Here is a 141,935-nt window from a genome sequence, read left to right on the forward strand (position 1 = left end):
TCCACTGAAGTATGTATTATTGGTAATTTTAACGAAATACAATGTAAAAACATATGGAGAATGATGAATTGTTATTATCTTTTTAATTCCCAGAAAGATCTAGCCTGGAGCTGCGTCCACAGTTGCCTGCCATGCCGTTCCTTTCAGCACAGAAGAAGACTATCAAACACTGCCGTAAGCCCAAGAGAGGGATGCCACCAAGAAGAAACAGTCTTTCATCTTTTATGGACTTGCGCTTTCTCAAAGACTATATGGAGCAAGATTTTGCCACTTTTAAGAACAATTACAGCAATTAAAACGTTAAACTATTATGTAATTCTATATGGACAGATAGATTGTGATTGTACGCAAAATAGATGGACGGCATGGAGGATCATCAACTGTGTGAAGGCAGCTCTCTGGAAGGCACGGAACATTTTACTTTTTAAAAAGGATATCTTGTCGGTGGATGATGTATATGGGATGATTTTAAGTGAGATGTATTTATACCTGTTACTTGATAAACAAAAAGACGCCTCTGCATATGTAAAATGGCATTTTAATGATTGGAATTGATCAATTAATGTATTTGCACCTGTATGTAAATCTTTGAAATTTGAATAAACGGTTTTGTATCGTTGTGGTACAGCCAAATCAAAAAAATCTGTTCTTATCAGTTTAATATCTGATACGTCCCCTATCTGGGGACCATATATTAAATGGATTTTTAGAACAGGGAGATGGAAATAGAGCTTGCTCTGTCCACTCCACGCATTGACCTGGTATTGCAGTATTTCCAGGACCGGTGCACCCTTCCCTTATGTGTTGACTAAAATCAGATTCCAAAAGTGCTATTTGTGTTTGCTATTGTTTTTGTCTTTCTGATGGGATCTCCCCTTTTAATCCCATTATTTCAACACCTGTTGGACAATGCATTTGTACAGTCATGTGTGATAATGAGCTCATTTATTAAATGCAATTAATTAATACATTGCCACCTCTTGTTGTGTGTGTGTGTGTGTGTGTGTGTGTCTTCTGTGTTTCTGTGTTTCCGGCATTTCACATTGGAACAGCTCATTCACCTTCCTTGTCTTCTCTCCGCCCTCCCTCCTAGGTAAGTTAAAGAGCTGCACCTGAGCCAGCCACTGATTGATGCAGCACCACAGTCAAATAGTGGAGTGGAGTGGAGTAGGGGAACAGCAAACAGCCATTAAAGCAGCCAGCCGCCTACCCGCCACAATGGACCTACCTGTGTACACTAGATGGATGTGATGGAATGTACTGTCGTCCCTACATTTCAAGAAGAAGTAAGAATTGCAGTTGCAACAAACCCTTGCTTGCCTACAAAGAGAGCAGCAATTTGGATTTGTTACTTTGTTACCTGGAAGAATAACAAACTGTGCAAGGATGGAGGTTGTAGGAGCAAGGAGAAGTTGTCTGTAAAGTTGGTGGATGCTTATTTTCCATTTTGCAGTCCCTTGTCTCCCTCTTGTGGCCTCCTGGAGGCAAATAAATGTGCAAAAAAAAGACAGCCTGGCGGCCGGCTGTTGCAGTGTTGCCCTCTCAGGCAACACTGAGTGACTGACTGAGCCTCACCGTCTTATATAAAGTTCAGACGGAACTTTGCACGTGTCATAGTGGAGCCCTCAGGATTCCAGAGCCAGCTTTCTGACATCATAATGGGGCCTCAGAGATAGATAAAAGCCTGGGCCCAGGCAGTGTTGGTCAGTGCTGCTCAGCAGGCAGCACTGGACTGGATTAAAGCTAATACAAGTTGTGAAGGAACAAGGGGTGGCTGTGGGCATGCACTTACTGCTGCTGCTGCTGCTGCCAGTATTTGCACGGCAGGAGGGCATTTGGGCGTTGCCAAGAAGGCGTTTTTATGTAGATTCCTCCTCTTTCAGCACTGCATTGTGGTGCAAGCAAAAGAAGCAAATCCTGTGTAGCTTCCTCTCCGGCCTTTATTCACCTCCCGCTTAGTAGCTGTAAATGTGTGTGAGCCTGCAGGGCCCCATGGAATTGCCTAGAAGTAGGCTGAATCGCTGCAAGGGGTGAACAGCAGTATTAGGCAGGCTCGGTCAACGCCAGGCCCATTCGGGTTATCGCTTCTCGGCCTTTTGGCTAAGCTCAAGTGGCTAACCAGAGGCGTCCAGTGCTGAACTCTCGGCCCTGCAGCATCGCCCTTTGGGGCTTAAGCTGCTTGTTGCTATAGGGAGACAGCCAGTGGCAGGAAGGCGATCGACATGGGCGTTATTGTACGTCACGCTAAGGCCGGGGAAACCCGGGTCAAGTACGGCATTCGGATCGAAGTTGATGTTGGATCAGAGAAGACCCTGGACCTACGACACCTGGTGAACAACATCTTGTTTGGAATTCTGAAAGTGGAGCGGAAGAAAATCCTTTGTCTTCAGGAGCATAAGGTTGGTCATTTTACCTTGATATTGACGGATTTACCTGCCTGCCATACTTTCCATTACAATTTGATGCAAAATGTGAACAATCCTGAGCTTGGAGGACTTACTTTTATCCTGCTGTATGATGAAGGAGAAGTCTTCCTGGTTGTTTTTCTCTACAATGCACATGTACCTTTGCAAGATATCACGGCATTCCTGTCTAGACATTGTGCATATGTTAAGTTTGAGAATAAAATCTTGAACACTGAAATGATCTGGAATGGGAAATACAAATTTCGGGTCCGGTTTCGGCAAGATATTGAGGAACCAGGAGGCTTCCATTTCCCTCCATCGAACTTCTCCATTGGAAGAGACAGGGGATATCTGTTTTTTCCCAGGTGTCCTCCCTTCTGCAGGAATTGTAAAGTTTTTGGCCACACAAGGGAAGGATGTCAAAATTCAGGGAAGTGTTCCAGATGTAACCAGGAGGGTCACAAAGCAAAAGAATGTGTCAACCGCATTGTTTGTAATCTCTGCGAGGTGGAAGGGCATACATTCAAAGACTGCCCTCTGCGGAAGAAGTCATATGCAGAGGCAGCCAGGAGCCAAGTGGCTGAGATGATAGCGAGAACTGGACGGTTGGGCGAGGAGGTACCCGCTGACTATCTGGCTTCTTTAAGCACATCTCCAGTAGAAGTACGTGTGGAGGAAGGGGCAGGCATGGAGGTAGCCCCGGTCGAGGAGGATCTTCCTCACCCATCCGATGCCCAGACTGGGCTACAGGGTGAGGGAGAAATTGAGGGCGACGTCCCCGTGACTCCTCCTGTTTCTTGGAGTCTGGATGAAGTGTTTCTGGAAGGAGTTGGAGGTCAAGGGGATTTTACCACTGTAGGCACCCGACCTGCAGACGAAATTCTGGATATGGGGGCTAAGAGAGCCAGGCTGGCCGCGTCACCCCCTGTAACCCCTGGAAGGGAGGAGGAATACCCCTCATCAGTGATTTCGTTTGATGAGCCTTTTCTAGAAGATCAAGGGACCAGTTTCTTCACATTAGGTTGCCAGCCTCCAGAAGGCAAAGGCTGAAGTGCAAATGGACAACCTGCGGTTATCTGGCTATGAAAATTAAAATATGGCATCCAAACCTACATTTGATGTCGTATCCTTAAATGTACGACTGATTCAATCTAAGCCCAGGAGGGCTGCAGTTCTGGATTTTTTAAAAAATTTAGGAGCTGATGTATATTGTTTGCAAGAATGCGGTATTAGGGAACCTGTGCCAGAACAGGAATGGCCATATGGCCAATGTATATGGTCTGGTTCTTCTATAAATAAAAATGATGGGGTAGGAATATTGCTAGGGAATAGGAATTTAAAATTAGAAAGTTATATTGTGGTGGAAGTGGGGAGGTGTATTTTGGCAGAGATAAATGTCAGAGGGTGGAGGGTAAGGGTAATTAATATATATGGAGCAACAAAAAAAGAAGAGAGGTTAGAGCTCCTAGAGAAGTTGTCCTTTTTTTTGCCAGGGAGAATTCCTACGATTTGGGTTGGGGACTTTAACTGTGTGACGGAAGGGGAAAAAATGGATGTATCTGGTAAAAAGTTGTACCAATTAATCAAAGATTTTTCTTTTATAGATGCTGCTGAGGTTCATTTGGGAAAGCCACCACCCGACACTTATAGGTCTGATAGAGGAGGGGTAACATCAAGGATAGATCGGGTGCTTTTCTCAAAAAATGTGGGGTGCATGAGTTTGCGGCAGCGCGATGTGACCTTTTCTGACCATGTGTGTATGTGTGCAACTTTTGAAGGGGATGTTCGTTTAGTGCGTGGTGCAGGGGTATGGAAGTTAAATGTAAGTTTATTAGAGGATGAAAGAATTGTGAAGGCTTTTATATATGCGTATAAAGGATGGAAATCGCGGCAGGAATCTTTTGGGAATGTGTTGGAGTGGTGGGATTGGATGAAGAATGAATGTAAAAGATTCTTTAAAAAATGGGGCTATAAAAAAGCAGCTATGCTAAGAAACCAATATAATGAGTTGAATGTTAGAATAGAATGGTTGAGAAAACTTGGCGAGCTTGGTGTGGATGTCAGTGATTTGATGAGGGACGCAAGGAATGAAAGTAGGCTTTTATTAGAGGAAAAAGGGAAAAAAATTATATATAGATCAAAAGTTGAAAACTTAGACAAAGATGAAAAATGTACAAGATTTTTTTTCAAAAAAATATGTGGTAAAAAGGATGATATGGATGAATTATTGAATGATAGGGGTGAGTGTGTTTCTGGAAAGGATGTGATGAGTGAAGTTGAAGGTTTTTATACCCAGTTGTATGGAGAGAAGTGGTATGATAAGGATTTGATGAATGAGGTTTTGAATGGGTTGGAAAATAAACTTGGAGAGGAAGATTGTGAGTCTCTGTGTGGTGATATTACCATGGATGAAGTGAGAAATGTGGTGATGAGTGCAAGTAAAAATAAAACACCTGGGAAGGATGGGATCCCAATTGAATTATATGTGAGGATGTGGGATATAATTGGTGGGGATTTGCTTGAGGTATGTCAGTATATGTGGAAGCATGGTGTGTTGAGCAAATCTATGAAAGAAGGTGTGGTTGTGCTGATATATAAAAAAGGTGAGAAGAAAAATTTGGCAAATTGGAGGCCAATTACTTTGTTGGATTCTGACTATAAGTGTTTTAGTAAAGTATTGGCCAATAGGATGCGTGAGGTTGTTGCTGAAGTGGTGAATGAAGATCAAGTGTGTGCAGTGCCTGGTAGAAGTATGACTGATAATTTGTTGTTACTAAGGGATATGATTGGGGACTGTATGGATAGAAAGCAGAAATGTATGGTCCTATCTGTGGATTTTGAAAAGGCATTTGATAGGGTGTCGCATGAGTTTATGTTTAGTGTGCTGTGTAAAATGGGTTTTCCGAGAAAGTTTGTGTATGCAGTGAAAGGTTTGTATGGGAACGTAACAAGTGAGTTTCTCGTAAATGGGTTTCTGAGTGGAAAAGTGGGGATAAGGTCAGGTGTCAGGCAGGGTTGTCCTATGTCCCCTGTCCTGTTCATTAGTGTGATTGAAGTGTTGTTGTGTATGGTTAGAAGGGAAAAATTTATGAGGGGGTTATTAATTCCTGGGAGTAATGGTAAGTTTCTGAAAGTATTGGGTTATATGGACGATGTGGTGATTGTTAGTGAAAGAGAGGCGGAGATAAATAGAGCGAGATTGTTGTTGAGGTTGTTTTGTAGTGCGTCTGCGTTTAAAGTGAATTGGGGTAAATGTAGCTTTAAGTGTTTTGGTGATAGGAGTGTGAGAATGGATGGGGTTAATTGTGAGATGGGTGCTATTAAAATATTGGGTGTGCAATTTAATGAGGATTTGAGAGGGAATGAAAGTTGGGATGAATGTGGTATGAGAATAGAACGAAAACTGAACTTTTGGAGACTGAGAAGTTTGACACTGACGGGAAAAATTTTGATAGTTAAATCTGTTGTGTTACCAATTTTACTTTTTTGTGCAGTTGTTTTCCCTTTTGCTACTCACAAAATTAAGAAGACGGAAAAGATGATTTTTACATTTTTTTGGGGGAGTAGAATGGAAAAATTGAAGAGAGAGTATGTGTATAAGATGTGTGTGAATGGTGGTTTGGATTTTCCAAATGTTGAGGTATTTTTGGCTTTGAATTATATCAAAGTGGTGTCTGTGTTAGTGCAGAGGAATAATAAGACTGGTTTCATGATTAGATACTTGGCTGGTTGGATGTTGTATGGTCTGAATTGGGTAAAGAGAGATGCAAGTGTGCCTGTGGCTTTCAAGTGTCCAGTGTGGTATATGAGGATTGAGGTTTTTGTGAGGAAAAATGACTTGCTTGCTGTGCCAATGAGTGAGTTTAAAAATAAGAATGCGGTGATGAAGAGAATACGTGCGAATGAAATTCCATGTGAAATTGCAGGTTTGAGGTCTAATGAAGTGCAGAGTGTATGGAGTAAATTGAAGGTGAGTGGTATGTCAAACAGACAGCGTGATATTGTATGGATGTCGCTGCATAATATCCTACCTGTTAGGCAAGTGCAGAAAAGAAGGGATCTTATTAGGTCTGAGGTTTGCCCGAGGAATGGATGTGGAGCAAGTGAGAGTGTGAGACATATGTTGTGGGATTGTGACTATTCGTATGAAGTATGGAAAGGGGTGGGTGGTTTGTGTAAAGAACTAGCGGGGGTAAAATTTGTTAATTGGAAAGTAGCAATGTTTGGAATGGGTGCAAGTAGTCGTATGAAAGATAGAATTATGTGGTTAATTATGGCATGTGTGATGGAAAGTTTGTGGGATGTGAGAAACTTGTTAGTGTTTAAAAGGAAATTAGTGCCTGTAAATGAGTGTATTAGGATGATTTTGTCTAGACTTTACGTCATGTATTTGTGGGATAGACAGCGTGGTGGTGGCCTAGATTCAGAGGGGATATGGAAGTTCAAAAAATGGAAATTCCTGATACGATGTAGGTAATATTGTTCTGTTTTTTTTTGTGATTGTTTATGTAAATTGAAGAAAAAATAAAGAACAAACCAGAATGATGATAAGTTTGAAGCAACGTGGATTTGATTTTCAAGTTTTGAGAAACATTATAAGTTGCTTATAACTAACTGAAATGGTTTTAAAAAAAAAAAAAAAAATCTGTTCTTATCAGTTTAATATCTGATACGTCCCCTATCTGGGGACCATATATTAAATGGATTTTTAGAACAGGGAGATGGAAATAGAGCTTGCTCTGTCCACTCCACGCATTGACCTGGTATTGCAGTATTTCCAGGACCGGTGCACCCTTCCCTTATGTGTTGACTAAAATCAGATTCCAAAAGTGCTATTTGTGTTTGCTATTGTTTTTGTCTTTCTGATGGGATCTCCCCTTTTAATCCCATTATTTCAACACCTGTTGGACAATGCATTTGTACAGTCATGTGTGATAATGAGCTCATTTATTAAATGCAATTAATTAATACATTGCCACCTCTTGTTGTGTGTGTGTGTGTGTGTGTGTGTCTTCTGTGTTTCTGTGTTTCCGGCATTTCACATTGGAACAGCTCATTCACCTTCCTTGTCTTCTCTCCGCCCTCCCTCCTAGGTAAGTTAAAGAGCTGCACCTGAGCCAGCCACTGATTGATGCAGCACCACAGTCAAATAGTGGAGTGGAGTGGAGTAGGGGAACAGCAAACAGCCATTAAAGCAGCCAGCCGCCTACCCGCCACAATGGACCTACCTGTGTACACTAGATGGATGTGATGGAATGTACTGTCGTCCCTACATTTCAAGAAGAAGTAAGAATTGCAGTTGCAACAAACCCTTGCTTGCCTACAAAGAGAGCAGCAATTTGGATTTGTTACTTTGTTACCTGGAAGAATAACAAACTGTGCAAGGATGGAGGTTGTAGGAGCAAGGAGAAGTTGTCTGTAAAGTTGGTGGATGCTTATTTTCCATTTTGCAGTCCCTTGTCTCCCTCTTGTGGCCTCCTGGAGGCAAATAAATGTGCAAAAAAAAGACAGCCTGGCGGCCGGCTGTTGCAGTGTTGCCCTCTCAGGCAACACTGAGTGACTGACTGAGCCTCACCGTCTTATATAAAGTTCAGACGGAACTTTGCACGTGTCATAGTGGAGCCCTCAGGATTCCAGAGCCAGCTTTCTGACATCATAATGGGGCCTCAGAGATAGATAAAAGCCTGGGCCCAGGCAGTGTTGGTCAGTGCTGCTCAGCAGGCAGCACTGGACTGGATTAAAGCTAATACAAGTTGTGAAGGAACAAGGGGTGGCTGTGGGCATGCACTTACTGCTGCTGCTGCTGCTGCCAGTATTTGCACGGCAGGAGGGCATTTGGGCGTTGCCAAGAAGGCGTTTTTATGTAGATTCCTCCTCTTTCAGCACTGCATTGTGGTGCAAGCAAAAGAAGCAAATCCTGTGTAGCTTCCTCTCCGGCCTTTATTCACCTCCCGCTTAGTAGCTGTAAATGTGTGTGAGCCTGCAGGGCCCCATGGAATTGCCTAGAAGTAGGCTGAATCGCTGCAAGGGGTGAACAGCAGTATTAGGCAGGCTCGGTCAACGCCAGGCCCATTCGGGTTATCGCTTCTCGGCCTTCTGGCTGAGATCAAGTGTAGTTCTGATTACTTGTAGTCAGTGCTGCCTGGTCTTGGTTAGGAGGTGCTCAGGTACCCTCTCTCTCGGCCTCGGGGGATCGTCCAGGTTCGCCTGGACTTCACCCCCGTGCTGCTATTTGGGAGAGAGGCTTAGTCCTGAGCAACGAGTTGCGATCCACATACCCCCGTGTAGGCTTCGGCCGAAAAGGGGAGGCTGCGTAGACGTTACGTCACCAACGGGTGGCGTGACTATTCCAAAAAAATAAAAGATTCACTATGGATGAAAATCCAGGTGACATACCGGCGTATGCCCGGATTAAGAATACCGTGCGAGTTATTCTTTCGGAGGAGAAGGCGACGACTTGCGGCTTGAAATTCGTGGTGGAGACCGTGCTTGTTGGCATTTTCAATGTCCAAAAGAGGGAGATTTTGGCAGTGCAGGACTACCCAAGAAGAAGAACCTATGACATCACATTTATACAGAATGGAGTATTCCAAGATCTGCTGGCGGCATATGCAGTAAAAAAGGACCCGAGACTGGACGGAGTGGATTTTTACGAGCATGTTTTGGACATCACAAAAATGATTGTTATTAAGATGTACTGCCCATTTGCTGACGTAAAAGATGTGATGTCCTTTTTATCCCCCTATTTTAAAACGGTAAAGTGTATTGGCAAAGTCATGAATGAGGTTGGGGTCTGGACCTCTAAATGGAGATTTCTAGTGACATGCTACAGAGATGCCAATTTTACAGGAGGGATAATGCTGCCGCCAGCACGTTTTAAATTAGGAGATATGGCAGGAGACTTTTATTTTTCAGGGATGCCTCCATTCTGTAGGAAATGCCAAAAGTACGGTCACACCAATGAGTCCTGCGAGAGCACCTGTAGGAACTGTGGCAGCTCTGAGCACGAGGCCAAAACTTGCCCTCTGGGGAAAAGGTGTCGATATTGCAGCCGAGTTGGTCACCTTTTTGCATTTTGTCCCCACAGATCGGAACAACCCGAGGTCCGGCCGAGGCGTCCCGAGCAGCCAGCAGGCCAGATCGTACCCCCAGAAGGAGAGGAACCCCAAGGAGAAGGCCAGGATGAGATGGATACCTCTAGCAGACCCCCCCAAACAGGTGACCCAAAAGAGCAGAGACGGAACAAGCGTCGATCCAGTGATCAGCGGACGAAAAAGCCCCCCCAGGAAACTGGGGAGACGGGTAGTTCGGATGAAGCTGATCCTACTGGTCCGCAAGAGATGCTGGGTCAGCCTGTACCTGAGGCAGAGGACCCGGGCGGAGCGGCAGCGACACACAAGCGACGTAGGGCGTACTCGGAGGTGGCAGCGGGGGTGCCGATGGAAGTACCTGCATTGGCGAAGGCAGGGAAACCACTGGACGTGCCCCCGAAAGTGACAACTAAAGGTCCACCCCCTTCTAGCCAGTTGGGGGATACACGGACAGCTGCCTCCGAGGTGACGGAGGTCCCAGAGACGTCAGGGAGCGCAATTCCTGCCCCTATCGAAGGGGAGGTCGCTGCCAAAAAAGCTCCAGCAGATGAAATGTTGCCCGTGGAGTCCATATGGGATCCTTTCATGATTAGTGCCTCAGGTTTGGCGGGGGGTCAGCTAAGTGATGGGAGTTCCTCTCCTACCTTCTCTATTTTTTCCGTGGACTCCAGAATCGAAGGTTATGAGAGTCCTAGTGGGGTCTCTGGCGATGCGGAGGACTGCTGAGGCCACCTCGGGTAAGATTATAAAGACTGTCTCTCTCCCTTTTCCTCATGGCTGAGTTATGTGGTCTTTCCTTAAATGTAAGAAGCGTGCATTCTAAGACAAGAAGAGCTGCCCTGTTTGATTACCTCTCTATTCTTACCGCGTCAGTTTTTTTCCTACAGGAATGCTGCATCCCACATCGCATGGACTATAAAAAATATGAAAGAGATTGGAGACTCGGACCTTCGGTGTGGTCCGGGTCTAACGAATCTAAAGCCGCAGGTGTCGCCATTTTATTCAAAGGGAACGTTTTAATTGACAGTTTTTATGAAATTTTACCAGGCAGAATTTTAATGGTCAAAGCTTTTATAGACGATATTAAATGGCAGTTTTTAAACTTTTATGGTTCTCCTGAGAGAAATGAAAGAGCTAGAATGCTAGAGATTTTACCCCTTTTTATTAATGATTCAGAACCACTTGTTTTAGCGGGTGATTTTAATTGTATTTTAAAGGGGGAACGCCGGTTCTCTAATTCAGTAAGCAGGAACTACGACAAGACCTCGTCAATTTTAAAAGATATTGTTACTGATTTTAAACTCACCGATGTTTTTAAAAAATGTAACAGGGATTTATGTGAAGAGGCCGGCGTTACCTGGAGCAACGTGACCTGCAGCTCCAGGATTGATTTTATCTTCTGCTCTTACCAAATACTGCCTTTTAAATGTGATATTAACCCAAACGTCTTTTCTGACCATAAGTTATTGTATTTTAAAGTGAAATGTGATAACGAAAGAAGAACTCCGAAAAAAGCCTGGAAATTAAACGTATCCCTTTTAGAAGATCCGCAAATTTTAGCTGATTTTATTACCTTTTACAAAGGCTGCAGACGGGTAAGACATCCCAATATGCCCATCGTCACCTGGTGGGAAAAAATGAAAGTTAAAATAAGAGATTTTTTTATTAAGATTGGGATGAGAAAAGCAAAAGAGAAATGCAAATTTTATGCAAATTTAAATACCCGTCTGCAGACCCAATATAAATTCAGAGAACAGGGTATGCTGGTGGACAAGGAGATCATTGAGATTAAAAAAGAGATCTCCCAGTGCCTGGAGCAGAGGGGAAAGGAAATAATCTTTCGCTGTAAGGTAAAACATCTTGAGGAGAACGAGACCTGCTCCAGGTATTTTTTTAAGAAAATCAATGATAAGCATACCCTGTTGGATAATATTGAAGGTGAAACAAATACCCAAAATATTTTAAAAAAGGTACATGGGTTTTATGCGGATCTTTTTAATGTTAAAAACATTGACAATGCTTTTATGAATGACTCATTGAAGGAGGTTGATGCTGTTTTAGATCCTGTCTCCCAAAACTTTTTATTACAGGAGATTTCAGAACAAGAAATTTTAGAAACTACCAAGAGTTTTAAAACAGGTAAAGTCCCTGGTCCTGATGGTATACCCATAGAGTTTTATGTTCTATTTTACGGTGTTTTAAAGGAAGATCTCCACTCTCTTTTTACACAAGTTTTTAGAACAAAAGCCCTCCCGGGGTCCTGGAAGAAAGGTGAGGTGTCCCTGCTGTACAAAAAGGGGGACAAAACCGACATTAAAAACTGGAGACCAATTACACTGCTAAATTGCGACTACAAGATAATGGCTAAAATTTGTGCAAATAGATTAAAAGCAGTCGTAAACAAAATAATTCACTCCAACCAGGTCTGTGGGATACCCGGGAGGAGCATATGGGATAACCTGAACCTTTTAAAAGATGTTATTAATGACACAAAGGAGAGGAAAGGCAAAATGGCAGTTTTAACAATCGACTTTGAGAAAGCCTTTGACAGAGTGTCACACTTTTATCTTTTTAAGGTTTTAGAGAAAATGGGTATACCGGAAGGTTTTATACAGTCTCTGAAGGCCTTTTATGACAACTGCACTAGCAAGATTTTAGTCAAAGGTTTTAAAACACAGGATGTCCTTTTAAATTCCGGAGTGAAGCAGGGGTGTCCCTTGTCCCCACTACTTTTTATTTGTGCAATTGAGCCTCTACTGTGCACCTTGAGGAAAAGCAAACAGATACGTGGAGTCCCCCTGCCGGGCGGGGGGGGACTAGAGGCAAAGGTAGTGGGGTACATGGATGATGTCGCGGTACTGTGTAGGGACACCCTATCACTACAAACAACTTTAAGACAGATCTATAAGTTTTGTTGCTCCTCCGGTTTTAAAGTCAATTTTAATAAAAGTAACATTTTAAACATTGGCAATATGATTTTACAGGACATTCCAGTCCCTGTGTCAGAGACTGTGCAGATTTTAGGGGTCTCCTTCAATGAGTTAAACAATGGTTTTAACAGTTGGGACTTGGTGGCACAAAAAGTTAATAAAAAGATTTGTATGTGGAATTTGAGAAAGCTGACTATGGAGGGAAAAGTTTTAATTATGAAAATGGTGATTTTACCGATTTTATTATATTTGAGTATGGTTTTCCCTCCCCCTGATATTTTATTAAAAAAAATAAATAAAGCTTGTTTTACATTTCTATGGAACTCCAAAATGGAAAAACTCAGGAGAGAGAAGGTGATGATGCCAAAACTAATGGGTGGTAAGGATTTCCCTGACATAAAGACCTTTCTTTTAATCAAATTTTTTACTGCATGTCTTAACGCTGTTTTTAAGGATCACTACTGGTCATATTTTATCCGTTTTAACACCGGTTATTTTATGAGGAGGAACGGATGGTTCTCCACGGTTTTAAGCTCCCCGTATGCTTTTAACCTCCCTGACCAGTACAAGATTTTAGAGAAAATTGTGAACCTTTTTAACTTGAAAGGCAAGAGAATTGAAGACGTGCAAAATAGTAAAAGTGTTTTAAAAAAGATAAAAGAAAATGTTTTAGTAGCCCCCATTAGTAATTTTAGTGAACAAAAGTGCAAACAAATATGGAGAATGGTAAATATTAATTATCTTTTTAATCCTCAGAAAGATCTGGCCTGGAGTTGTGCCCACGAGTGTCTTCCATGCCGGGCATTCCAGCATCGAAGGGGACTGACCAACTCGGCTGCGTGTCCAAGGGGAGGTTGCAGAGATGATGAGACAGTCTACCACCTTTTCTGGCAGTGCTACTACGCACAATTGGTGTGGTCAAGAATCCTCCCCTTGGCACAGAAGATTACAGGACTACAGAGATTTACTAGCAATGGCGTTTTTTATGGATGTCTGGAATGCCCAACACAGACCCGAAAAATGATGGCATGGAAGATCACTAACTGCGTCAAAGCAGCTCTGTGGGCGGCCAGAAACATTCTTTTATTCAAACATGACGTTTTAACTGTGGATGATGTTTTAGCCATTTGTTTAAGTGAGATGCACAAGTATTTTCTTTTAGATAAAAAACTCTCTCCTGTTTTATGTAGAAAATGGTTTTTTAGTGAATGGAGTTCCATAATTTGATGCCACCAAGTGCCCTTTTATAAGTTATGTGATTTTATCTGATAACTTGTATTTATTATTATACCATTGTTGTAAACCCTGTGTATTTATTGATTTATTGTAAAAATGTAAAAAATTTGTAAATCCTTTTTATGTCAAAAATTTTAAATAAACGGTTACCTCCTTTGTTGGGGTAGTCAACTCAAAAAAAAAATCTGTTCTTATCAGTTTAATATCTGATACGTCCCCTATCTGGGGACCATATATTAAATGGATTTTTAGAACAGGGAGATGGAAATAGAGCTTGCTCTGTCCACTCCACGCATTGACCTGGTATTGCAGTATTTCCAGGACCGGTGCACCCTTCCCTTATGTGTTGACTAAAATCAGATTCCAAAAGTGCTATTTGTGTTTGCTATTGTTTTTGTCTTTCTGATGGGATCTCCCCTTTTAATCCCATTATTTCAACACCTGTTGGACAATGCATTTGTACAGTCATGTGTGATAATGAGCTCATTTATTAAATGCAATTAATTAATACATTGCCACCTCTTGTTGTGTGTGTGTGTGTGTGTGTGTGTCTTCTGTGTTTCTGTGTTTCCGGCATTTCACATTGGAACAGCTCATTCACCTTCCTTGTCTTCTCTCCGCCCTCCCTCCTAGGTAAGTTAAAGAGCTGCACCTGAGCCAGCCACTGATTGATGCAGCACCACAGTCAAATAGTGGAGTGGAGTGGAGTAGGGGAACAGCAAACAGCCATTAAAGCAGCCAGCCGCCTACCCGCCACAATGGACCTACCTGTGTACACTAGATGGATGTGATGGAATGTACTGTCGTCCCTACATTTCAAGAAGAAGTAAGAATTGCAGTTGCAACAAACCCTTGCTTGCCTACAAAGAGAGCAGCAATTTGGATTTGTTACTTTGTTACCTGGAAGAATAACAAACTGTGCAAGGATGGAGGTTGTAGGAGCAAGGAGAAGTTGTCTGTAAAGTTGGTGGATGCTTATTTTCCATTTTGCAGTCCCTTGTCTCCCTCTTGTGGCCTCCTGGAGGCAAATAAATGTGCAAAAAAAAGACAGCCTGGCGGCCGGCTGTTGCAGTGTTGCCCTCTCAGGCAACACTGAGTGACTGACTGAGCCTCACCGTCTTATATAAAGTTCAGACGGAACTTTGCACGTGTCATAGTGGAGCCCTCAGGATTCCAGAGCCAGCTTTCTGACATCATAATGGGGCCTCAGAGATAGATAAAAGCCTGGGCCCAGGCAGTGTTGGTCAGTGCTGCTCAGCAGGCAGCACTGGACTGGATTAAAGCTAATACAAGTTGTGAAGGAACAAGGGGTGGCTGTGGGCATGCACTTACTGCTGCTGCTGCTGCTGCCAGTATTTGCACGGCAGGAGGGCATTTGGGCGTTGCCAAGAAGGCGTTTTTATGTAGATTCCTCCTCTTTCAGCACTGCATTGTGGTGCAAGCAAAAGAAGCAAATCCTGTGTAGCTTCCTCTCCGGCCTTTATTCACCTCCCGCTTAGTAGCTGTAAATGTGTGTGAGCCTGCAGGGCCCCATGGAATTGCCTAGAAGTAGGCTGAATCGCTGCAAGGGGTGAACAGCAGTATTAGGCAGGCTCGGTCAACGCCAGGCCCATTCGGGTTATCGCTTCTCGGCCTTTTGGCTAAGATCAAGTGTAGTACCTGCTCAAGCTGAGGTTAGTAATCATCCCTGCCGGTGGTACGTGGGCCATCGTAGGGGGATGACAGAACGCCGAGGTGAGGGCAGGGAACCACAACGGTCATCGCTCTGGTGTACGCATTTGGTTTAAAGGTACCATTTGTAGGTGACCAGGCGACCGCCGGATCGAGGTCATTAGGCCGGGTAGTTTGGAAGCCCGAGTTGCTATGTGCCCCAGGGCTGGTGACCCTGGGGTGCCCTAACTCACTGGGGGTGGGATCCCACTGAGTGAAGGCACACTTGCACGCACTCTCTTTCACGCTATATGAGCACACACCTTTATTCTCCCGGCCTTCTGGCTGGGAGATGAGGAATTTTTTATACCTGGCGGATGTCCAGGCTGTATCACAGCGCACATCCACTTATTTAATTTTGTTTTTCACTGTGTGTTTGTCACGTTTGTCACAAGGATTTTGGGATGCGGTGCCCTTTTGGGACCCTCCTGAGGTCTAGGGGGAAAATGTGTGGCCTTCTGGTTCCTTTTTCCCCTGCAACCCGGCCTCCCTTCTTCGGAGGGGAGGTGCAACTAGGATGCAGGCTCCTAGGTGGACACTGGGGTGGCAGCCCAGGTAGAAGCCTAGGAGTGTGTTTGGGTCTCCCTAAGCTTCGGCGAGGGGGGACCATCGATCCTTGATCCTCTAGGCCTATGGTTTGGAGGGTCAGGGAATGGTTATGCGGGGCCTCTCTCTTTTAAGAGAAGGGCTGCGATAGACCGCATCCTTGTGCACTTTTTGTGTGGCACCTCTGCACTTTTTATGCACTTGGGTGATAGAAAGCACGACTCGGGCTTTCAATAGAAAAAAATCTGTTCTTATCAGTTTAATATCTGATACGTCCCCTATCTGGGGACCATATATTAAATGGATTTTTAGAACAGGGAGATGGAAATAGAGCTTGCTCTGTCCACTCCACGCATTGACCTGGTATTGCAGTATTTCCAGGACCGGTGCACCCTTCCCTTATGTGTTGACTAAAATCAGATTCCAAAAGTGCTATTTGTGTTTGCTATTGTTTTTGTCTTTCTGATGGGATCTCCCCTTTTAATCCCATTATTTCAACACCTGTTGGACAATGCATTTGTACAGTCATGTGTGATAATGAGCTCATTTATTAAATGCAATTAATTAATACATTGCCACCTCTTGTTGTGTGTGTGTGTGTGTGTGTGTCTTCTGTGTTTCTGTGTTTCCGGCATTTCACATTGGAACAGCTCATTCACCTTCCTTGTCTTCTCTCCGCCCTCCCTCCTAGGTAAGTTAAAGAGCTGCACCTGAGCCAGCCACTGATTGATGCAGCACCACAGTCAAATAGTGGAGTGGAGTGGAGTAGGGGAACAGCAAACAGCCATTAAAGCAGCCAGCCGCCTACCCGCCACAATGGACCTACCTGTGTACACTAGATGGATGTGATGGAATGTACTGTCGTCCCTACATTTCAAGAAGAAGTAAGAATTGCAGTTGCAACAAACCCTTGCTTGCCTACAAAGAGAGCAGCAATTTGGATTTGTTACTTTGTTACCTGGAAGAATAACAAACTGTGCAAGGATGGAGGTTGTAGGAGCAAGGAGAAGTTGTCTGTAAAGTTGGTGGATGCTTATTTTCCATTTTGCAGTCCCTTGTCTCCCTCTTGTGGCCTCCTGGAGGCAAATAAATGTGCAAAAAAAAGACAGCCTGGCGGCCGGCTGTTGCAGTGTTGCCCTCTCAGGCAACACTGAGTGACTGACTGAGCCTCACCGTCTTATATAAAGTTCAGACGGAACTTTGCACGTGTCATAGTGGAGCCCTCAGGATTCCAGAGCCAGCTTTCTGACATCATAATGGGGCCTCAGAGATAGATAAAAGCCTGGGCCCAGGCAGTGTTGGTCAGTGCTGCTCAGCAGGCAGCACTGGACTGGATTAAAGCTAATACAAGTTGTGAAGGAACAAGGGGTGGCTGTGGGCATGCACTTACTGCTGCTGCTGCTGCTGCCAGTATTTGCACGGCAGGAGGGCATTTGGGCGTTGCCAAGAAGGCGTTTTTATGTAGATTCCTCCTCTTTCAGCACTGCATTGTGGTGCAAGCAAAAGAAGCAAATCCTGTGTAGCTTCCTCTCCGGCCTTTATTCACCTCCCGCTTAGTAGCTGTAAATGTGTGTGAGCCTGCAGGGCCCCATGGAATTGCCTAGAAGTAGGCTGAATCGCTGCAAGGGGTGAACAGCAGTATTAGGCAGGCTCGGTCAACGCCAGGCCCATTCGGGTTATCGCTTCTCGGCCTTTTGGCTCAGATCTGTAGTGGGTTTGAAACCATTAGGCAAGGTTCCTACAGTGGAAACCTACCTGCTCGGCCTTTTCGGTTTTCGGACCGAACTGCTGCTATTGAGGGGTGGCTGAAAGCTGTAGTGCCTTTTCCTTAGGAGGATCCGGATTCTTTTCGTGGAGGGAGAAATTCTTTGGACGTGGGATTCTGGATTATCGATTTGGATCAGGAGGCGATCGAGCTTGGATTTCTGGGCTGTGAGTATATTTTTCATTTGGAACGATGGAAGGAAGATCGGATAATTTCCAGGACTTCTTTGCGGATGATACTCCTTTGAAGGACACGATTCGTTTTGTCATCTCGCCGCAATACCGCCAGGTAAAAGAACTGGGGTTTCTTTATTCCAATGTGTTTGGTCCTATCCTGAAGATCAAGGATGGGGATTATTTTTGTGTTCAATCGTTTAACTCCCGTGGAATTCACGATGTTACTTTGAACTCTTGTGGGATTTGTGAAGCAGCGTATGCTCTCTATGAGCGAAATAGAGGACATGCTATGTTGGAGGGAGTAAAGGTCCTTCCTTTGTTTCAATATCAATATAAACTGCTGACAGTGCAAATGTACAACCCATTTATTTCTGATATGGAAGTCACATCTTTTTTGTACAACTTTTGTGAGAAGGTGACCCTTAAGAAACATGGGATTACTAATTTCGGTGCATGGAATGGGAAAAGGATCTACAGTGTGGTCTTTAAAAAAGATCCGACTGCTGAGGGGGGTGTTCTGAGACCACCCCCTATTATTTTCATCAACAGGAGTAGGGGTTATCTTTTTTTTACGGGGATGCCCCAATACTGTCGTAGATGTCGCAAATATGGACATGCTGACATGGCCTGTAAGCGTTGCATGAAATGCCATGATTCCGTTCATCAGGAAACAGATTGTCCTAAAAAAAGAGTGGAGGAAATTTTGTCAGATGAGGACTTCGTGCCTCCAGAAGAGGCGCAGGCTCCTATAGGTTCTGTGGTACAGAATAAGGGCAAGGAAAAAAAAGAGGAAAAAAAGAAGGATAAAAAGAGCTCCCAGGGGAAAACAAAATCCTCAGGTGTGGAGGCTTCAGTGGTAGAAAAAGAGAAAAAAATATCAAAAGAGAAAAAGGAGAAGAAAAAAGAGGAATTAACTGTGGTGTTGGAGACTCCCCTTTCACCCCCTGGGCAAGCAGGTTCGTCTGGTGCTCAGGAGGAGATGGAGGTGGCAACAAAAAGTTTAAAAAGATATACTAGAGAAGAAGAGAAAGTGAGTGATGAAGAGACTGACCAAAGTGGGAAGAAAAGCAAGGTTTATGATCTTCTTGGAGATATTTCTCCCTCTGACTCATCTGGAGCTGAAGATCTGAAGATTGATACTTCTCCACCATTTATCGATGAGGGCGGGGGAGAAAGCCCTGGCATCTTGGTTAAAAGATGATCAGGGCTGCCTCCCTGAATGTTCAGGGGTTTAATAACCAATATAAACGTACAGCCATTTATGATTTTTTTAATAATGAAAATTATGACTTTGTTTTCTTACAGGAATGTAATTTAGAAAAGAGATTATGTTATAAGTATCTACAAGGTATATGGAAAGGTAAATCTTGTTTTTCAGGTGGAAACGAATTCAAAAGTGACGGGATAGGTTTTTTATGTTCTAAAGATTGGGAAATTGTTAGGCATGAAGAAATATACCCAGGGCGCATACTTATGGTGGAGGTTTTAAAAGATAGCAAAAAAATCAAGTGTTTTTGCATATATGCAAATACAGAAAAAAAATTGAGAATTCACCTTTTTGAGTTACTACAGTTGTTTATTGTTGGTTCAGATCCCATCATCATTGGTGGTGATTTTAACTGCCAAATCTGTAAAAAAAAAGAAGGATCAGTATCTGTTTTGAAAAATATTCTTTCTGCCTGTAACTTTAAAGATACCTGGGAACTAGGTGGAAAAAGGAAAGAGTATGAGCTTACTTGGAGTAATCGTGGATGCTCATCTAGACTAGATTATATTTTTGTATCTAGTGATTTGATGTGTTCTTCTTTTAAATCCTTTGACAGTTGTTTTTCAGATCACAAGTTAATTGAATGTACACTAAATTATGAGGTTTCAGAAGGTAAGGTGCCATCACACTGGAAACTTAATGTGTCCCTCTTGGAAGGAAGTAAGGTTAAAGAAGAATTCTGTAAGTTTTATGATAAACTAAAACAAAAAGAGGGCGAGTTTAATAATGTATTGGAGTGGTGGGATTTCATGAAGAGGGGTTTTAAAACCTTCTTTGTTAAATATGGGAAGAAGATAGCCTATGCAAAAAAGAAACTATACATTGATCTTAGTTCTAGGCTCCAGTGTTTTTACCTATTTAGAAACAATGGTATAGAAATGGATGATCAAATTGAGGATGTAAAAAGTCAGATAAAAAATTTATTAAAAGAAAAAGGGAAAGAGATTATTTTCAACTCTCGTGTAAGAATCCTTGAAAAGGATGAGAAATGCTCTCATTTCTTTTTTAAAAAAATTAACGGGAAAAAAGATTTTATTGAGTGTCTAGAAGGGGAAACAAACCGTGAAGAAAAATTATTAAAAGCAAAAAATTTTTATGAGGAATTATTTTCCGAAAAGGTGCTTGATGCCTCTTTAAAGGAACATTTTATGGGGTTGTTAGATAAAAAGCTTAGCACTGATGAGATGATGTTTCTAGAGGAGGAATTTACTAAAAATGAAATATTAGATACGATTAATAGTTTTCAGAATTTAAAAACCCCTGGTATGGATGGTCTACCAATAGAATTCTATAAAAAATTTTGGGATGTAATAGGTGAGGATGTGTTCAAAGTTTTTTCTCAAATTGAATCTTCATTAATAATCCCGGAGTCCTGGTTGGAGGGTCTTATTGTTTTAATTTTTAAAAAAGGTGATAAAAAATTAATCAAGAATTGGAGGCCAATTACGCTACTGAACACCGATTATAAAATTTATGCAAAATTGTTAGGGAATCGTTTAAAAAAAGTGATAGCATCAATAATTGGGGTTGACCAGACATGCGCTGTGCCAAAAAGAAAAATTGTCGATTCTTTGGTTTTGCTACGGGATATTATTTGGGACAGCAAGGACCGCAATCAGGATTTAGCTTTGATCTCCTTTGATTTTGAAAAAGCTTATGATCGAGTTTCACACGATTTCTTATTCACAGTTTTAAGCAAATTAGGATGTTCAGAGGGTTTTATTAATCGTATTAAAATCTTATACAATGGAGGTTTTAGTAAAATTTCAGTTAATGGTTCCTTATCTGATAAAGTTCATATTCGATGTGGGGTGAAACAGGGCTGCCCTCTGTCACCTATCTTATTTATATGTGCAATTGAACCCCTCTTAGAGGCCTTTAGAAAAGATAAAGTAATTAACGGTTTTTTTATCCCGGGCTGTAAAAATGAACAAGTTAAAGTTATTGCATATATGGATGACGTGACAGTTTTGGTGCGTGATCTTAGAAGTTTTAATAGGGTTTTAAGAACAGTGGATTGGTTCTGTGGAGCATCAGGTTTCAAAGTGAATTTAGATAAAACCGGTGTTTTAACAATTGGGAAATTTACCCTTGAACCTGATTGTAAGTTGCTTAAAATGCATGACATGAAGATTTTAGGTATCTATTTTTCAGAATCTTGTGGGAATATAAAAAATTGGGAATCCTTGCTGGAAAGGGTAAGGAAAAAGATTTCCTTTTGGAATTTGCGAACTTTGACTCTTGAAGGTAAAATTTTGATCATAAAACAGGTTTTACTCCCCATGATTTTGTACATATCTGCTGTTTTTATCCCCCCAAATAATATCATGAAAAAACTTATTAAAATCTGTTTTTATTTCCTATGGAAATCAAATATGGAAAGAGTCAAAAGGGAGGAGTTGTATAAACCTAAGAATAAAGGAGGGAAAGGCTTCCCCGATATTAGGTCTTTTTTGTATATTAAATATTTGGCCTATTGTACAAGCACTTTATTGGGGCCCAGTTCAAAGATAAAAACTTTTCTTATTTATAATCTTGGGTTTTATATAAGGAAATACAAGTGGTTAGAAATTGACTTAAACAGACCATATAAGTTTTTACCACCAGAACATTATATTATTTTAGAGAAAATTTTAAGGGAGTTTGAGTTGTTAAAATCTGACTTAAGTATTATTACTAATCATAGAAAAGTGTTAAAGATCTTAGATGAGAGGAAAATTATGAGTTCTGTAACAGGTTTCTCTGTAAGAATTGTACAAGGTATTTGGATCAATGTTAACCTGTTTTACTTGTCTAACGAACATAAGGACCTGTTGTGGTGTATGTTGAAGGATTGCTTACCTACAAGAGAATTTCAGCATAGAAGAGGTTTGGTAAGACATGAAAGATGCCCAAGAGTAAGATGTAGCGGAAGTGAAACGCCAACGCATATTTTTTGGAATTGCTCATTTGCACAAAAGATTTGGAGGAAAGTTAGCATCTTAGTTAAATATTTGAGCAAAATTGATCATTTTGATTTTAATATGATCTTTTATGGATTGGGCATTGGTAAAGAGGATTTTAAAGTCGTATGGTTAATATTTACATGTGTTAAGATGGCTTTATGGAAAGCAAGAAATATTGTATTATTTAAAAGAGATCAGATATCTGTTGAAAACTGTCTTAAACTATGTTTAAGCTATCTGTATGTATATTTTTGGAGAGATAAATTATTACTAGGTACTGTGAGAGCAAATGAGATTTGGAAACCAGAAATGTGGAATGTACTTACCTTGTGATGTGTAATCTTGTATTGTTTTCTTCTTTGTTATACCTGTAAAAAAAAAAAAAAAAGTTAAAATAAAATTAAAAAAAAAAAGAAAACAAAACATATTAAAAAAAGAGAAAAAAAGTAATAATAACAATTAAAAAATGGATAAGATCATGAAAATTATATATTCATACTACAATGATGGTTTTGATGAAATCTAAGACTTTCAACCTATGTTTTGCGTTTTAAGATTTCAAATCTGAGTAGAAAAAAAAAAAAAAAAAAAAAAAAAAAAAAAAAAATCTGTTCTTATCAGTCCTTGTAAGGATAGATAGCTCGGAGAACCACTGGGGGCTATAAACACTAGCTTAGCGATCCAAGAGCGTTCCAGACGAAGCCGGCGACGAACTGCGGAGAAGAACCACCGAAGACGAAGATCCAGAAGGGAGAAGCCGCCATCGGGGAAGAAGCTCCGGGAGATCGCTGCCGGGAAGAAGGAGAACTGCGACAGAGACCTTCGGAGAAGAGCCGCTGCTGAAGGGGATCTTTGAAGAAGCTCGGCCGCAGAAGAAGCTCAACGAGGAACCGCTGCGGAAGAAATTTCGTGGAAGAACCTCGGCCAGCAAGGAGAAGATTTGCATAGCTCCGCCCCCCTTCGGGAAAGAGCTATCGAAGATCCTCCCCAAGCGACAGGAACAGCTGGAAGAAGCCATGGCCTCAACCAGCAACCCTGCCACCCAGAAGAAGAAGGCTGATGGACCAGGTGAGCCGACCCAGGCCAGGACATCTCCTCCTGAAGCCTCCTCAAGCCAACAGGCCACCAGGAAGCCGAACCAGGCTGCTCCAACCCTGGAGCCCTGGATGAAGCAGACTGTGGCCCTGAAGCTGAAGGAGGTGGACGGGAGAGTGCCGGACATGACGGAAGAAGTGTTCTGCCAGAAGATGCTCCTGGACCAGGGCTTCGCTAAGCCGGAGACCATCAGCATCCAGGCCTTCATGACCGGGATGTTCTTCGTGACCTTCGCTTCGATCAACATCTGCAGAAGGTACTGGGAGATGGTGAAAGCGGCGAGGCCTGAATCCCCTTTCTCTCGCTTTGTGGGCAACTGCCCTGTCCAAAGAGAGGAAAGGCGGGTGACGGTCTCAATGCGGAACCCACACACCCCCGGCAAAGACATCACCACGCTCCTGAAGCGGTTCTGCACAGTGGTGAGGGAACCCACCCACATCCTGAACGGACTCGGCTTCTGGACTGGCAAGTGGTCGGTAATCGTCCGACTGAACAAGGATTCGAGCGCGGAAGACGGCCTCCAGCACCTGCCCCAGTCATTCTCGCTGGGCAACTCCTACGGCCTCATCTACTACCCGGACATGCCGCAGATCTGCAGGAGATGCAGCAAGAAGGGTCATTCGGTGAAGGACTGCAAGGAGGACGCCTGCAAGAACTGCCGGGTAACAGGACACGAGACCAAAGACTGCCCGAAACGGACAATGTGCAACCTCTGCGGACAAGCAGCCCACTCCTACAAGGACTGCCCGAAGAGGGATCGATCCTGGGCAACTGTAGCGGCGAAAGCTCCGGCCAGAGGGAACCCCGCCCCAGCCAGAGCTCCAGCGGCGCAGAAGACCGGGAATAAGAAGGATGGTAAGAAGACGACAGTCCCTCCCCCCCGTCTCCCGGCCCTCCCTCGCCCTACCCTTCCCACCCTCCCTCGCCCGGCCCTCCCCACCCCCCCGTCCCCAACCCCTGTCACCCCCACTGAGGCTCTCACCTTCTCCTACCCACCCATCTCAGTGGTCCTGTCACCTGCACCTCTCCCAACCCAGCCTCCCTTCTCCCCAGCTCCAGCAGCACTAACATCTTCCCCTCCAGCTGCTGGAGTCCTCTCCCTGGAGGATTTTCCCCCTCTTGTCTCCTCAGGTGCCATCCAGAGGAAGAGAAAGGTGAGGGACAGCCCAGCTGCTGAGTCCTCAAAGCGACAAGTCGTAGAAATCTGCGAAGATTCCCTTGCGCAGCAGGAGGAAATGGAGCAGATGGTGGAGGAACTCGTGTCTGAACCTGAGGTCATCGACTTCACAACAGACATCCAGGTGGCTACAATCCTGGAACAATTTTTGTCAGAGGGCCTGCTGGATCTTTCGGACCCGCCAGGAGAGGAGGATCCGCCCGACCGGACTGGTAACTAAGGTGTATCGTTTGCACTGACCTTCTTTATTCTCCCCCATGGCTGCTGAACTTAACATCTTTAGCCTCAATGTGAGGAGTGTTAGAGATAGGACTAGATGTCAGATGGTGCTAACTTTTCTTTCCAAGCAGTCGAGTGATGTATTTATGCTGCAGGAATGTACTCTCCCCTCTTCCAGGTCATACCATCATCTGGCCAGGCAGTGGACCCATGGCCCGTCCTACTGGTCTGGTGGGGGCGACTGTAAGTCTGCAGGGGTTGCCATCCTGATTAGGGGAGGCGTATTTACTGTTGACTCTGTCCAGGAGCTCGCCTGCGGCCGCTTGTTGGTCGTAGACGGTTCCTGGGCAGGAGAGCCGATTAGGCTCATCAACGTGTACGCTCCCCCTATGAAGGCTGAGCGCCTGGAACTATTCCAGACCCTGCGGACCCAGCTCGCCACCACTAGGGCAGTGGTGATGGCCGGGGACTTCAACTGCCCCATCGAAGAGGATGGACGAAGTTCCGGCACTTCAATCAAACTGGATGTCAGTTCCAAACTGCTTATCGAGATGGTAACCGAAGCATCCTTGCAGGACGTTGTGGGCTCCATGGGGATCGGCTCTGTGAACTATTCATGGAGCCGACCCGATGGCTCACTTCGTTCTCGGATTGACTTTGTGTTCACCTCCCGGGCAGTCAAGCAGCATGGGCACTCCATGGTCCCCTGCTTCTTCTCCGACCACAGGGCCATTCTCTTCCAGGGTGCCATCGGCCACGGTTTTCCTCCCGGCCCTGGCTCCTGGAAGCTGAATTGTGCCCTGCTGGAAAGAGAGGAGGTACTGGCGGAACTTAGAGACGCTTATATTGTTTGGAGGAATGATAAAGTTTTCTTTGACAAAACCTGTGACTGGTGGGAATATGTTAAAGTTGAATTTCGTTGTTTCTTTCAGGCAAAAAGTCGTCAACAGGCGTGTGAGAGGAAGAGAGACTTCAGAGAGATGCAGCGTCAGCTGCGATCCCTGCAAGACCTCCTTCAATGCGGCTGGGACGTCAGGAAGGAGCTGGAGGAAGCCAAAAAGGGCCTGAAAAGGCACTTTGAGGAGGAATCCAAGCGAATTGTCTTTCGTTCCAAGGTGGAGAACCTGGAGAAGGGTGAGAAATGTAACTCGTTCTTTTTCAGGAAACTCCATGCCGGCCACACGCCCCTGAAGGAACTTCGAGATGAGACCGGAAACATGCATTCTGGGAAGAAGGAGGTGATGGGAGTCGTCACAGACTACTACCGAAGCCTCTACTCCCGGAAAACCACTGACCCCGAAGCCGCCGATAAATTCCTATCAGGTATCACTAATCATCTTGATCCTGCAGGTACGGAGGCTATGGATGTACCCCTGACGGTGGAGGAACTGCTCTCTGCCGCTAAATCCTTCAGACCCGGCAGGACCCCGGGCAGTGATGGTCTCCCAGCAGAGCTCTATGTAGCGCTGGGGGACTTGATCTGTCCGGACCTGCTGGAGCTCTATGAGGAGATGGTGGTGGAGGGTAGAATGCCACCGTCCTTGAGAGAAGGCATGATCACGATCTTGTATAAGCGGAAGGGGGAGAGATGTGACCTGAAAAACTGGCGTCCCATCTCTCTCCTGAACGTGGACTACAAGATCCTCGCCAAAGTATTGGCCAACAGACTGAAGGTTGTCATCGGACAGATCATCGGATCGGACCAAACCTGCGGCATTCCTGGCCGTAGGGTGGCCGACAGTCTTGCCCTGGTGAGGGACACGGTGCATTACATGCAAAGCCGCCGTACACACGCGGCCCTGGTCAGTCTGGATCAGGAGAAGGCTTTTGACCGGGTCTCTCACGAATTCATGGGTAAGGCTCTGCGTAGGCTGCGGCTTGGCAGGTTGTTCTGTTTGTATGTTAACCTGATGTATTGCGACATTTACAGCTCGGTGCTGGTGAACGGCTGGAAGACTGACCCCTTTCCTGTATCGTCGGGGGTTAGACAAGGCTGTCCTCTTTCACCTCTCCTTTTTGTTTGTGTTATAGAGCTCTTCGCAGAGGCTATCCGGCAGAATGGAGAGATCAGAGGGATCACCGCACCAGGTCCAGGACACTTCGAGGTCAAATGCTCGCTGTACATGGACGACGTGACCGTCTTCTGCGCTGACCAGAGTTCGGTGACTGCACTCGTCCAGACCTGCGAGGAGTTCGGACGCGCTTCAGGGGCAAAAGTCAACTGCGGGAAGTCGGAAGCCATGCTCTTCGGAAAGTGGTACCTGCCTTCTCCTGCCTCCTTCCCGTTTACTATCAAGCCGGACTTCATCAAAATTCTGGGAGTCTGGTTCGGTAAGGAAGGTGCAGCCCTAAAGTCGTGGGAAGAACGCTTGGCCAAAGTCAACCAAAGGATCGGACTGTGGAGCCTCAGACAACTCACTATTGAGGGCAAAGCAATGGTCCTGCGTAACGAAGTCTTGCCTGTGCTACAATACACTGCACAGGCATGGCCCCCTCTTGCCACCGTCTCGAGGGCCATTACCAGGACTGTGTTTCGCTTCATCTGGGGCTCGAAAATGGACAGAGTAAAGCGGACTGTTATGTACAAGGAGCCCCGCAAAGGTGGGAAGGGTATACCCGACATTCCCACTCTGCTGCGGATCGCTTTTGTATGTGACTGTGTTCGTAGGACTCTGAGGACAGCAAACGGCTCTGCGGGCAAGGCCATGTCCCGCTACTTCCTCCTTCCCCTCTGGCGAGGTTTTGGCTGGGACAAGTGGGACAGCTCCTTCCCTTACAACTGGCACGCTCCCTGGTTCTACGGAGATGTCGTCCGGTTTGTGAGGGAGCATCAACTGGAGGGTCTTAAGCCCGACTTGTGGAAACCTAAGACGATCCACAAGCACATCAGAGCAAAGGACCCACTGGAGTCTGTTCCAGGGCTTCATGCCGACACGTTGGAGACTGTTTGGACTAACGTGTCATCTGGCAGGTTGACCAACGGGCACAAGGACATTTCATGGATGGCCATCCAGGGAGGACTGCCTCTTAGGTCATTCATGCATGCCCGCAACCTGTGCAAGACCCGGTACTGCCCCAGGTGCCCCTTCACGGAGGAAACATCTTTGCACATTTTCTGGCAGTGCCCCTTTGCACAGGGTCTGTTGAAAGCCTTGGAACATGAACTCAAGGACTCAGTACCCAGGAACAGACTGTCGTACCGCTCGGTACTTTATGGACTATTTCCTGGGAATACCACGGATGGAGCAATCCAGGAAGCCTGGCGCCTTATGAACTGCTTTAAGGACGCTATATGGTTTGCCAGGAACCGTCTGATTTTGCGGAGAGAGAGTGTGTCCGTCCAGGACTGCCGCAGGCTGATCCACAGCCTGCTCAGAGACTATTCCACCTGGGACAGCCCGGACGTCGATGAGGAAGAGGACTGATACTCCCCTTCCCCCCACTCTCCCTTCTTGTGTGTTGTCTTTCAATAAAGCTTCGGGCCTGTGATTTCCCCCTTCCCTATCCCCTCCTACCCACTCCCCTATCCCATCACTTGTCTGTAATGCTTTGTTGTTTGGCGTTAGTGAATGCAAGAATGTTAGTGTAGCATGTGGTGTAATGTATAGCATAGGCTAGCCTGTACTGTGTATTATACTGTCATGTTATGTTTGACGACTGTTATTATTTATTATTTACTGCTTCATGGCTTGCGCTGCGTCGCAGTAATGTTTGTATGATGACGATTGATTGTCAATAAAGCAATTTTCAATCAAAATCTGTTCTTATCAGTCCTTGTAAGGATAGATAGCTCGGAGAACCACTGGGGGCTATAAACACTAGCTTAGCGATCCAAGAGCGTTCCAGACGAAGCCGGCGACGAACTGCGGAGAAGAACCACCGAAGACGAAGATCCAGAAGGGAGAAGCCGCCATCGGGGAAGAAGCTCCGGGAGATCGCTGCCGGGAAGAAGGAGAACTGCGACAGAGACCTTCGGAGAAGAGCCGCTGCTGAAGGGGATCTTTGAAGAAGCTCGGCCGCAGAAGAAGCTCGACGAGGAACCGCTGCGGAAGAAATTTCGTGGAAGAACCTCGGCCAGCAAGGAGAAGATTTGCATAGCTCCGCCCCCTTCGGGAAAGAGCTATCGAAGATCCTCCCCAAGCGACAGGAACAGCTGGAAGAAGCCATGGCCTCAACCAGCAACCCTGCCACCCAGAAGAAGAAGGCTGATGGACCAGGTGAGCCGACCCAGGCCAGGACATCTCCTCCTGAAGCCTCCTCAAGCCAACAGGCCACCAGGAAGCCGAACCAGGCTGCTCCAACCCTGGAGCCCTGGATGAAGCAGACTGTGGCCCTGAAGCTGAAGGAGGTGGACGGGAGAGTGCCGGACATGACGGAAGAAGTGTTCTGCCAGAAGATGCTCCTGGACCAGGGCTTCGCTAAGCCGGAGACCATCAGCATCCAGGCCTTCATGACCGGGATGTTCTTCGTGACCTTCGCTTCGATCAACATCTGCAGAAGGTACTGGGAGATGGTGAAAGCGGCGAGGCCTGAATCCCCTTTCTCTCGCTTTGTGGGCAACTGCCCTGTCCAAAGAGAGGAAAGGCGGGTGACGGTCTCAATGCGGAACCCACACACCCCCGGCAAAGACATCACCACGCTCCTGAAGCGGTTCTGCACAGTGGTGAGGGAACCCACCCACATCCTGAACGGACTCGGCTTCTGGACTGGCAAGTGGTCGGTAATCGTCCGACTGAACAAGGATTCGAGCGCGGAAGACGGCCTCCAGCACCTGCCCCAGTCATTCTCGCTGGGCAACTCCTACGGCCTCATCTACTACCCGGACATGCCGCAGATCTGCAGGAGATGCAGCAAGAAGGGTCATTCGGTGAAGGACTGCAAGGAGGACGCCTGCAAGAACTGCCGGGTAACAGGACACGAGACCAAAGACTGCCCGAAACGGACAATGTGCAACCTCTGCGGACAAGCAGCCCACTCCTACAAGGACTGCCCGAAGAGGGATCGATCCTGGGCAACTGTAGCGGCGAAAGCTCCGGCCAGAGGGAACCCCGCCCCAGCCAGAGCTCCAGCGGCGCAGAAGACCGGGAATAAGAAGGATGGTAAGAAGACGACAGTCCCTCCCCCCCGTCTCCCGGCCCTCCCTCGCCCTACCCTTCCCACCCTCCCTCGCCCGGCCCTCCCCACCCCCCCGTCCCCAACCCCTGTCACCCCCACTGAGGCTCTCACCTTCTCCTACCCACCCATCTCAGTGGTCCTGTCACCTGCACCTCTCCCAACCCAGCCTCCCTTCTCCCCAGCTCCAGCAGCACTAACATCTTCCCCTCCAGCTGCTGGAATCCTCTCCCTGGAGGATTTTCCCCCTCTTGTCTCCTCAGGTGCCATCCAGAGGAAGAGAAAGGTGAGGGACAGCCCAGCTGCTGAGTCCTCAAAGCGACAAGTCGTAGAAATCTGCGAAGATTCCCTTGCGCAGCAGGAGGAAATGGAGCAGATGGTGGAGGAACTCGTGTCTGAACCTGAGGTCATCGACTTCACAACAGACATCCAGGTGGCTACAATCCTGGAACAATTTTTGTCAGAGGGCCTGCTGGATCTTTCGGACCCGCCAGGAGAGGAGGATCCGCCCGACCGGACTGGTAACTAAGGTGTATCGTTTGCACTGACCTTCTTTATTCTCCCCCATGGCTGCTAAACTTAACATCTTTAGCCTCAATGTGAGGAGTGTTAGAGATAGGACTAGATGTCAGATGGTGCTAACTTTTCTTTCCAAGCAGTCGAGTGATGTATTTATGCTGCAGGAATGTACTCTCCCCTCTTCCAGGTCATACCATCATCTGGCCAGGCAGTGGACCCATGGCCCGTCCTACTGGTCTGGTGGGGGCGACTGTAAGTCTGCAGGGGTTGCCATCCTGATTAGGGGAAGCGTATTTACTGTTGACTCTGTCCAGGAGCTCGCCTGCGGCCGCTTGTTGGTCGTAGACGGTTCCTGGGCAGGAGAGCCGATTAGGCTCATCAACGTGTACGCTCCCCCTATGAAGGCTGAGCGCCTGGAACTATTCCAGACCCTGCGGACCCAGCTCGCCACCACTAGGGCAGTGGTGATGGCCGGGGACTTCAACTGCCCCATCGAAGAGGATGGACGAAGTTCCGGCACTTCAATCAAACTGGATGTCAGTTCCAAACTGCTTATCGAGATGGTAACCGAAGCATCCTTGCAGGACGTTGTGGGCTCCATGGGGATCGGCTCTGTGAACTATTCATGGAGCCGACCCGATGGCTCACTTCGTTCTCGGATTGACTTTGTGTTCACCTCCCGGGCAGTCAAGCAGCATGGACACTCCATGATCCCCTGCTTCTTCTCTGACCACAGGGCCATTCTCTTCCAGGGTGCCATCGGCCACGGTTTTCCTCCCGGCCCTGGCTCCTGGAAGCTGAATTGTGCCCTGCTGGAAAGAGAGGAGGTACTGGCGGAACTTAGAGACGCCTATATTGTTTGGAGGAATGATAAAGTTTTCTTTGACAAAACCTGTGACTGGTGGGAATATGTTAAAGTTGAGTTTCGTTGTTTCTTTCAGGCAAAAAGTCGTCAACAGGCGTGTGAGAGGAAGAGAGACTTCAGAGAGATGCAGCGTCAGCTGCGATCCCTGCAAGACCTCCTTCAATGCGGCTGGGACGTCAGGAAGGAGCTGGAGGAAGCCAAAAAGGGCCTAAAAAGGCACTTTGAGGAGGAATCCAAGCGAATTGTCTTTCGTTCCAAGGTGGAGAACCTGGAGAAGGGTGAGAAATGTAACTCGTTCTTTTTCAGGAAACTCCATGCCGGCCACACGCCCCTGAAGGAACTTCGAGATGAGACCGGAAACATGCATTCTGGGAAGAAGGAGGTGATGGGAGTCGTCACAGACTACTACCGAAGCCTCTACTCCCGGAAAACCACTGACCCCGAAGCCGCCGATAAATTCCTGTCAGGTATCACTAATCATCTTGATCCTGCAGGTACGGAGGCTATGGATGTACCCCTGACGGTGGAGGAACTGCTCTCTGCCGCTAAATCCTTCAGACCCGGCAGGACCCCGGGCAGTGATGGTCTCCCAGCAGAGCTCTATGTAGCGCTGGGGGACTTGATCAGTCCGGACCTGCTGGAGCTCTATGAGGAGATGGTGGTGGAGGGTAGAATGCCACCGTCCTTGAGAGAAGGCATGATCACGATCTTGTATAAGCGGAAGGGGGAGAGATGTGACCTGAAAAACTGGCGTCCCATCTCTCTCCTGAACGTGGACTACAAGATCCTCGCCAAAGTATTGGCCAACAGACTGAAGGTTGTCATCGGACAGATCATCGGATCGGACCAAACCTGCGGCATTCCTGGCCGTAGGGTGGCCGACAGTCTTGCCCTGGTGAGGGACACGGTGCATTACATGCAAAGCCGCCGTACACACGCGGCCCTGGTCAGTCTGGATCAGGAGAAGGCTTTTGACCGGGTCTCTCACGAATTCATGGGTAAGGCTCTGCGTAGGCTGCGGCTTGGCAGGTTGTTCTGTTTGTATGTTAACCTGATGTATTGCGACATTTACAGCTCGGTGCTGGTAAACGGCTGGAAGACTGACCCCTTTCCTGTATCGTCGGGGGTTAGACAAGGCTGTCCTCTTTCACCTCTCCTTTTTGTTTGTGTTATAGAGCTCTTCGCAGAGGCTATCCGGCAGAATGGAGAGATCAGAGGGATCACCGCACCAGGTCCAGGACACTTCGAGGTCAAATGCTCGCTGTACATGGACGACGTGACCGTCTTCTGCGCTGACCAGAGTTCGGTGACTGCACTCGTCCAGACCTGTGAGGAGTTCGGACGCGCTTCAGGGGCAAAAGTCAACTGCGGGAAGTCGGAAGCCATGCTCTTCGGAAAGTGGTACCTGCCTTCTCCTGCCTCCTTCCCGTTTACTATCAAGCCGGACTTCATCAAAATTCTGGGAGTCTGGTTCGGTAAGGAAGGTGCAGCCCTAAAGTCGTGGGAAGAACGCTTGGCCAAAGTCAACCAAAGGATCGGACTGTGGAGCCTCAGACAACTCACTATTGAGGGCAAAGCAATGGTCCTGCGTGACGAAGTCTTGCCTGTGCTACAATACACTGCACAGGCATGGCCCCCTCTTGCCACCGTCTCGAGGGCCATTACCAGGACTGTGTTTCGCTTCATCTGGGGCTCGAAAATGGACAGAGTAAAGCGGACTGTTATGTACAAGGAGCCCCGCAAAGGTGGGAAGGGTATACCCGACATTCCCACTCTGCTGCGGATCGCTTTTGTATGTGACTGTGTTCGTAGGACTCTGAGGACAGCAAACGGCTCTGCGGGCAAGGCCATGTCCCGCTACTTCCTCCTTCCCCTCTGGCGAGGTTTTGGCTGGGACAAGTGGGACAGCTCCTTCCCTTACAACTGGCACGCTCCCTGGTTCTACGGAGATGTCGTCCGGTTCGTGAGGGAGCATCAACTGGAGGGTCTTAAGCCCGACTTGTGGAAACCTAAGACGATCCACAAGCACATCAGAGCAAAGGACTCACTGGAGTCTGTTCCAGGGCTTCATGCCGACACGTTGGAGACTGTTTGGACTAACGTGTCATCTGGCAGGTTGACCAACGGGCACAAGGACATTTCATGGATGGCCATCCAGGGAGGACTGCCTCTTAGGTCATTCATGCATGCCCGCAACCTGTGCAAGACCCGGTACTGCCCCAGGTGCCCCTTCACGGAGGAAACATCTTTGCACATTTTCTGGCAGTGCCCCTTTGCACAGGGTCTGTTGAAAGCCTTGGAACATGAACTCAAGGACTCAGTACCCAGGAACAGACTGTCGTACCGCTCGGTACTTTATGGACTATTTCCTGGGAATACCACGGATGGAGCAATCCAGGAAGCCTGGCGCCTTATGAACTGCTTTAAGGACGCTATATGGTTTGCCAGGAACCGTCTGATTTTGCGGAGAGAGAGTGTGTCCGTCCAGGACTGCCGCAGGCTGATCCACAGCCTGCTCAGAGACTATTCCACCTGGGACAGCCCGGACGTCGATGAGGAAGAGGACTGATACTCCCCTTCCCCCCACTCTCCCTTCTTGTGTGTTGTCTTTCAATAAAGCTTCGGGCCTGTGATTTCCCCCTTCCCTATCCCCTCCTACCCACTCCCCTATCCCATCACTTGTCTGTAATGCTTTGTTGTTTGGCTTTAGTGAATGCAAGAATGTTAGTGTAGCATGTGGTGTAATGTATAGCATAGGCTAGCCTGTACTGTGTATTATACTGTCATGTTATGTTTGACGACTGTTATTATTTATTATTTGCTGCTTCATGGCTTGCGCTGCGTCGCAGTAATGTTTGTATGATGACGATTGATTGTCAATAAAGCATTTTTCAATCAAAAAATCTGTTCTTATCAGTTTAATATCTGATACGTCCCCTATCTGGGGACCATATATTAAATGGATTTTTAGAACAGGGAGATGGAAATAGAGCTTGCTCTGTCCACTCCACGCATTGACCTGGTATTGCAGTATTTCCAGGACCGGTGCACCCTTCCCTTATGTGTTGACTAAAATCAGATTCCAAAAGTGCTATTTGTGTTTGCTATTGTTTTTGTCTTTCTGATGGGATCTCCCCTTTTAATCCCATTATTTCAACACCTGTTGGACAATGCATTTGTACAGTCATGTGTGATAATGAGCTCATTTATTAAATGCAATTAATTAATACATTGCCACCTCTTGTTGTGTGTGTGTGTGTGTGTGTGTGTGTCTTCTGTGTTTCTGTGTTTCCGGCATTTCACATTGGAACAGCTCATTCACCTTCCTTGTCTTCTCTCCGCCCTCCCTCCTAGGTAAGTTAAAGAGCTGCACCTGAGCCAGCCACTGATTGATGCAGCACCACAGTCAAATAGTGGAGTGGAGTGGAGTAGGGGAACAGCAAACAGCCATTAAAGCAGCCAGCCGCCTACCCGCCACAATGGACCTACCTGTGTACACTAGATGGATGTGATGGAATGTACTGTCGTCCCTACATTTCAAGAAGAAGTAAGAATTGCAGTTGCAACAAACCCTTGCTTGCCTACAAAGAGAGCAGCAATTTGGATTTGTTACTTTGTTACCTGGAAGAATAACAAACTGTGCAAGGATGGAGGTTGTAGGAGCAAGGAGAAGTTGTCTGTAAAGTTGGTGGATGCTTATTTTCCATTTTGCAGTCCCTTGTCTCCCTCTTGTGGCCTCCTGGAGGCAAATAAATGTGCAAAAAAAAGACAGCCTGGCGGCCGGCTGTTGCAGTGTTGCCCTCTCAGGCAACACTGAGTGACTGACTGAGCCTCACCGTCTTATATAAAGTTCAGACGGAACTTTGCACGTGTCATAGTGGAGCCCTCAGGATTCCAGAGCCAGCTTTCTGACATCATAATGGGGCCTCAGAGATAGATAAAAGCCTGGGCCCAGGCAGTGTTGGTCAGTGCTGCTCAGCAGGCAGCACTGGACTGGATTAAAGCTAATACAAGTTGTGAAGGAACAAGGGGTGGCTGTGGGCATGCACTTACTGCTGCTGCTGCTGCTGCCAGTATTTGCACGGCAGGAGGGCATTTGGGCGTTGCCAAGAAGGCGTTTTTATGTAGATTCCTCCTCTTTCAGCACTGCATTGTGGTGCAAGCAAAAGAAGCAAATCCTGTGTAGCTTCCTCTCCGGCCTTTATTCACCTCCCGCTTAGTAGCTGTAAATGTGTGTGAGCCTGCAGGGCCCCATGGAATTGCCTAGAAGTAGGCTGAATCGCTGCAAGGGGTGAACAGCAGTATTAGGCAGGCTCGGTCAACGCCAGGCCCATTCGGGTTATCGCTTCTCGGCCTTCTGGCTAAGCTCAAGTGGTTTAGCTAGGGGGACCTTGGGAGTACGCTCTTCCTTCGGCCTTGTGGCATCGGCAGCTTGCTGTCTTAAGCCACCTGCTGCTATAGGGGGAAGACTACGAACAAGACCGAAAAGGCGATCGATCATCATGGGTGTGATCATCCGTTATATTCCAGCCGGCGAAGCGCGGATTCGTTTTTCGTTTCGATTTGAAGTGGAGGAGAGCAAGGTGGATCGGTTCCAGTTACCTTACTTCGTGAGAGAAATCCTTTACAAGATCTTGTTGGTGAAGAAGGAGACCATCGTTTGCCTGAGGGATTCCAGGAAAGGAGCCTACATTTTGACCTTGGATTCTATTTCTGCCTGCCAAAATTTATTTGAGGTACTCAAGACCTGCAAAGAGAACCCGGAGCTCGATGGACTGACCGTAACCATCCTTTATTCTGGTGGGGATGTGCCTTTGGTGGTATGTATGTATAACCCTTTTGTGCCTGTGGAGGACATTGCTTTGTTTCTGAGAAAATACTGCAGTAGCATAAAATATTCGCATAAGGTCATGAACTCGGAAGATTTGTGGACTGGCAAACACAAGTTTTTTGTTAAATTGGCTGGAGATCCAGGTGGTGTTGGGGGACTGTGTCATCCACCATCAAACTTTTCCATTGGGCGTGACAAGGGATATCTCTTTTACCCAGAGATGCCTCTGTTTTGCAGGAAGTGCAAGAAATTTGGCCACACTGCAGATGGTTGTGAAAGTCCGGCTGTCTTTTGTGGTCGCTGTAATAAAGAAGGTCATCTGTCTAAGGACTGCAGCACAATGGTCTGCAATGTTTGTGGAGAAGAAGGTCATGCCTTTAAGGACTGCAGTATGCGTACATCCAGATCTTGGGCTGATCGAGTGGCTGGAAGGAGTGGCGCTGTCCAGGTTGGGCTCCCTGCTGCGGACCCAGGGGGGAGTAATCAACCTGAGCAGCCAAAACTACTTGCTGAGAAGCCAACAGTAAAAATCAAGACCGGGGTGGAGCTTGTGGGGCACTCTGCTGCTGCAGCTGAGGTGGGGAGGGCACTCCCTGCTGAGGCTGTAGCTGGTGGAAAGCCCAGATCAAGTGAGGAAGCCATGGAAGTCGCCTTAAGGGAAACAAAACGCAAGAAAGGCAAAAAAGACGGGGAGGAGCAACCCCTGGGAGTTAAAAGACCCTCAAAGATGAGTGCTGAAGAAATTGATACATGTCAGCTAATGTCAAGGCCTCTAATACCACTAATGTCAGCGTCTGATCCTTTCAATATTGAGGATTTTGTAAGTCCAGAGTCACTATTGGGCTTTATATCCGAAAGTTCGAGCTCCAGCTGATAAAATCATCTATTAGATGGCATCTTTAAAATATGCCTCACTTAATGTGAGAAGTTTGAAGAGCCCCACACGGAGGGCTGCTTTGTTTAAGTATTTGGAGTCTGTGGACTGTTCTATTTATTTTTTACAGGAATGTGCAATTGATCACAGCCCAAACTACAGTGATATCCGGAAGGACTGGACTATTGGGCCATCAGTCTGGTCTGGAGATAACATAAATAAAAATTCGGGTGTTGGGGTTTTATTTAGAGGTTCAGATATACAAATATTGTCATATTTTGAGATTGTTCCTGGGAGAGCTCTACAGGTGAATGTCAAGTATAATGGGTTAGAGATCAAGTTGATAAATGTGTATGCTTCACCTGAGAAACAAGAAAGGGCTGATTTGCTTAATGATATGCAAGTTTTTATCCCAGGGCCAACACCGATTCTAATGGCTGGTGATTTTAATTGTAATATGAGTGGTGAACAGCGTGAGAGTAGAAGTGTACATGTGAGAACGGATAAAACAGAGAAACAACTTAAAAATTTTACAATAGATTTTAATCTCTCTGATATGTGGAAGAGTTTACATCCCAATGACCCTGGATATACTTGGGAGAATAATGTCTGTAAATCTAGAATAGATTTTGTTTTAATATCAGATAGTGTTAAATTGAATAATATTTCTCTTTTATCTAATATATTCTCAGATCATAAATGTTTGTATGCACATGTCACTTTACCTGGCCTGGAGAAAGGAAGAGGAGTCTGGAAACTCAATACTACATTGCTGGAAGATATGCAAATTAAAAATGAGTTTATTCTTGTATATAAAAAATGGAGGTTGGGTCAGTCTAAATACGAGAGTATTCTGGCATGGTGGGAGGAGGTAAAGAAATGGATAAAACAGTTTTTTATTAGGAAAGGGATGCAAAAGGCCAGGGAAAAAAAACAGTGGTTTAAAGTATTGAACACAAAAATGCAGACGTATTACAGGTTAAAACAAGAGGGTCTAGAAATGGATGATGTTATTGCAATGACAAAAAGTGATATCAAGAATGCGATAAGTGCAAAAGGTAAGGAGGTGATTTTTAATGCAAAAGTGCAATGTTTAGAAAATGATGAGAAATGTTCAAGGTTTTTCTTTAAAAAAGTGGTGGAAAATAAAGGAATGATTGTCGAGATGGAAGGTAAGAAGACAAATGACGAGATTTTAGTAGAAGCGCAGAAGTTTTATCAGGATCTTTTTAATAAAAAAACAATTGACCATTCTTTTACTGAAGACCTTTTAAATGCTATGGATTTAAAACTCGAGAATTCTGATCAGGAAAGTCTATGTGAGAGTGTGAGTTTACCAGAACTGTTGAGTGTGTTTAAAAGTTTCTCTAAGGGGAAAACACCAGGCTCTGACGGATTACCCGTGGAGTTTTACTTATGCTTCTGGTCTATTTTAAAAGATGATCTTATAAGTGTTTTTAAAAACGCTCTTTCATGTAAAATTTTGCCTGCCTCCTGGCGTGATGGAGTAGTTACTCTGATTTTTAAGAAAGGTGATAGGACAAAATTGGAGAACTGGAGACCTATAACCTTATTAAATGTGGATTACAAAGTGTTAGCAAAGGTCTTAGTAAATAGGATGAAAAAAGTGATCTCCAAAGTAATTCACAGTGACCAAGTATGTGGAGTGCCAGGGAGGAAAGTAAGTGATCATCTTAATCTTATCAGAGACGTTCTATGGTATCAGAAACAATGCAAACAGAGAGTGGCGATTTTATCTTTAGATTTTCAAAAGGCCTATGATAGGGTCTCGCATGAATTTTTATTGATGGTCTTAAAAAGAATGTGCTTTCCTGATTTTATTATTGAAAGAATTGCGCTTTTATATAAAAATTGTGTTAGTCGTATTTTAGTAAATGGTTTTCTGTCTCAAGAAGTGTTTTTGCAATCGGGAGTTAAACAAGGATGCCCGCTTTCCCCGATACTTTTTATATGTACAATAGAGCCACTTTTAACCCTTTTAAGGAAAGATAAGATTATTAAAGGTGTGCCAATTCCTGGGAGTGGAGGACAAAGTGTCAAGACTATAGCCTATATGGACGATGTTAACATTTTTTGCACAAATGAATCATCCTTGAAACGTGCAATAAGGCAAACTGAATACTTTTGTGAGGGTTCTGCCTTTAGATTAAACAAAGAGAAATGTGATTGCTTTGCAATAGGGGAATGGTGCAATACGGAAGTACAAGTGCAATATAATAAGATCAAGATTTTAGGGATTATCTTTGATAGTGGAAATAATGGAGAAGAAAGTTGGTCTATAGTGAAAGAGAAAGTACAAAAGAAGATAAGTTTTTGGAAAATGAGAAAATTAACTATTGAGGGGAAGATACTTATTATGAAATCTCTGCTTTTACCTATAATGTTATATCTAAGCATTGTTTTCCCACCGAAAGAATGCACTTTAAAGTTTTTAAATAAGATTTGCTTTCATTTTATATGGAGTTCAAAAATGGATAAAATTAAAAGAGAGGTTATGTTTACGGCAAAGAAATTGGGAGGTAAAGATGTACCAAACATTAAGAGGTTTTTATATGTGAAATTCTTTTCTATGTGTTTTAATGGCCTACACGGTCATAGTTATTGGTCGTATTTTCTAAGATATGCTGCTGGTCATATTTTTAGGAAAAGAAAATGGATAACCTTGTCTTTAACATCCCCTGTTCTATATGTTCCCCCAATTCATTATGCTATTTTAGAAAGAATTATTCGTATGTATGATATTAGTGGTTTTGATGCAAATGTTTTAAGTAATACAAGAAAATTAAATTTGGAAGTTAGGAAGAACGAACAACTATCAATGGTTTTAAATTATTCTGTTGAAAAGACTCAAAAAATATGGAGAATGACCAATATGGCTTTCCTGTCAAATGAACTCAAGGACTTAGCATGGCAAATTGTACACCAATGTTTACCTACCCGGGATTTTCAACATAAGAGAAGGCTAGTTAGAACTGCAAAATGTACGAGAGCAGGATGCTTTAATGATGAGACAGTTCTACATTTATTTTGGAATTGTTTTTATGCTCAAAATGTTTGGCGTTATATTGGTTCTCTGTTGAAATTTGTATCTGATCTTAATGTTTTGAATCATGAAGTAATACTATATGGTGTTTTTAATGTCCCGACAAGTGAAAAGAGTCGAGTTCTATGGATTACTGTAAATTGTATAAAGATGGCATTGTGGAAAGTTAGAAACATCTTGCTTTTTAAACGTGATTCCATTACAGAGAAGGACTGTATTAAGTTGGCTCTTAGTGAGATGTACGTTTTTTATCTCCTGGACAAAAAAAGGTTGGGACTGAGGAAAGCAAAGAGCCTTTGGAATATTCATCTATGGAATATGTTTCTGCAAGATTAAGTTGCTTTTCTGATGTCAGGACTTTGATGTTCTTTGTTCTTATCTGTTGTTCATGTTTTGCAAAATTCTTCTGATATAATGTATTGTATTTTCTGAATAATTCAATAAAAAAGTAAAAAATCAAAAAAAAAAAATCTGTTCTTATCAGTCCTTGTAAGGATAGATAGCTCGGAGAACCACTGGGGGCTATAAACACTAGCTTAGCGATCCAAGAGCGTTCCAGACGAAGCCGGCGACGAACTGCGGAGAAGAACCACCGAAGACGAAGATCCAGAAGGGAGAAGCCGCCATCGGGGAAGAAGCTCCGGGAGATCGCTGCCGGGAAGAAGGAGAACTGCGACAGAGACCTTCGGAGAAGAGCCGCTGCTGAAGGGGATCTTTGAAGAAGCTCGGCCGCAGAAGAAGCTCGACGAGGAACCGCTGCGGAAGAAATTTCGTGGAAGAACCTCGGCCAGCAAGGAGAAGATTTGCATAGCTCCGCCCCCTTCGGGAAAGAGCTATCGAAGATCCTCCCCAAGCGACAGGAACAGCTGGAAGAAGCCATGGCCTCAACCAGCAACCCTGCCACCCAGAAGGAGAAGGCTGATGGACCAGGTGAGCCGGCCCAGGCCAGGACATCTCCTCCTGAAGCCTCCTCAAGCCAACAGGCCACCAGGAAGCCGAACCAGGCTGCTCCAACCCTGGAGCCCTGGATGAAGCAGACGGTGGCCCTGAAGCTCAAGGAGGTGGACGGGAGAGTGCCGGACATGACGGAAGAAGTGTTCTGCCAGAAGATGCTCCTGGATCAGGGCTTCGCTAAGCCGGAGACCATCAGTATCCAGGCCTTCATGACCGGGATGTTCTTCGTGACCTTTGCTTCGATCAACATCTGCAGAAGGTACTGGGAGATGGTGAAAGCGGCGAGGCCTGAATCCCCTTTCTCTCGCTTTGTGGGCAACTGCCCTGTCCAAAGAGAGGAAAGGCGGGTGACGGTCTCAATGCGGAACCCACACACCCCCGGCAAAGACATCACCACGCTCCTGAAGCGGTTCTGCACAGTGGTGAGGGAACCCACCCACATCCTGAACGGACTCGGCTTCTGGACTGGCAAGTGGTCGGTAATCGTCCGACTGAACAAGGATTCGAGCGCGGAAGACGGCCTCCAGCACCTGCCCCAGTCATTCTCGCTGGGCAACTCCTACGGCCTCATCTATTACCCGGACATGCCGCAGATCTGCAGGAGATGCAGCAAGAAGGGTCATTCGGTGAAGGACTGCAAGGAGGACGCCTGCAAGAACTGCCGGGTAACAGGACACGAGACCAAAGACTGCCCGAAACGGACAATGTGCAACCTCTGCGGACAAGCAGCCCACTCTTACAAGGACTGCCCGAAGAGGGATCGATCCTGGGCAACTGTAGCAGCGAAAGCTCCAGCCAGAGGGAACCCCGCCCCAGCCAGAGCTCCAGCGGCACAGAAGACCGGGAAAAAGAAGGATGGTAAGAAGACGACAGTCCCTCCCCCCCCTCTCCCGGCCCTCCCTCGCCCTACCCTTCCCACCCTCCCTCGCCCGGCCCTCCCCACCCCCCCGTCCCCAACCCCTGTCACCCCCACTGAGGCTCTCACCTTCTCCTACCCACCCATCTCAGTGGTCCTGTCACCTGCACCTCTCCCAACCCAGCCTCCCTTCTCCCCAGCTCCAGCAGCACTAACATCTTCCTCTCCAGCTGCTGGAGTCCTCTCCCTGGAGGATTTTCCCCCTCTTGTCTCCTCAGGTGCCATCCAGAGGAAGAGAAAGGTGAGGGACAGCCCAGCGGCTGAGTCCTCAAAGCGACAAGTCGTGGAAATCTGCGAAGATTCCCTTGCGCAGCAGGAGGAAATGGAGCAGATGGTGGAGGAACTCGTGTCTGAACCTGAGGTCATCGACTTCACAACAGACATCCAGGTGGCTACAATCCTGGAACAATTTTTGTCAGAGGGCCTGCTGGATCTTTCGGACCCGCCAGGCGAGGAGGATCCGCCCGACCGGACTGGTAACTAAGGTGTATCGTTTGCACTAACCTTCTTTATTCTCCCCCATGGCTGCTAAACTTAACATCTTTAGCCTCAATGTGAGGAGTGTTAGAGATAGGACTAGATGTCAGATGGTGCTAACTTTTCTTTCCAAGCAGTTGAGTGATGTATTTATGCTGCAGGAATGTACTCTCCCCTCTTCCAGGTCATACCATCATCTGGCCAGGCAGTGGACCCATGGCCCGTCCTACTGGTCTGGTGGGGGCGACTGTAAGTCTGCAGGGGTTGCCATCCTGATTAGGGGAGGCGTATTTACTGTTGACTCTGTCCAGGAGCTCGCCTGCGGCCGCTTGTTGGTCGTAGACGGTTCCTGGGCAGGAGAGCCGATTAGGCTCATCAACGTGTACGCCCCCCCTATGAAGGCTGAGCGCCTGGAACTATTCCAGACCCTGCGGACCCAGCTCGCCACTACTAGGGCAGTGGTGATGGCCGGGGACTTCAACTGCCCCATCGAAGAGGATGGACGAAGTTCCGGCACTTCAATCAAGCTGGATGTCAGTTCCAAACTGCTTATCGAGATGGTAACCGAAGCATCCTTGCAGGACGTTGTGGGCTCCATGGGGATCGGCTCTGTGAACTATTCATGGAGCCGACCCGATGGCTCACTTCGTTCTCGGATTGACTTTGTGTTCACCTCCCGGGCAGTCAAGCAGCATGGGCACTCCATGGTCCCCTGCTTCTTCTCTGACCACAGGGCCATTCTCTTCCAGGGTGCCATCGGCCACGGTTTTCCTCCCGGCCCTGGCTCCTGGAAGCTGAATTGTGCCCTGCTGGAAAGAGAGGAGGTACTGGCGGAACTTAGAGACGCCTATATTGTTTGGAGGAATGATAAAGTTTTCTTTGACAAAACCTGTGACTGGTGGGAATATGTTAAAGTTGAATTTCGTTGTTTCTTTCAGGCAAAAAGTCGCCAACAGGCGTGTGAGAGGAAGAGAGACTTCAGAGAGATGCAGCGTCAGCTGCGATCCCTGCAAGACCTCCTTCAATGCGGCTGGGACGTCAGGAAGGAGCTGGAGGAAGCCAAAAAGGGCCTGAAAGGGCACTTTGAGGAGGAATCCAAGCGAATTGTCTTTCGTTCCAAGGTGGAGAACCTGGAGAAGGGTGAGAAATGTAACTCGTTCTTTTTCAGGAAACTCCATGCCGGCCACACGCCCCTGAAGGAACTTCGAGATGAGACCGGAAACATGCATTCTGGGAAGAAGGAGGTGATGGGAGTCGTCACAGACTACTACCAAAGCCTCTACTCCCGGAAAACCACTGACCCCGAAGCCGCCGATAAATTCCTGTCAGGTATCACTAATCATCTTGATCCTGCAGGTACGGAGGCTATGGATGTACCCCTGACGGTGGAGGAACTGCTCTCTGCCGCTAAATCCTTCAGACCCGGCAGGACCCCGGGCAGTGATGGTCTCCCAGCAGAGCTCTATGTAGCGCTGGGGGACTTGATCTGTCCGGACCTGCTGGAGCTCTATGAGGAGATGGTGGTGGAGGGTAGAATGCCACCGTCCTTGAGAGAAGGCATGATCACGATCTTGTATAAGCGGAAGGGAGAGAGATGTGACCTGAAAAACTGGCGTCCCATCTCTCTCCTGAACGTGGACTACAAGATCCTCGCCAAAGTATTGGCCAACAGACTGAAGGTTGTCATCGGACAGATCATCGGATCGGACCAAACCTGCGGCATTCCTGGCCGTAGGGTGGCCGACAGTCTTGCCCTGGTGAGGGACACGGTGCATTACATGCAAAGCCGCCGTACACACGCGGCCCTGGTCAGTCTGGATCAGGAGAAGGCTTTTGACCGGGTCTCTCACGAATTCATGGGTAAGGCTCTGCGTAGGCTGCGGCTGGGCAGGTTGTTCTGTTTGTATGTTAACCTGATGTATTGCGACATTTACAGCTCGGTGCTGGTGAACGGCTGGAAGACTGACCCCTTTCCTGTATCGTCGGGGGTTAGACAAGGCTGTCCTCTTTCACCTCTCCTTTTTGTTTGTGTTATAGAGCTCTTCGCAGAGGCTATCCGGCAGAATGGAGAGATCAGAGGGATCACCGCACCAGGTCCAGGACACTTCGAGGTCAAATGCTCGCTGTACATGGACGACGTGACCGTCTTCTGCGCTGACCAGAGTTCGGTGACTGCACTCGTCCAGACCTGCGAGGAGTTCGGACGCGCTTCAGGGGCAAAAGTCAACTGCGGGAAGTCGGAAGCCATGCTCTTCGGAAAGTGGTACCTGCCTTCTCCTGCCTCCTTCCCGTTTACTATCAAGCCGGACTTCATCAAAATTCTGGGAGTCTGGTTCGGTAAGGAAGGTGCAGCCCTAAAGTCGTGGGAAGAACGCTTGGCCAAAGTCAACCAAAGGATCGGACTGTGGAGCCTCAGACAACTCACTATTGAGGGCAAAGCAATGGTCCTGCGTAACGAAGTCTTGCCTGTGCTACAATACACTGCACAGGCATGGCCCCCTCTTGCAACGGTCTCGAGGGCCATTACCAGGACTGTGTTTCGCTTCATCTGGGGCTCGAAAATGGACAGAGTAAAGCGGACTGTTATGTACAAGGAGCCCCGCAAAGGTGGGAAGGGTATACCCGACATTCCCACTCTGCTGCGGATCGCTTTTGCATGTGACTGTGTTCGTAGGACTCTGAGGACAGCAAACGGCTCTGCGGGCAAGGCCATGTCCCGCTACTTCCTCCTTCCCCTCTGGCGAGGTTTTGGCTGGGACAAGTGGGACAGCTCCTTCCCTTACAACTGGCACGCTCCCTGGTTCTACGGAGATGTTGTCCGGTTTGTGAGGGAGCATCAACTGGAGGGTCTTAAGCCCGACTTGTGGAAACCTAAGACGATCCACAAGCACATCAGAGCAAAGGACTCACTGGAGTTTGTTCCAGGGCTTCATGCCGACACGTTGGAGACTGTTTGGACTAACGTGTCATCTGGCAGGTTGACCAATGGGCACAAGGACATTTCATGGATGGCCATCCAGGGAGGACTGCCTCTTAGGTCATTCATGCATGCCCGCAACCTGTGCAAGACCCGGTACTGCCCCAGGTGCCCCTTCACGGAGGAAACATCTTTGCACATTTTCTGGCAGTGCCCCTTTGCACAGGGTCTGTTGAAAGCCTTGGAACATGAACTCAAGGACTCAGTACCCAGGAACAGACTGTCGTACCGCTCGGTACTTTATGGACTATTTCCTGGGAATACCACGGATGGAGCAATCCAGGAAGCCTGGCGCCTTATGAACTGCTTTAAGGACGCTATATGGTTTGCCAGGAACCGTCTGATTTTGCGGAGAGAGAGTGTGTCCGTCCAGGACTGCCGCAGGCTGATCCACAGCCTGCTCAGAGACTATTCCACCTGGGACAGCCCGGACGTCGATGAGGAAGAGGACTGATACTCCCCTTCCCCCCACTCTCCCTTCTTGTGTGTTGTCTTTCAATAAAGCTTCGGGCCTGTGATTTCCCCCTTCCCTATCCCCTCCTACCCACTCCCATTTCCCATCACTTGTCTGTAATGCTTTGTTGTTTGGCTTTAGTGAATGCAAGAATGTTAGTGTAGCATGTGGTGTAATGTATAGCATAGGCCAGCCTGTACTGTGTATTATACTGTCATGTTATGTTTGACGACTGTTATTATTTATTATTTGCTGCTTCATGGCTTGCGCTGCGTCGCAGTAATGTTTGTATGATGACGATTGATTGTCAATAAAGCATTTTTCAATCAAAAAATCTGTTCTTATCAGTTTAATATCTGATACGTCCCCTATCTGGGGACCATATATTAAATGGATTTTTAGAACAGGGAGATGGAAATAGAGCTTGCTCTGTCCACTCCACGCATTGACCTGGTATTGCAGTATTTCCAGGACCGGTGCACCCTTCCCTTATGTGTTGACTAAAATCAGATTCCAAAAGTGCTATTTGTGTTTGCTATTGTTTTTGTCTTTCTGATGGGATCTCCCCTTTTAATCCCATTATTTCAACACCTGTTGGACAATGCATTTGTACAGTCATGTGTGATAATGAGCTCATTTATTAAATGCAATTAATTAATACATTGCCACCTCTTGTTGTGTGTGTGTGTGTGTGTGTGTGTGTCTTCTGTGTTTCTGTGTTTCCGGCATTTCACATTGGAACAGCTCATTCACCTTCCTTGTCTTCTCTCCGCCCTCCCTCCTAGGTAAGTTAAAGAGCTGCACCTGAGCCAGCCACTGATTGATGCAGCACCACAGTCAAATAGTGGAGTGGAGTGGAGTAGGGGAACAGCAAACAGCCATTAAAGCAGCCAGCCGCCTACCCGCCACAATGGACCTACCTGTGTACACTAGATGGATGTGATGGAATGTACTGTCGTCCCTACATTTCAAGAAGAAGTAAGAATTGCAGTTGCAACAAACCCTTGCTTGCCTACAAAGAGAGCAGCAATTTGGATTTGTTACTTTGTTACCTGGAAGAATAACAAACTGTGCAAGGATGGAGGTTGTAGGAGCAAGGAGAAGTTGTCTGTAAAGTTGGTGGATGCTTATTTTCCATTTTGCAGTCCCTTGTCTCCCTCTTGTGGCCTCCTGGAGGCAAATAAATGTGCAAAAAAAAGACAGCCTGGCGGCCGGCTGTTGCAGTGTTGCCCTCTCAGGCAACACTGAGTGACTGACTGAGCCTCACCGTCTTATATAAAGTTCAGACGGAACTTTGCACGTGTCATAGTGGAGCCCTCAGGATTCCAGAGCCAGCTTTCTGACATCATAATGGGGCCTCAGAGATAGATAAAAGCCTGGGCCCAGGCAGTGTTGGTCAGTGCTGCTCAGCAGGCAGCACTGGACTGGATTAAAGCTAATACAAGTTGTGAAGGAACAAGGGGTGGCTGTGGGCATGCACTTACTGCTGCTGCTGCTGCTGCCAGTATTTGCACGGCAGGAGGGCATTTGGGCGTTGCCAAGAAGGCGTTTTTATGTAGATTCCTCCTCTTTCAGCACTGCATTGTGGTGCAAGCAAAAGAAGCAAATCCTGTGTAGCTTCCTCTCCGGCCTTTATTCACCTCCCGCTTAGTAGCTGTAAATGTGTGTGAGCCTGCAGGGCCCCATGGAATTGCCTAGAAGTAGGCTGAATCGCTGCAAGGGGTGAACAGCAGTATTAGGCAGGCTCGGTCAACGCCAGGCCCATTCGGGTTATCGCTTCTCGGCCTTTTGGCTCAGATCTCGTGTCTGACTGAAAGGTCTTTCCAAAGCTTGTCGAGCTCTTGGCCATAGGGCATCGGTGGTTCGCCATCTTAAGCCCTATGCTGCTATAAGGAGAGGACCTGCGAGGAGAATTCGAGGAGAAGGCGATCCCCACAAAGCGAGGATGGAGGCTACTATGCGTTTTTCAAGATCCGATGAACTGAAGATAAAGGATTCCTTCAAGATCGAGGTTGGAGATGATGCCAGAGACAAGTTCCAGCTGGGTTTCTTCGTGAGGCGAGTTTTGCTGGAGATCCTTGGGATAAAGAGAGAAGACATCCTAGCTCTCCAAGATGCTCCAGGTCGCTATACCCTTACCCTGGTATCGGAAGCTGCTTGTCAAAGCTTGTACAGGACCATCAGGTTGAAGTTGGGTGAGGAAGACCTTAAAGGTCTAGTCTTTGTTATTCTGTTTACCACTGAAGAAAAGCCTCTGGTGGTTCATATGAGTAATCCCCATGTGCTCCTGGATGACATCAGCTTCTTTCTTCAGAGACATTGCGCCTCAGTGCGCTTTTCCCACAAAGTCCTGAACTCTGAGAAGCTGTGGACAGGAAAATATAAGTTTTTTGTCAAGCTGAAGGAAGACTCAGAAGGAATTGGGGGATACCATCACCCCCCTTCAGGATTCTTAATTGGCAGAGACAGAGGACGTCTGTTTTATCCTAACATGCCTTTGTTTTGCCGGAAATGTATGGACTTTGGGCATACGTATGAGAACTGCCCAGAAGAGGTGGCAGTTTGTAAAAAGTGTTACCAGAAGGGCCACGCAACTTTCAGTTGTCCAAATGTGATGGTCTGCAACATTTGCCGTGTACCAGGGCATGCCTTTCGGGACTGCCCTTTGAAGAAAACTGGCTCTTATGCAGATGCGGTCAGAGGGCAGCCAGGGGCTGCTGGGACATCTTCAGCGCAGAGGCCAGCGGCGAAACCTCCGCAAGGAGAAGGCTTACCTGACGTGGGTGCTCCGGCTGTCTGGTCGGATTGCCCTGATGGATTGGAGAATGCTGATCCTGTGAGACCTGAGGCTAAAGCAGGGGAGAGATCGTCTGTGGCAGCCAAAGGTCTTGGTTCAAAAAACTCTGAAGATCTAGAGAAGGCTAAGATCATGAGACAGGTGAAACCCGAAGCCAAAGTGGGGGAGAGATCTTCTACAGAGGCCAAGGGTCACAGTCTGGAAGAAGCCATGGATCTAGAAGTGCAGAGGAAAAGAAAACCTGAGGAAGAGGGATCAAGTGTTGGCTCTAAAAGGTCCAGCACGCCTCAATATAAGCCCCTAGTGACACCAGCTAAACTGACACCTCCGGCAAAGCAACCTCCAGCAAAACCGCCTCCGGCAAAACCCCCACCATCCGATCCTGCCAATATTGAATTTTCGGATTCAGAAGACGTGTCTAGCCCCTGCACCCCAGTGGGCTTCATGTCAGATTCGGATAGTAGTGCCCACTAATCCGAATGATCTATGGCAAACAGCATTAAAATTTCCTCACTCAATGTGAGGAGTCTAAAGGGTCCGACAAGGCGGGCCGCTTTATTTTCGTATTTATCTACAGTGGACTCAGACATTTTTTTCGTACAGGAATGCGGAATAGATTTTGACATGAACTATGCAACTCTAAGACAAGATTGGACTTTGGGCAATTCCATATGGTCTGGAGATAATGAAACCAGATCAACCGGTGTTGGAATATTGTTTAAGTCTAAGGAGTTCAAAGTCAATGCATTCAAGGAAGTTATGCCCGGAAGAGCTCTGTTTGCTAATATAACCCATCATGGGGTGGACTTAAGACTTCTCTGTGTTTATGCCTCGCCTGTAAAAGAAGAAAGGTCGCAGTTGTTGGAGGATATACAATGCTACTTACCTGGTTCATCCCCGCTAATAATAGCTGGCGACTTTAATTGTATCTTATCCGGTGAGAAGAGAGAAGGTAGCACTGGAGAGCCAAAAAAAGACAAAACAGAGAAACAGTTAAAGGACCTGCTCATAGACTTTAAACTAAAGGACACCTGGAGAGACCTGCAAAAATCTGACCCGGGTTACACCTGGGAAAATGCTGTTACGAAGTCCAGAATTGACTTTACTTTTGTTACAGAGCAAATTATTCCAAAATCATCTTTGTTAATTTCCAATATTTTTTCAGACCACAAAATGATTCAGACACAATTAGAAGTCCCCAGACTTGTCAAAGGCAGAGGAGTCTGGAGACTCAATACAACGCTACTTCAAGAAACTGCAATAAAGACAGATTTTTTAAACCATTATAACCATTTAAAAAGTAAACAGAAAAATTACGCTTCCATGCTAGAGTGGTGGGAATACGCCAAAAATAAAATCAAAGAATTCTTTGTCAAAAAAAGCATTGCGAGAGCAAGAGAGAAGACGAAGTGGCACAACACACTCAACACCAAGCTACAAACGTACTACAAACTTAGAAGTGCTGGTATAGACATGGAAGACTTAATTATAAATGTAAAGGAACAAATCGCAAAAGAAATTGAGAACAAAGGGAAAGAAATCATCTTCAGCTCAAAAATTGAAATTCTTGAGAAAAATGAAAAATGCTCTAGATATTTCTTCAAAAAAAACGTCAGCACCAAAGAGATGATTAAGGAGCTGGAAGGCGAAACAACAGCAGACGGCATGCTTGCCAAAGCTCAAAGCTTTTATCAAGAACTTTTTAACGACAAACCTATAGACTTGTCTTTTACTGAGGATGCTATTAACACTCTAGATTGCACGTTATCCAAAACCGACCAAGAACTGTTATGTAAGGACATTACTTCTGAAGAACTTCATGCTGCTGTCAAAAGCTTTTTATTTGGGAAAACCCCGGGATCTGACGGTCTTCCCGTAGAATTTTATAGGGAATTTTGGGACATTTTAAGTGTGGACTTTTATCTTGTTATTAAGGAAGCCTTTAAAAGTGATCTGCTACCACTATCCTGGAGAAGTGGACTCGTATCTCTAATTCATAAAAAAGGAGAAAAATCTCGGTTAGAAAACTGGAGACCAATTACGCTTCTCAACGTGGATTACAAAATTATGTCCAAAATTTTAGTTAACCGTTTTAAAGGGGTTTTAAGCCAAGTTATAAATATGGACCAAGTTTGTGCAGTACCAGGGAGAAGTGTGACAGAACATCTAAACACCATCAGAGATGTAATTTGGTACCAGCAAGATAGACAGCAGAATTTAGCCATCTTGTCATTAGATTTTCAGAAGGCATTTGATCGTGTGTCTCATAGGTTTTTATGGTTAGTTTTAAAAAAGATGTGTTTTCCAGATGCTTTTATACGACAAATTGCGCTTTTATACAAAAACTCTTTTAGCAGAATATTAGTCAACGGCTCGCTAACAGACGAAGTTAAACTGCACTCAGGAGTTAAACAGGGGTGCCCCCTGTCGCCCATACTATTTATATGTGCCATTGAACCGCTTCTGTCAATGATCAGAAAAGACAAGGTTGTCAGAGGTGTTCCCCTACCCGGAGGTGGTGGGAACGAAGTTAAAGTCATGGGCTATATGGACGATATCTCTATCTTCTGTTCATCACAGGTTGCCCTTAGACGAGCGATAAGAATTACAGAATTTTTTTGCCTAGCCTCTGCTTTTAAACTTAATATTGACAAAAGTAGTTGTTTTACGATTGGAGATTGGACTGATTTTTTTATGCCAAGCTTAAAAATGCAAACCGACCAAATTAAAGTTTTAGGCGTAATCTTCGATCAACAAAATAATGGTGCGCAAAGCTGGGAAGACGTAAAAAACAAGTTACAAAAGAAAATAGATTTATGGATGTTGAGAAAACTTACCTTGAGTGGCAAAATTCTTGTCATAAAAGCCATTCTGCTTCCGATTATGCTGTACTTGAGTTTTGTGTTTCCACCGAATGAGTTAACTGTTAAAAGACTTCAAAGAATGCTATTCCAATTCGTATGGAGTTCGAAATTCGAAAAGCTAAATAGACAGACAATGTTTAAATCACTTAGTAAAGGTGGTAAAGATGTGCCAAATGTAAAACTTTTTCTATATTCTAAGTTTTTTAGCCTCTGTTTTAAAAGTGTGTCTTTATGTAATAATTGGTCCTATTTTTTACGATATGCTGCAGGACATATTTTTAGGCGACGCAAGTGGATTTCTATGTCATTATCTAGTCCAGTTTTAATATTTCCACCCAAGCAATATATTATTTTAGAAAAGGTAATAAAACAACATAACCTTGAGTCCTTTGAGGTGGAGACTTTGAAAAATCCGAGGAAATTGTCCCTAGAAATAAAGAAAAAAGATACAATGACACCCATTTCTAACTTTTCTTTCAACAGAAGCGCTGCTATATGGGAAAAAGTTAATGCACCCTACCTTACAAACAGCCACAAAGACATTGCCTGGATGATGGTTCATGACTGTCTGCCCACCAGATTTTTCCAGCACAGAAGGGGATTGAGCAATTTCAGTGTCTGCCCTAGACAACAATGCTGCTATGATGAGACGACCTTGCACATATTCTGGAATTGTCATTTTGCACAGACTGTTTGGAAAGAATGTGGAGAACTTTTAAAATTCTTAACTGGTCTTAGCTTTTTAAACTTTGAAGTGATTTTTTATGGTATTCATGAGACACTGCCAAAAGAAAAAGAAAGAGTTTTATGGTGCACTATAAACTGCATAAAAAACGCACTATGGAAAACCAGAAATATTTTATTGTTCAAGAGAGATTATATTAGCGAAAAAGAGTGTATAAAATTAGCAATCAGTGAACTGTATTTATATTACCTGCTAGACAAGAAACGTTTAGGGAAAAGAAGAGCACAGAGCACATGGCACTTTAGTTGTTGGAAGATGTTATACTAGACCTTGTTCTTAAGAAATTAGTTTAATTAGACTTAGTTAAATTCAAAAGAAAAAATCTGTTCTTATCAGTTTAATATCTGATACGTCCCCTATCTGGGGACCATATATTAAATGGATTTTTAGAACAGGGAGATGGAAATAGAGCTTGCTCTGTCCACTCCACGCATTGACCTGGTATTGCAGTATTTCCAGGACCGGTGCACCCTTCCCTTATGTGTTGACTAAAATCAGATTCCAAAAGTGCTATTTGTGTTTGCTATTGTTTTTGTCTTTCTGATGGGATCTCCCCTTTTAATCCCATTATTTCAACACCTGTTGGACAATGCATTTGTACAGTCATGTGTGATAATGAGCTCATTTATTAAATGCAATTAATTAATACATTGCCACCTCTTGTTGTGTGTGTGTGTGTGTGTGTGTGTCTTCTGTGTTTCTGTGTTTCCGGCATTTCACATTGGAACAGCTCATTCACCTTCCTTGTCTTCTCTCCGCCCTCCCTCCTAGGTAAGTTAAAGAGCTGCACCTGAGCCAGCCACTGATTGATGCAGCACCACAGTCAAATAGTGGAGTGGAGTGGAGTAGGGGAACAGCAAACAGCCATTAAAGCAGCCAGCCGCCTACCCGCCACAATGGACCTACCTGTGTACACTAGATGGATGTGATGGAATGTACTGTCGTCCCTACATTTCAAGAAGAAGTAAGAATTGCAGTTGCAACAAACCCTTGCTTGCCTACAAAGAGAGCAGCAATTTGGATTTGTTACTTTGTTACCTGGAAGAATAACAAACTGTGCAAGGATGGAGGTTGTAGGAGCAAGGAGAAGTTGTCTGTAAAGTTGGTGGATGCTTATTTTCCATTTTGCAGTCCCTTGTCTCCCTCTTGTGGCCTCCTGGAGGCAAATAAATGTGCAAAAAAAAGACAGCCTGGCGGCCGGCTGTTGCAGTGTTGCCCTCTCAGGCAACACTGAGTGACTGACTGAGCCTCACCGTCTTATATAAAGTTCAGACGGAACTTTGCACGTGTCATAGTGGAGCCCTCAGGATTCCAGAGCCAGCTTTCTGACATCATAATGGGGCCTCAGAGATAGATAAAAGCCTGGGCCCAGGCAGTGTTGGTCAGTGCTGCTCAGCAGGCAGCACTGGACTGGATTAAAGCTAATACAAGTTGTGAAGGAACAAGGGGTGGCTGTGGGCATGCACTTACTGCTGCTGCTGCTGCTGCCAGTATTTGCACGGCAGGAGGGCATTTGGGCGTTGCCAAGAAGGCGTTTTTATGTAGATTCCTCCTCTTTCAGCACTGCATTGTGGTGCAAGCAAAAGAAGCAAATCCTGTGTAGCTTCCTCTCCGGCCTTTATTCACCTCCCGCTTAGTAGCTGTAAATGTGTGTGAGCCTGCAGGGCCCCATGGAATTGCCTAGAAGTAGGCTGAATCGCTGCAAGGGGTGAACAGCAGTATTAGGCAGGCTCGGTCAACGCCAGGCCCATTCGGGTTATCGCTTCTCGGCCTTTTGGCTAAGATCAAGTGTAGTACTTTAGGGTATTGCCTTGTTTCTTGGTCAGGAGGTGCCCTGGTACCCTTTTCCTTGGCCTGGGGGGATCGTCTCTTTCACAAGAGACTTCACCCCTCTGCTGCTATTGGGGAGGAGGATTAGTCCAGGGCAACGAGGAGCGATCACCCACCTGACACCTCGGTGTTGAAGGTCTATCCTGAAAACCATCAGAATGGAGGCCATACCGGAATATATGAGGACCAGGAATGCTGTTCGTTTTACGGTGACGGAACTGGAAAGGACCAAGAAAGACCTGCGTTTCCTGAGCGAAGATTTGTTGCTGGGACTGTTTCGGCTGAGCAAGGAGGACATACTGGCGGTAATGGACTACCCACAGAGAGGTGTCTATGACGTCACGTTCATCAATGAAGAAACGTATTTGAAGTTTTCGGTAAACTTGTTGAAGTCACGTGAAGATCCAAAGTTGGAAGGTGTGGTGTTGGTACCACACTTTTCTGTGTGGCAGCGTCTTGTGACCGTCAAGATGTACTCGCCATATGTTGAAGAGGAGGATATTAGTATATTCCTAGGGAAGTATTGCGAGAAAGTTGTGGAGAAAGGCAAAGTTCTGAATGAATTTGGCTTCTGGACCGGAAAATGGAGATTTTTTTGTTCAATGAAACTGGACAGAACTTCAGGAAAAATGGTAACCCCACCAGCTCGCTTTAAAATTGGAAACACGACTGGAGATTTGTTCTTTTCTGGAATGGACATTTTTTGCAGGAACTGTAAGAAATATGGGCACAATACAGCAGAATGTCAAAAGATTGTGTGTACAAAATGTTTGCATGAAGGCCACGACTATCAAGACTGCAAAGAGGAAAAGATTTGTAACATGTGTGGAGAGGGTGGGCATGTCTTCAGGATATGTCCAAAGAGACATAGAAGAGGAGTGCAACAAGAGAGTGGAGCAAGCAGGGAGAAAAGTAAACCGAATATTGAAGAGGTTTCTTCAGTAACGGAAAAAGTGGAGAATAGTGGAGGAGGAGGTATTAAAGATACTGATGTGGGCAAAGGTAAAATTGCTGAAAAAAGGAAAATTGGGAAAGCTAAAATATCTAAAGAAGAAAGTGAAGAAAGAGAGGATATAATAAGAGAGTCGATTAATTTACGGAAGAAGGCGGATGTAGAGGTTTTGCGTGGAATAATAGAGACGCATTTGACAAAACAATTTTTCCGTTTTATGGAAACATATAAAATACCACCTTGGTTGGTGGAAGAGGTCAAGAATGAATGGGATGGTAAACCCCTGAAGCAGGAACTATTGGAGATGCTTGCTGTTTGCGCGGTTAGAAAAGGCTTGGTGACATGATTTAAATGTTTCTGATGTCAGGACTTTGATGTTCTTTGTTCTTATCTGTTGTTCATGTTTTGCAAAATTCTTCTGATATAATGTATTGTATTTTCTGAATAATTCAATAAAAAAGTAAAAAATCAAAAAAAAAAAAAAAAAAAAAAAAAAAAAAAAATCTGTTCTTATCAGTTTAATATCTGATACGTCCCCTATCTGGGGACCATATATTAAATGGATTTTTAGAACAGGGAGATGGAAATAGAGCTTGCTCTGTCCACTCCACGCATTGACCTGGTATTGCAGTATTTCCAGGACCGGTGCACCCTTCCCTTATGTGTTGACTAAAATCAGATTCCAAAAGTGCTATTTGTGTTTGCTATTGTTTTTGTCTTTCTGATGGGATCTCCCCTTTTAATCCCATTATTTCAACACCTGTTGGACAATGCATTTGTACAGTCATGTGTGATAATGAGCTCATTTATTAAATGCAATTAATTAATACATTGCCACCTCTTGTTGTGTGTGTGTGTGTGTGTGTGTGTCTTCTGTGTTTCTGTGTTTCCGGCATTTCACATTGGAACAGCTCATTCACCTTCCTTGTCTTCTCTCCGCCCTCCCTCCTAGGTAAGTTAAAGAGCTGCACCTGAGCCAGCCACTGATTGATGCAGCACCACAGTCAAATAGTGGAGTGGAGTGGAGTAGGGGAACAGCAAACAGCCATTAAAGCAGCCAGCCGCCTACCCGCCACAATGGACCTACCTGTGTACACTAGATGGATGTGATGGAATGTACTGTCGTCCCTACATTTCAAGAAGAAGTAAGAATTGCAGTTGCAACAAACCCTTGCTTGCCTACAAAGAGAGCAGCAATTTGGATTTGTTACTTTGTTACCTGGAAGAATAACAAACTGTGCAAGGATGGAGGTTGTAGGAGCAAGGAGAAGTTGTCTGTAAAGTTGGTGGATGCTTATTTTCCATTTTGCAGTCCCTTGTCTCCCTCTTGTGGCCTCCTGGAGGCAAATAAATGTGCAAAAAAAAGACAGCCTGGCGGCCGGCTGTTGCAGTGTTGCCCTCTCAGGCAACACTGAGTGACTGACTGAGCCTCACCGTCTTATATAAAGTTCAGACGGAACTTTGCACGTGTCATAGTGGAGCCCTCAGGATTCCAGAGCCAGCTTTCTGACATCATAATGGGGCCTCAGAGATAGATAAAAGCCTGGGCCCAGGCAGTGTTGGTCAGTGCTGCTCAGCAGGCAGCACTGGACTGGATTAAAGCTAATACAAGTTGTGAAGGAACAAGGGGTGGCTGTGGGCATGCACTTACTGCTGCTGCTGCTGCTGCCAGTATTTGCACGGCAGGAGGGCATTTGGGCGTTGCCAAGAAGGCGTTTTTATGTAGATTCCTCCTCTTTCAGCACTGCATTGTGGTGCAAGCAAAAGAAGCAAATCCTGTGTAGCTTCCTCTCCGGCCTTTATTCACCTCCCGCTTAGTAGCTGTAAATGTGTGTGAGCCTGCAGGGCCCCATGGAATTGCCTAGAAGTAGGCTGAATCGCTGCAAGGGGTGAACAGCAGTATTAGGCAGGCTCGGTCAACGCCAGGCCCATTCGGGTTATCGCTTCTCGGCCTTTTGGCTAAGACCAAGTGTATTTATACAGGAGGTTTTTAGTCAGAAGGTGCTCAGGTACCCTCTCTCTCGGCCTCGGGGGATCGTCCAGGTTCGCCTGGACTTCACCCCCGTGCTGCTATTTGGGAGAGAGGCTTAGTCCTGAGCAACGAGTTGCGATCCCCCCCCCAGCCCTTTGGTACGTCTCAGGACCCCATAGGGCGCAGCATTTTGCTGTGCGGTTCGGCCTGGCCACGGAAATGGCAGGCGAGCCAGATGCGGTGCCGGTGTATGCCCGGCTAAAGAACTCTGCCCGATTTATCGTGGCAGAGGGTGGAGGCGGTCCACGTGGCGTGAAATTTTTGGTCAACACGATCTTGGAAGAACTACTGGCGGTCCACAAAAACGAGATTTTGGCTATCCAGGACTACCCGAAACGAGGAATATTTGATGTAACCTTTATGGGAGAAGGAATCCTCCGTGATGCCATGGACCGAGCTGAGAGGAGAAAAGGTGAACTCGTGGTAGCGGGAGTCCAGGTAATAGAACATGCCTTTGAAATTACCAAACTCGTTGTGATTAAAATGTACTCCCCATATGTGAAGGATATGGAAGTGGCAGCATTTCTAGCTGCCTACTTCAAGAACGTCAAACTATTGGGGAGAGTTATGAACGAGTGTGGAGTGTGGACCGTCAAGTGGAAGTTTTTAGTGACTTTGATAAAGGACCCCTCCACCCAAGAAACGAGATTACCACCGGCTCGTTTTAAAATTGGAAATGTGAATGGCGACCTCTATTTTTCAGGGATGCCAAACTTCTGCAGGGCCTGCGGTACCTATGGACATACCAGTTTTAACTGCGATGTCACCTGTAGAAACTGTGGAAGCAAAGAGCACAATATAAGAGAATGCTCACAAGAGAAAAAATGTAATTTTTGCCAAAAAACTGGTCATCTGTACTATTCTTGTCCCCATAGGTACCGAGGCGAAGAATATGAGCAACCCGAGGCGCCCCCACGTGCTCCACCAGCGGACCAGTCCCACCCCCGGGGAGAGGAGCATGCCGGGGCCACGAAGGAGCAGCGAGGCACCTGGGCTTCAGTGGTGCGGAATAATGGAGCCAAAGCGGGTGCCTCGCAGCCAGCAACCTCTGAGGAAAGGATGGAGCCCAGCGCCAAAGATAAAAGGCAAGCTAAGAGGAAGGCGGAAAAGGAGCAGGCCACCAATGATACTGTGGCATCCCAGAGGGCTGGTTGTCCAGTGGGTGCCGGGCCTGCTCCTGTACCTGGGTCTCAGGAGTCTGACTCCGAGCAGGAGAACTGGGTAGCGGTGGGTCCCCGAAAAAAGGGAAAACAGGAGCGTGCTGGTAGGAGGGAATCAGGGGAGGAGCAGATGGACACATCCGTGAAGAAAAGTGGGGCTCCTCCTAGGACCACCTCCTCGCCTGACCTGGTGAGGAGGGTGGGCACTGTTCCCTCCCAGATACCGGACACCCCGCCGTGTGCGCAACCTCCCCCTCTAAGACGGCGTCAACAGAGCCTGGGGGGAGAGGCGGGGCCCTTGGGGGACCCACCCGAAATGGACCTACGTGGTCACCCAGTTGAGACCCAGGTGACGCTAAGCGAGAGTGGGCTCCCCTTGTACGAGATAAGAGTTGCTGGCACGGCTCTCAGTGAAGGTAGTTCCTCTCCCTTTTCGTCCCTCTTTGCAGGCGATTCGGACGAGGGTGGGGATATGAGCGCAAACGAGAATTCTGGTAATGCTGGTGGAGGAAATGTCTGATTTTAAGTTCCACGAATATTTATTATTTTAAAATCAAGACGTTATTTTAATCTCCACAATGTCTGAAGTAAAGGGAATCTCCCTCAACGTGAGGGGCGCCAAGTCCAAAGTTAGAAGGGTTGCTCTCTTCAGCTTTTTAGCTGGCCTGGCAGCCTCTGTTTTTTTCCTGCAGGAGTGCGGCATTCCCCATATGATGAAGTACCATAAATACCAAGAGGATTGGAAGTATGGTCCATCAGTCTGGTCTGGATCTAACGAGTCCAGATCAGCAGGGGTCGCCATTCTTTTTAAGGGAAACGTTTTAATCGATTTTATCCAAGAGATTCTTCCAGGACGTATTTTATTGGTTAAGGCTTTTATTGACGGTGTGAAATGGCAGTTCTTAAATTTTTATGGCTCACCTGACAAAAATAAAAGAGAAGAAATGTTAGCGATTTTACCTCTTTTTATTAACACGACTGAGCCTTTTATCCTCGCAGGTGATTTTAATTGTATCCTGAGAGGGGAACGCCGGCTTACCAGTGCTACAAGCAGGAACTATGATAAGACCTCTGGACTGCTCAAAGATATGGTGGGTGATTTTAAGTTAAAAGACGTTTATAAAGAATGTAACAGGAGCAGTCCAGAGGAAGCCGGCGTTACCTGGAGCAACGCCACCTGTAGCTCCAGGATAGATTTTATTTTTTGTAACGAGAATCTACTGCCTTTTAAATGTGAAGTTTTAACCAATGTGTTTTCTGATCACAAGCTTTTATCATTTTATGTAAAGCGTGATTTTAATAACATTATTAGTAAAAAGTCCTGGAAGTTAAATGTTTCCCTTTTAGATGATCCACAGGTTTTTACCGATTTTATTGAATTTTACAAAGAGAGTAGGCGGGTGAGAGACACACGGGCTCCCATCACTGAATGGTGGGAGAAAATGAAAAGAAAAATAAAAGAATTTTTTATTAAAAAAAGTGTGGCAAAAGCCAGAGAGAAGCAGGCTTTTTTTAAAATCCTTAACACCCGCCTACAGACCCTGTACAAGATGAGAGAGCATGAGATAGATGTAAAAGACGACATCACCAACTTAAAAAAAGAGATAGCTCAGTGCCTGGAGCAGAAAGGCAAAGAAATTATTTTTCGTTCTAGGATACAACACGTGGAAGAGAACGAGACCTGCTCCAGGTACTTTTTTAAGAAAATGAACAATAAAAAAGCTATTCTTAAAAATATTGATGGGGTGTCGGATGTACAGGGTCTTTTAAGTAAAGTTCATGAGTTTTATACTGACCTTTTTAATGTGAAAACTGTGGATCGTGATTTTATGCGTGACTCGCTGAAGGAGATTACCACTGTTTTAGACCCTGTCTCCCAGAATTTTTTATTGCAGGAACTGTCGGAGCAGGAGATTTTAGAGACAGTGAAGAGTTTTAAAGCAGGTAAAGTTCCTGGCCCGGACGGTATACCCAGCGAGTTTTATGTCAAATTTTATGATATTTTAAAAGATGATCTCTTAAACCTTTTTACCGAAGTCTTTCATTCCAAGATGCTGCCTAAGTCCTGGCGGAAGGGTGAGGTCTCCTTGCTATACAAGAAAGGTGACATCGCAGTTTTAGAGAATTGGAGACCAATAACCCTTCTGAATAGTGACTACAAAATAATGGCAAAACTATGCGCAAACCGTTTAAAAGCCATAGTACCCCACATCATACACTCTAACCAGGTGTGTGGGGTGCCAGGCCGTAGCATCTGGGATAATATTAATTTAATAAAAGATGCGATTGAAGACACAAAATCTAGAAACGGAAAATTAGCCATTTTATCCATAGATTTTCAAAAAGCTTTCGACCGAGTATCGCACTTTTATCTTTTTAAGGTTTTAGAGCGGATGGGTATACCTGAAGGTTTTTTATTATCTATTAAAGCCTTTTATAAAGATTGCACAAGCAAAATTTTAGTAAATGGTTTTAAGACACAGGACGTTCTTTTAAACTCTGGGGTGAAGCAGGGGTGTCCCTTGTCCCCACTGCTTTTCATATGTGCACTAGAGCCTCTGCTATGCGCAATACGCCGGGACAAACAGATACGTGGAGTCCCCCTGCCAGGGGGAGGCGGCATAGAGGCTAAAGCAGTGGGGTACATGGATGATGTGGCGATACTTTGTAGGGACACCCTCTCGCTTCAGAAAGCCCTAAAACAAATTGAGTTTTATTGCTGTGCTTCCGGTTTTAGAATAAACTTCAGCAAAAGTAATATTTTAAGCATAGGAAGCATGGTTTTTAGAGACGTACCCGTTCCTGTGTCAGATACTATTAAAGTTTTAGGTATCTCCTTCAGTGAGCACGACAATGGTTTTATAAGTTGGGACATGGTGGCGCAGAAGGTAAACAATAAAATTTGTATGTGGAATATGAGGAAACTCACTATGGAGGGAAAAATTTTAATCATAAAAATGGTCATTTTACCCCTTCTTTTATACACAAGCATGGTGTTCCCTCCCCCAACAGTTTTATTACGAAAAATAACAAAAGCATGTTTTACCTTCTTTTGGAGTTCCAGGATGGAGAAATTGAAACGAGAAACGGTAATAAAGTCCAAACCAAAGGGTGGCAAAGATTTTCCTGATTTTAATAGGTTTCTTTTAATTAAGTTCTTTAGTTTCTGTTTTAATTCCCTTTTTAAAGAGCACTATTGGTCTTACTTTTTACGTTTTAATACTGGGTTTTTTATGCGGAGGTTTGGTTGGTTCAACATAATTTTATCCTCACCATACGCTTTTAAATTACCAGCGAATTACGTAATTTTAGAAAAAATAGTGGCTCTCTTCAATTTAAAAGGGAAGACCGTGAACGAACTTAAAAACAGCAAGAAAATAATTAAAGACCTGAGAGAGAGCGAGACGGTCAGCAATGTAGAGAATTTTAATACGCAACGATGTGCTTTTATTTTCAAAATGAGTAATGTGTTTTATCTTTTTAATGCACAGATGGACCTGGCCTGGAGCTGCGTTCATCAATGTCTTCCATGCCGGGCATTCCAGTACAGAAGAGGATTCGCGAGGTCTGCCGTCTGCCCGAGGGAAGGCTGCCAGGCCGAGGAAACTATAAGACATATTTTTTGGACATGTGACTTTGCAAAACAATTTTGGAAAAAAATATTCCCTCTTTTGGTGAAGATGGCAGACCTAAAGGACTTAAACTATGAAGATATTTTATATGGACTTTTTGGATGCCCAACCGCGAGTCAGAAGATAATTGCATGGAAGACGATGAATTGCGCCAAAGAAGCTCTATGGAAGGCCAGGAACATCCTCCTTTTTAAGCACGACGTTTTATCGGTTGATGATGTTTTAGGTCTTTGTTTTAGTGAGATGTATATTTATTTTTTACTAGACAAAAAAAGGAATGCCACCCTTCTAAATAAATGGTTTGTGACTGACTGGAACTCCAAATAAATAAAGATTTGCCCCATGTCCCTCTACAAAAATTTTATGAAAATTTGATTTTACTATTGTTACAATGTAAAAATTCTTTGTATTTATCTATGTAACTAAAATGTGTTTTATTGTAAAATTGAAATTTTTATAAATAAATCATTGACACCCCCGCGAGGGGGTAGCCAACTGAAAAAAAAATCTGTTCTTATCAGTTTAATATCTGATACGTCCCCTATCTGGGGACCATATATTAAATGGATTTTTAGAACAGGGAGATGGAAATAGAGCTTGCTCTGTCCACTCCACGCATTGACCTGGTATTGCAGTATTTCCAGGACCGGTGCACCCTTCCCTTATGTGTTGACTAAAATCAGATTCCAAAAGTGCTATTTGTGTTTGCTATTGTTTTTGTCTTTCTGATGGGATCTCCCCTTTTAATCCCATTATTTCAACACCTGTTGGACAATGCATTTGTACAGTCATGTGTGATAATGAGCTCATTTATTAAATGCAATTAATTAATACATTGCCACCTCTTGTTGTGTGTGTGTGTGTGTGTGTGTGTCTTCTGTGTTTCTGTGTTTCCGGCATTTCACATTGGAACAGCTCATTCACCTTCCTTGTCTTCTCTCCGCCCTCCCTCCTAGGTAAGTTAAAGAGCTGCACCTGAGCCAGCCACTGATTGATGCAGCACCACAGTCAAATAGTGGAGTGGAGTGGAGTAGGGGAACAGCAAACAGCCATTAAAGCAGCCAGCCGCCTACCCGCCACAATGGACCTACCTGTGTACACTAGATGGATGTGATGGAATGTACTGTCGTCCCTACATTTCAAGAAGAAGTAAGAATTGCAGTTGCAACAAACCCTTGCTTGCCTACAAAGAGAGCAGCAATTTGGATTTGTTACTTTGTTACCTGGAAGAATAACAAACTGTGCAAGGATGGAGGTTGTAGGAGCAAGGAGAAGTTGTCTGTAAAGTTGGTGGATGCTTATTTTCCATTTTGCAGTCCCTTGTCTCCCTCTTGTGGCCTCCTGGAGGCAAATAAATGTGCAAAAAAAAGACAGCCTGGCGGCCGGCTGTTGCAGTGTTGCCCTCTCAGGCAACACTGAGTGACTGACTGAGCCTCACCGTCTTATATAAAGTTCAGACGGAACTTTGCACGTGTCATAGTGGAGCCCTCAGGATTCCAGAGCCAGCTTTCTGACATCATAATGGGGCCTCAGAGATAGATAAAAGCCTGGGCCCAGGCAGTGTTGGTCAGTGCTGCTCAGCAGGCAGCACTGGACTGGATTAAAGCTAATACAAGTTGTGAAGGAACAAGGGGTGGCTGTGGGCATGCACTTACTGCTGCTGCTGCTGCTGCCAGTATTTGCACGGCAGGAGGGCATTTGGGCGTTGCCAAGAAGGCGTTTTTATGTAGATTCCTCCTCTTTCAGCACTGCATTGTGGTGCAAGCAAAAGAAGCAAATCCTGTGTAGCTTCCTCTCCGGCCTTTATTCACCTCCCGCTTAGTAGCTGTAAATGTGTGTGAGCCTGCAGGGCCCCATGGAATTGCCTAGAAGTAGGCTGAATCGCTGCAAGGGGTGAACAGCAGTATTAGGCAGGCTCGGTCAACGCCAGGCCCATTCGGGTTATCGCTTCTCGGCCTTCTGGCTAAGCTCAAGTGGTTTAGCTAGGGGGACCTTGGGAGTACGCTCTTCCTTCGGCCTTGTGGCATCGGCAGCTTGCTGTCTTAAGCCACCTGCTGCTATAGGGGGAAGACTACGAACAAGACCGAAAAGGCGATCGATCATCATGGGTGTGATCATCCGTTATATTTCAGCCGGCGAAGCGCGGATTCGTTTTTCCTTTCGATTTGAAGTGGAGGAGAGCAAGGTGGATCGGTTCCAGTTACCTTACTTCGTGAGAGAAATCCTTTACAAGATCTTGTTGGTGAAGAAGGAGACCATCGTTTGCCTGAGGGATTCCAGGAAAGGAGCCTACATTTTGACTTTGGATTCTATTTCTGCCTGCCAAAATTTATTTGAGGTACTCAAGACCTGCAAAGAGAACCCGGAGCTCGATGGACTGACCGTAACCATTCTTTATTCTGGTGGGGATGTGCCTTTGGTGGTATGTATGTATAACCCTTTTGTGCCTGTGGAGGACATTGCTTTGTTTCTGAGAAAATACTGCATTAGCATAAAATATTCGCATAAGGTCATGAACTCGGAAGATTTGTGGACTGGCAAACACAAGTTTTTTGTTAAATTGGCTGGAGATCCAGGTGGTGTTGGGGGACTGTGTCATCCACCATCAAACTTTTCCATTGGGCGTGACAAGGGATATCTCTTTTACCCAGAGATGCCTCTGTTTTGCAGGAAGTGTAAGAAATTTGGCCACACTGCAGATGGTTGTGAAAGTCCGGCTGTCTTTTGTGGTCGCTGTAATAAAGAAGGTCATCTGTCTAAGGACTGCAGCACAATGGTCTGTAATGTTTGTGGAGAAGAAGGTCATGCCTTTAAGGACTGCAGTATGCGTACGTCCAGATCTTGGGCTGATCGAGTGGCTGGAAGGAGTGGCGCTGTCCAGGTTGGGCTCCCTACTGCGGACCCAGGGGGGAGTAATCAACCTGAGCAGCCAAAACTACTTGCAGAGAAGCCAACTGTGAAAATCAAGACCGGGGTGGAGCTTGTGGGGCACTCTGCTGCTGCAGCTGAGGTGGGGAGGGCACTCCCTGCTGAGGCTGTAGCTGATGGAAAGCCCAGATCAAGTGAGGAAGCCATGGAAGTCGCCTCAAGGGAAACAAAACGCAAGAAAGGCAAAAAAGACGGGGAGGAGCAACCCCTGGGAGTTAAAAGACCCTCAAAGATGAGTGCAGAAGAAATTGATACATGTCAGTTAATGTCAAGGCCTCTAATACCACTAATGTCAGCGTCTGATCCTTTCAACATTGAGGATTTTGTAAGTCCAGAGTCACTATTGGGCTTTATATCCGAAAGTTCGAGCTCCAGCTGATAAAATCATCTATTAGATGGCATCTTTAAAATATGCCTCACTTAATGTGAGAAGTTTGAAGAGCCCCACTCGGAGGGCTGCTTTATTTAAGTATTTGGAGTCTGTGGACTGTTCTATTTATTTTTTACAGGAATGTGCAATTGATCACAGCCCAAATTACAGTGATATCCGGAAGGACTGGACTATTGGGCCATCAGTCTGGTCTGGAGATAACATAAATAAAAATTCGGGTGTTGGGGTTTTATTTAGAGGTTCAGATATACAAATATTGTCATATTTTGAGATTGTTCCTGGGAGAGCTCTACAGGTGAATGTCAAGTATAATGGGTTAGAGATCAAGTTGATAAATGTATATGCTTCACCTGAGAAACAAGAAAGGGCTGATTTGCTTAATGATATGCAAGTTTTTATCCCAGGCCCAACACCGATTCTAATGGCTGGTGATTTTAATTGTAATATGAGTGGTGAACAGCGTGAGAGTAGAAGTGTACATGTGAGAACGGATAAAACAGAGAAACAACTTAAAAATTTTACAATAGATTTTAATCTCTCTGATATGTGGAAGAGTTTACATCCCAATGACCCTGGATATACTTGGGAGAATAATGTCTGTAAATCTAGAATAGATTTTGTTTTAATATCAGATAGTGTTAAATTGAATAATATTTCTCTTTTATCTAACATATTCTCAGATCATAAATTGTTGTATGCACATGTCACTTTACCTGGCCTGGAGAAAGGAAGAGGAGTCTGGAAACTCAATACTACATTGCTGGAAGATATGCAAATTAAAAATGAGTTTATTCTTGTTTATAAAAAATGGAGGTTGGGTCAGTCTAGATACGAGAGTATTCTGGCATGGTGGGAGGAGGTAAAGAAATGGATAAAACAGTTTTTTATTAGGAAAGGGATGCAAAAGGCCAGGGAAAAAAAACAGTGGTTTAAAGTATTGAACACAAAAATGCAGACGTATTACAGGTTAAAACAAGAGGGTCTAGAAATGGATGATGTTATTGCAATGACAAAAAGTGATATCAAGAATGCGATAAGTGCAAAAGGTAAGGAGGTGATTTTTAATGCAAAAGTGCAATGTTTAGAAAATGATGAGAAATGTTCAAGGTTTTTCTTTAAAAAAGTGGTGGAAAATAAAGGAATGATTGTCGAGATGGAAGGTAAGAAGACAAATGACGAGATTTTAGTAGAAGCGCAGAAGTTTTATCAGGATCTTTTTAATAAAAAAACAATTGACCATTCTTTTACTGAAGACCTTTTAAATGCTATGGATTTAAAACTTGAGAACTCTGATCAGGAAAGTCTATGTGAGAGTGTGAGTTTACCAGAACTGTTGAGTGTGTTTAAAAGTTTCTCTAAGGGGAAAACACCAGGCTCTGACGGATTACCCGTGGAGTTTTACTTATGCTTCTGGTCTATCTTAAAAGATGATCTTATAAGTGTTTTTAAAAACGCTTTTTCATGTAAAATTTTGCCGGCCTCCTGGCGTGATGGAGTAGTTACTCTGATTTTTAAGAAAGGTGATAGGACAAAATTGGAGAACTGGAGACCTATAACCTTATTAAATGTGGATTACAAAGTGTTAGCAAAGGTCTTAGTAAATAGGATGAAAAAAGTGATCTCCAAAGTAATTCACAGTGACCAGGTATGTGGAGTGCCAGGGAGGAAAGTAAGTGATCATCTTAATCTTATCAGAGACGTTTTATGGTATCAGAAACAATGCAAACAGAGAATGGCGATTTTATCTTTAGATTTTCAAAAGGCCTATGATAGGGTCTCGCATGAATTTTTATTGATGGTCTTAAAAAGAATGTGCTTTCCTGATTTTATTATTGAAAGAATTGCGCTTTTATATAAAAATTGTGTTAGTCGTATTTTAGTAAATGGTTTTCTGTCTCAAGAAGTGTTTTTGCAATCAGGAGTTAAACAAGGATGCCCGCTTTCCCCGATACTTTTTATATGTACAATAGAGCCACTTTTAACCCTTTTAAGGAAAGATAAGTTTATTAAAGGTGTGCCAATTCCTGGGAGTGGAGGACAAAGTGTCAAGACTATAGCCTATATGGACGATGTTAACATTTTTTGCACAAATGAATCATCCTTGAAACGTGCAATAAGGCAAACTGAATACTTTTGTGAGGGTTCTGCCTTTAGATTAAACAAAGAGAAATGTGATTGCTTTGCAATAGGGGAATGGTGCAATACAGAAGTACAAGTGCAATATAATAAGATCAAGATTCTAGGGATTATCTTTGATAGTGGGAATAATGGGGATGAAAGTTGGTCTATAGTGAAAGAGAAAGTACAAAAGAAGATTAGTTTTTGGAAAATGAGAAAATTAACTATTGAGGGGAAGATACTTATTATGAAATCTCTGCTTTTACCTATAATGTTATATCTAAGCATGGTTTTCCCACCAAAAGAATGCACTTTAAAGTTTTTAAATAAGATTTGTTTTAATTTTATATGGAGTTCAAAAATGGATAAAATTAAAAGAGAGGTTATGTTTACAGCAAAGAAATTGGGAGGTAAAGATGTACCAAACATTAAGAGGTTTTTATATGTGAAATTCTTTTCTATGTGTTTTAATGGCCTACACGGCCATAGTTATTGGTCGTATTTTCTAAGATATGCTGCTGGTCATATTTTTAGGAAAAGAAAATGGATAACCTTGTCTTTAACATCGCCTGTTCTATATGTTCCCCCAATTCATTATGCTATTTTAGAAAGAATTATTCGTATGTATGATATTAGTGGTTTTGATGCAAATGTTTTAAGTAATACAAGAAAATTAAATTTGGAAGTTAGGAAGAATGAACAACTATCAATGGTTTTAAATTATTCTGTTGAAAGGACTCAAAAAATATGGAGAATGACCAATATGGCTTTCCTGTCAAATGAACTCAAGGACTTAGCATGGCAAATTGTACACCAATGTTTACCTACCAGAGATTTTCAACATAAGAGAAGGCTAGTTAGAACTGCAAAATGTACGAGAGCAGGATGTTTTAATGATGAGACAGTTCTACATTTATTTTGGAATTGTTTTTATGCTCAAAATGTTTGGCGTTATATTGGTTCTCTGTTGAAATTTGTATCCGATCTTAATGTTTTGAATCATGAAGTAATACTATATGGTGTTTTTAATGTCCCGACAAATGAAAAGAGTCGAGTTCTATGGATTACTGTAAATTGTATAAAGATGGCATTGTGGAAAGTTCGAAACATCTTGCTTTTTAAACATGATTCCATTACAGAGAAGGACTGTATTAAGTTGGCTCTTAGCGAGATGTATGTTTTTTATCTCCTGGACAAAAAAAGGTTGGGACTGAGGAAAGCAAAGAGCCTTTGGAATATTCATCTATGGAATATGCTTCTGCAAGATTAAGTTGCTCTTCTGATGTCAGGACTTTGATGTTCTTTGTTCTTATCTGTTGTTCATGTTTTGGAAAATTCTTCTGATATAATGTATTGTATTTTCTGAATAATTCAATAAAAAAGTAAAAAATCTGTTCTTATCAGTTTAATATCTGATACGTCCCCTATCTGGGGACCATATATTAAATGGATTTTTAGAACAGGGAGATGGAAATAGAGCTTGCTCTGTCCACTCCACGCATTGACCTGGTATTGCAGTATTTCCAGGACCGGTGCACCCTTCCCTTATGTGTTGACTAAAATCAGATTCCAAAAGTGCTATTTGTGTTTGCTATTGTTTTTGTCTTTCTGATGGGATCTCCCCTTTTAATCCCATTATTTCAACACCTGTTGGACAATGCATTTGTACAGTCATGTGTGATAATGAGCTCATTTATTAAATGCAATTAATTAATACATTGCCACCTCTTGTTGTGTGTGTGTGTGTGTGTGTGTGTCTTCTGTGTTTCTGTGTTTCCGGCATTTCACATTGGAACAGCTCATTCACCTTCCTTGTCTTCTCTCCGCCCTCCCTCCTAGGTAAGTTAAAGAGCTGCACCTGAGCCAGCCACTGATTGATGCAGCACCACAGTCAAATAGTGGAGTGGAGTGGAGTAGGGGAACAGCAAACAGCCATTAAAGCAGCCAGCCGCCTACCCGCCACAATGGACCTACCTGTGTACACTAGATGGATGTGATGGAATGTACTGTCGTCCCTACATTTCAAGAAGAAGTAAGAATTGCAGTTGCAACAAACCCTTGCTTGCCTACAAAGAGAGCAGCAATTTGGATTTGTTACTTTGTTACCTGGAAGAATAACAAACTGTGCAAGGATGGAGGTTGTAGGAGCAAGGAGAAGTTGTCTGTAAAGTTGGTGGATGCTTATTTTCCATTTTGCAGTCCCTTGTCTCCCTCTTGTGGCCTCCTGGAGGCAAATAAATGTGCAAAAAAAAGACAGCCTGGCGGCCGGCTGTTGCAGTGTTGCCCTCTCAGGCAACACTGAGTGACTGACTGAGCCTCACCGTCTTATATAAAGTTCAGACGGAACTTTGCACGTGTCATAGTGGAGCCCTCAGGATTCCAGAGCCAGCTTTCTGACATCATAATGGGGCCTCAGAGATAGATAAAAGCCTGGGCCCAGGCAGTGTTGGTCAGTGCTGCTCAGCAGGCAGCACTGGACTGGATTAAAGCTAATACAAGTTGTGAAGGAACAAGGGGTGGCTGTGGGCATGCACTTACTGCTGCTGCTGCTGCTGCCAGTATTTGCACGGCAGGAGGGCATTTGGGCGTTGCCAAGAAGGCGTTTTTATGTAGATTCCTCCTCTTTCAGCACTGCATTGTGGTGCAAGCAAAAGAAGCAAATCCTGTGTAGCTTCCTCTCCGGCCTTTATTCACCTCCCGCTTAGTAGCTGTAAATGTGTGTGAGCCTGCAGGGCCCCATGGAATTGCCTAGAAGTAGGCTGAATCGCTGCAAGGGGTGAACAGCAGTATTAGGCAGGCTCGGTCAACGCCAGGCCCATTCGGGTTATCGCTTCTCGGCCTTTTGGCTAAGACCAAGTGTATTTATACAGGAGGTTTTGTCAGAAGGTGCCTGGGGTACCCGGCTACTTGGCCTGGGGGGATCGTCACAGGTTTATCGCCTTGACTTCACCCCCCTGCAGCTATTGGGTAGTCGGACTAGTCCTCAGGCAACGAGAAGGGATCACTAGGCGGACGGCTTGCGCCGGACGGCCTAGAAGGGCGAATCCTTGTCGGGACAAGCTGAAAATGCCGTTTGCGTACGGATTCGTGACTGGGGAAACCCAGTTGCGACAATCTATCCGGATTGAGGTCGAGGAGAAACATCGCCAGCGGAAGAACCTGAAGTTCATAGTAGGGGAAATCCTGCTTGGCTTCTTCGGCCTCAGACGGGAGAACATCCTGTGTCTTAATGACCAGGAAGGCCGCGGACGATATACCATCTCCTTTTGTACCGCGGCCTGCTGCGACACCATCTGTGCAGCCCTGTCTGGTGCGGACCAGACAGAAGAGCGCCTGGACGGGCTCTATTTCGCATTCCTCTATGGGGAGGAATCTATTCCACTTGTCGTGGTGATGCACAGCCCGTTTGTCCCTGCCAGGGACATTGAGATCTTTCTTGGGCGATACTGTCGAGAAATCCACTTCAGCCATGAAGTTAAAAATGCGGAAGGCTTCTGGAATGGAAAGCGGAAGTATTTTGTGAAATTCTTCCAAGACCCAAATGGCATACGAGGCTTTATACATCCGCCAGCCAACTTTGCCATTGGGAGGAACCGGGGATATCTCTTTTACCCCCAGATGCCTCGGTTCTGCTGGAACTGCCAGTCGTATGGACATACGAAAGACGCATGCAGTGAGGGTCATGTCATACGCTGTAATAAATGTGGAGGCCTTGGGCACGTGGCCTCCAAATGCAGTTCCAGCACCATGTGTAACCTGTGCGGGGAGACAGGACACATGTACAAAGAATGTCCAAAGAGAACGCAGTCATTGAGGGGTGAACCCAAACCTGGGCCACCCCGACCGGGGCCAGGGCAGCAGCCTGCAACAGGTGCGGGCACTGCTGGTAATGCCCCGGGACCCACCGAAGGGTCAGGGCCAATACCCTCCGGGCCACGTGTGGAGGGTGGTCCTAGGGATTCCAAGGGGGCCGAGCAGGGCTGTTCTAGCTCTGTAATGAAGGCCCCAAGCTCCAACCCGGAGCCGGTCGGCAAAAAGTCTCGCCGGTCCTCGATACCCACAAAAGGGGACTGGGCAGAGACGGCGGCTGGTGAAGAGCCAAATAAGGAGTCCAGACGTAGGGGCTCCTTGCGGGATACCCCAAGCACCAGCCGCCGCCGATCGGCCGGGCAGCTAGAGTCGGTCCCTCTTGTCACGCCAATAGAGGGTCGGATGCTGACGGCTTTAGATGCAGTAGGCGGAATGATAAGGAAGAAGGAAGGGACCTCACAGGCTCCTGAGCAACCCAAGACGACCAGCGATCCGGAGGAACCTGTAGCCGCACCTGAGGTAGCAGTGGCCGGAGATCGTGACGGAGATGACATCAGCCAGGAGACCGAGGTGACGTCGAGTGAGGAGGACGAGGACGAGACGACGATGGATTTATCCAGTACGGGGAAGAGGTCAAGAGAGGAGGAGGTGTCTACAATAAAGAGGAAAACGTTATGCCGCAGTTCGGACGAAAGCGAATTCAGGGGAAGGGTCGGGTCGAAACATCTGTCCGGCTCTGACCCTGTGAACATCGTGGAGTTCGCGTCCCCGGATGCGGGGCAGCCTGACTCCCAGAGTATATCGGAGTCGGGCTCCTCAGAAGTGGACACTGACTCTCCATAAACTATGCCTTGTAGTACCCTAAAATTCTCCTCACTGAATGTGAGGTCCCTAAAGAGCCCTGTTCGCAGGGCTGCTTTGTTTTCTTACCTTGAGACTATGGACTTTGATTTTTGCCTACTGCAGGAGTGTGGAATCCCTAACAGCATGGACTATATGGATCTAAAACAAGATTGGAAGCTGGGCCCTTCGGTGTGGTCTGGAGCCAATGACTGTCGTTCTACAGGTGTGGGATTACTCTGCCGTGGCCATTTTATTTCTATACAAAATGTGATTGAGATTATGCCCGGCAGAGCTGTTTTAACCCACCTGCACATTAATGGACTTTTAATTCGTATTTTAAATGTGTATGCCCCTCCTGACAAACAGGAGCGGGCAGAACTTTTTAATATTTTACCACTGTTTTGTGTTGGGTCTGCCCCCCTGCTGGTAGGGGGTGATTTTAACTGCATAAGAGAAGGAGAGTGCCGGCAGGGGGGTGATGCAAATAGGAAAGACCACACTACCTACCTGCTCAAAAATTTTATTGATGATTTTAAATTACGCGATTGCTGGAAGGATCTCTTGCCAGGAGACGCAGGCGCCACATGGTCTAATGGAAGAGTGAGCTCCAGAATCGATTTTATTTTTGCCTCCCATGATTTTACCCCTCAAAAATGCATGCTTTTAAATAACATCTTTTCAGATCATAAACTCCTAAATGTGTCTCTGGAGCTGGAGGGAGAGCAAAAAGTAAGTAAGGGCCTCTGGAGGTTGAACGCCACGCTCCTGGAGGACCCTGAAATTAAAAATGAGTTTGTGCGGACCTACCAGTGCTGGCAATTACAGAGAAAACCCCACGGGACCATGCTGCACTGGTGGGAGGGCATTAAACCAAAAATTAAATTATTTTTTATCCGAGCAGGTAGGAAGAAAGCCAGAGAAAAGAAACAGTGGTTTTATGTTCTTAATAAGCGTCTACATGTGCTTTTTAAATTGAAGGATGTTGGGTTTGATGTGGATTCTGATATTTTAAACTTAAAAGCTGAAATAAAAAAATGTCTTGATGATAAAGGTAAACAAATAATTTTTAACTCCCACGTGAAGCATCTAGAAGAAGACGAGAAGTGCTCCCGATTCTTTTTTAAAAAGGTAAACGACAAAAGAGACGCTATTTTAAACCTAGAAGGGGAGACTTCCGTGGGAGGAATGTTAAAGGCAGCTTTTAATTTTTACCAACTCCTTTTTAGTAAAAAAGCCATTGATGAATCCTTTTTAAATCATGCTCTTAACTCCCTTGATTTTAAGTTAGATACTTTGGGCCAGGAGGTTTTATCCCGGGATCTTAATTTGGAGGAACTTTTATTTGTTTTTAAAAGTTTTTCAGCGGGAAAGGCCCCTGGGGAGGATGGGTTGCCTATTGAATTTTATCTAACTTTTTGGGATGTTTTAAAAGAGGATATGATTTTATTATATAAAGAGGCTTTTATTGTAGAAGAGCTGCCCCCTTCTTGGAGAAGGGGGATTGTGTCCCTAATTTTTAAAAATAAGGGTGGAAAGGACCAGCTCAAAAATTGGCGCCCGATTACGCTTTTAAATGTAGATTATAAAATTTTAGCCAAACTGATAGCGGTCCGTTTTAAACCTTTTATCAGTAAATTAATCCACCCAAATCAGGTCTGTGGGGTACCTGGTAGATCTATCACTGAGTCCCTTAATATTTTAAGAGATGTTATTTGGTATTTTAAAGATCGAGGCCAAAACCTTGCTATTTTATCCCTTGATTTTGAAAAGGCCTTTGATAGAGTGTCCCATGAGTTCCTTTTTATGGTGCTTAAAAAAATGGCGGTGCCTGATTTTATTATAAGTCGTGTTATGCTTTTATATCGGTCCTGTTTTAGTGAGATTTCTATAAATGGATTTTTAACTAGTGGTGTTCCTCTTTTATCTGGAGTCAAGCAAGGGTGCCCATTGTCTCCCCTACTATTTATTTGCGCAATGGAGCCCCTTTTAGCCATGCTCAGGAACGATAAAGTTATTAGAGGCGCCCCAATACCTGGTGGGAGGGGCAACCAAGTAAAGGTATTAAGCTACATGGATGATGTGACAATTCTGTGCCCCGATTCATCATCCATGAGGAGGGCGCTGAGGAACACCACCTTTTTCTGCGAAGCTTCTGGTTTTAAACTTAATATTGATAAATGTGAGTGTTTTAATATAGGAGGCTGGGATTCCTCCCTGACCCCAGGAGTCAGAATGCAGAAGGACCAGATTAAAATTTTAGGGATTGTTTTTAATCAGGCGAACAATGGGACCTCTAACTGGGACTCAGTGATAGCAAAAATAGAGAAGAAGGTTTTAATGTGGAATCTTAGGAGCCTCACGATGGAGGGGAAAATTTTAATCATAAAAATGGTTTTAATCCCAATAATGCTCTATGTGGCCATGGTTTTCCCTCCATCCATTTTATATATTAAAAAGCTAACACGCATTTGTTTTATGTTTCTGTGGGGCTCCAAGATGGAAAAATTAAAGCGTGATTTTATGTATAAAGGTAAAGACAATGGCGGGAGAGATGTTCCTAACCTTTTTACATTTTTTTATATCAAATATTTCTGCTTCTGTTTTAAAATGTTTAAATCCGATGGCATTTTTAGCTGCTTTTTAAAATACGCAGCGGGCATGGTTTTTAAACGTTGGGCTCGTATCTCCCTAAATTCTCCTGTGCTTCTGTGTCCCCCAAAACACTATGTGGTGCTAGAAAAGACTGTTAGGCTCCTGAGCCTCCAAGAATTGGAGCCTGACATATTGGGGGACCAGAGAAAGGTGTCGATGGCGTGCAGACACGGAGAAGAGACAGTGGCAGTGTCCAATTTCTCGCAGGCAAGGTCCAAGCAAGTGTGGCAAAATGTGTACGGGAAATATCTTGCAAATGTGCATAAGGACCTTGCCTGGGCAATCGTCCACCAGTGCCTCCCTACACGTGCATTCCAACATAGGCGAGGACTGGTGGCGAGAGCCAAGTGCCCACGAGATAGGTGCGGAAATGATGAAACAGTAATGCACTTGTTCTGGAACTGCCACTATGCACAGGAGGTATGGAGGAAAGCCGGCCTTTTACTAAAATGGATCTGTGGTCTTAAAGATTTTAAGTACGAATACGTTTTTTATGGCCTTTTTACCTGCCCATCATTCAGACAGCAGATGATCTGCTGGATGATTATTAATTGTTTTAAAAATGCCATCTGGAAGGTTAGGAACATTCTTCTTTTTAAACGTGATTTTATTGACATTACAGACTGTGTCAAGATTGCGTTAAGTGAGCTGTATGTATACTACCTCAGAGACAAAAAAAATCTAGGAGCAAAAGAAGCGGCATCCATGTGGTGTCTGTCTCTGTGGAACACGATTACCATGTAAATAATTTATGTATTTGTAATTGTGATTTTACTGCTTGTTTTATCCTGCCATTGTCAGATTTTTAAAGAAACCTTCTTCTCGTTAAAAATTTATTGCTTTTATCATTTTAATGAAATGTATTAAAAATAAACATTTTATTACTGAAGTTATTTTACAAAAAGGTTTTAATGAAATGAATTAAAAAACATTTTGTTACTGAATTTTATTAAAGAAAAATGTACAAACATATAATTTATTACAGAATTGAATTACACAAAAATTATTTTTTGAAATGTACAACAAGCATTTTATTACTGAATTTTATTTTATGAAAATGTATTCTCTGTATATATATATGTGTCAATAAAATTTTGTTGAAACCTTATCTGTTCTTATCAGTTTAATATCTGATACGTCCCCTATCTGGGGACCATATATTAAATGGATTTTTAGAACAGGGAGATGGAAATAGAGCTTGCTCTGTCCACTCCACGCATTGACCTGGTATTGCAGTATTTCCAGGACCGGTGCACCCTTCCCTTATGTGTTGACTAAAATCAGATTCCAAAAGTGCTATTTGTGTTTGCTATTGTTTTTGTCTTTCTGATGGGATCTCCCCTTTTAATCCCATTATTTCAACACCTGTTGGACAATGCATTTGTACAGTCATGTGTGATAATGAGCTCATTTATTAAATGCAATTAATTAATACATTGCCACCTCTTGTTGTGTGTGTGTGTGTGTGTGTGTGTCTTCTGTGTTTCTGTGTTTCCGGCATTTCACATTGGAACAGCTCATTCACCTTCCTTGTCTTCTCTCCGCCCTCCCTCCTAGGTAAGTTAAAGAGCTGCACCTGAGCCAGCCACTGATTGATGCAGCACCACAGTCAAATAGTGGAGTGGAGTGGAGTAGGGGAACAGCAAACAGCCATTAAAGCAGCCAGCCGCCTACCCGCCACAATGGACCTACCTGTGTACACTAGATGGATGTGATGGAATGTACTGTCGTCCCTACATTTCAAGAAGAAGTAAGAATTGCAGTTGCAACAAACCCTTGCTTGCCTACAAAGAGAGCAGCAATTTGGATTTGTTACTTTGTTACCTGGAAGAATAACAAACTGTGCAAGGATGGAGGTTGTAGGAGCAAGGAGAAGTTGTCTGTAAAGTTGGTGGATGCTTATTTTCCATTTTGCAGTCCCTTGTCTCCCTCTTGTGGCCTCCTGGAGGCAAATAAATGTGCAAAAAAAAGACAGCCTGGCGGCCGGCTGTTGCAGTGTTGCCCTCTCAGGCAACACTGAGTGACTGACTGAGCCTCACCGTCTTATATAAAGTTCAGACGGAACTTTGCACGTGTCATAGTGGAGCCCTCAGGATTCCAGAGCCAGCTTTCTGACATCATAATGGGGCCTCAGAGATAGATAAAAGCCTGGGCCCAGGCAGTGTTGGTCAGTGCTGCTCAGCAGGCAGCACTGGACTGGATTAAAGCTAATACAAGTTGTGAAGGAACAAGGGGTGGCTGTGGGCATGCACTTACTGCTGCTGCTGCTGCTGCCAGTATTTGCACGGCAGGAGGGCATTTGGGCGTTGCCAAGAAGGCGTTTTTATGTAGATTCCTCCTCTTTCAGCACTGCATTGTGGTGCAAGCAAAAGAAGCAAATCCTGTGTAGCTTCCTCTCCGGCCTTTATTCACCTCCCGCTTAGTAGCTGTAAATGTGTGTGAGCCTGCAGGGCCCCATGGAATTGCCTAGAAGTAGGCTGAATCGCTGCAAGGGGTGAACAGCAGTATTAGGCAGGCTCGGTCAACGCCAGGCCCATTCGGGTTATCGCTTCTCGGCCTTTTGGCTAAGATCAAGTGTAGTACCTGCTCAAGCTGAGGTTAGTAATCATCCCTGCCGGTGGTACGTGGGCCATCGTAGGGGGATGACAGAACGCCGAGGTGAGGGCAGGGAACCACAACGGTCATCGCTCTGGTGTACGCATTTGGTTTAAAGGTACCATTTGTAGGTGACCAGGCGACCGCCGGATCGAGGTCAGGAGGTCGGGTAGTTTGAAAGCCCGAGTTGCTATGTGCCCCAGGGCTGGTGACCCTGGGGTGCCCTAACTCACTGGGGGTGGGATCCCACTGAGTGAAGGCACACTTGCACGCACTCTTCTTTCACACTTTTAAGCACACACCTTTATTCTCCCGGCCTTCTGGCTGGGAGATGAGGAATTTTTATATACCTGGCGGATGTCCAGGCTGTATCACAGCGCACATCCACTTATTTAATTTTGTTTTTCACTGTGTGTTTGTCACGTTTGTCACAAGGATTTTGGGATGCGGTGCCCTTTTGGGACCCTCCTGAGGTCTAGGGGGAAAATGTGTGGCCTTCTGGTTCCTTTTTCCCCTGCAACCCGGCCTCCCTTCTTCGGAGGGGAGGTGCAACTAGGATGCAGGCTCCTAGGTGGACACTGGGGTGGCAGCCCAGGTAGAAGCCTAGGAGTGTGTTTGGGTCTCCCTAAGCTTCGGCGAGGGGGGACCATCGATCCTTGATCCTCTAGGCCTAAGGTTTGGAGGGTCAGGGAATGGTTATGCGGGGCCTCTCTCTTTTAAGAGAAGGGCTGCGATAGACCGCATCCTTGTGCACTTTTTGTGTGGCACCTCTGCACTTTTTATGCACTTGGGTGATAGAAAGCACGGCTCGGGCTTTCAATAAAAAAAAAAAAAAAAAATCTGTTCTTATCAGTTTAATATCTGATACGTCCCCTATCTGGGGACCATATATTAAATGGATTTTTAGAACAGGGAGATGGAAATAGAGCTTGCTCTGTCCACTCCACGCATTGACCTGGTATTGCAGTATTTCCAGGACCGGTGCACCCTTCCCTTATGTGTTGACTAAAATCAGATTCCAAAAGTGCTATTTGTGTTTGCTATTGTTTTTGTCTTTCTGATGGGATCTCCCCTTTTAATCCCATTATTTCAACACCTGTTGGACAATGCATTTGTACAGTCATGTGTGATAATGAGCTCATTTATTAAATGCAATTAATTAATACATTGCCACCTCTTGTTGTGTGTGTGTGTGTGTGTGTGTGTCTTCTGTGTTTCTGTGTTTCCGGCATTTCACATTGGAACAGCTCATTCACCTTCCTTGTCTTCTCTCCGCCCTCCCTCCTAGGTAAGTTAAAGAGCTGCACCTGAGCCAGCCACTGATTGATGCAGCACCACAGTCAAATAGTGGAGTGGAGTGGAGTAGGGGAACAGCAAACAGCCATTAAAGCAGCCAGCCGCCTACCCGCCACAATGGACCTACCTGTGTACACTAGATGGATGTGATGGAATGTACTGTCGTCCCTACATTTCAAGAAGAAGTAAGAATTGCAGTTGCAACAAACCCTTGCTTGCCTACAAAGAGAGCAGCAATTTGGATTTGTTACTTTGTTACCTGGAAGAATAACAAACTGTGCAAGGATGGAGGTTGTAGGAGCAAGGAGAAGTTGTCTGTAAAGTTGGTGGATGCTTATTTTCCATTTTGCAGTCCCTTGTCTCCCTCTTGTGGCCTCCTGGAGGCAAATAAATGTGCAAAAAAAAGACAGCCTGGCGGCCGGCTGTTGCAGTGTTGCCCTCTCAGGCAACACTGAGTGACTGACTGAGCCTCACCGTCTTATATAAAGTTCAGACGGAACTTTGCACGTGTCATAGTGGAGCCCTCAGGATTCCAGAGCCAGCTTTCTGACATCATAATGGGGCCTCAGAGATAGATAAAAGCCTGGGCCCAGGCAGTGTTGGTCAGTGCTGCTCAGCAGGCAGCACTGGACTGGATTAAAGCTAATACAAGTTGTGAAGGAACAAGGGGTGGCTGTGGGCATGCACTTACTGCTGCTGCTGCTGCTGCCAGTATTTGCACGGCAGGAGGGCATTTGGGCGTTGCCAAGAAGGCGTTTTTATGTAGATTCCTCCTCTTTCAGCACTGCATTGTGGTGCAAGCAAAAGAAGCAAATCCTGTGTAGCTTCCTCTCCGGCCTTTATTCACCTCCCGCTTAGTAGCTGTAAATGTGTGTGAGCCTGCAGGGCCCCATGGAATTGCCTAGAAGTAGGCTGAATCGCTGCAAGGGGTGAACAGCAGTATTAGGCAGGCTCGGTCAACGCCAGGCCCATTCGGGTTATCGCTTCTCGGCCTTTTGGCTAAGATCAAGTGTAGTGCTTTAGGGTATTGCCTTGTTTCTTGGTCAGGAGGTGCCCTGGTACCCTTTTCCTTGGCCTGGGGGGATCGTCTCTTTCACAAGAGACTTCACCCCTCTGCTGCTATTGGGGAGGAGGATTAGTCCAGGGCAACGAGGAGCGATCACCCACCTGACACCTCGGTGTTGAAGGTCTATCCTGAAAACCATCAGAATGGAGGCCATACCGGAATATATGAGGACCAGGAATGCTGTTCGTTTTACGGTGACGGAACTGGAAAGGACCAAGAAAGACCTGCGTTTCCTGAGCGAAGATTTGTTGCTGGGACTGTTTCGGCTGAGCAAGGAGGACATACTGGCGGTAATGGACTACCCACAGAGAGGTGTCTATGACGTCACGTTCATCAATGAAGAAACGTATTTGAAGTTTTCGGTAAACTTGTTGAAGTCACGTGAAGATCCAAAGTTGGAAGGTGTGGTGTTGGTACCACACTTTTCTGTGTGGCAGCGTCTTGTGACCGTCAAGATGTACTCGCCATATGTTGAAGAGGAGGATATTAGTATATTCCTAGGGAAGTATTGCGAGAAAGTTGTGGAGAAAGGCAAAGTTCTGAATGAATTTGGCTTCTGGACCGGAAAATGGAGATTTTTTTGTTCAATGAAACTGGACAGAACTTCAGGAAAAATGGTAACCCCACCAGCTCGCTTTAAAATTGGAAACACGACTGGAGATTTGTTCTTTTCTGGAATGGACATTTTTTGCAGGAACTGTAAGAAATATGGGCACAATACAGCAGAATGTCAAAAGATTGTGTGTACAAAATGTTTGCATGAAGGCCACGACTATCAAGACTGCAAAGAGGAAAAGATTTGTAACATGTGTGGAGAGGGTGGGCATGTCTTCAGGATATGTCCAAAGAGACATAGAAGAGGAGTGCAACAAGAGAGTGGAGCAAGCAGGGAGAAAAGTAAACCGAATATTGAAGAGGTTTCTTCAGTAACGGAAAAAGTGGAGAATAGTGGAGGAGGAGGTATTAAAGATACTGATGTGGGCAAAGGTAAAATTGCTGAAAAAAGGAAAATTGGGAAAGCTAAAATATCTAAAGAAGAAAGTGAAGAAAGAGAGGATATAATAAGAGAGTCGATTAATTTACGGAAGAAGGCGGATGTAGAGGTTTTGCGTGGAATAATAGAGACGCATTTGACAAAACAATTTTTCCGTTTTATGGAAACATATAAAATACCACCTTGGTTGGTGGAAGAGGTCAAGAATGAATGGGATGGTAAACCCCTGAAGCAGGAACTATTGGAGATGCTTGCTGTTTGCGCGGTTAGAAAAGGCTTGGTGACATGATTTAAATGTTTCTGATGTCAGGACTTTGATGTTTTTTGTTCTTATCTGTTGTTCATGTTTTGCAAAATTCTTCTGATATAATGTATTGTATTTTCTGAATAATTCAATAAAAAAGTAAAAAATCTGTTCTTATCAGTTTAATATCTGATACGTCCCCTATCTGGGGACCATATATTAAATGGATTTTTAGAACAGGGAGATGGAAATAGAGCTTGCTCTGTCCACTCCACGCATTGACCTGGTATTGCAGTATTTCCAGGACCGGTGCACCCTTCCCTTATGTGTTGACTAAAATCAGATTCCAAAAGTGCTATTTGTGTTTGCTATTGTTTTTGTCTTTCTGATGGGATCTCCCCTTTTAATCCCATTATTTCAACACCTGTTGGACAATGCATTTGTACAGTCATGTGTGATAATGAGCTCATTTATTAAATGCAATTAATTAATACATTGCCACCTCTTGTTGTGTGTGTGTGTGTGTGTGTGTGTCTTCTGTGTTTCTGTGTTTCCGGCATTTCACATTGGAACAGCTCATTCACCTTCCTTGTCTTCTCTCCGCCCTCCCTCCTAGGTAAGTTAAAGAGCTGCACCTGAGCCAGCCACTGATTGATGCAGCACCACAGTCAAATAGTGGAGTGGAGTGGAGTAGGGGAACAGCAAACAGCCATTAAAGCAGCCAGCCGCCTACCCGCCACAATGGACCTACCTGTGTACACTAGATGGATGTGATGGAATGTACTGTCGTCCCTACATTTCAAGAAGAAGTAAGAATTGCAGTTGCAACAAACCCTTGCTTGCCTACAAAGAGAGCAGCAATTTGGATTTGTTACTTTGTTACCTGGAAGAATAACAAACTGTGCAAGGATGGAGGTTGTAGGAGCAAGGAGAAGTTGTCTGTAAAGTTGGTGGATGCTTATTTTCCATTTTGCAGTCCCTTGTCTCCCTCTTGTGGCCTCCTGGAGGCAAATAAATGTGCAAAAAAAAGACAGCCTGGCGGCCGGCTGTTGCAGTGTTGCCCTCTCAGGCAACACTGAGTGACTGACTGAGCCTCACCGTCTTATATAAAGTTCAGACGGAACTTTGCACGTGTCATAGTGGAGCCCTCAGGATTCCAGAGCCAGCTTTCTGACATCATAATGGGGCCTCAGAGATAGATAAAAGCCTGGGCCCAGGCAGTGTTGGTCAGTGCTGCTCAGCAGGCAGCACTGGACTGGATTAAAGCTAATACAAGTTGTGAAGGAACAAGGGGTGGCTGTGGGCATGCACTTACTGCTGCTGCTGCTGCTGCCAGTATTTGCACGGCAGGAGGGCATTTGGGCGTTGCCAAGAAGGCGTTTTTATGTAGATTCCTCCTCTTTCAGCACTGCATTGTGGTGCAAGCAAAAGAAGCAAATCCTGTGTAGCTTCCTCTCCGGCCTTTATTCACCTCCCGCTTAGTAGCTGTAAATGTGTGTGAGCCTGCAGGGCCCCATGGAATTGCCTAGAAGTAGGCTGAATCGCTGCAAGGGGTGAACAGCAGTATTAGGCAGGCTCGGTCAACGCCAGGCCCATTCGGGTTATCGCTTCTCGGCCTTTTGGCTAAGATCAAGTGTAGTACTTTAGGGTATTGCCTTGTTTCTTGGTCAGGAGGTGCCCTGGTACCCTTTTCCTTGGCCTGGGGGGATCGTCTCTTTTAAAAGAGACTTCACCCCTCTGCTGCTATTGGGGAGGAGGATTAGTCCAGGGCAACGAGGAGCGATCACCCACCTGACACCTCGGTGTTGAAGGTTTATCCTGAAAACCATCAGAATGGAGGCCATACCGGAATATATGAAGACCAGGAATGCTGTTCGTTTTACGGTGACGGAACTGGAAAGGACCAAGAAAGACCTGCGTTTTCTGAGCGAAGATTTGTTGCTGGGACTGTTTCGGCTGAGCAAGGAGGACATACTGGCTGTAATGGACTACCCACGGAGAGGTGTTTATGACGTCACATTCATCAATGAAGAAACGTATTTGAAGTTTTTGGGAATCATGTTGAAGTCACGTGAAGATCCTAAGTTGGGAGGTGTGGTGATGGTACCACACTTTCCTGTGTGGCAGCGACTTGTGACCGTCAAGATGTACTCGCCATATGTTGAAGAGGAGGATATTAGTATATTCCTAGGAAAGTATTGCGAGAAAGTTGTGGAGAAAGGCAAAGTTCTGAATGAATTTGGCTTTTGGACCGGGAAATGGAGATTTTTTTGTTCAATGAAACTGGACAGAACTTCAGGAAAAATGGTAACCCCACCAGCTCGCTTTAAAATTGGAAACACGACTGGAGATTTGTTCTTTTCTGGGATGGACATTTTTTGCAGGAACTGTAAGAAATATGGGCACAATACAGCAGAATGTCAAAAGACTGTCTGTACGAAATGTTTGCAGGAAGGCCATAGCTACCAAGACTGCAAAGAGGAAAAGATTTGTAACATGTGTGGAGAGGCTGGGCATGTCTTCAGGATATGTCCAAAGAGACATAGAAGAGGAGTGCAACAAGAGAGTGGAACGAGTATGGAGAAAAGTAAATCGAATGTTGAAGAGGTTGCTTCAGTAACGGAAAAAATGGAGAATAGTGGAGGAGAAAGTGTTAAAGATATAGATATGGGGAAAGAAAAAATGGCTGAAAAAAGAAAAATTGAGAAAGCTAAAATATCTAAAGAAGAAAGTGAAGAAAGAAAGAAGATAATGAGAGAGGTTATGATTTTACGGGAGAAGGCGGATATAGAGGATTTGCGTGAAAGAATAGAATCGCATTTGTCAAAACATTTTTTCCGCTTTATGGAAAGATTTAGCATACCACCTTGGTTGGTGGAAGAGGTTAAAAGTGAATGGGATGGTGAAACCCTGAAGCAGGAACAATTAGAAATGCTTGTTATTTTTGCGATGAAAAAAGGCTTGGTGCCATGATTTAAATGGCAACAGGTATGGATGTATTTGTGTAATGTATATGTATGTTCAATAAATATATTAAAAGAGGAAAATTAAAAAAAAAAAAAAAAAAAAAAAATATAATAAACATTTTGCAAAAAAAAAAAAAAAAAAACAATACATTTTTCATTATGATGATCCAAGTCTTAAGATTTGAGGTTTAAGATTTTAGACTTGAGACCTGAGTGAAAAAAAAAAAAAAAAAAAAAAAAAAAAAAAAAAAAAAATCTGTTCTTATCAGTTTAATATCTGATACGTCCCCTATCTGGGGACCATATATTAAATGGATTTTTAGAACAGGGAGATGGAAATAGAGCTTGCTCTGTCCACTCCACGCATTGACCTGGTATTGCAGTATTTCCAGGACCGGTGCACCCTTCCCTTATGTGTTGACTAAAATCAGATTCCAAAAGTGCTATTTGTGTTTGCTATTGTTTTTGTCTTTCTGATGGGATCTCCCCTTTTAATCCCATTATTTCAACACCTGTTGGACAATGCATTTGTACAGTCATGTGTGATAATGAGCTCATTTATTAAATGCAATTAATTAATACATTGCCACCTCTTGTTGTGTGTGTGTGTGTGTGTGTGTGTCTTCTGTGTTTCTGTGTTTCCGGCATTTCACATTGGAACAGCTCATTCACCTTCCTTGTCTTCTCTCCGCCCTCCCTCCTAGGTAAGTTAAAGAGCTGCACCTGAGCCAGCCACTGATTGATGCAGCACCACAGTCAAATAGTGGAGTGGAGTGGAGTAGGGGAACAGCAAACAGCCATTAAAGCAGCCAGCCGCCTACCCGCCACAATGGACCTACCTGTGTACACTAGATGGATGTGATGGAATGTACTGTCGTCCCTACATTTCAAGAAGAAGTAAGAATTGCAGTTGCAACAAACCCTTGCTTGCCTACAAAGAGAGCAGCAATTTGGATTTGTTACTTTGTTACCTGGAAGAATAACAAACTGTGCAAGGATGGAGGTTGTAGGAGCAAGGAGAAGTTGTCTGTAAAGTTGGTGGATGCTTATTTTCCATTTTGCAGTCCCTTGTCTCCCTCTTGTGGCCTCCTGGAGGCAAATAAATGTGCAAAAAAAAGACAGCCTGGCGGCCGGCTGTTGCAGTGTTGCCCTCTCAGGCAATACTGAGTGACTGACTGAGCCTCACCGTCTTATATAAAGTTCAGACGGAACTTTGCACGTGTCATAGTGGAGCCCTCAGGATTCCAGAGCCAGCTTTCTGACATCATAATGGGGCCTCAGAGATAGATAAAAGCCTGGGCCCAGGCAGTGTTGGTCAGTGCTGCTCAGCAGGCAGCACTGGACTGGATTAAAGCTAATACAAGTTGTGAAGGAACAAGGGGTGGCTGTGGGCATGCACTTACTGCTGCTGCTGCTGCCAGTATTTGCACGGCAGGAGGGCATTTGGGCGTTGCCAAGAAGGCGTTTTTATGTAGATTCCTCCTCTTTCAGCACTGCATTGTGGTGCAAGCAAAAGAAGCAAATCCTGTGTAGCTTCCTCTCCGGCCTTTATTCACCTCCCGCTTAGTAGCTGTAAATGTGTGTGAGCCTGCAGGGCCCCATGGAATTGCCTAGAAGTAGGCTGAATCGCTGCAAGGGGTGAACAGCAGTATTAGGCAGGCTCGGTCAACGCCAGGCCCATTCGGGTTATCGCTTCTCGGCCTTTTGGCTAAGATCAAGTGTAGTACCTGCTCAAGCTGAGGTTAGTAATCATCCCTGCCGGTGGTACGTGGGCCATCGTAGGGGGATGACAGAACGCCGAGGTGAGGGCAGGGAACCACAACGGTCATCGCTCTGGTGTACGCATTTGGTTTAAAGGTACCATTTGTAGGTGACCAGGCGACCGCCGGATCGAGGTCAGGAGGTCGGGTAGTTTGAAAGCCCGAGTTGCTATGTGCCCCAGGGCTGGTGACCCTGGGGTGCCCTAACTCACTGGGGGTGGGATCCCACTGAGTGAAGGCACACTTGCACGCACTCTTCTTTCACACTTTTAAGCACACACCTTTATTCTCCCGGCCTTCTGGCTGGGAGATGAGGAATTTTTATATACCTGGCGGATGTCCAGGCTGTATCACAGCGCACATCCACTTATTTAATTTTGTTTTTCACTGTGTGTTTGTCACGTTTGTCACAAGGATTTTGGGATGCGGTGCCCTTTTGGGACCCTCCTGAGGTCTAGGGGGAAAATGTGTGGCCTTCTGGTTCCTTTTTCCCCTGCAACCCGGCCTCCCTTCTTCGGAGGGGAGGTGCAACTAGGATGCAGGCTCCTAGGTGGACACTGGGGTGGCAGCCCAGGTAGAAGCCTAGGAGTGTGTTTGGGTCTCCCTAAGCTTCGGCGAGGGGGGACCATCGATCCTTGATCCTCTAGGCCTATGGTTTGGAGGGTCAGGGAATGGTTATGCGGGGCCTCTCTCTTTTAAGAGAAGGGCTGCGATAGACCGCATCCTTGTGCACTTTTTGTGTGGCACCTCTGCACTTTTTATGCACTTGGGTGATAGAAAGCACGGCTCGGGCTTTCAATAAAAACAAAAAATCTGTTCTTATCAGTCCTTGTAAGGATAGATAGCTCGGAGAACCACTGGGGGCTATAAACACTAGCTCAGCGATCCAAGAGCGTTCCAGACGAAGCCGGCGACGAACTGCGGAGAAGAACCACCGAAGACGACGATCCAGAAGGGAGAAGCCGCCATCGGGGAAGAAGCTCCGGGAGATCGCTGCCGGGAAGAAGAAGGAGAACTTCGGAGAAGAGCCGCTGCTGAAGGGGATCTTCGAAGAAGCTCGGCCGCAGAAGAAGAAGCTCGACGAGGAACCGCTGCGGAAGAAATTTCGTGGAAGAACCTCGGCCAGCAAGGAGAAGATTTGCATAGCTCCGCCCCCTTCGGGAAAGAGCTATCGAAGATCCTCCCCAAGCGACAGGAACAGCTGGAAGAAGCCATGGCCTCAACCAGCAACCCTGCCACCCAGAAGAAGAAGGCTGATGGACCAGGTGAGCCGACCCAGGCCAGGACATCTCCTCCTGAAGCCTCCTCAAGCCAACAGGCCACCAGGAAGCCGAACCAGGCTGCTCCAACCCTGGAGCCCTGGATGAAGCAGACGGTGGCCCTGAAGCTGAAGGAGGTGGACGGGAGAGTGCCGGACATGACGGAAGAAGTGTTCTGCCAGAAGATGCTCCTGGACCAGGGCTTCGCTAAGCCGGAGACCATCAGCATCCAGGCCTTCATGACCGGGATGTTCTTCGTGACCTTCGCTTCGATCAACATCTGCAGAAGGTACTGGGAGATGGTGAAAGCGGCGAGGCCTGAATCCCCTTTCTCTCGCTTTGTGGGCAACTGCCCTGTCCAAAGAGAGGAAAGGCGGGTGACGGTCTCAATGCGGAACCCACACACCCCCGGCAAAGACATCACCACGCTCCTGAAGCGGTTCTGCACAGTGGTGAGGGAACCCACCCACATCCTGAACGGACTCGGCTTCTGGACTGGCAAGTGGTCGGTAATCGTCCGACTGAACAAGGATTCGAGCGCGGAAGACGGCCTCCAGCACCTGCCCCAGTCATTCTCGCTGGGCAACTCCTACGGCCTCATCTACTACCCGGACATGCCGCAGATCTGCAGGAGATGCAGCAAGAAGGGTCATTCGGTGAAGGACTGCAAGGAGGACGCCTGCAAGAACTGCCGGGTAACAGGACACGAGACCAAAGACTGCCCGAAACGGACAATGTGCAACCTCTGCGGACAAGCAGCCCACTCCTACAAGGACTGCCCGAAGAGGGATCGATCCTGGGCAACTGTAGCGGCGAAAGCTCCGGCCAGAGGGAACCCCGCCCCAACCAGAGCTCCAGCGGCGCAGAAGACCGGGAATAAGAAGGATGGTAAGAAGACGACAGTCCCTCCCCCCCGTCTCCCGGCCCTCCCTCGCCCTACCCTTCCCACCCTCCCTCGCCCGGCCCTCCCCACCCCCCCGTCCCCAACCCCTGTCACCCCCACTGAGGCTCTCACCTTCTCCTACCCACCCATCTCAGTGGTCCTGTCACCTGCACCTCTCCCAACCCAGCCTCCCTTCTCCCCAGCTCCAGCAGCACTAACATCTTCCCCTCCAGCTGCTGGAGTCCTCTCCCTGGAGGATTTTCCCCCTCTTGTCTCCTCAGGTGCCATCCAGAGGAAGAGAAAGGTGAGGGACAGCCCAGCTGCTGAGTCCTCAAAGCGACAAGTCGTGGAAATCTGCGAAGATTCCCTTGCGCAGCAGGAGGAAATGGAGCAGATGGTGGAGGAACTTGTGTCTGAACCTGAAGTCATCGACTTCACAACAGACATCCAGGTGGCTACAATCCTGGAACAATTTTTGTCAGAGGGCCTGCTGGATCTTTCGGATCCGCCAGGCGAGGAGGATCCGCCCGACCGGACTGGTAACTAAGGTGTATCGTTTGCACTGACCTTCTTTATTCTCCCCCATGGCTGCTAAACTTAACATCTTTAGCCTCAATGTGAGGAGTGTTAGAGATAGGACTAGATGTCAGATGGTGCTAACTTTTCTTTCCAAGCAGTCGAGTGATGTATTTATGCTGCAGGAATGTACTCTCCCCTCTTCCAGGTCATACCATCATCTGGCCAGGCAGTGGACCCATGGCCCGTCCTACTGGTCTGGTGGGGGCGACTGTAAGTCTGCAGGGGTTGCCATCCTGATTAGGGGAGGCGTATTTACTGTTGACTCTGTCCAGGAGCTCGTCTGCGGCCGCTTGTTGGTCGTAGACGGTTCCTGGGCAGGAGAGCCGATTAGGCTCATCAACGTGTACGCCCCCCCTATGAAGGCTGAGCGCCTGGAACTATTCCAGACCCTGCGGACCCAGCTCGCCACCACTAGGGCAGTGGTGATGGCCGGGGACTTCAACTGCCCCATCGAAGAGGATGGACGAAGTTCCGGCACTTCAATCAAACTGGATGTCAGTTCCAAACTGCTTATCGAGATGGTAACCGAAGCATCCTTGCAGGACGTTGTGGGCTCCATGGGGATCGGCTCTGTGAACTATTCATGGAGCCGACCCGATGGCTCACTTCGTTCTCGGATTGACTTTGTGTTCACCTCCCGGGCAGTCAAGCAGCATGGGCACTCCATGGTCCCCTGCTTCTTCTCTGACCACAGGGCCATTCTCTTCCAGGGTGCCATCGGCCACGGTTTTCCTCCCGGCCCTGGCTCCTGGAAGCTGAATTGTGCCCTGCTGGAAAGAGAGGAGGTACTGGCGGAACTTAGAGACGCCTATATTGTTTGGAGGAATGATAAAGTTTTCTTTGACAAAACCTGTGACTGGTGGGAATATGTTAAAGTTGAATTTCGCTGTTTCTTTCAGGCAAAAAGTCGTCAACAGGCGTGTGAGAGGAAGAGAGACTTCAGAGAGATGCAGCGTCAGCTGCGATCCCTGCAAGACCTCCTTCAATGCGGCTGGGACGTCAGGAAGGAGCTGGAGGAAGCCAAAAAGGGCCTGAAAAGGCACTTTGAGGAGGAATCCAAGCGAATTGTCTTTCGTTCCAAGGTGGAGAACCTGGAGAAGGGTGAGAAATGTAACTCGTTCTTTTTCAGGAAACTCCATGCCGGCCACACGCCCCTGAAGGAACTCCGAGATGAGACCGGAAACATGCATTCTGGGAAGAAGGAGGTGATGGGAGTCGTCACAGACTACTACCGAAGCCTCTACTCCCGGAAAACCACTGACCCCGAAGCCGCCGATAAATTCCTGTCAGGTATCACTAATCATCTTGATCCTGCAGGTACGGAGGCTATGGATGTACCCCTGACGGTGGAGGAACTGCTCTCTGCCGCTAAATCCTTCAGACCCGGCAGGACCCCGGGCAGTGATGGTCTCCCAGCAGAGCTCTATGTAGCGCTGGGGGACTTGATCTGTCCGGACCTGCTGGAGCTCTATGAGGAGATGGTGGTGGAGGGTAGAATGCCACCGTCCTTGAGAGAAGGCATGATCACGATCTTGTATAAGCGGAAGGGGGAGAGATGTGACCTGAAAAACTGGCGTCCCATCTCTCTCCTGAACGTGGACTACAAGATCCTCGCCAAAGTATTGACCAACAGACTGAAGGTTGTCATCGGACAGATCATCGGATCGGACCAAACCTGCGGCATTCCTGGCCGTAGGGTGGCCGACAGTCTTGCCCTGGTGAGGGACACGGTGCATTACATGCAAAGCCGCCGTACACACGCGGCCCTGGTCAGTCTGGATCAGGAGAAGGCTTTTGACCGGGTCTCTCACGAATTCATGGGTAAGGCTCTGCGTAGGCTGCGGCTTGGCAGGTTGTTCTGTTTGTATGTTAACCTGATGTATTGCGACATTTACAGCTCGGTGCTGGTGAACGGCTGGAAGACTGACCCCTTTCCTGTATCGTCGGGGGTTAGACAAGGCTGTCCTCTTTCACCTCTCCTTTTTGTTTGTGTTATAGAGCTCTTCGCAGAGGCTATCCGGCAGAATGGAGAGATCAGAGGGATCACCGCACCAGGTCCAGGACACTTCGAGGTCAAATGCTCGCTGTACATGGACGACGTGACCGTCTTCTGCGCTGACCAGAGTTCGGTGACTGCACTCGTCCAGACCTGCGAGGAGTTCGGACGCGCTTCAGGGGCAAAAGTCAACTGCGGGAAGTCGGAAGCCATGCTCTTCGGAAAGTGGTACCTGCCTTCTCCTGCCTCCTTCCCGTTTACTATCAAGCCGGACTTCATCAAAATTCTGGGAGTCTGGTTCGGTAAGGAAGGTGCAGCCCTAAAGTCGTGGGAAGAACGCTTGGCCAAAGTCAACCAAAGGATCGGACTGTGGAGCCTCAGACAACTCACTATTGAGGGCAAAGCAATGGTCCTGCGTAACGAAGTCTTGCCTGTGCTACAATACACTGCACAGGCATGGCCTCCTCTTGCAACGGTCTCGAGGGCCATTACCAGGACTGTGTTTCGCTTCATCTGGGGCTCGAAAATGGACAGAGTAAAGCGGACTGTTATGTACAAGGAGCCCCGCAAAGGTGGGAAGGGTATACCCGACATTCCCACTCTGCTGCGGATCGCTTTTGCATGTGACTGTGTTCGTAGGACTCTGAGGACAGCAAACGGCTCTGCGGGCAAGGCCATGTCCCGCTACTTCCTCCTTCCCCTCTGGCGAGGTTTTGGCTGGGACAAGTGGGACAGCTCCTTCCCTTACAACTGGCACGCTCCCTGGTTCTACGGAGATGTCGTCCGGTTTGTGAGGGAGCATCAACTGGAGGGTCTTAAGCCCGACTTGTGGAAACCTAAGACGATCCACAAGCACATCAGAGCAAAGGACTCACTGGAGTTTGTTCCAGGGCTTCATGCCGACACGTTGGAGACTGTTTGGACTAACGTGTCATCTGGCAGGTTGACCAACGGGCACAAGGACATTTCATGGATGGCCATCCAGGGAGGACTGCCTCTTAGGTCATTCATGCATGCCCGCAACCTGTGCAAGACCCGGTACTGCCCCAGGTGCCCCTTCACGGAGGAAACATCTTTGCACATTTTCTGGCAGTGCCCCTTTGCACAGGGTCTGTTGAAAGCCTTGGAACATGAACTCAAGGACTCAGTACCCAGGAACAGACTGTCGTACCGCTCGGTACTTTATGGACTATTTCCTGGGAATACCACGGATGGAGCAATCCAGGAAGCCTGGCGCCTTATGAACTGCTTTAAGGACGCTATATGGTTTGCCAGGAACCGTCTGATTTTGCGGAGAGAGAGTGTGTCCGTCCAGGACTGCCGCAGGCTGATCCACAGCCTGCTCAGAGACTATTCCACCTGGGACAGCCCGGACGTCGATGAGGAAGAGGACTGATACTCCCCTTCCCCCCACTCTCCCTTCTTGTGTGTTGTCTTTCAATAAAGCTTCGGGCCTGTGATTTCCCCCTTCCCTATCCCCTCCTACCCACTCCCCTACCCCATCACTTGTCTGTAATGCTTTGTTGTTTGGCTTTAGTGAATGCAAGAATGTTAGTGTAGCATGTGGTGTAATGTATAGCATAGGCTAGCCTGTACTGTGTATTATACTGTCATGTTATGTTTGACGACTGTTATTATTTATTATTTGCTGCTTCATGGCTTGCGCTGCGTCGCAGTAATGTTTGTATGATGACGATTGATTGTCAATAAAGCATTTTTCAATCAAAAATCTGTTCTTATCAGTCCTTGTAAGGATAGATAGCTCGGAGAACCACTGGGGGCTATAAACACTAGCTTAGCGATCCAAGAGCGTTCCAGACGAAGCCGGCGACGAACTGCGGAGAAGAACCAGCGAAGACGACGATCCAGAAGGGAGAAGCCGCCATCGGGGAAGAAGCTCCGGGAGATCGCTGCCGGGAAGAAGAAGGAGAACTGCGACAGAGACCTTCGGAGAAGAGCCGCCGCTGAAGGGGATCTTTGAAGAAGCTCGGCCGCAGAAGAAGCTCGACGAGGAACCGCTGCGGAAGAAATTTCGTGGAAGAACCTCGGCCAGCAAGGAGAAGATTTGCATAGCTCCGCCCCCTTTGGGAAAGAGCTATCGAAGATCCTCCCCAAGCGACAGGAACAGCTGGAAGAAGCCATGGCCTCAACCAGCAACCCTGCCACCCAGAAGAAGAAGGCTGATGGACCAGGTGAGCCGACCCAGGCCAGGACATCTCCTCCTGAAGCCTCCTCAAGCCAACAGGCCACCAGGAAGCCGAACCAGGCTGCTCCAACCCTGGAGCCCTGGATGAAGCAGACTGTGGCCCTGAAGCTGAAGGAGGTGGACGGGAGAGTGCCGGACATGACGGAAGAAGTGTTCTGCCAGAAGATGCTCCTGGACCAGGGCTTCGCTAAGCCGGAGACCATCAGCATCCAGGCCTTCATGACCGGGATGTTCTTCGTGACCTTCGCTTCGATCAACATCTGCAGAAGGTACTGGGAGATGGTGAAAGCGGCGAGGCCTGAATCCCCTTTCTCTCGCTTTGTGGGCAACTGCCCTGTCCAAAGAGAGGAAAGGCGGGTGACGGTCTCAATGCGGAACCCACACACCCCCGGCAAAGACATCACCACGCTCCTGAAGCGGTTCTGCACAGTGGTGAGGGAACCCACCCACATCCTGAACGGACTCGGCTTCTGGACTGGCAAGTGGTCGGTAATCGTCCGACTGAACAAGGATTCGAGCGCGGAAGACGGCCTCCAGCACCTGCCCCAGTCATTCTCGCTGGGCAACTCCTACGGCCTCATCTACTACCCGGACATGCCGCAGATCTGCAGGAGATGCAGCAAGAAGGGTCATTCGGTGAAGGACTGCAAGGAGGACGCCTGCAAGAACTGCCGGGTAACAGGACACGAGACCAAAGACTGCCCGAAACGGACAATGTGCAACCTCTGCGGACAAGCAGCCCACTCCTACAAGGACTGCCCGAAGAGGGATCGATCCTGGGCAACTGTAGCGGCGAAAGCTCCGGCCAGAGGGAACCCCGCCCCAGCCAGAGCTCCAGCGGCGCAGAAGACCGGGAATAAGAAGGATGGTAAGAAGACGACAGTCCCTCCCCCCCGTCTCCCGGCCCTCCCTCGCCCTACCCTTCCCACCCTCCCTCGCCCGGCCCTCCCCACCCCCCCGTCCCCAACCCCTGTCACCCCCACTGAGGCTCTCACCTTCTCCTACCCACCCATCTCAGTGGTCCTGTCACCTGCACCTCTCCCAACCCAGCCTCCCTTCTCCCCAGCTCCAGCAGCATTAACATCTTCCCCTCCAGCTGCTGGAGTCCTCTCCCTGGAGGATTTTCCCCCTCTTGTCTCCTCAGGTGCCATCCAGAGGAAGAGAAAGGTGAGGGACAGCCCAGCTGCTGAGTCCTCAAAGCGACAAGTCGTAGAAATCTGCGAAGATTCCCTTGCGCAGCAGGAGGAAATGGAGCAGATGGTGGAGGAACTCGTGTCTGAACCTGAGGTCATCGACTTCACAACAGACATCCAGGTGGCTACAATCCTGGAACAATTTTTGTCAGAGGGCCTGCTGGATCTTTCGGACCCGCCAGGAGAGGAGGATCCGCCCGACCGGACTGGTAACTAAGGTGTATCGTTTGCACTGACCTTCTTTATTCTCCCCCATGGCTGCTAAACTTAACATCTTTAGCCTCAATGTGAGGAGTGTTAGAGATAGGACTAGATGTCAGATGGTGCTAACTTTTCTTTCCAAGCAGTCGAGTGATGTATTTATGCTGCAGGAATGTACTCTCCCCTCTTCCAGGTCATACCATCATCTGGCCAGGCAGTGGACCCATGGCCCGTCCTACTGGTCTGGTGGGGGCGACTGTAAGTCTGCAGGGGTTGCCATCCTGATTAGGGGAGGCGTATTTACTGTTGACTCTGTCCAGGAGCTCGCCTGCGGCCGCTTGTTGGTCGTAGACGGTTCCTGGGCAGGAGAGCCGATTAGGCTCATCAACGTGTACGCTCCCCCTATGAAGGCTGAGCGCCTGGAACTATTCCAGACCCTGCGGACCCAGCTCGCCACCACTAGGGCAGTGGTGATGGCCGGGGACTTCAACTGCCCCATCGAAGAGGATGGACGAAGTTCCGGCACTTCAATCAAACTGGATGTCAGTTCCAAACTGCTTATCGAGATGGTAACCGAAGCATCCTTGCAGGACGTTGTGGGCTCCATGGGGATCGGCTCTGTGAACTATTCATGGAGCCGACCCGATGGCTCACTTCGTTCTCGGATTGACTTTGTGTTCACCTCCCGGGCAGTCAAGCAGCATGGGCACTCCATGGTCCCCTGCTTCTTCTCCGACCACAGGGCCATTCTCTTCCAGGGTGCCATCGGCCACGGTTTTCCTCCCGGCCCTGGCTCCTGGAAGCTGAATTGTGCCCTGCTGGAAAGAGAGGAGGTACTGGCGGAACTTAGAGACGCCTATATTGTTTGGAGGAATGATAAAGTTTTCTTTGACAAAACCTGTGACTGGTGGGAATATGTTAAAGTTGAATTTCGTTGTTTCTTTCAGGCAAAAAGTCGTCAACAGGCGTGTGAGAGGAAGAGAGACTTCAGAGAGATGCAGCGTCAGCTGCGATCCCTGCAAGACCTCCTTCAATGCGGCTGGGACGTCAGGAAGGAGCTGGAGGAAGCCAAAAAGGGCCTGAAAAGGCACTTTGAGGAGGAATCCAAGCGAATTGTCTTTCGTTCCAAGGTGGAGAACCTGGAGAAGGGTGAGAAATGTAACTCGTTCTTTTTCAGGAAACTCCATGCCGGCCACACGCCCCTGAAGGAACTTCGAGATGAGACCGGAAACATGCATTCTGGGAAGAAGGAGGTGATGGGAGTCGTCACAGACTACTACCGAAGCCTCTACTCCCGGAAAACCACTGACCCCGAAGCCGCCGATAAATTCCTGTCAGGTATCACTAATCATCTTGATCCTGCAGGTACGGAGGCTATGGATGTACCCCTGACGGTGGAGGAACTGCTCTCTGCCGCTAAATCCTTCAGACCCGGCAGGACCCCGGGCAGTGATGGTCTCCCAGCAGAGCTCTATGTAGCGCTGGGGGACTTGATCTGTCCGGACCTGCTGGAGCTCTATGAGGAGATGGTGGTGGAGGGTAGAATGCCACCGTCCTTGAGAGAAGGCATGATCACGATCTTGTATAAGCGGAAGGGGGAGAGATGTGACCTGAAAAACTGGCGTCCCATCTCTCTCCTGAACGTGGACTACAAGATCCTCGCCAAAGTATTGGCCAACAGACTGAAGGTTGTCATCGGACAGATCATCGGATCGGACCAAACCTGCGGCATTCCTGGCCGTAGGGTGGCCGACAGTCTTGCCCTGGTGAGGGACACGGTGCATTACATGCAAAGCCGCCGTACACACGCGGCCCTGGTCAGTCTGGATCAGGAGAAGGCTTTTGACCGGGTCTCTCACGAATTCATGGGTAAGGCTCTGCGTAGGCTGCGGCTTGGCAGGTTGTTCTGTTTGTATGTTAACCTGATGTATTGCGACATTTACAGCTCGGTGCTGGTGAACGGCTGGAAGACTGACCCCTTTCCTGTATCGTCGGGGGTTAGACAAGGCTGTCCTCTTTCACCTCTCCTTTTTGTTTGTGTTATAGAGCTCTTCGCAGAGGCTATCCGGCAGAATGGAGAGATCAGAGGGATCACCGCACCAGGTCCAGGACACTTCGAGGTCAAATGCTCGCTGTACATGGACGACGTGACCGTCTTCTGCGCTGACCAGAGTTCGGTGACTGCACTCGTCCAGACCTGTGAGGAGTTCGGACGCGCTTCAGGGGCAAAAGTCAACTGCGGGAAGTCGGAAGCCATGCTCTTCGGAAAGTGGTACCTGCCTTCTCCTGCCTCCTTCCCGTTTACTATCAAGCCGGACTTCATCAAAATTCTGGGAGTCTGGTTCGGTAAGGAAGGTGCAGCCCTAAAGTCGTGGGAAGAACGCTTGGCCAAAGTCAACCAAAGGATCGGACTGTGGAGCCTCAGACAACTCACTATTGAGGGCAAAGCAATGGTCCTGCGTAACGAAGTCTTGCCTGTGCTACAATACACTGCACAGGCATGGCCCCCTCTTGCCACCGTCTCGAGGGCCATTACCAGGACTGTGTTTCGCTTCATCTGGGGCTCGAAAATGGACAGAGTAAAGCGGACTGTTATGTACAAGGAGCCCCGCAAAGGTGGGAAGGGTATACCCGACATTCCCACTCTGCTGCGGATCGCTTTTGCATGTGACTGTGTTCGTAGGACTCTGAGGACAGCAAACGGCTCTGCGGGCAAGGCCATGTCCCGCTACTTCCTCCTTCCCCTCTGGCGAGGTTTTGGCTGGGACAAGTGGGACAGCTCCTTCCCTTACAACTGGCACGCTCCCTGGTTCTACGGGGATGTTGTCCGGTTTGTGAGGGAGCATCAACTGGAGGGTCTTAAGCCCGACTTGTGGAAACCTAAGACGATCCACAAGCACATCAGAGCAAAGGACTCACTGGAGTTTGTTCCAGGGCTTCATGCCGACACGTTGGAGACTGTTTGGACTAACGTGTCATCTGGCAGGTTGACCAATGGGCACAAGGACATTTCATGGATGGCCATCCAGGGAGGACTGCCTCTTAGGTCATTCATGCATGCCCGCAACCTGTGCAAGACCCGGTACTGCCCCAGGTGCCCCTTCACGGAGGAAACATCTTTGCACATTTTCTGGCAGTGCCCCTTTGCACAGGGTCTGTTGAAAGCCTTGGAACATGAACTCAAGGACTCAGTACCCAGGAACAGACTGTCGTACCGCTCGGTACTTTATGGACTATTTCCTGGGAATACCACGGATGGAGCAATCCAGGAAGCCTGGCGCCTTATGAACTGCTTTAAGGACGCTATATGGTTTGCCAGGAACCGTCTGATTTTGCGGAGAGAGAGTGTGTCCGTCCAGGACTGCCGCAGGCTGATCCACAGCCTGCTCAGAGACTATTCCACCTGGGACAGCCCGGACGTCGATGAGGAAGAGGACTGATACTCCCCTTCCCCCCACTCTCCCTTCTTGTGTGTTGTCTTTCAATAAAGCTTCGGGCCTGTGATTTCCCCCTTCCCTATCCCCTCCTACCCACTCCCCTACCCCATCACTTGTCTGTAATGCTTTGTTGTTTGGCTTTAGTGAATGCAAGAATGTTAGTGTAGCATGTGGTGTAATGTATAGCATAGGCTAGCCTGTACTGTGTATTATACTGTCATGTTATGTTTGACGACTGTTATTATTTATTATTTGCGGCTTCATGGCTTGCGCTGCGTCGCAGTAATGTTTGTATGATGACGATTGATTGTCAATAAAGCATTTTTCAATCAAAAACCTGCTCAAGCTGAGGTTAGTAATCATCCCTGCCGGTGGTACGTGGGCCATCGTAGGGGGATGACAGAACGCCGAGGTGAGGGCAGGGAACCACAACGGTCATCGCTCTGGTGTACGCATTTGGTTTAAAGGTACCATTTGTAGGTGACCAGGCGACCGCCGGATCGAGGTCATTAGGCCGGGTAGTTTGGAAGCCCGAGTTGCTATGTGCCCCAGGGCTGGTGACCCTGGGGTGCCCTAACTCACTGGGGGTGGGATCCCACTGAGTGAAGGCACACTTGCACGCACTCTCTTTCACGCTATATGAGCACACACCTTTATTCTCCCGGCCTTCTGGCTGGGAGATGAGGAATTTTTTTATACCTGGCGGATGTCCAGGCTGTATCACAGCGCACATCCACTTATTTAATTTTGTTTTTCACTGTGTGTTTGTCACGTTTGTCACAAGGATTTTGGGATGCGGTGCCCTTTTGGGACCCTCCTGAGGTCTAGGGGGAAAATGTGTGGCCTTCTGGTTCCTTTTTCCCCTGCAACCCGGCCTCCCTTCTTCGGAGGGGAGGTGCAACTAGGATGCAGGCTCCTAGGTGGACACTGGGGTGGCAGCCCAGGTAGAAGCCTAGGAGTGTGTTTGGGTCTCCCTAAGCTTCGGCGAGGGGGGACCATCGATCCTTGATCCTCTAGGCCTATGGTTTGGAGGGTCAGGGAATGGTTATGCGGGGCCTCTCTCTTTTAAGAGAAGGGCTGCGATAGACCGCATCCTTGTGCACTTTTTGTGTGGCACCTCTGCACTTTTTATGCACTTGGGTGATAGAAAGCACGACTCGGGCTTTCAATAAAAAAAAAAAAAAAAAAATCTGTTCTTATCAGTCCTTGTAAGGATAGATAGCTCGGAGAACCACTGGGGGCTATAAACACTAGCTTAGCGATCCAAGAGCGTTCCAGACGAAGCCGGCGACGAACTGCGGAGAAGAACCAGCGAAGACGACGATCCAGAAGGGAGAAGCCGCCATCGGGGAAGAAGCTCCGGGAGATCGCTGCCGGGAAGAAGAAGGAGAACTGCGACAGAGACCTTCGGAGAAGAGCCGCTGCTGAAGGGGATCTTTGAAGAAGCTCGGCCGCAGAAGAAGCTCGACGAGGAACCACTGCGGAAGAAATTTCGTGGAAGAACCTCGGCCAGCAAGGAGAAGATTTGCATAGCTCCGCCCCCTTCGGGAAAGAGCTATCGAAGATCCTCCCCAAGCGACAGGAACAGCTGGAAGAAGCCATGGCCTCAACCAGCAACCCTGCCACCCAGAAGAAGAAGGCTGATGGACCAGGTGAGCCGGCCCAGGCCAGGACATCTCCTCCTGAAGCCTCCTCAAGCCAACAGGCCACCAGGAAGCCGAACCAGGCTGCTCCAACCCTGGAGCCCTGGATGAAGCAGACGGTGGCCCTGAAGCTGAAGGAGGTGGACGGGAGAGTGCCGGACATGACGGAAGAAGTGTTCTGCCAGAAGATGCTCCTGGACCAGGGCTTCGCTAAGCCGGAGACCATCAGCATCCAGGCCTTCATGACCGGGATGTTCTTCGTGACCTTCGCTTCGATCAACATCTGCAGAAGGTACTGGGAGATGGTGAAAGCGGCGAGGCCTGAATCCCCTTTCTCTCGCTTTGTGGGCAACTGCCCTGTCCAAAGAGAGGAAAGGCGGGTGACGGTCTCAATGCGGAACCCACACACCCCCGGCAAAGACATCACCACGCTCCTGAAGCGGTTCTGCACAGTGGTGAGGGAACCCACCCACATCCTGAACGGACTCGGCTTCTGGACTGGCAAGTGGTCGGTAATCGTCCGACTGAACAAGGATTCCAGCGCGGAAGACGGCCTCCAACACCTGCCCCAGTCATTCTCGCTGGGCAACTCCTACGGCCTCATCTACTACCCGGACATGCCGCAGATCTGCAGGAGATGCAGCAAGAGGGGTCATTCGGTGAAGGACTGCAAGGAGGACGCCTGCAAGAACTGCCGGGTAACAGGACACGAGACCAAAGACTGCCCAAAACGGACAATGTGCAACCTCTGCGGACAAGCAGCCCACTCCTACAAGGACTGCCCGAAGAGGGATCGATCCTGGGCAACTGTAGCGGCGAAAGCTCCGGCCAGAGGGAACCCCGCCCCAGCCGGAGCTCCAGCGGCGCAGAAGACCGGGAATAAGAAGGATGGTAAGAAGACGACAGTCCCTCCCCCCCGTCTCCCGGCCCTCCCTCGCCCTACCCTTCCCACCCTCCCTCGCCCGGCCCTCCCCACCCCCCCGTCCCCAACCCCTGTCACCCCCACTGAGGCTCTCACCTTCTCCTACCCACCCATCTCAGTGGTCCTGTCACCTGCACCTCTCCCAACCCAGCCTCCCTTCTCCCCAGCTCCAGCAGCACTAACATCTTCCCCTCCAGCTGCTGGAGTCCTCTCCCTGGAGGATTTTCCCCCTCTTGTCTCCTCAGGTGCCATCCAGAGGAAGAGAAAGGTGAGGGACAGCCCAGCTGCTGAGTCCTCAAAGCGACAAGTCGTGGAAATCTGCGAAGATTCCCTTGCGCAGCAGGAGGAAATGGAGCAGATGGTGGAGGAACTCGTGTCTGAACCTGAGGTCATCGACTTCACAACAGACATCCAGGTGGCTACAATCCTGGAACAATTTTTGTCAGAGGGCCTGCTGGATCTTTCGGACCCGCCAGGAGAGGAGGATCCGCCCGACCGGACTGGTAACTAAGGTGTATCGTTTGCACTAACCTTCTTTATTCTCCCCCATGGCTGCTAAACTTAACATCTTTAGCCTCAATGTGAGGAGTGTTAGAGATAGGACTAGATGTCAGATGGTGCTAACTTTTCTTTCCAAGCAGTCGAGTGATGTATTTATGCTGCAGGAATGTACTCTCCCCTCTTCCAGGTCATACCATCATCTGGCCAGGCAGTGGACCCATGGCCCGTCCTACTGGTCTGGTGGGGGCGACTGTAAGTCTGCAGGGGTTGCCATCCTGATTAGGGGAAGCGTATTTACTGTTGACTCTGTCCAGGAGCTCGCCTGCGGCCGCTTGTTGGTCGTAGACGGTTCCTGGGCAGGAGAGCCGATTAGGCTCATCAACGTGTACGCTCCCCCTATGAAGGCTGAGCGCCTGGAACTATTCCAGACCCTGCGGACCCAGCTCGCCACCACTAGGGCAGTGGTGATGGCCGGGGACTTCAACTGCCCCATCGAAGAGGATGGACGAAGTTCCGGCACTTCAATCAAACTGGATGTCAGTTCCAAACTGCTTATCGAGATGGTAACCGAAGCATCCTTGCAGGACGTTGTGGGCTCCATGGGGATTGGCTCTGTGAACTATTCATGGAGCCGACCCGATGGCTCACTTCGTTCTCGGATTGACTTTGTGTTCACCTCCCGGGCAGTCAAGCAGCATGGGCACTCCATGGTCCCCTGCTTCTTCTCTGACCACAGGGCCATTCTCTTCCAGGGTGCCATCGGCCACGGTTTTCCTCCCGGCCCTGGCTCCTGGAAGCTGAATTGTGCCCTGCTGGAAAGAGAGGAGGTACTGGCGGAACTTAGAGACGCCTATATTGTTTGGAGGAATGATAAAGTTTTCTTTGACAAAACCTGTGACTGGTGGGAATATGTTAAAGTTGAATTTCGTTGTTTCTTTCAGGCAAAAAGTCGTCAACAGGCGTGTGAGAGGAAGAGAGACTTCAGAGAGATGCAGCGTCAGCTGCGATCCCTGCAAGACCTCCTTCAATGCGGCTGGGACGTCAGGAAGGAGCTGGAGGAAGCCAAAAAGGGCCTGAAAAGGCACTTTGAGGAGGAATCCAAGCGAATTGTCTTTCGTTCCAAGGTGGAGAACCTGGAGAAGGGTGAGAAATGTAACTCGTTCTTTTTCAGGAAACTCCATGCCGGCCACACGCCCCTGAAGGAACTTCGAGATGAGACCGGAAACATGCATTCTGGGAAGAAGGAGGTGATGGGAGTCGTCACAGACTACTACCGAAGCCTCTACTCCCGGAAAACCACTGACCCCGAAGCCGCCGATAAATTCCTGTCAGGTATCACTAATCATCTTGATCCTGCAGGTACGGAGGCTATGGATGTACCCCTGACGGTGGAGGAACTGCTCTCTGCCGCTAAATCCTTCAGACCCGGCAGGACCCCGGGCAGTGATGGTCTCCCAGCAGAGCTCTATGTAGCGCTGGGGGACTTGATCAGTCCGGACCTGCTGGAGCTCTATGAGGAGATGGTGGTGGAGGGTAGAATGCCACCGTCCTTGAGAGAAGGCATGATCACGATCTTGTATAAGCGGAAGGGGGAGAGATGTGACCTGAAAAACTGGCGTCCCATCTCTCTCCTGAACGTGGACTACAAGATCCTCGCCAAAGTATTGGCCAACAGACTGAAGGTTGTCATCGGACAGATCATCGGATCGGACCAAACCTGCGGCATTCCTGGCCGTAGGGTGGCCGACAGTCTTGCCCTGGTGAGGGACACGGTGCATTACATGCAAAGCCGCCGTACACACGCGGCCCTGGTCAGTCTGGATCAGGAGAAGGCTTTTGACCGGGTCTCTCACGAATTCATGGGTAAGGCTCTGCGTAGGCTGCGGCTTGGCAGGTTGTTCTGTTTGTATGTTAACCTGATGTATTGCGACATTTACAGCTCGGTGCTGGTGAACGGCTGGAAGACTGACCCCTTTCCTGTATCGTCGGGGGTTAGACAAGGCTGTCCTCTTTCACCTCTCCTTTTTGTTTGTGTTATAGAGCTCTTCGCAGAGGATATCCGGCAGAATGGAGAGATCAGAGGGATCACCGCACCAGGTCCAGGACACTTCGAGGTCAAATGCTCGCTGTACATGGACGACGTGACCGTCTTCTGCGCTGACCAGAGTTCGGTGACTGCACTCGTCCAGACCTGTGAGGAGTTCGGACGCGCTTCAGGGGCAAAAGTCAACTGCGGGAAGTCGGAAGCCATGCTCTTCGGAAAGTGGTACCTGCCTTCTCCTGCCTCCTTCCCGTTTACTATCAAGCCGGACTTCATCAAAATTCTGGGAGTCTGGTTCGGTAAGGAAGGTGCAGCCCTAAAGTCGTGGGAAGAACGCTTGGCCAAAGTCAACCAAAGGATCGGACTGTGGAGCCTCAGACAACTCACTATTGAGGGCAAAGCAATGGTCCTGCGTAACGAAGTCTTGCCTGTGCTACAATACACTGCACAGGCATGGCCCCCTCTTGCCACCGTCTCGAGGGCCATTACCAGGACTGTGTTTCGCTTCATCTGGGGCTCGAAAATGGACAGAGTAAAGCGGACTGTTATGTACAAGGAGCCCCGCAAAGGTGGGAAGGGTATACCCGACATTCCCACTCTGCTGCGGATCGCTTTTGTATGTGACTGTGTTCGTAGGACTCTGAGGACAGCAAACGGCTCTGCGGGCAAGGCCATGTCCCGCTACTTCCTCCTTCCCCTCTGGCGAGGTTTTGGCTGGGACAAGTGGGACAGCTCCTTCCCTTACAACTGGCACGCTCCCTGGTTCTACGGAGATGTCGTCCGGTTCGTGAGGGAGCATCAACTGGAGGGTCTTAAGCCCGACTTGTGGAAACCTAAGACGATCCACAAGCACATCAGAGCAAAGGACTCACTGGAGTCTGTTCCAGGGCTTCATGCCGACACGTTGGAGACTGTTTGGACTAACGTGTCATCTGGCAGGTTGACCAACGGGCACAAGGACATTTCATGGATGGCCATCCAGGGAGGACTGCCTCTTAGGTCATTCATGCATGCTCGCAACCTGTGCAAGACCCGGTACTGCCCCAGGTGCCCCTTCACGGAGGAAACATCTTTGCACATTTTCTGGCAGTGCCCCTTTGCACAGGGTCTGTTGAAAGCCTTGGAACATGAACTCAAGGACTCAGTACCCAGGAACAGACTGTCGTACCGCTCGGTACTTTATGGACTATTTCCTGGGAATACCACGGATGGAGCAATCCAGGAAGCCTGGCGCCTTATGAACTGCTTTAAGGACGCTATATGGTTTGCCAGGAACCGTCTGATTTTGCGGAGAGAGAGTGTGTCCGTCCAGGACTGCCGCAGGCTGATCCACAGCCTGCTCAGAGACTATTCCACCTGGGACAGCCCGGACGTCGATGAGGAAGAGGACTGATACTCCCCTTCCCCCCACTCTCCCTTCTTGTGTGTTGTCTTTCAATAAAGCTTCGGGCCTGTGATTTCCCCCTTCCCTATCCCCTCCTACCCACTCCCCTATCCCATCACTTGTCTGTAATGCTTTGTTGTTTGGCTTTAGTGAATGCAAGAATGTTAGTGTAGCATGTGGTGTAATGTATAGCATAGGCTAGCCTGTACTGTGTATTATACTGTCATGTTATGTTTGACGACTGTTATTATTTATTATTTGCTGCTTCATGGCTTGCGCTGCGTCGCAGTAATGTTTGTATGATGACGATTGATTGTCAATAAAGCATTTTTCAATCAAAAATCTGTTCTTATCAGTTTAATATCTGATACGTCCCCTATCTGGGGACCATATATTAAATGGATTTTTAGAACAGGGAGATGGAAATAGAGCTTGCTCTGTCCACTCCACGCATTGACCTGGTATTGCAGTATTTCCAGGACCGGTGCACCCTTCCCTTATGTGTTGACTAAAATCAGATTCCAAAAGTGCTATTTGTGTTTGCTATTGTTTTTGTCTTTCTGATGGGATCTCCCCTTTTAATCCCATTATTTCAACACCTGTTGGACAATGCATTTGTACAGTCATGTGTGATAATGAGCTCATTTATTAAATGCAATTAATTAATACATTGCCACCTCTTGTTGTGTGTGTGTGTGTGTGTGTGTGTCTTCTGTGTTTCTGTGTTTCCGGCATTTCACATTGGAACAGCTCATTCACCTTCCTTGTCTTCTCTCCGCCCTCCCTCCTAGGTAAGTTAAAGAGCTGCACCTGAGCCAGCCACTGATTGATGCAGCACCACAGTCAAATAGTGGAGTGGAGTGGAGTAGGGGAACAGCAAACAGCCATTAAAGCAGCCAGCCGCCTACCCGCCACAATGGACCTACCTGTGTACACTAGATGGATGTGATGGAATGTACTGTCGTCCCTACATTTCAAGAAGAAGTAAGAATTGCAGTTGCAACAAACCCTTGCTTGCCTACAAAGAGAGCAGCAATTTGGATTTGTTACTTTGTTACCTGGAAGAATAACAAACTGTGCAAGGATGGAGGTTGTAGGAGCAAGGAGAAGTTGTCTGTAAAGTTGGTGGATGCTTATTTTCCATTTTGCAGTCCCTTGTCTCCCTCTTGTGGCCTCCTGGAGGCAAATAAATGTGCAAAAAAAAGACAGCCTGGCGGCCGGCTGTTGCAGTGTTGCCCTCTCAGGCAACACTGAGTGACTGACTGAGCCTCACCGTCTTATATAAAGTTCAGACGGAACTTTGCACGTGTCATAGTGGAGCCCTCAGGATTCCAGAGCCAGCTTTCTGACATCATAATGGGGCCTCAGAGATAGATAAAAGCCTGGGCCCAGGCAGTGTTGGTCAGTGCTGCTCAGCAGGCAGCACTGGACTGGATTAAAGCTAATACAAGTTGTGAAGGAACAAGGGGTGGCTGTGGGCATGCACTTACTGCTGCTGCTGCTGCTGCCAGTATTTGCACGGCAGGAGGGCATTTGGGCGTTGCCAAGAAGGCGTTTTTATGTAGATTCCTCCTCTTTCAGCACTGCATTGTGGTGCAAGCAAAAGAAGCAAATCCTGTGTAGCTTCCTCTCCGGCCTTTATTCACCTCCCGCTTAGTAGCTGTAAATGTGTGTGAGCCTGCAGGGCCCCATGGAATTGCCTAGAAGTAGGCTGAATCGCTGCAAGGGGTGAACAGCAGTATTAGGCAGGCTCGGTCAACGCCAGGCCCATTCGGGTTATCGCTTCTCGGCCTTTTGGCTACGATCAAGTGCAGTACTGACGTAGTCAGAGGTGCGTGGCTTCTGGCTTGTCCAGAAGCGTTCCTTGAGGAGGGATACATTTTGTTTCTGTGGGAAACCGACAGATTTGAAGATGGCTGGAATCAGGAACACCATTCGTCTGCAGGTGGATCCAAACGATGGAAGAAGGAACAACGTGGTGTACTTGATCCGGGATATCGTGGAGACAAGGGCTGGAGCATCCCGGAAGGATATTTTCAGTGTCCAGGAGTTCCCAAGGCAGGGTCTGTATGACGTAACCTTTGTGGATGAAGGTATGTGCCTGACTATTTATGAGTGGATGCGGGGACATGCTGAGGATCAGGTAATGACCGGGATCCGTTTCCAACCGCTGTTTGGTCTTCAGGAGAAGGTAATCACTGTACATGTGTATAACCCCTTCACTGAGGTGGAAGTCCTGATGAACTTTCTGCGCCAGTACTGCGAGTATGTGCATGCGGGAGTACCACAGACAAATGTGTTGGGAATTTTTAATTGCAAGTATAAATTTAGGGTCAAGTTCAGACTGGATGCTGGGTGTATTGGAGGATGCAGACATCCCCCAGCAAATTTTACTGTGGCTGGGCATAGAGGGTTCCTGACTTACCCAGGTCAGCCCCAGTATTGTAGAAATTGCTTTATGTTTGGGCATACCAAGGCTGACTGTGCAAAAAAGCAGTGTTGCAGGAATTGCAAACAGGAGGGTCATTTGGCGGGAAATTGCCCAAGTCCCAAAGCGTGTGATATGTGTGGACAGACAACTCACATGTATAGAGACTGCCCTAATGTGCATAAAGAAAAAGCAGAGAGGGAGGAAAAGCAGCAGGAAGCAGAAAGAAGTCGCAAATCCTATGCTGAAATGGCTAAGGAAGTGGCCAGACTGGAGAAAGAGCTGCGTGTACCAGTTCAGAGGCCAGGAGTGAGAGTGTTGGTTGCTCCAGAGTTGCCTCCTATGAGAAACCTGGAGGAATTAATTGAGGAGACCATAAGCCCAGTTCACCTCTCTGATCCGGTTAATATTGAGGTGTTTCCATCTGGTGAACCTGGAGGTGGAAAGTGTCCCAGGGAGGGTGGAGGGAATGCTGTTTCAGAGGAGGAGGAGGACTTTGTGCAGGTTGAAGGGAAGAAGGCCTTCAAAAAGAGAAGATGTGAGAGGAGTGAAACAAGCACTACAAAAACCAGCAATGTCTATCAAGCGCTGGAGGAGAACAGTATGGACTCTGGTGGAGGTGGCTCTACAGTATAGATAGCCATGTGCTGGTTGTATGGCCTTACTTTCTGGCTTCATGTAAAATGAAGGCCTGTTTCCTTTTTTAGCTGTGAAAAAGTGGAGTAACATGTGCTTTAAAAGTTGTAACATGTGCTTAACATGTGCTTGTGTCTATGTACTGCTTTGCCTTGCCTCATTTGTGTTTGCAGGTGTTCCAGCAATGAAGAAAGGGCTGGGGGTTGGAAAATGCTCCACCTGTATTTTTTTTGTCTGTCTTAGGCTTCCTAATCAAAGGGAAAAGAAAGTGGTTACTGCTGGAATGCTGGGAAGTATGCAAATTATGCAAATTTCATGTTCCCCTTAGGTTTGTGGGTTTACACCAGAGTGTGATATTTTGTTTTTGTGCATTTGCTTCTTTTTAGGATGGTTTTTTCTATTTGCTCTCAGAATGTTAGAGTGTTTAAGAGCAAGGTTCGTAGGAGTGCAATTTTGGAATTTTTAGCACAAGAAAATGCTTCAATATATTGTTTACAGGAGTGTGGACTGTGTGAATGTATTGGAAGTGATGAATGGGCGTATGGTAGTACAGTATGGTCAGGTAGTACATTGAATAAAAATGATGGGGTGGGTATTTTAGTAAAGGGGAGGGAAGTGTCTTTAGTTAACTATACAGTAATAGAGGAGGGTAGGTGTATATCTGCAATTTTTGAATATAGAAATATTAAGTTTTGTGTTATAAATGTTTATGCCTCAACAGATAAATTAGAGAGGAAGTTATTATTTGAAAAAATTAAGTTATTTATCCCAGGGAGAATGCCCTTAATTGTAGTGGGGGATTTGAATTGTGATATCACAAAAAGTCATGTGGATGTGTCTGGGAAAACTTTTTTGGAGATTGTTAGCGACTTTAATTTGGGAGATATGCAGAAATTATGTAAAGTAGATCCGATGTTAGACACATATCATGCAGACAGAGGGAAAATTCACAGTCGTTTAGATTATTGTTTTGTGTCCCAGAATGTTGTACCTGTAAATTATAAACAAAAAGGTGTTTTATTTTCTGATCATGAGTGTGTAATGTGTGATTTGGATCTGGATGTAAAGGGTGTGTATGGGCGGGGTTTATGGAAACTGAATGTGAGTCTGTTAGAAAGTGAGGATGTGAGGCGGGAATATGCAAATCGGTATGAATGTTGGGTAAGGAAGAAAAGTGAGTTTACTGATATCTGTAGGTGGTGGGATTGGGTGAAGATGAAAACAAGATCCTTTTTTAAGACTATTGGGTATAAAGTTGCCGCAATAAAGAGGGAGAAGTATGTGAGGTTGAATGCTCAGTTAAGTTTGTTGTATAAGTTAAGGGATGGAGGTGCGGAGGTGAGTGAAGATATAATAATTGTTAAAAGAGAAATTAATGAGTTTTTGTCTGAAAGAGGTAGAAGTATTATCTATAGGGCTAAGTTGGAAAGAATGGAGTTTGATGAGAAATGTACTCGTTTCTTTTTCAAGAAGGTTTTTGGTAAAAAGCAAAGTATGAATGTGTTAATTGGATTGGATGGTAGTGAGGTGAGTGGTGATGATGTGAGTGAGGAAGTTGCAAAGTTCTATGAAGAATTGTACGCAGAAAAATGGAGGGATGATACATTGGAGAGTGAGGTGTTGAATGGGATGGACAAAAATTTGAGTGAGGCTGAGAAAGAAGGTGTTATGAAGGATGTGACTATGGATGAAGTATGGAAGGTAATAAATAGTATGGCTGTGAATAAGACACCAGGGGAAGATGGACTCCCTATAGAGTTCTATAGGCTAATGTGGGATGTGATTGGAAAAGATGTGATAGAATTGTGTAAGTATATGTGGGTGAATGAAGCAATTACTGAAAGTATGCGTGCGGGTGTGATTGTGTTGATTCCGAAAAAGGGAGATCTGAAGGAATTGAAGAATTGGCGTCCGATTACGTTACTTAATTGTGATTACAAGATTTATGCGAAGGTGATAGCCAATAGGATGCGTGATGTGATTGAGTGTGTGGTTGGGGATGAGCAATGTTGTGCGGTGCCTGGGAGAAGAATACATGAGAATTTGTGTATGTTAAGAGATTGCTTGTGGGATTGTATGGGAAGGAAGAAGGATGTGCATTTGTTAAGTTTGGATTTTGAAAAAGCCTACGATAGGTTGTCTCATAAGTTTTTGTATAAGGTGTTGCTGAAAATGGGGTTTCCAGCTGAGTTTGTATGTAGAATCAGGAGTTTGTATGGTGGGATATATAGTCGTGTGTTATTGAATGGTTGTGTGGGTAGGAGAGTGATTGTGTCTTCTGGTGTGCGTCAAGGATGTCCGTTGTCACCGGTTGCTTTCATTTGTGCGATTGAGCCATTATTGTGTTTGTTAAGGAAGGATAAGGTTGTACGTGGTGTTCAGGTTCCAGGGAGTGGGGGGAGAGAGTGGAAGGTAAGTGGCTATATGGATGATGTGTGTGTTCTATGTGATTCTGAATGTACTATAAAACGTGTGAAATTGCTAGTGTCGTTTTTTTGTGGCGCGTCTGCTTTCCGTGTTAATTGGAATAAGAGTGAATGTAAAAGCTTTGGGAATGGTAGATTGAGGGGTGATATAGGTGTAAATGTGGTGGATGGACCTATCAAAGTCTTGGGAGTGAAATTTACGGAAAAATTAGATGGGAAAGAATGTTGGGATGATGTGAAGAAGAAAGTGGAAAGTAAATTATGTTTTTGGAGGATGAGAAGTTTATCGTTTATTGGGAAGATTTTGATTATTAAGAGTGTTGTCTTGCCAATATACTTGTATATTGCTTTAGTGTTTCCGCCAAATTATATGTCTTTGAGGAGCTTAAATAGGATTCTGTTTGTTTTTTTGTGGGGCTCGAAAATGGAGCGAGCGAGGAGGGAGGTGGTAATTAAATCTGTGAGGAATGGTGGATTGGGTTTTCCTAATTTAGAAGTATTCTTTGGGGTAAATATGTGTATCTTTCTTCTAAGAGTAGTCAGGGCAGATTTAAAATATTCTGTTATGTGTAGATATTTGTTTGGGACTTACCTGATTCGGATGAAGTGGTGTGCGAGAGATTTACGTAGGCCAGTCGCGTTTGTTGTGCCTGTGTGGTATGAGTGGATGTATAAGTTCCTTGTGAAATATAAGTTGCATGGTGTGGATGTTAGGATGTTGCGCAATAAGAGTTTGGTGTATAGGATGATTGAGTGTGCGGAGACTGAGTGCGGTATAAATATGGTGAGAGGAAGAGATGTGGGGAAAGTATGGAAGAAAGTAAGAATGGATGGTTTGACTAACAAGCAGAGTGAATTGGTGTGGCAAAGTTTGCATGGAGTGTTGCCAGTAAGAGAATTCCAGAGGAATCGTGGGCTAGTCAGGAGTGATATGTGTCCAAGGTCTGACTGTAATGGAAGGGAGAGTGTTACTCATTTGTTCTGGAATTGTAAGTATGCAAGAGAAGTGATAAAGAGAATGGGACCGTTATGTAAGGAGTTGACTGGGGTGAGTTTGTTGTCTTTTGAAATGTTTATGTTTGGGTTGTGTGCGTGTAGTGGAGAAAAAGAGAGAGTGTTGTGGTTGTTGCTTGCATGTATAAAAGAAGTACTATGGGATGTTCGGAATGTATATGTGTTTAAGAGAAAAGAATTAGCTGTTAGAGATAGTGTGCGAATGGTATTGGGAAAATTGTATGTTTGTTTTTTGTGGGATAAAAAAAGAAAAGGGGAAATGGATTCGGAGGGGGTGTGGAAGGTGATGAAGTGGATAGATATTGTTGATTATTCATCATGATATTGTTTTCTGTATTTTTTATGTGAAGACATTGTTTGTTTTCCTTGTACATATTAAAAGAAAAGAGTAATGAGCGCTGTCTAGATGATGATGGGGACAATTGATGGAAATTGTCTTGGATTGAATATGGTTGGTTTTTGATCGTATTAATTCCCATCTGAGGGATAGCAAAAAAAAAAAAAAAAAAAAAAAAAATCTGTTCTTATCAGTCCTTGTAAGGATAGATAGCTCGGAGAACCACTGGGGGCTATAAACACTAGCTTAGCGATCCAAGAGCGTTCCAGACGAAGCCGGCGACGAACTGCGGAGAAGAACCAGCGAAGACGACGATCCAGAAGGGAGAAGCCGCCATCGAGGAAGAAGCTCCGGGAGATCGCTGCCGGGAAGAAGAAGGAGAACTTCGGAGAAGAGCCGCTGCTGAAGGGGATCTTCGAAGAAGCTCGGCCGCAGAAGAAGAAGCTCGACGAGGAACCGCTGCGGAAGAAATTTCGTGGAAGAACCTCGGCCAGCAAGGAGAAGATTTGCATAGCTCCGCCCCCTTCGGGAAAGAGCTATCGAAGATCCTCCCCAAGCGACAGGAACAGCTGGAAGAAGCCATGGCCTCAACCAGCAACCCTGCCACCCAGAAGGAGAAGGCTGATGGACCAGGTGAGCCGGCCCAGGCCAGGACATCTCCTCCTGAAGCCTCCTCAAGCGGACAGGCCACCAGGAAGCCGAACCAGGCTGCTCCAACCCTGGAGCCCTGGATGAAGCAGACGGTGGCCCTGAAGCTGAAGGAGGTGGACGGGAGAGTGCCGGACATGACGGAAGAAGTGTTCTGCCAGAAGATGCTCCTGGACCAGGGCTTCGCTAAGCCGGAGACCATCAGCATCCAGGCCTTCATGACCGGGATGTTCTTCGTGACCTTCGCTTCGATCAACATCTGCAGAAGGTACTGGGAGATGGTGAAAGCGGCGAGGCCTGAATCCCCTTTCTCTCGCTTTGTGGGCAACTGCCCTGTCCAAAGAGAGGAAAGGCGGGTGACGGTCTCAATGCGGAACCCACACACCCCCGGCAAAGACATCACCACGCTCCTGAAGCGGTTCTGCACAGTGGTGAGGGAACCCACCCACATCCTGAACGGACTCGGCTTCTGGACTGGCAAGTGGTCGGTAATCGTCCGACTGAACAAGGATTCCAGCGCGGAAGACGGCCTCCAACACCTGCCCCAGTCATTCTCGCTGGGCAACTCCTACGGCCTCATCTACTACCCGGACATGCCGCAGATCTGCAGGAGATGCAGCAAGAAGGGTCATTCGGTGAAGGACTGCAAGGAGGACGCCTGCAAGAACTGCCGGGTAACAGGACACGAGACCAAAGACTGCCCGAAACGGACAATGTGCAACCTCTGCGGACAAGCAGCCCACTCCTACAAGGACTGCCCGAAGAGGGATCGATCCTGGGCAACTGTAGCGGCGAAAGCTCCGGCCAGAGGGAACCCCGCCCCAGCCAGAGCTCCAGCGGCGCAGAAGACCGGGAATAAGAAGGATGGTAAGAAGACGACAGTCCCTCCCCCCCGTCTCCCGGCCCTCCCTCGCCCTACCCTTCCCACCCTCCCTCGCCCGGCCCTCCCCACCCCCCCGTCCCCAACCCCTGTCACCCCCACTGAGGCTCTCACCTTCTCCTACCCACCCATCTCAGTGGTCCTGTCACCTGCACCTCTCCCAACCCAGCCTCCCTTCTCCCCAGCTCCAGCAGCACTAACATCTTCCCCTCCAGCTGCTGGAGTCCTCTCCCTGGAGGATTTTCCCCCTCTTGTCTCCTCAGGTGCCATCCAGAGGAAGAGAAAGGTGAGGGACAGCCCAGCTGCTGAGTCCTCAAAGCGACAAGTCGTGGAAATCTGCGAAGATTCCCTTGCGCAGCAGGAGGAAATGGAGCAGATGGTGGAGGAACTCGTGTCTGAACCTGAGGTCATCGACTTCACAACAGACATCCAGGTGGCTACAATCCTGGAACAATTTTTGTCAGAGGGCCTGCTGGATCTTTCGGACCCGCCAGGAGAGGAGGATCCGCCCGACCGGACTGGTAACTAAGGTGTATCGTTTGCACTAACCTTCTTTATTCTCCCCCATGGCTGCTAAACTTAACATCTTTGGCCTCAATGTGAGGAGTGTTAGAGATAGGACTAGATGTCAGATGGTGCTAACTTTTCTTTCCAAGCAGTCGAGTGATGTATTTATGCTGCAGGAATGTACTCTCCCCTCTTCCAGGTCATACCATCATCTGGCCAGGCAGTGGACCCATGGCCCGTCCTACTGGTCTGGTGGGGGCGACTGTAAGTCTGCAGGGGTTGCCATCCTGATTAGGGGAAGCGTATTTACTGTTGACTCTGTCCAGGAGCTCGCCTGCGGCCGCTTGTTGGTCGTAGACGGTTCCTGGGCAGGAGAGCCGATTAGGCTCATCAACGTGTACGCTCCCCCTATGAAGGCTGAGCGCCTGGAACTATTCCAGACCCTGCGGACCCAGCTCGCCACCACTAGGGCAGTGGTGATGGCCGGGGACTTCAACTGCCCCATCGAAGAGGATGGACGAAGTTCCGGCACTTCAATCAAACTGGATGTCAGTTCCAAACTGCTTATCGAGATGGTAACCGAAGCATCCTTGCAGGACGTTGTGGGCTCCATGGGGATTGGCTCTGTGAACTATTCATGGAGCCGACCCGATGGCTCACTTCGTTCTCGGATTGACTTTGTGTTCACCTCCCGGGCAGTCAAGCAGCATGGGCACTCCATGGTCCCCTGCTTCTTCTCTGACCACAGGGCCATTCTCTTCCAGGGTGCCATCGGCCACGGTTTTCCTCCCGGCCCTGGCTCCTGGAAGCTGAATTGTGCCCTGCTGGAAAGAGAGGAGGTACTGGCGGAACTTAGAGACGCCTATATTGTTTGGAGGAATGATAAAGTTTTCTTTGACAAAACCTGTGACTGGTGGGAATATGTTAAAGTTGAATTTCGTTGTTTCTTTCAGGCAAAAAGTCGTCAACAGGCGTGTGAGAGGAAGAGAGACTTCAGAGAGATGCAGCGTCAGCTGCGATCCCTGCAAGACCTCCTTCAATGCGGCTGGGACGTCAGGAAGGAGCTGGAGGAAGCCAAAAAGGGCCTGAAAAGGCACTTTGAGGAGGAATCCAAGCGAATTGTCTTTCGTTCCAAGGTGGAGAACCTGGAGAAGGGTGACAAATGTAACTCGTTCTTTTTCAGGAAACTCCATGCCGGCCACACGCCCCTGAAGGAACTTCGAGATGAGACCGGAAACATGCATTCTGGGAAGAAGGAGGTGATGGGAGTCGTCACAGACTACTACCGAAGCCTCTACTCCCGGAAAACCACTGACCCCGAAGCCGCCGATAAATTCCTGTCAGGTATCACTAATCATCTTGATCCTGCAGGTACGGAGGCTATGGATGTACCCCTGACGGTGGAGGAACTGCTCTCTGCCGCTAAATCCTTCAGACCCGGCAGGACCCCGGGCAGTGATGGTCTCCCAGCAGAGCTCTATGTAGCGCTGGGGGACTTGATCAGTCCGGACCTGCTGGAGCTCTATGAGGAGATGGTGGTGGAGGGTAGAATGCCACCGTCCTTGAGAGAAGGCATGATCACGATCTTGTATAAGCGGAAGGGGGAGAGATGTGACCTGAAAAACTGGCGTCCCATCTCTCTCCTGAACGTGGACTACAAGATCCTCGCCAAAGTATTGGCCAACAGACTGAAGGTTGTCATCGGACAGATCATCGGATCGGACCAAACCTGCGGCATTCCTGGCCGTAGGGTGGCCGACAGTCTTGCCCTGGTGAGGGACACGGTGCATTACATGCAAAGCCGCCGTACACACGCGGCCCTGGTCAGTCTGGATCAGGAGAAGGCTTTTGACCGGGTCTCTCACGAATTCATGGGTAAGGCTCTGCGTAGGCTGCGGCTTGGCAGGTTGTTCTGTTTGTATGTTAACCTGATGTATTGCGACATTTACAGCTCGGTGCTGGTGAACGGCTGGAAGACTGACCCCTTTCCTGTATCGTCGGGGGTTAGACAAGGCTGTCCTCTTTCACCTCTCCTTTTTGTTTGTGTTATAGAGCTCTTCGCAGAGGCTATCCGGCAGAATGGAGAGATCAGAGGGATCACCGCACCAGGTCCAGGACACTTCGAGGTCAAATGCTCGCTGTACATGGACGACGTGACCGTCTTCTGCGCTGACCAGAGTTCGGTGACTGCACTCGTCCAGACCTGTGAGGAGTTCGGACGCGCTTCAGGGGCAAAAGTCAACTGCGGGAAGTCGGAAGCCATGCTCTTCGGAAAGTGGTACCTGCCTTCTCCTGCCTCCTTCCCGTTTACTATCAAGCCGGACTTCATCAAAATTCTGGGAGTCTGGTTCGGTAAGGAAGGTGCAGCCCTAAAGTCGTGGGAAGAACGCTTGGCCAAAGTCAACCAAAGGATCGGACTGTGGAGCCTCAGACAACTCACTATTGAGGGCAAAGCAATGGTCCTGCGTAACGAAGTCTTGCCTGTGCTACAATACACTGCACAGGCATGGCCCCCTCTTGCCACCGTCTCGAGGGCCATTACCAGGACTGTGTTTCGCTTCATCTGGGGCTCGAAAATGGACAGAGTAAAGCGGACTGTTATGTACAAGGAGCCCCGCAAAGGTGGGAAGGGTATACCCGACATTCCCACTCTGCTGCGGATCGCTTTTGTATGTGACTGTGTTCGTAGGACTCTGAGGACAGCAAACGGCTCTGCGGGCAAGGCCATGTCCCGCTACTTCCTCCTTCCCCTCTGGCGAGGTTTTGGCTGGGACAAGTGGGACAGCTCCTTCCCTTACAACTGGCACGCTCCCTGGTTCTACGGAGATGTCGTCCGGTTCGTGAGGGAGCATCAACTGGAGGGTCTTAAGCCCGACTTGTGGAAACCTAAGACGATCCACAAGCACATCAGAGCAAAGGACTCACTGGAGTCTGTTCCAGGGCTTCATGCCGACACGTTGGAGACTGTTTGGACTAACGTGTCATCTGGCAGGTTGACCAACGGGCACAAGGACATTTCATGGATGGCCATCCAGGGAGGACTGCCTCTTAGGTCATTCATGCATGCCCGCAACCTGTGCAAGACCCGGTACTGCCCCAGGTGCCCCTTCACGGAGGAAACATCTTTGCACATTTTCTGGCAGTGCCCCTTTGCACAGGGTCTGTTGAAAGCCTTGGAACATGAACTCAAGGACTCAGTACCCAGGAACAGACTGTCGTACCGCTCGGTACTTTATGGACTATTTCCTGGGAATACCACGGATGGAGCAATCCAGGAAGCCTGGCGCCTTATGAACTGCTTTAAGGACGCTATATGGTTTGCCAGGAACCGTCTGATTTTGCGGAGAGAGAGTGTGTCCGTCCAGGACTGCCGCAGGCTGATCCACAGCCTGCTCAGAGACTATTCCACCTGGGACAGCCCGGACGTCGATGAGGAAGAGGACTGATACTCCCCTTCCCCCCACTCTCCCTTCTTGTGTGTTGTCTTTCAATAAAGCTTCGGGCCTGTGATTTCCCCCTTCCCTATCCCCTCCTACCCACTCCCCTATCCCATCACTTGTCTGTAATGCTTTGTTGTTTGGCTTTAGTGAATGCAAGAATGTTAGTGTAGCATGTGGTGTAATGTATAGCATAGGCTAGCCTGTACTGTGTATTATACTGTCATGTTATGTTTGACGACTGTTATTATTTATTATTTGCTGCTTCATGGCTTGCGCTGCGTCGCAGTAATGTTTGTATGATGACGATTGATTGTCAATAAAGCAATTTTCAATCAAAAAAATCTGTTCTTATCAGTCCTTGTAAGGATAGATAGCTCGGAGAACCACTGGGGGCTATAAACACTAGCTTAGCGATCCAAGAGCGTTCCAGACGAAGCCGGCGACGAACTGCGGAGAAGAACCAGCGAAGACGACGATCCAGAAGGGAGAAGCCGCCATCGAGGAAGAAGCTCCGGGAGATCGCTGCCGGGAAGAAGAAGGAGAACTTCGGAGAAGAGCCGCTGCTGAAGGGGATCTTCGAAGAAGCTCGGCCGCAGAAGAAGAAGCTCGACGAGGAACCGCTACGGAAGAAATTTCGTGGAAGAACCTCGGCCAGCAAGGAGAAGATTTGCATAGCTCCGCCCCCTTCGGGAAAGAGCTATCGAAGATCCTCCCCAAGCGACAGGAACAGCTGGAAGAAGCCATGGCCTCAACCAGCAACCCTGCCACCCAGAAGGAGAAGGCTGATGGACCAGGTGAGCCGGCCCAGGCCAGGACATCTCCTCCTGAAGCCTCCTCAAGCCAACAGGCCACCAGGAAGCCGAACCAGGCTGCTCCAACCCTGGAGCCCTGGATGAAGCAGACGGTGGCCCTGAAGCTCAAGGAGGTGGACGGGAGAGTGCCGGACATGACGGAAGAAGTGTTCTGCCAGAAGATGCTCCTGGATCAGGGCTTCGCTAAGCCGGAGACCATCAGTATCCAGGCCTTCATGACCGGGATGTTCTTCGTGACCTTCGCTTCGATCAACATCTGCAGAAGGTACTGGGAGATGGTGAAAGCGGCGAGGCCTGAATCCCCTTTCTCTCGCTTTGTGGGCAACTGCCCTGTCCAAAGAGAGGAAAGGCGGGTGACGGTCTCAATGCGGAACCCACACACCCCCGGCAAAGACATCACCACGCTCCTGAAGCGGTTCTGCACAGTGGTGAGGGAACCCACCCACATCCTGAACGGACTCGGCTTCTGGACTGGCAAGTGGTCGGTAATCGTCCGACTGAACAAGGATTCGAGCGCGGAAGACGGCCTCCAGCACCTGCCCCAGTCATTCTCGCTGGGCAACTCCTACGGCCTCATCTACTACCCGGACATGCCGCAGATCTGCAGGAGATGCAGCAAGAAGGGTCATTCGGTGAAGGACTGCAAGGAGGACGCCTGCAAGAACTGCCGGGTAACAGGACACGAGACCAAAGACTGCCCGAAACGGACAATGTGCAACCTCTGCGGACAAGCAGCCCACTCTTACAAGGACTGCCCGAAGAGGGATCGATCCTGGGCAACTGTAGCAGCGAAAGCTCCAGCCAGAGGGAACCCCGCCCCAGCCAGAGCTCCAGCGGCACAGAAGACCGGGAAAAAGAAGGATGGTAAGAAGACGACAGTCCCTCCCCCCCCTCTCCCGGCCCTCCCTCGCCCTACCCTTCCCACCCTCCCTCGCCCGGCCCTCCCCACCCCCCCGTCCCCAACCCCTGTCACCCCCACTGAGGCTCTCACCTTCTCCTACCCACCCATCTCAGTGGTCCTGTCACCTGCACCTCTCCCAACCCAGCCTCCCTTCTCCCCAGCTCCAGCAGCACTAACATCTTCCCCTCCAGCTGCTGGAGTCCTCTCCCTGGAGGATTTTCCCCCTCTTGTCTCCTCAGGTGCCATCCAGAGGAAGAGAAAGGTGAGGGACAGCCCAGCTGCTGAGTCCTCAAAGCGACAAGTCGTGGAAATCTGCGAAGATTCCCTTGCGCAGCAGGAGGAAATGGAGCAGATGGTGGAGGAACTCGTGTCTGAACCTGAGGTCATCGACTTCACAACAGACATCCAGGTGGCTACAATCCTGGAACAATTTCTGTCAGAGGGCCTGCTGGATCTTTCGGACCCGCCAGGCGAGGAGGATCCGCCCGACCGGACTGGTAACTAAGGTGTATCGTTTGCACTAACCTTCTTTATTCTCCCCCATGGCTGCTAAACTTAACATCTTTAGCCTCAATGTGAGGAGTGTTAGAGATAGGACTAGATGTCAGATGGTGCTAACTTTTCTTTCCAAGCAGTCGAGTGATGTATTTATGCTGCAGGAATGTACTCTCCCCTCTTCCAGGTCATACCATCATCTGGCCAGGCAGTGGACCCATGGCCCGTCCTACTGGTCTGGTGGGGGCGACTGTAAGTCTGCAGGGGTTGCCATCCTGATTAGGGGAAGCGTATTTACTGTTGACTCTGTCCAGGAGCTCGCCTGCGGCCGCTTGTTGGTCGTAGACGGTTCCTGGGCAGGAGAGCCGATTAGGCTCATCAACGTATACGCTCCCCCTATGAAGGCTGAGCGCCTGGAACTATTCCAGACCCTGCGGACCCAGCTCGCCACCACTAGGGCAGTGGTGATGGCCGGGGACTTCAACTGCCCCATCGAAGAGGATGGACGAAGTTCCGGCACTTCAATCAAACTGGATGTCAGTTCCAAACTGCTTATCGAGATGGTAACCGAAGCATCCTTGCAGGACGTTGTGGGCTCCATGGGGATCGGCTCTGTGAACTATTCATGGAGCCGACCCGATGGCTCACTTCGTTCTCGGATTGACTTTGTGTTCACCTCCCGGGCAGTCAAGCAGCATGGGCACTCCATGATCCCCTGCTTCTTCTCTGACCACAGGGCCATTCTCTTCCAGGGTGCCATCGGCCACGGTTTTCCTCCCGGCCCTGGCTCCTGGAAGCTGAATTGTGCCCTGCTGGAAAGAGAGGAGGTACTGGCGGAACTTAGAGACGCCTATATTGTTTGGAGGAATGATAAAGTTTTCTTTGACAAAACCTGTGACTGGTGGGAATATGTTAAAGTTGAATTTCGTTGTTTCTTTCAGGCAAAAAGTCGTCAACAGGCGTGTGAGAGGAAGAGAGACTTCAGAGAGATGCAGCGTCAGCTGCGATCCCTGCAAGACCTCCTTCAATGCGGCTGGGACGTCAGGAAGGAGCTGGAGGAAGCCAAAAAGGGCCTGAAAAGGCACTTTGAGGAGGAATCCAAGCGAATTGTCTTTCGTTCCAAGGTGGAGAACCTGGAGAAGGGTGAGAAATGTAACTCGTTCTTTTTCAGGAAACTCCATGCCGGCCACACGCCCCTGAAGGAACTCCGAGATGAGACCGGAAACATGCATTCTGGGAAGAAGGAGGTGATGGGAGTCGTCACAGACTACTACCGAAACCTCTACTCCCGGAAAACCACTGACCCCGAAGCCGCCGATAAATTCCTGTCAGGTATCACTAATCATTTTGATCCTGCAGGTACGGAGGCTATGGATGTACCCCTGACGGTGGAGGAACTGCTCTCTGCCGCTAAATCCTTCAGACCCGGCAGGACCCCGGGCAGTGATGGTCTCCCAGCAGAGCTCTATGTAGCGCTGGGGGACTTGATCTGTCCGGACCTGCTGGAGCTCTATGAGGAGATGGTGGTGGAGGGTAGAATGCCACCGTCCTTGAGAGAAGGCATGATCACGATCTTGTATAAGCGGAAGGGGGAGAGATGTGACCTGAAAAACTGGCGTCCCATCTCTCTCCTGAACGTGGACTACAAGATCCTCGCCAAAGTATTGACCAACAGACTGAAGGTTGTCATCGGACAGATCATCGGATCGGACCAAACCTGCGGCATTCCTGGCCGCAGGGTGGCCGACAGTCTTGCCCTGGTGAGGGACACGGTGCATTACATGCAAAGCCGCCGTACACACGCGGCCCTGGTCAGTCTGGATCAGGAGAAGGCTTTTGACCGGGTCTCTCACGAATTCATGGGTAAGGCTCTGCGTAGGCTGCGGCTTGGCAGGTTGTTCTGTTTGTATGTTAACCTGATGTATTGCGACATTTACAGCTCGGTGCTGGTGAACGGCTGGAAGACTGACCCCTTTCCTGTATCGTCGGGGGTTAGACAAGGCTGTCCTCTTTCACCTCTCCTTTTTGTTTGTGTTATAGAGCTCTTCGCAGAGGCTATCCGGCAGAATGGAGAGATCAGAGGGATCACCGCACCAGGTCCAGGACACTTCGAGGTCAAATGCTCGCTGTACATGGACGATGTGACCGTCTTCTGCGCTGACCAGAGTTCGGTGACTGCACTCGTCCAGACCTGTGAGGAGTTCGGACGCGCTTCAGGGGCAAAAGTCAACTGCGGGAAGTCGGAAGCCATGCTCTTCGGAAAGTGGTACCTGCCTTCTCCTGCCTCCTTCCCGTTTACTATCAAGCCGGACTTCATCAAAATTCTGGGAGTCTGGTTCGGTAAGGAAGGTGCAGCCCTAAAGTCGTGGGAAGAACGCTTGGCCAAAGTCAACCAAAGGATCGGACTGTGGAGCCTCAGACAACTCACTATTGAGGGCAAGGCAATGGTCCTGCGTAACGAAGTCTTGCCTGTGCTACAATACACTGCACAGGCATGGCCCCCTCTTGCAACGGTCTCGAGGGCCATTACCAGGACTGTGTTTCGCTTCATCTGGGGCTCGAAAATGGACAGAGTAAAGCGGACTGTTATGTACAAGGAGCCCCGCAAAGGTGGGAAGGGTATACCCGACATTCCCACTCTGCTGCGGATCGCTTTTGTATGTGACTGTGTTCGTAGGACTCTGAGGACAGCAAACGGCTCTGCGGGCAAGGCCATGTCCCGCTACTTCCTCCTTCCCCTCTGGCGAGGTTTTGGCTGGGATAAGTGGGACAGCTCCTTCCCTTACAACTGGCACGCTCCCTGGTTCTACGGAGATGTCGTCCGGTTTGTGAGGGAGCATCAACTGGAGGGTCTTAAGCCCGACTTGTGGAAACCTAAGACGATCCACAAGCACATCAGAGCAAAGGACTCACTGGAGTTTGTTCCAGGGCTTCATGCCGACACGTTGGAGACTGTTTGGACTAACGTGTCATCTGGCAGGTTGACCAACGGGCACAAGGACATTTCATGGATGGCCATCCAGGGAGGACTGCCTCTTAGGTCATTCATGCATGCCCGCAACCTGTGCAAGACCCGGTACTGCCCCAGGTGCCCCTTCACGGAGGAAACATCTTTGCACATTTTCTGGCAGTGCCCCTTTGCACAGGGTCTGTTGAAAGCCTTGGAACACGAACTCAAGGACTCAGTTCCCAGGAACGGACTGTCGTACCGCTCGGTACTTTATGGACTATTTCCTGGGAATACCACGGATGGAGCAATCCAGGAAGCCTGGCGCCTTATGAACTGTTTTAAGGACGCTATATGGTTCGCCAGGAATCGTCTGATTTTGCGGAGAGAGAGTGTGTCCGTCCAGGACTGCCGCAGGCTGATCCACAGCCTGCTCAGAGACTATTCCACCTGGGACAGCCCGGACGTCGATGAGGAAGAGGACTGATACTCCCCTTCCCCCCACTCTCCCTTCTTGTGTGTTGTCTTTCAATAAAGCTTCGGGCCTGTGATTTCCCGCTTCCCTATCCCCTCCTACCCACTCCCCTATCCCATCACTTGTCTGTAATGCTTTGTTGTTTGGCTTTAGTGAATGCAAGAATGTTAGTGTAGCATGTGGTGTAATGTATAGCATAGGCTAGCCTGTACTGTGTATTATACTGTCATGTTATGTTTGACGACTGTTATTATTTATTATTTGCTGCTTCATGGCTCGCGCTGCGTCGCAGTAATGTTTGTATGATGACGATTGATTGTCAATAAAGCTTTTTTCAATCAAAAAATCTGTTCTTATCAGTTTAATATCTGATACGTCCCCTATCTGGGGACCATATATTAAATGGATTTTTAGAACAGGGAGATGGAAATAGAGCTTGCTCTGTCCACTCCACGCATTGACCTGGTATTGCAGTATTTCCAGGACCGGTGCACCCTTCCCTTATGTGTTGACTAAAATCAGATTCCAAAAGTGCTATTTGTGTTTGCTATTGTTTTTGTCTTTCTGATGGGATCTCCCCTTTTAATCCCATTATTTCAACACCTGTTGGACAATGCATTTGTACAGTCATGTGTGATAATGAGCTCATTTATTAAATGCAATTAATTAATACATTGCCACCTCTTGTTGTGTGTGTGTGTGTGTGTGTGTGTCTTCTGTGTTTCTGTGTTTCCGGCATTTCACATTGGAACAGCTCATTCACCTTCCTTGTCTTCTCTCCGCCCTCCCTCCTAGGTAAGTTAAAGAGCTGCACCTGAGCCAGCCACTGATTGATGCAGCACCACAGTCAAATAGTGGAGTGGAGTGGAGTAGGGGAACAGCAAACAGCCATTAAAGCAGCCAGCCGCCTACCCGCCACAATGGACCTACCTGTGTACACTAGATGGATGTGATGGAATGTACTGTCGTCCCTACATTTCAAGAAGAAGTAAGAATTGCAGTTGCAACAAACCCTTGCTTGCCTACAAAGAGAGCAGCAATTTGGATTTGTTACTTTGTTACCTGGAAGAATAACAAACTGTGCAAGGATGGAGGTTGTAGGAGCAAGGAGAAGTTGTCTGTAAAGTTGGTGGATGCTTATTTTCCATTTTGCAGTCCCTTGTCTCCCTCTTGTGGCCTCCTGGAGGCAAATAAATGTGCAAAAAAAAGACAGCCTGGCGGCCGGCTGTTGCAGTGTTGCCCTCTCAGGCAACACTGAGTGACTGACTGAGCCTCACCGTCTTATATAAAGTTCAGACGGAACTTTGCACGTGTCATAGTGGAGCCCTCAGGATTCCAGAGCCAGCTTTCTGACATCATAATGGGGCCTCAGAGATAGATAAAAGCCTGGGCCCAGGCAGTGTTGGTCAGTGCTGCTCAGCAGGCAGCACTGGACTGGATTAAAGCTAATACAAGTTGTGAAGGAACAAGGGGTGGCTGTGGGCATGCACTTACTGCTGCTGCTGCTGCTGCCAGTATTTGCACGGCAGGAGGGCATTTGGGCGTTGCCAAGAAGGCGTTTTTATGTAGATTCCTCCTCTTTCAGCACTGCATTGTGGTGCAAGCAAAAGAAACAAATCCTGTGTAGCTTCCTCTCCGGCCTTTATTCACCTCCCGCTTAGTAGCTGTAAATGTGTGTGAGCCTGCAGGGCCCCATGGAATTGCCTAGAAGTAGGCTGAATCGCTGCAAGGGGTGAACAGCAGTATTAGGCAGGCTCGGTCAACGCCAGGCCCATTCGGGTTATCGCTTCTCGGCCTTTTGGCTAAGACCAAGTGTATTTATACAGGAGGTTTTTAGTCAGAAGGTGCTCAGGTACCCTCTCTCTCGGCCTCGGGGGATCGTCCAGGTTCGCCTGGACTTCACCCCCGTGCTGCTATTTGGGAGAGAGGCTTAGTCCTGAGCAACGAGTTGCGATCCCCCCCCCAGCCCTTTGGTACGTCTCAGGACCCCATAGGGCGCAGCATTTTGCTGTGCGGTTCGGCCTGGCCACGGAAATGGCAGGCGAGCCAGATGCGGTGCCGGTGTATGCCCGGCTAAAGAACTCTGCCCGATTTATCGTGGCAGAGGGTGGAGGCGGTCCACGTGGCGTGAAATTTTTGGTCAACACGATCTTGGAAGAACTACTGGCGGTCCACAAAAACGAGATTTTGGCTATCCAGGACTACCCGAAACGAGGAATATTTGATGTAACCTTTATGGGAGAAGGAATCCTCCGTGATGCCATGGACCGAGCTGAGAGGAGAAAAGGTGAACTCGTGGTAGCGGGAGTCCAGGTAATAGAACATGCCTTTGAAATTACCAAACTCGTTGTGATTAAAATGTACTCCCCATATGTGAAGGATATGGAAGTGGCAGCATTTCTAGCTGCCTACTTCAAGAACGTCAAACTATTGGGGAGAGTTATGAACGAGTGTGGAGTGTGGACCGTCAAGTGGAAGTTTTTAGTGACTTTGATAAAGGACCCCTCCACCCAAGAAACGAGATTACCACCGGCTCGTTTTAAAATTGGAAATGTGAATGGCGACCTCTATTTTTCAGGGATGCCAAACTTCTGCAGGGCCTGCGGTACCTATGGACATACCAGTTTTAACTGCGATGTCACCTGTAGAAACTGTGGAAGCAAAGAGCACAATATAAGAGAATGCTCACAAGAGAAAAAATGTAATTTTTGCCAAAAAACTGGTCATCTGTACTATTCTTGTCCCCATAGGTACCGAGGCGAAGAATATGAGCAACCCGAGGCGCCCCCACGTGCTCCACCAGCGGACCAGTCCCACCCCCGGGGAGAGGAGCATGCCGGGGCCGCGAAGGAGCAGCGAGGCACCTGGGCTTCAGTGGTGCGGAATAATGGAGCCAAAGCGGGTGCCTCGCAGCCAGCAACCTCTGAGGAAAGGATGGAGCCCAGCGCCAAAGATAAAAGGCAAGCTAAGAGGAAGGCGGAAAAGGAGCAGGCCACCAATGATACTGTGGCATCCCAGAGGGCTGGTTGTCCAGTGGGTGCCGGGCCTGCTCCTGTACCTGGGTCTCAGGAGTCTGACTCCGAGCAGGAGAACTGGGTAGCGGTGGGTCCCCGAAAAAAGGGAAAACAGGAGCGTGCTGGTAGGAGGGAATCAGGGGAGGAGCAGATGGACACATATGTGAAGAAAAGTGAGGCTCCTCCTAGGACCACCTCCTCGCCTGACCTGGTGAGGAGGGTGGGCACTGTTCCCTCCCAGATACCGGACACCCCGCCGTGTGCGCAACCTCCCCCTCTAAGACGGCGTCAACAGAGCCTGGGGGGAGAGGCGGGGCCCTTGGGGGACCCACCCGAAATGGACCTACGTGGTCACCCAGTGGAGACCCAGGTGACGCTAAGCGAGAGTGGGCTCCCCTTGTACGAGATAAGAGTTGCTGGCACGGCTCTCAGTGAAGGTAGTTCCTCTCCCTTTTCGTCCCTCTTTGCAGGCGATTCGGACGAGGGTGGGGATATGAGCGCAAACGAGAATTCTGGTAATGCTGGTGGAGGAAATGTCTGATTTTAAGTTCCACGAATATTTATTATTTTAAAATCAAGACGTTATTTTAATCTCCACAATGTCTGAAGTAAAGGGAATCTCCCTCAACGTGAGGGGCGCCAAGTCCAAAGTTAGAAGGGTTGCTCTCTTCAGCTTTTTAGCTGGCCTGGCAGCCTCTGTTTTTTTCCTGCAGGAGTGCGGCATTCCCCATACGATGAAGTACCATAAATACCAAGAGGATTGGAAGTATGGTCCATCAGTCTGGTCTGGATCTAACGAGTCCAGATCAGCAGGGGTCGCCATTCTTTTTAAGGGAAACGTTTTAATCGATTTTATCCAAGAGATTCTTCCAGGACGTATTTTATTGGTTAAGGCTTTTATTGACGGTGTGAAATGGCAGTTTTTAAATTTTTACGGCTCACCAGACAAAAATGAAAGAGCAGAAATGTTAGCGATTTTACCTCTTTTTATTAACACGACTGAGCCTTTTATCCTCGCAGGTGATTTTAATTGTATCCTGAGAGGGGAACGCCGGCTTACCAGCGCTACAAGCAGAAACTATGACAAGACCTCTGGACTGCTCAAAGATATGGTGGGTGATTTTAAGTTAAAAGACGTTTATAAAGAATGTAACAGGAGCAGTCCAGAGGAAGCCGGCGTTACCTGGAGCAACGCCACCTGTAGCTCCAGGATAGATTTTATATTTTGTAATGAGAATCTACTGCCTTTTAAATGTGAAGTTTTAACCAATGTGTTTTCTGATCACAAGCTTTTATCATTTTATGTAAAGCGTGATTTTAATAACGTTATTAGTAAAAAGTCCTGGAAGTTAAATGTTTCCCTTTTAGATGATCCACAGGTTTTTACAGATTTTATTGAATTTTACAAAGAGAGTAGGCGGGTGAGAGACACACGGGCTCCCATCACTGAATGGTGGGAGAAAATGAAAAGAAAAATAAAAGAATTTTTTATTAAAAAAAGTGTGGCAAAAGCCAGAGAGAAGCAAGCTTTTTTTAAAATCCTCAACACCCGCCTACAGACCCTGTACAAGATGAGAGAGCATGAGATAGATGTAAAAGACGACATCACCAACTTAAAAAAAGAGATAGCTCAGTGCCTGGAGCAGAAAGGCAAAGAAATTATTTTTCGTTCTAGGATACAACACGTGGAAGAGAACGAGACCTGCTCCAGGTACTTTTTTAAGAAAATGAACAATAAAAAAGCTATTCTTAAAAATATTGATGGGGTGTCGGATGTACAGGGTCTTTTAAGTAAAGTTCATGAGTTTTATACTGACCTTTTTAATGTGAAAACTGTGGATCGTGATTTTATGCGTGACTCGCTGAAGGAGATTACCACTGTTTTAGACCCTGTCTCCCAGAATTTTTTATTGCAGGAACTGTCGGAGCAGGAGATTTTAGAGACAGTGAAGAGTTTTAAAGCAGGTAAAGTTCCTGGCCCGGACGGTATACCCAGCGAGTTTTATGTCAAATTTTATGATATTTTAAAAGATGATCTCTTAAACCTTTTTACCGAAGTCTTTCATTCCAAGATGCTGCCTAAGTCCTGGCGGAAGGGTGAGGTCTCCTTGCTATACAAAAAAGGTGACATCGCAGTTTTAGAGAATTGGAGACCAATAACCCTTCTGAATAGTGACTACAAAATAATGGCAAAACTATGTGCAAACCGTTTAAAAGCCATAGTACCCCACATCATACACTCTAACCAGGTGTGTGGGGTGCCAGGCCGCAGCATCTGGGATAATATTAATTTAATAAAAGATGCGATTGAAGACACAAAATCTAGAAACGGAAAATTAGCCATTTTATCCATAGATTTTCAAAAAGCTTTCGACCGAGTATCGCACTTTTATCTTTTTAAGGTTTTAGAGCGGATGGGTATACCTGAAGGTTTTTTATTATCTATTAAAGCCTTTTATAAAGATTGCACAAGCAAAATTTTAGTAAATGGTTTTAAGACACAGGACGTTCTTTTAAACTCTGGGGTGAAGCAGGGGTGTCCCTTGTCCCCACTGCTTTTCATATGTGCACTAGAGCCTCTGCTATGCGCAATACGCCGTGATAAACAAATACGTGGAGTCCCCCTGCCAGGGGGAGGCGGCATAGAGGCTAAAGCAGTGGGGTACATGGATGATGTGGCGATACTTTGTAGGGACACCCTCTCGCTTCAGAAAGCCCTAAAACAAATTGAGTTTTATTGCTGTGCTTCCGGTTTTAGAATAAATTTCAGCAAAAGTAATATTTTAAGAATAGGAAGCATGGTTTTTAGAGACGTACCCGTTCCTGTGTCAGATACTATTAAAGTTTTAGGTATCTCCTTCAGTGAGCACGACAATGGTTTTATAAGTTGGGACATGGTGGCGCAGAAGGTAAACAATAAAATTTGTATGTGGAATATGAGGAAACTCACCATGGAGGGAAAAATTTTAATCATAAAAATGGTCATTTTACCCCTTCTTTTATATACAAGCATGGTGTTCCCTCCCCCAACAGTTTTATTACGAAAAATAACAAAAGCATGTTTTACCTTCTTTTGGAGTTCCAGGATGGAGAAATTGAAACGAGAAACGGTAATAAAGTCCAAACCAAAGGGTGGCAAAGATTTTCCTGATTTTAATAGGTTTCTTTTAATTAAGTTCTTTAGTTTCTGTTTTAATTCCCTTTTTAAAGAGCACTATTGGTCTTACTTTTTACGTTTTAATACTGGGTTTTTTATGCGGAGGTTTGGTTGGTTTAACATAATTTTATCCTCACCATACGCTTTTAAATTACCAGCAAACTACGTAATTTTAGAAAAAATAGTGGCTCTCTTCAATTTAAAAGGGAAGACCGTGAATGAACTTAAGAATAGCAAAAAACTAATAAAAGACCTGAGAGAGAGCGAGACGGTCAGCAATGTAGAGAATTTTAATACGCAACGATGTGCTTTTATTTTCAAAATGATTAATGTGTTTTATCTTTTTAATGCACAGATGGACCTGGCCTGGAGCTGCGTTCATCAATGTCTTCCATGCCGGGCATTCCAGTACAGAAGAGGATTCGCGAGGTCTGCCGTCTGCCCGAGGGAAGGCTGCCAGGCCGAGGAAACTATAAGACATATTTTTTGGACATGTGACTTTGCAAAACAATTTTGGAAAAAAATATTCCCTCTTTTGGTGAAGATGGCAGACCTAAAGGACTTAAACTATGAAGATATTTTATATGGACTTTTTGGATGCCCAACCGCGAGTCAGAAGATAATTGCATGGAAGACGATGAACTGCGCCAAAGAAGCTCTATGGAAGGCCAGGAACATCCTCCTTTTTAAGCACGACGTTTTATCGGTTGATGATGTTTTAGGTCTTTGTTTTAGTGAGATGTATATTTATTTTTTATTAGACAAAAAAAGGAATGCCACCCTTCTAAATAAATGGTTTGTGACTGACTGGAACTCCAAATAAATAAAGATTTGCCCCATGTCCCTCTACATAAGTTTTATGAAAATTTGATTTTACTATTGTTACAATGTAAAAATTATTTGTATGTATCTGTGTAACTAAAATGTGTTTTATTGTAAAATTGAAATTTTTATAAATAAATCATTGACACCCCCGCGAGGGGGTAGCCAACTGAAAAAAAAATCTGTTCTTACGAATTCATGGGTAAGGCTCTGCGTAGGCTGCGGCTTGGCAGGTTGTTCTGTTTGTATGTTAACCTGATGTATTGCGACATTTACAGCTCGGTGCTGGTGAACGGCTGGAAGACTGACCCCTTTCCTGTATCGTCGGGGGTTAGACAAGGCTGTCCTCTTTCACCTCTCCTTTTTGTTTGTGTTATAGAGCTCTTCGCAGAGGCTATCCGGCAGAATGGAGAGATCAGAGGGATCACCGCACCAGGTCCAGGACACTTCGAGGTCAAATGCTCGCTGTACATGGACGACGTGACCGTCTTCTGCGCTGACCAGAGTTCGGTGACTGCACTCGTCCAGACCTGTGAGGAGTTCGGACGCGCTTCAGGGGCAAAAGTCAACTGCGGGAAGTCGGAAGCCATGCTCTTCGGAAAGTGGTACCTGCCTTCTCCTGCCTCCTTCCCGTTTACTATCAAGCCGGACTTCATCAAAATTCTGGGAGTCTGGTTCGGTAAGGAAGGTGCAGCCCTAAAGTCGTGGGAAGAACGCTTGGCCAAAGTCAACCAAAGGATCGGACTGTGGAGCCTCAGACAACTCACTATTGAGGGCAAAGCAATGGTCCTGCGTAACGAAGTCTTGCCTGTGCTACAATACACTGCACAGGCATGGCCCCCTCTTGCCACCGTCTCGAGGGCCATTACCAGGACTGTGTTTCGCTTCATCTGGGGCTCGAAAATGGACAGAGTAAAGCGGACTGTTATGTACAAGGAGCCCCGCAAAGGTGGGAAGGGTATACCCGACATTCCCACTCTGCTGCGGATCGCTTTTGTATGTGACTGTGTTCGTAGGACTCTGAGGACAGCAAACGGCTCTGCGGGCAAGGCCATGTCCCGCTACTTCCTCCTTCCCCTCTGGCGAGGTTTTGGCTGGGACAAGTGGGACAGCTCCTTCCCTTACAACTGGCACGCTCCCTGGTTCTACGGAGATGTCGTCCGGTTCGTGAGGGAGCATCAACTGGAGGGTCTTAAGCCCGACTTGTGGAAACCTAAGACGATCCACAAGCACATCAGAGCAAAGGACTCACTGGAGTCTGTTCCAGGGCTTCATGCCGACACGTTGGAGACTGTTTGGACTAACGTGTCATCTGGCAGGTTGACCAACGGGCACAAGGACATTTCATGGATGGCCATCCAGGGAGGACTGCCTCTTAGGTCATTCATGCATGCCCGCAACCTGTGCAAGACCCGGTACTGCCCCAGGTGCCCCTTCACGGAGGAAACATCTTTGCACATTTTCTGGCAGTGCCCCTTTGCACAGGGTCTGTTGAAAGCCTTGGAACATGAACTCAAGGACTCAGTACCCAGGAACAGACTGTCGTACCGCTCGGTACTTTATGGACTATTTCCTGGGAATACCACGGATGGAGCAATCCAGGAAGCCTGGCGCCTTATGAACTGCTTTAAGGACGCTATATGGTTTGCCAGGAACCGTCTGATTTTGCGGAGAGAGAGTGTGTCCGTCCAGGACTGCCGCAGGCTGATCCACAGCCTGCTCAGAGACTATTCCACCTGGGACAGCCCGGACGTCGATGAGGAAGAGGACTGATACTCCCCTTCCCCCCACTCTCCCTTCTTGTGTGTTGTCTTTCAATAAAGCTTCGGGCCTGTGATTTCCCCCTTCCCTATCCCCTCCTACCCACTCCCCTATCCCATCACTTGTCTGTAATGCTTTGTTGTTTGGCGTTAGTGAATGCAAGAATGTTAGTGTAGCACGTGGTGTAATGTATAGCATAGGCTAGCCTGTACTGTGTATTATACTGTCATGTTATGTTTGACGACTGTTATTATTTATTATTTGCTGCTTCATGGCTTGCGCTGCGTCGCAGTAATGTTTGTATGATGACGATTGATTGTCAATAAAGCAATTTTCAATCAAAAAATCTGTTCTTATCAGTCCTTGTAAGGATAGATAGCTCGGAGAACCACTGGGGGCTATAAACACTAGCTTAGCGATCCAAGAGCGTTCCAGACGAAGCCGGCGACGAACTGCGGAGAAGAACCAGCGAAGACGACGATCCAGAAGGGAGAAGCCGCCATCGAGGAAGAAGCTCCGGGAGATCGCTGCCGGGAAGAAGAAGGAGAACTTCGGAGAAGAGCCGCTGCTGAAGGGGATCTTCGAAGAAGCTCGGCCGCAGAAGAAGAAGCTCGACGAGGAACCGCTGCGGAAGAAATTTCGTGGAAGAACCTCGGCCAGCAAGGAGAAGATTTGCATAGCTCCGCCCCCTTCGGGAAAGAGCTATCGAAGATCCTCCCCAAGCGACAGGAACAGCTGGAAGAAGCCATGGCCTCAACCAGCAACCCTGCCACCCAGAAGGAGAAGGCTGATGGACCAGGTGAGCCGGCCCAGGCCAGGACATCTCCTCCTGAAGCCTCCTCAAGCCAACAGGCCACCAGGAAGCCGAACCAGGCTGCTCCAACCCTGGAGCCCTGGATGAAGCAGACGGTGGCCCTGAAGCTCAAGGAGGTGGACGGGAGAGTGCCGGACATGACGGAAGAAGTGTTCTGCCAGAAGATGCTCCTGGACCAGGGCTTCGCTAAGCCGGAGACCATCAGCATCCAGGCCTTCATGACCGGGATGTTCTTCGTGACCTTCGCTTCGATCAACATCTGCAGAAGGTACTGGGAGATGGTGAAAGCGGCGAGGCCTGAATCCCCTTTCTCTCGCTTTGTGGGCAACTGCCCTGTCCAAAGAGAGGAAAGGCGGGTGACGGTCTCAATGCGGAACCCACACACCCCCGGCAAAGACATCACCACGCTCCTGAAGCGGTTCTGCACAGTGGTGAGGGAACCCACCCACATCCTGAACGGACTCGGCTTCTGGACTGGCAAGTGGTCGGTAATCGTCCGACTGAACAAGGATTCCAGCGCGGAAGACGGCCTCCAACACCTGCCCCAGTCATTCTCGCTGGGCAACTCCTACGGCCTCATCTACTACCCGGACATGCCGCAGATCTGCAGGAGATGCAGCAAGAAGGGTCATTCGGTGAAGGACTGCAAGGAGGACGCCTGCAAGAACTGCCGGGTAACAGGACACGAGACCAAAGACTGCCCGAAACGGACAATGTGCAACCTCTGCGGACAAGCAGCCCACTCCTACAAGGACTGCCCGAAGAGGGATCGATCCTGGGCAACTGTAGCGGCGAAAGCTCCGGCCAGAGGGAACCCCGCCCCAGCCAGAGCTCCAGCGGCGCAGAAGACCGGGAATAAGAAGGATGGTAAGAAGACGACAGTCCCTCCCCCCCGTCTCCCGGCCCTCCCTCGCCCTACCCTTCCCACCCTCCCTCGCCCGGCCCTCCCCACCCCCCCGTCCCCAACCCCTGTCACCCCCACTGAGGCTCTCACCTTCTCCTACCCACCCATCTCAGTGGTCCTGTCACCTGCACCTCTCCCAACCCAGCCTCCCTTCTCCCCAGCTCCAGCAGCACTAACATCTTCCCCTCCAGCTGCTGGAGTCCTCTCCCTGGAGGATTTTCCCCCTCTTGTCTCCTCAGGTGCCATCCAGAGGAAGAGAAAGGTGAGGGACAGCCCAGCTGCTGAGTCCTCAAAGCGACAAGTCGTGGAAATCTGCGAAGATTCCCTTGCGCAGCAGGAGGAAATGGAGCAGATGGTGGAGGAACTCGTGTCTGAACCTGAGGTCATCGACTTCACAACAGACATCCAGGTGGCTACAATCCTGGAACAATTTTTGTCAGAGGGCCTGCTGGATCTTTCGGACCCGCCAGGAGAGGAGGATCCGCCCGACCGGACTGGTAACTAAGGTGTATCGTTTGCACTAACCTTCTTTATTCTCCCCCATGGCTGCTAAACTTAACATCTTTAGCCTCAATGTGAGGAGTGTTAGAGATAGGACTAGATGTCAGATGGTGCTAACTTTTCTTTCCAAGCAGTCGAGTGATGTATTTATGCTGCAGGAATGTACTCTCCCCTCTTCCAGGTCATACCATCATCTGGCCAGGCAGTGGACCCATGGCCCGTCCTACTGGTCTGGTGGGGGCGACTGTAAGTCTGCAGGGGTTGCCATCCTGATTAGGGGAAGCGTATTTACTGTTGACTCTGTCCAGGAGCTCGCCTGCGGCCGCTTGTTGGTCGTAGACGGTTCCTGGGCAGGAGAGCCGATTAGGCTCATCAACGTGTACGCTCCCCCTATGAAGGCTGAGCGCCTGGAACTATTCCAGACCCTGCGGACCCAGCTCGCCACCACTAGGGCAGTGGTGATGGCCGGGGACTTCAACTGCCCCATCGAAGAGGATGGACGAAGTTCCGGCACTTCAATCAAACTGGATGTCAGTTCCAAACTGCTTATCGAGATGGTAACCGAAGCATCCTTGCAGGACGTTGTGGGCTCCATGGGGATTGGCTCTGTGAACTATTCATGGAGCCGACCCGATGGCTCACTTCGTTCTCGGATTGACTTTGTGTTCACCTCCCGGGCAGTCAAGCAGCATGGGCACTCCATGGTCCCCTGCTTCTTCTCTGACCACAGGGCCATTCTCTTCCAGGGTGCCATCGGCCACGGTTTTCCTCCCGGCCCTGGCTCCTGGAAGCTGAATTGTGCCCTGCTGGAAAGAGAGGAGGTACTGGCGGAACTTAGAGACGCCTATATTGTTTGGAGGAATGATAAAGTTTTCTTTGACAAAACCTGTGACTGGTGGGAATATGTTAAAGTTGAATTTCGTTGTTTCTTTCAGGCAAAAAGTCGTCAACAGGCGTGTGAGAGGAAGAGAGACTTCAGAGAGATGCAGCGTCAGCTGCGATCCCTGCAAGACCTCCTTCAATGCGGCTGGGACGTCAGGAAGGAGCTGGAGGAAGCCAAAAAGGGCCTGAAAAGGCACTTTGAGGAGGAATCCAAGCGAATTGTCTTTCGTTCCAAGGTGGAGAACCTGGAGAAGGGTGAGAAATGTAACTCGTTCTTTTTCAGGAAACTCCATGCCGGCCACACGCCCCTGAAGGAACTTCGAGATGAGACCGGAAACATGCATTCTGGGAAGAAGGAGGTGATGGGAGTCGTCACAGACTACTACCGAAGCCTCTACTCCCGGAAAACCACTGACCCCGAAGCCGCCGATAAATTCCTGTCAGGTATCACTAATCATCTTGATCCTGCAGGTACGGAGGCTATGGATGTACCCCTGACGGTGGAGGAACTGCTCTCTGCCGCTAAATCCTTCAGACCCGGCAGGACCCCGGGCAGTGATGGTCTCCCAGCAGAGCTCTATGTAGCGCTGGGGGACTTGATCAGTCCGGACCTGCTGGAGCTCTATGAGGAGATGGTGGTGGAGGGTAGAATGCCACCGTCCTTGAGAGAAGGCATGATCACGATCTTGTATAAGCGGAAGGGGGAGAGATGTGACCTGAAAAACTGGCGTCCCATCTCTCTCCTGAACGTGGACTACAAGATCCTCGCCAAAGTATTGGCCAACAGACTGAAGGTTGTCATCGGACAGATCATCGGATCGGACCAAACCTGCGGCATTCCTGGCCGTAGGGTGGCCGACAGTCTTGCCCTGGTGAGGGACACGGTGCATTACATGCAAAGCCGCCGTACACACGCGGCCCTGGTCAGTCTGGATCAGGAGAAGGCTTTTGACCGGGTCTCTCACGAATTCATGGGTAAGGCTCTGCGTAGGCTGCGGCTTGGCAGGTTGTTCTGTTTGTATGTTAACCTGATGTATTGCGACATTTACAGCTCGGTGCTGGTGAACGGCTGGAAGACTGACCCCTTTCCTGTATCGTCGGGGGTTAGACAAGGCTGTCCTCTTTCACCTCTCCTTTTTGTTTGTGTTATAGAGCTCTTCGCAGAGGCTATCCGGCAGAATGGAGAGATCAGAGGGATCACCGCACCAGGTCCAGGACACTTCGAGGTCAAATGCTCGCTGTACATGGACGACGTGACCGTCTTCTGCGCTGACCAGAGTTCGGTGACTGCACTCGTCCAGACCTGTGAGGAGTTCGGACGCGCTTCAGGGGCAAAAGTCAACTGCGGGAAGTCGGAAGCCATGCTCTTCGGAAAGTGGTACCTGCCTTCTCCTGCCTCCTTCCCGTTTACTATCAAGCCGGACTTCATCAAAATTCTGGGAGTCTGGTTCGGTAAGGAAGGTGCAGCCCTAAAGTCGTGGGAAGAACGCTTGGCCAAAGTCAACCAAAGGATCGGACTGTGGAGCCTCAGACAACTCACTATTGAGGGCAAAGCAATGGTCCTGCGTAACGAAGTCTTGCCTGTGCTACAATACACTGCACAGGCATGGCCCCCTCTTGCCACCGTCTCGAGGGCCATTACCAGGACTGTGTTTCGCTTCATCTGGGGCTCGAAAATGGACAGAGTAAAGCGGACTGTTATGTACAAGGAGCCCCGCAAAGGTGGGAAGGGTATACCCGACATTCCCACTCTGCTGCGGATCGCTTTTGTATGTGACTGTGTTCGTAGGACTCTGAGGACAGCAAACGGCTCTGCGGGCAAGGCCATGTCCCGCTACTTCCTCCTTCCCCTCTGGCGAGGTTTTGGCTGGGACAAGTGGGACAGCTCCTTCCCTTACAACTGGCACGCTCCCTGGTTCTACGGAGATGTCGTCCGGTTCGTGAGGGAGCATCAACTGGAGGGTCTTAAGCCCGACTTGTGGAAACCTAAGACGATCCACAAGCACATCAGAGCAAAGGACTCACTGGAGTCTGTTCCAGGGCTTCATGCCGACACGTTGGAGACTGTTTGGACTAACGTGTCATCTGGCAGGTTGACCAACGGGCACAAGGACATTTCATGGATGGCCATCCAGGGAGGACTGCCTCTTAGGTCATTCATGCATGCCCGCAACCTGTGCAAGACCCGGTACTGCCCCAGGTGCCCCTTCACGGAGGAAACATCTTTGCACATTTTCTGGCAGTGCCCCTTTGCACAGGGTCTGTTGAAAGCCTTGGAACATGAACTCAAGGACTCAGTACCCAGGAACAGACTGTCGTACCGCTCGGTACTTTATGGACTATTTCCTGGGAATACCACGGATGGAGCAATCCAGGAAGCCTGGCGCCTTATGAACTGCTTTAAGGACGCTATATGGTTTGCCAGGAACCGTCTGATTTTGCGGAGAGAGAGTGTGTCCGTCCAGGACTGCCGCAGGCTGATCCACAGCCTGCTCAGAGACTATTCCACCTGGGACAGCCCGGACGTCGATGAGGAAGAGGACTGATACTCCCCTTCCCCCCACTCTCCCTTCTTGTGTGTTGTCTTTCAATAAAGCTTCGGGCCTGTGATTTCCCCCTTCCCTATCCCCTCCTACCCACTCCCCTATCCCATCACTTGTCTGTAATGCTTTGTTGTTTGGCTTTAGTGAATGCAAGAATGTTAGTGTAGCATGTGGTGTAATGTATAGCATAGGCTAGCCTGTACTGTGTATTATACTGTCATGTTATGTTTGACGACTGTTATTATTTATTATTTGCTGCTTCATGGCTTGCGCTGCGTCGCAGTAATGTTTGTATGATGACGATTGATTGTCAATAAAGCATTTTCAATCAAAAAATCTGTTCTTATCAGTTTAATATCTGATACGTCCCCTATCTGGGGACCATATATTAAATGGATTTTTAGAACAGGGAGATGGAAATAGAGCTTGCTCTGTCCACTCCACGCATTGACCTGGTATTGCAGTATTTCCAGGACCGGTGCACCCTTCCCTTATGTGTTGACTAAAATCAGATTCCAAAAGTGCTATTTGTGTTTGCTATTGTTTTTGTCTTTCTGATGGGATCTCCCCTTTTAATCCCATTATTTCAACACCTGTTGGACAATGCATTTGTACAGTCATGTGTGATAATGAGCTCATTTATTAAATGCAATTAATTAATACATTGCCACCTCTTGTTGTGTGTGTGTGTGTGTCTTCTGTGTTTCTGTGTTTCCGGCATTTCACATTGGAACAGCTCATTCACCTTCCTTGTCTTCTCTCCGCCCTCCCTCCTAGGTAAGTTAAAGAGCTGCACCTGAGCCAGCCACTGATTGATGCAGCACCACAGTCAAATAGTGGAGTGGAGTGGAGTAGGGGAACAGCAAACAGCCATTAAAGCAGCCAGCCGCCTACCCGCCACAATGGACCTACCTGTGTACACTAGATGGATGTGATGGAATGTACTGTCGTCCCTACATTTCAAGAAGAAGTAAGAATTGCAGTTGCAACAAACCCTTGCTTGCCTACAAAGAGAGCAGCAATTTGGATTTGTTACTTTGTTACCTGGAAGAATAACAAACTGTGCAAGGATGGAGGTTGTAGGAGCAAGGAGAAGTTGTCTGTAAAGTTGGTGGATGCTTATTTTCCATTTTGCAGTCCCTTGTCTCCCTCTTGTGGCCTCCTGGAGGCAAATAAATGTGCAAAAAAAAGACAGCCTGGCGGCCGGCTGTTGCAGTGTTGCCCTCTCAGGCAACACTGAGTGACTGACTGAGCCTCACCGTCTTATATAAAGTTCAGACGGAACTTTGCACGTGTCATAGTGGAGCCCTCAGGATTCCAGAGCCAGCTTTCTGACATCATAATGGGGCCTCAGAGATAGATAAAAGCCTGGGCCCAGGCAGTGTTGGTCAGTGCTGCTCAGCAGGCAGCACTGGACTGGATTAAAGCTAATACAAGTTGTGAAGGAACAAGGGGTGGCTGTGGGCATGCACTTACTGCTGCTGCTGCTGCCAGTATTTGCACGGCAGGAGGGCATTTGGGCGTTGCCAAGAAGGCGTTTTTATGTAGATTCCTCCTCTTTCAGCACTGCATTGTGGTGCAAGCAAAAGAAGCAAATCCTGTGTAGCTTCCTCTCCGGCCTTTATTCACCTCCCGCTTAGTAGCTGTAAATGTGTGTGAGCCTGCAGGGCCCCATGGAATTGCCTAGAAGTAGGCTGAATCGCTGCAAGGGGTGAACAGCAGTATTAGGCAGGCTCGCTTCTCGGCCTTTTGGCTAAGATCAAGTGTAGTATCTGTTCTTATCAGTCCTTGTAAGGATAGATAGCTCGGAGAACCACTGGGGGCTATAAACACTAGCTTAGCGATCCAAGAGCGTTCCAGACGAAGCCGGCGACGAACTGCGGAGAAGAACCAGCGAAGACGACGATCCAGAAGGGAGAAGCCGCCATCGAGGAAGAAGCTCCGGGAGATCGCTGCCGGGAAGAAGAAGGAGAACTTCGGAGAAGAGCCGCTGCTGAAGGGGATCTTCGAAGAAGCTCGGCCGCAGAAGAAGAAGCTCGACGAGGAACCGCTGCGGAAGAAATTTCGTGGAAGAACCTCGGCCAGCAAGGAGAAGATTTGCATAGCTCCGCCCCCTTCGGGAAAGAGCTATCGAAGATCCTCCCCAAGCGACAGGAACAGCTGGAAGAAGCCATGGCCTCAACCAGCAACCCTGCCACCCAGAAGGAGAAGGCTGATGGACCAGGTGAGCCGGCCCAGGCCAGGACATCTCCTCCTGAAGCCTCCTCAAGCCAACAGGCCACCAGGAAGCCGAACCAGGCTGCTCCAACCCTGGAGCCCTGGATGAAGCAGACGGTGGCCCTGAAGCTCAAGGAGGTGGACGGGAGAGTGCCGGACATGACGGAAGAAGTGTTCTGCCAGAAGATGCTCCTGGATCAGGGCTTCGCTAAGCCGGAGACCATCAGTATCCAGGCCTTCATGACCGGGATGTTCTTCGTGACCTTCGCTTCGATCAACATCTGCAGAAGGTACTGGGAGATGGTGAAAGCGGCGAGGCCTGAATCCCCTTTCTCTCGCTTTGTGGGCAACTGCCCTGTCCAAAGAGAGGAAAGGCGGGTGACGGTCTCAATGCGGAACCCACACACCCCCGGCAAAGACATCACCACGCTCCTGAAGCGGTTCTGCACAGTGGTGAGGGAACCCACCCACATCCTGAACGGACTCGGCTTCTGGACTGGCAAGTGGTCGGTAATCGTCCGACTGAACAAGGATTCGAGCGCGGAAGACGGCCTCCAGCACCTGCCCCAGTCATTCTCGCTGGGCAACTCCTACGGCCTCATCTATTACCCGGACATGCCGCAGATCTGCAGGAGATGCAGCAAGAAGGGTCATTCGGTGAAGGACTGCAAGGAGGACGCCTGCAAGAACTGCCGGGTAACAGGACACGAGACCAAAGACTGCCCGAAACGGACAATGTGCAACCTCTGCGGACAAGCAGCCCACTCTTACAAGGACTGCCCGAAGAGGGATCGATCCTGGGCAACTGTAGCAGCGAAAGCTCCAGCCAGAGGGAACCCCGCCCCAGCCAGAGCTCCAGCGGCACAGAAGACCGGGAAAAAGAAGGATGGTAAGAAGACGACAGTCCCTCCCCCCCCTCTCCCGGCCCTCCCTCGCCCTACCCTTCCCACCCTCCCTCGCCCGGCCCTCCCCACCCCCCCGTCCCCAACCCCTGTCACCCCCACTGAGGCTCTCACCTTCTCCTACCCACCCATCTCAGTGGTCCTGTCACCTGCACCTCTCCCAACCCAGCCTCCCTTCTCCCCAGCTCCAGCAGCACTAACATCTTCCCCTCCAGCTGCTGGAGTCCTCTCCCTGGAGGATTTTCCCCCTCTTGTCTCCTCAGGTGCCATCCAGAGGAAGAGAAAGGTGAGGGACAGCCCAGCTGCTGAGTCCTCAAAGCGACAAGTCGTGGAAATCTGCGAAGATTCCCTTGCGCAGCAGGAGGAAATGGAGCAGATGGTGGAGGAACTCGTGTCTGAACCTGAGGTCATCGACTTCACAACAGACATCCAGGTGGCTACAATCCTGGAACAATTTCTGTCAGAGGGCCTGCTGGATCTTTCGGACCCGCCAGGCGAGGAGGATCCGCCCGACCGGACTGGTAACTAAGGTGTATCGTTTGCACTAACCTTCTTTATTCTCCCCCATGGCTGCTAAACTTGACATCTTTAGCCTCAATGTGAGGAGTGTTAGAGATAGGACTAGATGTCAGATGGTGCTAACTTTTCTTTCCAAGCAGTCGAGTGATGTATTTATGCTGCAGGAATGTACTCTCCCCTCTTCCAGGTCATACCATCATCTGGCCAGGCAGTGGACCCATGGCCCGTCCTACTGGTCTGGTGGGGGCGACTGTAAGTCTGCAGGAGTTGCCATCCTGATTAGGGGAAGCGTATTTACTGTTGACTCTGTCCAGGAGCTCGCCTGCGGCCGCTTGTTGGTCGTAGACGGTTCCTGGGCAGGAGAGCCGATTAGGCTCATCAACGTATACGCTCCCCCTATGAAGGCTGAGCGCCTGGAACTATTCCGGACCCTGCGGACCCAGCTCGCCACCACTAGGGCAGTGGTGATGGCCGGGGACTTCAACTGCCCCATCGAAGAGGATGGACGAAGTTCCGGCACTTCAATCAAACTGGATGTCAGTTCCAAACTGCTTATCGAGATGGTAACCGAAGCATCCTTGCAGGACGTTGTGGGCTCCATGGGGATCGGCTCTGTGAACTATTCATGGAGCCGACCCGATGGCTCACTTCGTTCTCGGATTGACTTTGTGTTCACCTCCCGGGCAGTCAAGCAGCATGGGCACTCCATGATCCCCTGCTTCTTCTCTGACCACAGGGCCATTCTCTTCCAGGGTGCCATCGGCCACGGTTTTCCTCCCGGCCCTGGCTCCTGGAAGCTGAATTGTGCCCTGCTGGAAAGAGAGGAGGTACTGGCGGAACTTAGAGACGCCTATATTGTTTGGAGGAATGATAAAGTTTTCTTTGACAAAACCTGTGACTGGTGGGAATATGTTAAAGTTGAATTTCGTTGTTTCTTTCAGGCAAAAAGTCGTCAACAGGCGTGTGAGAGGAAGAGAGACTTCAGAGAGATGCAGCGTCAGCTGCGATCCCTGCAAGACCTCCTTCAATGCGGCTGGGACGTCAGGAAGGAGCTGGAGGAAGCCAAAAAGGGCCTGAAAAGGCACTTTGAGGAGGAATCCAAGCGAATTGTCTTTCGTTCCAAGGTGGAGAACCTGGAGAAGGGTGAGAAATGTAACTCGTTCTTTTTCAGGAAACTCCATGCCGGCCACACGCCCCTGAAGGAACTCCGAGATGAGACCGGAAACATGCATTCTGGGAAGAAGGAGGTGATGGGAGTCGTCACAGACTACTACCGAAACCTCTACTCCCGGAAAACCACTGACCCCGAAGCCGCCGATAAATTCCTGTCAGGTATCACTAATCATCTTGATCCTGCAGGTACGGAGGCTATGGATGTACCCCTGACGGTGGAGGAACTGCTCTCTGCCGCTAAATCCTTCAGACCCGGCAGGACCCCGGGCAGTGATGGTCTCCCAGCAGAGCTCTATGTAGCGCTGGGGGACTTGATCTGTCCGGACCTGCTGGAGCTCTATGAGGAGATGGTGGTGGAGGGTAGAATGCCACCGTCCTTGAGAGAAGGCATGATCACGATCTTGTATAAGCGGAAGGGGGAGAGATGTGACCTGAAAAACTGGCGCCCCATCTCTCTCCTGAACGTGGACTACAAGATCCTCGCCAAAGTATTGACCAACAGACTGAAGGTTGTCATCGGACAGATCATCGGATCGGACCAAACCTGCGGCATTCCTGGCCGCAGGGTGGCCGACAGTCTTGCCCTGGTGAGGGACACGGTGCAGTACATGCAAAGCCGCCGTACACACGCGGCCCTGGTCAGTCTGGATCAGGAGAAGGCTTTTGACCGGGTCTCTCACGAATTCATGGGTAAGGCTCTGCGTAGGCTGCGGCTTGGCAGGTTGTTCTGTTTGTATGTTAACCTGATGTATTGCGACATTTACAGCTCGGTGCTGGTGAACGGCTGGAAGACTGACCCCTTTCCTGTATCGTCGGGGGTTAGACAAGGCTGTCCTCTTTCACCTCTCCTTTTTGTTTGTGTTATAGAACTCTTCGCAGAGGCTATCCGGCAGAATGGAGAGATCAGAGGGATCACCGCACCAGGTCCAGGACACTTCGAGGTCAAATGCTCGCTGTACATGGACGATGTGACCGTCTTCTGCGCTGACCAGAGTTCGGTGACTGCACTCGTCCAGACCTGTGAGGAGTTCGGACGCGCTTCAGGGGCAAAAGTCAACTGCGGGAAGTCGGAAGCCATGCTCTTCGGAAAGTGGTACCTGCCTTCTCCTGCCTCCTTCCCGTTTACTATCAAGCCGGACTTCATCAAAATTCTGGGAGTCTGGTTCGGTAAGGAAGGTGCAGCCCTAAAGTCGTGGGAAGAACGCTTGGCCAAAGTCAACCAAAGGATCGGACTGTGGAGCCTCAGACAACTCAC

The 141,935-nt window shown here is 47.8% G+C and overlaps 8 non-coding genes and 16 pseudogenes across 8 annotated transcripts; all 24 read left to right on the forward strand.

Annotated features, from left to right (window-relative positions):
• The first annotated feature begins 613 nt into the window (after positions 1-613).
• On the forward strand, positions 614-795 carry LOC142685939 (U2 spliceosomal RNA). Its single transcript, XR_012855361.1, has one exon. It is a non-coding gene; the product is annotated as a U2 spliceosomal RNA (small nuclear RNA).
• A 6,229-nt stretch (positions 796-7,024) lies between these two features.
• On the forward strand, positions 7,025-7,202 carry LOC142685950 (U2 spliceosomal RNA; annotated as a pseudogene).
• A 6,606-nt stretch (positions 7,203-13,808) lies between these two features.
• Positions 13,809-13,999, forward strand: LOC142685943 (U2 spliceosomal RNA). Its single transcript, XR_012855365.1, has one exon. It is a non-coding gene; the product is annotated as a U2 spliceosomal RNA (small nuclear RNA).
• A 1,283-nt stretch (positions 14,000-15,282) lies between these two features.
• Positions 15,283-15,352, forward strand: LOC142685993 (U2 spliceosomal RNA; annotated as a pseudogene).
• A 783-nt stretch (positions 15,353-16,135) lies between these two features.
• LOC142685949 (U2 spliceosomal RNA) lies at positions 16,136-16,315 on the forward strand (annotated as a pseudogene).
• A 17,624-nt stretch (positions 16,316-33,939) lies between these two features.
• Positions 33,940-34,114, forward strand: LOC142685930 (U2 spliceosomal RNA; annotated as a pseudogene).
• Positions 34,115-45,917: 11,803 nt separating this feature from the next.
• LOC142685931 (U2 spliceosomal RNA) lies at positions 45,918-46,092 on the forward strand (annotated as a pseudogene).
• Positions 46,093-52,300: 6,208 nt separating this feature from the next.
• On the forward strand, positions 52,301-52,486 carry LOC142685927 (U2 spliceosomal RNA). Its single transcript, XR_012855355.1, has one exon. It is a non-coding gene; the product is annotated as a U2 spliceosomal RNA (small nuclear RNA).
• A 1,283-nt stretch (positions 52,487-53,769) lies between these two features.
• LOC142685985 (U2 spliceosomal RNA) lies at positions 53,770-53,911 on the forward strand (annotated as a pseudogene).
• A 1,347-nt stretch (positions 53,912-55,258) lies between these two features.
• LOC142685980 (U2 spliceosomal RNA) lies at positions 55,259-55,449 on the forward strand. The gene has a single exon (XR_012855386.1). It is a non-coding gene; the product is annotated as a U2 spliceosomal RNA (small nuclear RNA).
• A 6,630-nt stretch (positions 55,450-62,079) lies between these two features.
• LOC142685973 (U2 spliceosomal RNA) lies at positions 62,080-62,277 on the forward strand. Its single transcript, XR_012855381.1, has one exon. It is a non-coding gene; the product is annotated as a U2 spliceosomal RNA (small nuclear RNA).
• Positions 62,278-68,406: 6,129 nt separating this feature from the next.
• Positions 68,407-68,597, forward strand: LOC142685920 (U2 spliceosomal RNA). Its single transcript, XR_012855349.1, has one exon. It is a non-coding gene; the product is annotated as a U2 spliceosomal RNA (small nuclear RNA).
• A 6,848-nt stretch (positions 68,598-75,445) lies between these two features.
• On the forward strand, positions 75,446-75,620 carry LOC142685944 (U2 spliceosomal RNA; annotated as a pseudogene).
• A 1,283-nt stretch (positions 75,621-76,903) lies between these two features.
• LOC142685995 (U2 spliceosomal RNA) lies at positions 76,904-76,973 on the forward strand (annotated as a pseudogene).
• A 788-nt stretch (positions 76,974-77,761) lies between these two features.
• LOC142685967 (U2 spliceosomal RNA) lies at positions 77,762-77,946 on the forward strand. Its single transcript, XR_012855378.1, has one exon. It is a non-coding gene; the product is annotated as a U2 spliceosomal RNA (small nuclear RNA).
• A 1,283-nt stretch (positions 77,947-79,229) lies between these two features.
• Positions 79,230-79,371, forward strand: LOC142685986 (U2 spliceosomal RNA; annotated as a pseudogene).
• A 1,312-nt stretch (positions 79,372-80,683) lies between these two features.
• Positions 80,684-80,874, forward strand: LOC142685922 (U2 spliceosomal RNA). The gene has a single exon (XR_012855351.1). It is a non-coding gene; the product is annotated as a U2 spliceosomal RNA (small nuclear RNA).
• A 1,283-nt stretch (positions 80,875-82,157) lies between these two features.
• Positions 82,158-82,299, forward strand: LOC142685992 (U2 spliceosomal RNA; annotated as a pseudogene).
• A 1,410-nt stretch (positions 82,300-83,709) lies between these two features.
• LOC142685978 (U2 spliceosomal RNA) lies at positions 83,710-83,928 on the forward strand (annotated as a pseudogene).
• Positions 83,929-85,208: 1,280 nt separating this feature from the next.
• Positions 85,209-85,278, forward strand: LOC142685996 (U2 spliceosomal RNA; annotated as a pseudogene).
• An 18,568-nt stretch (positions 85,279-103,846) lies between these two features.
• Positions 103,847-104,020, forward strand: LOC142685932 (U2 spliceosomal RNA; annotated as a pseudogene).
• A 17,775-nt stretch (positions 104,021-121,795) lies between these two features.
• On the forward strand, positions 121,796-121,970 carry LOC142685928 (U2 spliceosomal RNA; annotated as a pseudogene).
• A 14,214-nt stretch (positions 121,971-136,184) lies between these two features.
• LOC142685934 (U2 spliceosomal RNA) lies at positions 136,185-136,358 on the forward strand (annotated as a pseudogene).
• A 1,244-nt stretch (positions 136,359-137,602) lies between these two features.
• Positions 137,603-137,704, forward strand: LOC142685984 (U2 spliceosomal RNA; annotated as a pseudogene).
• The last annotated feature ends 4,231 nt before the right edge of the window (positions 137,705-141,935 follow it).

This window comes from Rhinoderma darwinii (genome assembly GCF_050947455.1).
Source record: "Rhinoderma darwinii isolate aRhiDar2 chromosome 5 unlocalized genomic scaffold, aRhiDar2.hap1 SUPER_5_unloc_16, whole genome shotgun sequence".
In the NCBI taxonomy this organism is placed as follows: domain Eukaryota; kingdom Metazoa; phylum Chordata; class Amphibia; order Anura; family Rhinodermatidae; genus Rhinoderma; species Rhinoderma darwinii.